General features: G+C 34.5%; 3 protein-coding genes, 1 long non-coding RNA gene and 1 pseudogene across 7 annotated transcripts; all 5 read right to left on the bottom strand.

The window, feature by feature from the left end:
* Positions 1-34,997: 34,997 nt before the first annotated feature.
* Positions 34,998-36,320, bottom strand: LOC139848669 (protein JINGUBANG-like). The gene has a single exon (XM_071838380.1). It carries the CDS (start codon positions 36,318-36,320, stop codon positions 34,998-35,000), a length of 1,323 nt encoding a protein of 440 aa, XP_071694481.1.
* A 516-nt stretch (positions 36,321-36,836) lies between these two features.
* On the bottom strand, positions 36,837-87,048 carry LOC139848670 (probable E3 ubiquitin-protein ligase ARI2; annotated as a pseudogene).
* Positions 87,049-116,882: 29,834 nt separating this feature from the next.
* On the bottom strand, positions 116,883-119,306 carry LOC139848671 (probable E3 ubiquitin-protein ligase ARI2). The gene is made up of 5 exons (XM_071838382.1): positions 119,265-119,306; positions 118,875-119,160; positions 118,073-118,553; positions 117,268-117,813; positions 116,883-116,988 (listed from the first exon to the last, which is right to left on the bottom strand). Exons 2-5 carry the CDS (start codon positions 119,137-119,139, stop codon positions 116,883-116,885), a joined length of 1,398 nt encoding a protein of 465 aa, XP_071694483.1. The 5' UTR covers positions 119,140-119,160; positions 119,265-119,306.
* Positions 119,307-123,575: 4,269 nt separating this feature from the next.
* Positions 123,576-126,961, bottom strand: LOC139848066 (uncharacterized). 4 transcript variants are annotated; one of them, XR_011759825.1, is made up of 6 exons: positions 126,601-126,961; positions 126,236-126,302; positions 125,998-126,071; positions 124,971-125,089; positions 124,596-124,706; positions 123,576-123,845 (listed from the first exon to the last, which is right to left on the bottom strand). It is a non-coding gene; the product is annotated as an uncharacterized lncRNA (long non-coding RNA). The 4 variants fall into 4 exon arrangements; XR_011759824.1 differs by lacking the exon at positions 123,576-123,845 and adding an exon at positions 124,161-124,443; XR_011759822.1 differs by lacking the exon at positions 123,576-123,845 and having other exon boundaries at positions 124,161-124,706.
* Positions 126,962-130,354: 3,393 nt separating this feature from the next.
* On the bottom strand, positions 130,355-132,214 carry LOC139847432 (small ribosomal subunit protein uS9c-like). The gene is made up of 2 exons (XM_071837103.1): positions 131,824-132,214; positions 130,355-130,938 (listed from the first exon to the last, which is right to left on the bottom strand). The coding sequence occupies exons 1-2, from the start codon at positions 132,163-132,165 to the stop codon at positions 130,651-130,653; spliced, it is 630 nt and encodes a 209-aa protein (XP_071693204.1). The 5' UTR covers positions 132,166-132,214; the 3' UTR covers positions 130,355-130,650.
* Between the last annotated feature and the right edge of the window lie 11,965 nt (positions 132,215-144,179).

A 144,179-nucleotide genomic window follows, 5' to 3' on the forward strand; every position in this document is an offset into this window, starting at 1 on the left:
AAAAGTGTATGAATACATATTAAAACACTACATGTATATACATTTTAACTGAGTCGTTAAGTCATCGTTAGTCGTTACATGTAAATGTTGTTTTGAAACCTTTAGGTTAACGATCTTGTTGAATGTTGTTAACCCATTGTTTATTATAACAAATGAGATGTTAAATTGTTATATTATCATGATATTATGATATATAAAATATCTTAGTATGATGTATATACAGTTAAATGTCGTTACAACGATAATCGTTACATATATGTCTCGTTTCGAAATCATTAAGTTAGTAGTCTTATTTTTACATATGTATTTCATTGTTAATACACTTAATAATATATTTACTTATCATTTAACATAATTAACCAAGTGTATCAATATCTTAATATGATTCATATGTACCTAGTAAGACGTTTTTATAACGATAATCGTTATATATATCGTTTTCGAGTTTCTTAAATTAATAGTCTCATTTTTATGTATATAACTCATTGTTAAAATACCTAATGAGATACATACATATAATAAAATCATGCTAACCATATATATAACCATATATATGTCATTGTATAGTTTTTACAAGTTTTAACGTTCGTGAATCACCGGTCTACTTGGGTGGTCAATTGTCTATATGAAACCTATTTCAATTAATCAAGTCTTAACAAGTTTGATTGCTTAACATGTTGGAAACACTTAATCATGTAAATAACAATTTCATTTAATATATATATAAATATGGAAAAGTTCGGGTCACTACATGATCTGCTTCATCAGGGTGTGCGCCATGCGCATAGCTTCCGGGATGTTTGGTGGCTTAGAAGAGGTGACATTTCCCTGAATGGACTTGGGAAGTCCCCACAAGTATCGTTCCATTCTCTTAAACTCCGGGGTAACCATCGAGGGACACATCAGTGCTAATTCCAGATACCTACTATTGTAACCATCAAGATCGTTTCCCATAACCTTCAACTCCCAGAACTCAGCCTCCATTTTCTGTATCTCTGTTCTGGGGCAGTACTCTTCGATCATGGCTCCCTTAAATTCTTTCCAAGGAGTAGCATAAGCCTTGTCAATGCCTTTGGCCTGAGCAAGTGTGTTCCACCAGGTTAGGGCGCTGTCCGACAGCGTACAGGATGCATACTTGGTTTTGTTCGTCTCTGAGCAGTTGCTTACACGAAACACAGCTTCTAGTTTCTCAAACCACCTAGTCAATCCAACTGGCCCCTCAGTACCTCTAAAGTTGTGGGGCTTGCAGCTTTGAAACTCCTTATATGTACACCCGTTACGGATGGGCTGGTCAACTGGTGGAGCTTGTGGGTTGATTTCCGCAATAGCTGCGGCTACTCTCTCCGCAATCATTTCCTCAATTTGTGCTGCTGTGGGCGCTGCTCTTCCATTTGTCATTGCTCTTCTAAACAGAAATTTTGACTTAAGTCAAAATCCAGCATTTAATAAATAGTAATATAGTATATGGCAACCAACATGGAACCAACGCAACACATGTTAACTACGTAATGCAACCAGATACAGATACCACAGAATCACCATACAGTAGCGTAAGTAGAACACCGTGCAGAAAGTAAACAACACTAAGTTCCATTCATTAATAATAAGTTGCATACATCCGCATGGGTTCGCACAATACATGAGTACTACAAACGAGAATACATAACAAATTCTACTACAATGCCCTATGGTGACGGTGGGTAAAGGATGTCCATTACGTGGGACATCTGGTCCTCGAGCTCAGTTACCCGAGCACGGAGGATCTCCACTTCCCTCGTCAGTTCCTCGACGAAGGGAGATGGTGGGGCAGGTGGTTCAGTCGGTACAGGTGGTGCAGGTGGTGCAGATGGTCCAGCGCCAGAAGTAGATGGTGCGCAACGGTAAGCCTTACGCACGAATGGATCAGCAGGATACGGCACAACCTGCTTGCGGGCGGTGACCCTAGTCCTCAGTCCATGTGCACTAACGAATGACCTACCTCCGTTAACCCCTGGAATAACGGTATCATCGAAACGATACCGCTTCTTCGGCGGGGTAGAGGGTGGCTGCACGGGCGCCTCCTCAGGGTCCTCGTCAGAATCCTCATCACTGGAGTCATCAGAGGATGAGTCGTCGGATGATGAGTCGTCGAAAATAGCTGGAGGTGGCTCTGCTCGGCCGGTAGTCATAATCCGATATCTGAAAGGTGGAATCGGCACGACACGTCCATCAGGAAGGCGTCTGCACCAATGGTTATGCTCATTACGGAACGGAACGTCCCCGTATTCCCCTGGAATCACAACACCGCCGGAATGGTGCTGTGGCTTTGAGGGTCCTGGGATGAGTGGAGCTGGAATCTCTGGTGGATCCTCGTGTCCGTCTGAGGTGATCACTGGGTCGGGTGCATGGCCACTGGCTCCAAAGGACGAAGCGCCAGAGTCACTGGAGTGTGTCGACGACGGGATCTGTGAATCGGCAACAATGGCAGGCGAGGTGGAGGGTGAGTCTGAGTCGCTCTCCAAAATGATAACGGGCGGGACATCCAACATCTGAACAGCGAAAAATGACTTTTTCCATGTCAGTAAGTCATAAAGCAAGCACGTATTAGGCAAAATAACTACGACAGTCTAGGTCATCTATAGCAGTAAATAGCATGGCAATAATAGCAAATCGTACAGAAGTATCATGCAATCGAAAGCAGATAATAGCATGCAGTAATGAAAATCAAGTAGCAGTATACGTCATATAGCAGTAAAAGTAAGCAGCAACATGCAGTAAGTTTCGCGGAAACAAGTAAACTAGCAAGTTGTAGATTAGTCATATTAGTGAATCCTACTTGGTCCGGTCTAGACTCACTAATGCAACCTAATTCCCTACAACCAATGCTCTGATACCAAATGTGACGCCCCGTACAAAACCATCGTGTACGATTCGTCAACAACAGTATCTTTACACCGTCAAGTACTACATGCTGTTTGAAAACCAATTTGCATTCATAAAGACATAGCGTTTACAAAAGATAACGTGACACAAAGGTCGTTACAAAGTCATTATTTGAAAATAACATAAACTACGAATGCAAAAGAAAAAGTTCCATGATTGAGACATCTCTAAGATTATGCAGCGGAATTCTAGCACAGCAGGTCCTTAACAGCAAGTCTAAACACCAAGACAGCAAGTCTAAACAGCGGAAGCAACAAACCTCTAAGCACCTGAGAAAACATGCTTAAAAACGTCAACAATAATGTTGATGATCTATAGTTTAAGTTGTAACAATAATGTAAGGTAGGCCACGAGATTTCAATGCTTCAAACAGCGTATCAAAACAGTATGAAAAGTATATGTTTAACAGTGGGCACTTGGTAACTAACTTAACGTTTATAACCCCCTAAAAGTACACTTGGCGAGTGCGTATGTTTACGAAGTATTAAACACCCGTTAAATGCTAGCGTGACTAGCCTGAGTGGGGATGTCAAACCCTATGGATCCATATCTAAGATTCGCGTTCACCAGTTCAAAAACCAATGACTAAACGTTACCGAGCTAAGGGGAAAGTTTATGCCGTTGTATAACCCACACATATATAAAGTTTAAGTACTCGTGCCTAGTATGTAAAACGTAAAAAGCGTATGTATTCTCAGTCCCAAAATAGTTAAAGTAAAAAGGGATGCTATAACTCACAGTGATAAGAGCGGTAAATTCGATAATGAAAGTACGCAAGTAGTAAGTCGGTCCGAAAGGTCGTCAACCTAAGTCAAAGGTTGCTAGGTAAGTATGTTATTCTCATAAGTTCTAATAGTGCATAAAATAAGTTTAAGTATCATCATCATCATCGTTCATCATCAAAAAAGCTAAGTAAGTTTGACAAGAATAGAGATCGAAACAATAGGCTGACTTCGGTCAGCTGCTACGACCTCTACGTAAATCGCAAAGACGCATAATCAGTGGATATGGCTCCGTATATGAGTCCCCTAGTTGCTGACCAATTTCCAGAACCAAACTCGTCTTCGTTTGACCGTGGTGATGGTTTAAGTGCAAGTAGGTCAGAAATTTTAGCACAACGTTAATAAGGTGTAATGACTTTCGGAAGGCCATAAATCCTAAACCGTAACTCGGATTAAGATGAGGTCTAAACGGAAAATCATCTACTCGAACCGAAATAACTGAAAATAAACTTTCCAGTAACCCAGGTGGTCTGATCAGATCCCGAAAATAGTAAGCAAGGTGCTCCGGTGGGGTTTTTAGTGCTTGATGCTCATCACGGTTCTCATCCTTGATGCTTGTAGCTTCAAGTGTACAACTCGTTGATGGGTTAGAATCACCTTGACCAAGATTCTACCATCAACACACAATATGTTAAGACCAAGTAAGAACACAACTCATTTAAGAGTCTTAGATGGATGATGAACCAAGGTTACATCATATTCTTAGTCTTAACACAATTTTTTTTTTTTTTTTTTTGAAAAGTAAGAGAGAATATATTAAAAAGAAACACGAAGGAAACAACAAGGAGATGGCCAAGGCCAAAACAAGCGAAGGCCGAGCCAAAAAACACGAACAAAAATAAAAAAAGGGTGCAAAGATTGCAACCCACACGAGTTTTAGCTATCTAGATACAAAGAAGGATTAGAAAACCAAATATGCCAATCGATACATTTGTCTTTGATCCTACTAGAGACCCATTCGAACGATTTTACTTGGATATCATTAACGAGAACCGGCGCATTCCTCCCTTTGTTTTGAAACACAGTCATATTTCAATTCTTCCACAGATAGTACGCACAAACCCACTCTACTGCTTGCCATAATTTAGATCCAAAAGAAGACATCGTGCGCGATGACTTTCCTTGGAGACTTTCATTGACCGAAGATAAGGAGCAATTTCCAAGGTTCCACCACTTATATACTCGATTCCAAACCTCGAAGAATAATTTGCACTTGATTAACGAATGATCCACCGATTCGAGATCATCATCACAAACGGGGCAACGCACACTATGTAGATCTATTCCTCTTTTGTCAAGCTCAATTCAGACTGGAAGTCTTTTCTTTAAAGACCTCCAAACAAAGATTTCTAGCTTTTTTGGAACTAAATTATTCCTCAAAGTTCCTTGTGTTGATTGGTTTGACACTCCAAGTAACCGATTATCAAGGAGGGACGATAGCTTTTTGACCGTGAATATACCATTATTTGCAAGCAACCAAGTCCACTTTTCTTGTGAATTCGAATCCAAATTAATACCATGAACTAGATTATATAATTCCAAGAGCTCATCCGCTGTTCGACCCGTTGGTGTTCTTGACCATTCCCACAAAATATGTCCCGAACAGATTGTTGTTGAAGAAACCCATTCTGAACCTGCAGCTGTTCGATTAGGACCTGCTGGTACTGACCCGTATGCTGCTAAACCGCCCAACGAATCTGCAATGTCGTTTGCTGCACTTGAATCTGGTACTGCTCGGTTTGAAACTGAGGCACCTACTGATCTAAAACTACTCAAACGATCTGCTGCAACTGGATCAGCAACATGAATAGGAGCTGTCACAAGACGATCACTAACCATGGCTTGTTTATTAGTTTCAAGTCTATATAACCTAGGAAACATATCCTTGAAACTAACTGAGCCACACCATAGATCATCCCAGAAAGATGTAGAACTTCCATCACCAATTGCCTTTCTAAAAGAGTTTCTGAACTGAATTTGTAACTCATCAATTTGGTTTCCTGCAAATATTATGTTATTCCAAACACCCGAGGTCGAACGATGAGCAAGCCCACCATCCGACCGCAAGCCACCGTCAATTCCATATATACTTCGAATAATTTTGTTCCACAGACAATTGGGTTCGGTTTTAAACCTCCACCACCATTTGCCCAAAAGCGCAAGATTTTTGCTTTTTAAAGAACCAATATTTAAACCCCCCTCCCCATATGGTAAGCAAGTCGTGTCCCAATTAACCCAAGTTATTTTTTTACCCGAAAGATCCCCACCCCAAAAAAAGATGCGACTCACACTCTCAAGAAGTTTAAGCACACAAGGCGGGGCCTGATAGAGCGCGAAATAATACAACGGAAGACTACTAAGAACCGATTTTAGAAGGTCCAATCTTCCACCAAAGGACAACGATCTCATTTTCCATTCTGATAACTTTTTCTTGAATATTTCAATCACCGGCGTCCAATCACTTAACTTTTTCATTTTTGCACCTATTGGAAGACCAAGGTATATAAATGGAAGCTTGCCTGCTTGACACCTCATGCGTCTAGCTAAATCTTCAATCTCAAATGAACTAACACCCACTCCATAAAGATAGCTTTTAAGAAAGTTCACTTTCAATCCCGAGGATAATTCAAAGCACTTTAAAATATTGACAAGATTACACACATTTAGACTAGACCACTCACCAAAAAACATAGTGTCATCCGCATATTGCAGGTGAGATATGGAGACCTTGTCGTTCCCAATCTCAACTCCTTTAAAGAGACCTCATTCAACCGCGGCTTTAGTGAGGATATTAAGCCCTTCCGCGGCCAAAATGAATAGAAAGGGGGACAAGGGGTCACCTTGTCGAACACCTCTTCCCATTGTAAGTTCGCGTGTCGGAGATCCATTAATAAGAATCGAAATACTAGCTGAATTTAAACATGTTAGAATCCATTTTCGCCATCTTTCCCCAAATCCCATACTAGTCATTACTTCCATAAGAAAATCCCAATTAAGACTATCAAAGGCCTTTTCGAAATCCACCTTAAAAATGATGCTTTTTTCGATGTGTTTTCATGAATTCAAGGGATTCGTTGGCAATTAGGACACCATCTAGAATGTATCTTTCCTTTAGGAATGCACTTTGTTCCGAACCCACGAGTCTTGGCATAACTTTTCTAAGTCTGTTTGAAAGAATCTTTGCAACAATCTTGTAGAAACTTCCAATAAGACTTATTGGCCGATAATCACTAAGCGAGATAGGGTCACTTTTTTTTGGAATCAAAGTTACAAACGACGCGTTGCAACCTTTTAAAAACTCACCCTTTTCCCAAAACCAAGAAATGGCATTTATAACATCAACCTTAATAATATCCCAAAACTTTTTAAAGAATCGAAGGTTAAAGCCATCCGGGCCAGGTGCTTTAGAACTACCACATTCATTTATTGCGTCAACAATTTCCGCTTCACTTATAGGTATTTCTAAGTTGCACGCCTCATCCGCCGACAAAGAAGGGTAGACCAAGTTGCTAAGACTCGGTCTAGAATATGAACGTTCCTCAAATATATTCTTGTAATGATTAAACGCCGCTTCTTTAATTTCGAGAGGATTTTCACACCAAACCCCATTGATTGATAAACCTCGGATGGAATTCTTGTTATATCCTCTTCTAATTAAGGAATGAAAGTATTTGGTGTTTTCATCTCCTTCAAGAACCCACCGGACTCGAGCTTTTTACTTTAACATGTTTACTTTAATCCTGTCCTTTTGGAACCACTCTTTTCTAGCATCAAGCCATTGTCGTCTTTCCTCATCACTGATTTGCCCCCGATTCAGCCTTAGTCTTAACACAATTACAAGTTACATTTACAACTAAAGCTACAAACTTTACTTCAATCAAGCAAGTATGAACATAATCTAAGTCAAATGAAGTGATGGAACCCTAAGCTAGAGAGCTTGGATCCATTTCACACAAGTTTTAAGGTCACAAAGCTAGAAAGCTTGAACCTTTAGTGTTCTTGAAGATCTTGAAGCATAAAGCTTGGATCTTTAAGTTACATGAAGACCATAAACACAAGTTTTGATCTTTATAACAAAATAATGAGATCATAAGTTAGAAAACTTAGATCCATCAAAAGATATGAAGATCCAAGCTAGAAAGCTTGCATCTTGGTTGTTCTTGAAGATCTTGAAGCATAAAGCTTGGACCTTTAAGTTACATGAAGATTACAAACACAAGTTTGAATCTTTATAATAAAATAACAAGATTTAAAGTTTAAATATATAGATCTACAAAGTAGGTGAAGATTCAAAGCTAGAAAGCTTGAATCTTCCATGTTCTTAAAGGATTCAAATCCATGTTTGAATCTACAAGATGTAATCAAGATCAAAAGCTAAAAAGCTAGACCCATGATGATGATGATGATGAATTCGTGATGATGAAAAGGAGAAGAAGAAGAGAAATTCAAAATACTTACACTTTTAGAGAGAGAAATACTAGAGAGAGGATTAGAGAGTGAGTGTGTGTGAATTACAAATGAAAGCAAGTATAAAATGGATGGAATGAGGCTTGTATTTATAGGTGGATGGGGTGAGGGAGGGGGTATGTGGCCGTGGGTATGGGTGGGGGACAAGGGGGACAAAAGTTTGCTTTTTGGTTAATGGTTGTCTAAAGTTGGTGCTTATGTTAGGATCCCATGCAACATTAAGGATAATACTTAACATAAATGCTAGTATGTTCCCTCTAATAAATGAGCATTTGTCTTACATATTAATGGGTCACTAGCTAATATAATTGGGGTAATTAAATAGTCCACTAACTAGTGTAGGGTGGCCTAAGGCCCAACAAGGTAGAAAGTCCAACAAGACTAACTAGTAAGCATAAGTAAATTACTACGCGTAATTAAGCATCCATAAACCCAAGTAATTATTATTATAAAATAATAATTAAGATTTCGTAGTCATAATATTCCGATTACGACAAAAGTTAAACGTGTACGCAGTACGCAGTTTGTTCGTAACGTCAAGTGACACTAACGGTCATAAAGGTTTCCGGTGATCAAGTTAAGTAACCTACGTACTTAAAGGCACGTTTTAACACATAATTGAAAGTAAGCCATGTGTATAAAGATTCCAGAGTATAAAGTAGCACAGTATGCACAAATACGCAGTTTTGCTAAAATCACAAGGCACAGAAACAAGTCGAAAAAGTCGGGTCATTACATACCCCTTTTGTTAGGAACCCTATTCAAGATATAACAAGCCGTTAACAAGGCTTCTCCCCAAAACCCCTCACTCAAACTAGAGTAGGACATCATGGAATTAACCATTTCTTTGATAGCTCTATTTTTCCTCTCAGCCACACCATTTTGCTGTGGTGTATAAGGAGCCGTAGTTTGATGTATGATCCCCACGGACTGAAAATATACCGGATCATAATACTCACCACCTCTATCAGTACGCAATGTCTTAATTAAACCATTTAGTTGCAATTCTACTTCAGTTTTATAGATCTTAAATTTGTCTAATGCTTCATCTTTAGCATGCAAAAGATAAACATAGCAATACCTAGACGCATCATCTATAAATGTGATCACATACTTCTTATTACCTAATGAAGGTGTAGCATGGAAATCACATAAATCACTATGAATTAGTTCTAAAGGCAAAGAAGTCTTGTTTATTTCTTTAAATGGAGTCTTAGTGATTTTTTTCAACATACAAGTTTTACATTTTTCCAAATTCATATCAAAATTAGGAATCAAATCATCTTTACACATTTCATACATTCTTTTATAATGTACATGTCCTAAACGTGCATGCCATAAACAGGATTCATTTGCATTAAAACTAATCATACAAGCATAATTAACAACATTAGGGATATTCTTAAGATTCAACATAAACATATCATTGTTATAGTAACCAAATCCTACAAACATACCACCGTTTGACAAGATATACTTGTCGGATTCAAACACTTGTTTATAACCACACTTATTTAATATAGGATTGGAAATCAGATTCTTTCTCAACCCGGGTACATACACAACATTACTTAAAGTAATAGTTTTTCCAGAACTAAAATCTAGAACAACATCCCCACGACCAAGAACAGGAGTGACTGATTCGTTGCCCATGACATGTGGCACCAGAATCAATCCACCAAGCAACGTTATCATCCTGCACATAAAATGCCTCAGAAATATGTGATACATAATTCTGAATAGAATTTAGATTATAATCAGAATTCTGACCTTGGTTAGAAACGTGGTCCTTAGACCCATTTCCCAAACCAGACGTGCTTGCTCCACCCGTCTTCATATTAGAATAACATTCTTTCTTGAAATGACTGTATTTTCCACACTTTCAACAAGCCTTTTTATCCTTCTTGTTGGAATCATTGTTCTTTCCATTAAACTTACGTTTCTTTCCATTGGACCGTTTGTTGTTCTTTTTGTTCTCACGGCTACCATCTTCTATCATATTGACAGATGATGATGCCGCTTCTTTACCCTTTCCCTTACCACTTTCTTCAACCCGTATTGCTTCCTCAATACGTAAGTGGCCTCCCAAATCAGTCAAAGACATTTCTTCCTTTTTGTGTATTAAAGTGTTTTTAAAGACTTGCCACGAAGGGGGCAATTTGTCAATAATACATGGCACCGCGATAGATTCATCCATGTTCAAATTATGTTGTGACATCTGTCCCAAAATTCTTTGAATTTCATAGCCTTGAATCTATCATCTTGTAATTATTAAAATTACTGACAAGAAACTTCTTACTAGAAGCATCTTCTGCCATGTATTTAGATTCAAGTGACTCCCATAATCCCTTAGCAGATTCAGCAGTTTGATAAACATCAAAGAGAGCATCGGACATACCATTAAGAATATGATCGCGACATATGTAACGACCCGCACTTTTTCGATCGTTCTATACTTATAAGATTAATATTTACATAAATTAAACCTTACCAACATGATAAGCAATCCAAATTTTCGAGACTTATGTTTTTCGAAAAGAGTTTTACACAACGTTTGACCGTCTAGTTTGACCGATGATATCACGAACTATACAATATATGATAATTATACGTTTGTGTATATATATGTATATATACATATTTAACATGACCTAAGAATGTTTTAATATCTCATTTTGTATTAATAACAATAAGTTATAAGTATATTTTGAAACTACTAACTTAAGTTTTCAAAACGATAACCATACGTAACGTTATTTGACTTAAATACTTATGACCTATAATGTTTATACATATATCGTATAAGTAATGTATTTAATCACTTTTAAAGACTTAAATACATAAAACAATATAAGTATATTTACAAAGATAACTATATTTGAATCCTCGTTCCGTTTTCTCAAAGATTTCTATACGTATACCTAGGGTATATGTACCCGTATCATACGCAGCTTCTAGATGTATTTACTATTGGTATATACCAATAAAAATCTGCTCCTTAGTAGCCTTAAATGATTAAGAAACATGTGGAACCAACCATTTGTCAAGTAGCATGAATTATTTAGCAAGAAAACAAAGTTAGGTATCTTTTTTTTCCTTTATAACCTAAAAACGTTTTTATGCATGCACACCATTTCTTCACCCCATTTTCTCATACTTACACTCCCATTTCTCTCTCAAAATACTCTTAACTTCATACTTGATCATCTCCAAGCATTTTCCCCATCATTTAGCTTCAAAAACAACCCTTAATCATCATAAGAAAAACCATACAAGAACACTTCAAGAATCCTTTCAAGAACACAAGTTTACTTCCAATCTTTCATCCAATTCCATCACTCTTTTGGTTCTAGGTTCTTACTCCTCTTTTACAGCAATCTTGTCCAAGTAACTTGAGGTAGTAACTTTGTTCATAACCTTATTCGATTCATATATATATAGCTATCTTATTTTATGGTATAAAATTTTAACAACAAGAACATAGTTTGAATGTTTTCAAACTTGTTTGCAAACTAAATAGATCCTTCTAACTTAACTTTTAAAATACTTCAAGACCTGTAATATAACTTAAATATATGCTAATTTAACAAGGTATAACTTGGTTTTTCAAAGAACACCTTAAAACTGAATCTACGGTGTCGGAGTGTAACCGGGGGCTGTTTTGGGTTGGATAATTAAAAACTATTTTGAACTTTGAATTGGAGGCTTATTTTCTGGAAAATTGATATTTACTATGAATATGTTAACACATAAAAATTTCATGATTTAACTCAAAGTATAAGTATTTTTAGAAAAATAATCATTTAAGGTTGTTTACATGATGGAAAATGATCAACTCCATAAGTTTCACTAAAGTTTGACCTATGACCTGTGATTTCGAATACAAACTAAGGTATTTACAGTTCATAGTCTTAAAGAGGGACTCGATCCAAGGAAGTGGCAAGTTGAATCAACGAAAACGGAGTTGTAACGAAGAAACTATGACCAAAACGAGATCGGATATCTAAGACTAGTTTAGCTACGAAAATAATTGGAGAAAATTAAATAAATCACATCTTTTTAAAATAACATGATATTTTATATATATGTACTCATAATTTAATTTTATATGGTTCAGGATCACCCGTAAACAATACGAGAAGATTAATCATAAGATCCCATGATTGTACGCAACACGTCATTTGACAACACCGGTACTTTATGTACGCAACACGTCATTTGACAACACCGGTACCGTGGGTCAAGATTAATCTCGACCAATACATATACGATGGGGGTTTTTATTTATTTCATTGGGGGTTTATTAAACACCTAAAAATGAACCATTAAAATTGAATTACTAACATCGGACTGCTAACTACGGACTAAGAAATTATTAAAACTATTAAAAGTATAAAAAGTATATATATGTGACGATTGTTTAAAATAGAAATATATTGATAAACTATATATGGATAGGTTCGTGATATCAACCGGAGACCAAGTCAAATTATATATATATCTTCAAGACGAAAGTGAGTATATAGTCCCACTTTTAAACTCTAAATATTTCGGGATGAGAATACATGTATTTTATGTTTTACGTTATGGACACAAGTAACTGAAAAATATATTCTACGTTGAGTTGTACCACTGGCATACTTCCCTGTAGCTTGGTAACTGTTATTTACAGCGGTATTGTAAACGCGAATCCTGTTGATAGATCTATCGGGCCTGACAACCCCAACCGGACTGGACGACCAGTATTCAACGGTTGCACAGTACTTCGTTTCGTGACTACACTTGGTACGGTGTAGTAAGATTTCATAATAAAGGGAATATGCGACGTGATTAAATGTTAAGTATGGTTACCAAGTGCTCAACCACTTAGAATATTTTTATTAAACTGTTTATATACGAAATCTTGTGGTCTATATATATATATTGCTGTCGGCATTAAACCTATATCTCACCAACTTTATGTTGACCTTTTAAAACATGTCTATTCTCAGGTGATTACTAAAGCTTCCGCTGCATTATGTTGAATTTGAGCAGGATCTTGCGTACGCATATTTGTGTCAAAAATAAAACTGCATACCCAAGGATTTGTGTTGTAAAATATGCTCGAAATCGTGTTGTTATCATTATATGTAAAGTTTGTAAGTCGAAGATTATCGCTAAACGATAATCATCTTTTTATTGTCTAAAGCTTGTAACAAAAATAATGGTTATGGTTTGTAATGTATAATATATGCAGTTTCTCTTTTAAAAATGTCGCATATAGAGGTCAATACCTCGCAATGAAATCATACGTTATCTAACACGTTCTTATGGTTAAGGACGGGTTATGACATGTGGTATCAGAGCGGTGGTCTTAGCGAACCAGGTTTGCATTAGTGTGTCTAACTGATAAGTCGTTAGGATACATTAGTAAGTCTGGACTTTGACCGGGTCTGATTTAAAAACCATTGCTTATCATTGTTGGTTAAAATTTATATGTAAATATTATGTAGTACTAATGGGTTAGTTGTTGTGTGATAGATGTCGGGCTCAAAACTTGTCATCACGTTCAGCGACTCCGAACCAGAATCTTCAGATGGTGTTCCAGTCATTAACCTATCCGATGACGAAAATAATATCTTTGGGGAAGACTCACAAATTCCGGATGAACCGACTATAGAGAACCCGGAAAGTGAACCCGAGGAGGAAAGTGAACCCGAGGAGGAAAGTGAACCCGAGGAGGAAAGTGAACCCGAGGAGGAAAGTGAACCCGAGGAAGAAATACAGGAAATTACAAAAGACGAGTTCGAACAAGGAAAGAAACGAAAGGCTAATGAATTAGAAAATTCAAATCCCGAGTTTAGTAAGGATGATGTGGCACCAACTCCACTAGACACTACCACCCCTATTCCCGCTATTCCTATTCGTTCTATCCCGGCATCCAGTTCTTCAGTCCCACAGCCAAAATATAGGCAGACAGCCAGGATAAGCGTTAAGCGATTCTTTGAACCTAAACGTCCTAGAAAATAGACCAAATGATGCGCTGCCGTATTAAACCATGGGATCATATAATGTTTTGTATAATATTATTAGTGTGGTTTGCTTAATGTTCGATGTAAGATAAGCATATGTAAAATAGTGAAGTGTGAAATGCAATAATTTTCCATGGTTAAGTATTATTTAGATGGTAGTAATTGATTCTGTACTAAGCTATTAAGTATGGACATTAACGGGTAGGTACTACCCTAGATATAATTATAAAACGCTAATAAGAAGAAAAGGCTTTTATAATAATACCTGGTTCATATTATTAACAAGCTATAATGTACTATAAATACACACTACATCTATAATAATCCATGTGAATAATTATTTTCTTTCATTAAGAAATGGCGCGATTGAATCGAATGACGGAACAAGAAATCCAGGAACTAATCAATCAGCGAGTGAACGACAGAATGTTATGGGTCGAGGCTGCAAGAGGTGCTGCAGTTAACCCAAATCCTCGTGTGGGGTGCACTTACAAAACTTTTCAAGCTTGCAAGCCCTCATCATTCAGTGGAACAGAAGGACCAATCGGTTTAACCCGGTGGATAGAAAAGATGGAGACTGTGTTTAAAATCAGTGGTTGTGTTGAAAAGGACATGACCAAGTATGCATCGTGCACTTTACAAGATAGTGCACTCACGTGGTGGAAAAATTATGTGAAGGCTGTAGGAGGAGATGTAGCTTATGATACTCCTTGGGAAGAATTCAAAACAATGTTAATCAACGAGTATTGTCCAAGGAACGAGGTTAGGAAGTTGGAAGATGAATTACGAAGCCTGAAGGTTGTTGGTACTGAAATCACCAACTACAATCAGCGATTCATGGAATTAGTTTTGCTATGTCCTGAATTGGTTCCAACCGAAGAACGGAAGATTGAAATGTACAAAGATGGTTTGCCCAAAAAGGTCAAGGCAAACGTTATAGCATCGAAACCTAAGATAATTCATGAAGCTATAACCATGGCAAACGAGCTAATGGATCAGGTCATCATGGATAAGAAAGCATCCAATACTGATGTGAAGGTATCAGGTAACAAAAGAAAGTGGAATGGAAATTATGATCGAGGTAACCAACAACAATCTTTTAAGAAACAAGAAACCATACAAGGTGCAGGTAGTGGTTCAAGCTTTGGTTACAAAGGACAAAATCCTTTATGCAACCGATGCCACAAACATCACTCTGGCTACTGTAATGTGGTATGCAACAAATGTAATCGAAAGGGTCATCTTGCTGAAGATTGTAGGGCTCTCGTTACAAATACAAATGGTACCAAGACTCCTGCCACCAATGCAAATAGAACTGCTTTGGCTACCATTACTTGTTATGGGTGTGGAAAACAAGGTCACTATAAGAGCCAGTGTCCGAATCCAGAGAAGAATAATGGATCTGCACGTGGAAGAGCATTTGTTATTAATGCTAGAGAGGCGTGTGAAGACCCGGAGCTTGTTACGGGTACGTTTACCATTAATAACTTATCCGCATCTATTATATTTGATACTGGTGCCGATAGAAGTTACGTGAGTAGAGGCTTTTACGCTAAATTGAATTGTTCATCATTACCTCTAGATGCTAAGTACATGATTGAGTTAGCTAATGGTAAACTAATTAAAGCCGATAAAATTTGCCGTGATTGTAAAATAAATTTAGCCGGAGAAACATTTAAAATTGACTTAATACCCGTAGAATTAGGAAGTTTTGATGTAATAGTCGGCATGGACTGGATGTCCAAAGTAGGAGCTGAAGTTGTGTGTGCCAAGAAGGCAATTCGCATTCCTTGTAAGGATAGAATGCCGGTGATGATTTATGGAGAGAAGGGTAACTCAAAGCTAAAACTTATTAGTTATTTGAAAGCTTAAAAGTGCTTGAAGAAAGGGTGCTATGCTATCTTAGCACATGTTAATAAAGTCGAAAAGAAAGAAAAAGAGAAGTGCATCAACGACGTGCCTGTGGCAAGAGATTTTCCTGAAGTTTTTCCGGAAGAGTTGCCGGGATTACCTCCATTTAGATCTGTAGAATTTCAAATAGATTTAGTACCAGGAGCCGCACCAGTGGCTCGTGCTCCATATAGACTTGCACCGTCCAAGTTAAAAGAACTTCAGAGTCAGTTAAAAGAATTACTGGATCATGGATTCATACGACCAAGTACTTCACCGTGGGGAGCTCCGATTCTATTTGTTAAAAAGAAAGATGGATCTTTTAGGATGTGTATAGATTATCGTGAATTAAATAAGTTAACTATCAAAAATTGGTATCCACTACCGAGAATTGACGACTTATTTGATCAACTCCAGGGATCATGTGTTTATTCGAAAATCGACCTAAGATCGGGCTATCATCAACTACGTGTCAAAGAAGAGGACATTCCGAAAACTGCTTTTCGGACACGTTATGGTCATTACGAATTTTTGGTCATGCCGTTTGGATTGACGAATGCGCCAGCTGTATTCATGGACCTCATGAATCGAGTTTGTAGTCCGTATTTAGATAAGTTTGTTATCGTTTTCATTGATGACATTCTTATCTATTCCAAGAGTGAGCAAGAGCATGAGCAGCATTTAAGGTTGATATTAGAGTTGTTGAGAAAAGAACAGCTATACGCTAAATTTTCTAAGTGTGCTTTCTGGTTAAAAGAAGTGCAATTTCTTGGCCACGTTGTTAGTAGCAAAGGAATTCAGGTTGATCCAGCAAAAATTGAAGCCATTGAAAAATGGGAGACTCCTAAAACACCAATGCAGATACGCCAATTTTTGGGTTTAGCCGGTTATTATAGAAGGTTTATTCAAGATTTTTCCCGAATAGCTAAGCCGTTGACAGCATTAACGCAAAAAGGGAAGAAATACGAATGGACCTCGGAGCAGGAGAACGCATTTCAATTACTGAAGAAGAAGTTAACTACGGCGCCTATTTTATCGTTACCTGAAGGGAACGATGATTTTGAAATATATTGTGACGCTTCGCGACAAGGTTTTGGTTGTGTTCTTATGCAACGAAAGAAAGTTATTGCATACGCATCCCGACAATTAAAGATTCACGAGCGGAATTATACGACGCATGATATAGAACTGGGAGCAGTCGTGTTTGCATTGAAGATATGGAGACACTACTTGTATGGGGTTAAATGCACTGTGTTTACTGATCATAAAAGCCTTCAACATATTTTCGATCAAAAACAGCTGAACATGAGGCAACGTAGGTGGGTTGAGTTAATAAATGACTATGATTGTGAAATTCGTTATCATCCCGGGAAAGCAAACGTGGTGGCCGACGCTCTAAGCAGAAAGGAACGAGAACCAATTCGAGTACGAGCAATGAACATAAAAATTCGCATGAATCTCAACTCACAAATCAAAGAAGTTCAACGAGAAGCACTTACTAAAGAAAATATAGGAAATGAAATAATGAAGAAGTATGAGAAGCAACTCGTTATGCGGGAAGATGGAATTCGATATTTTGCAAATCGTATTTGGGTACCGAAGTTGGGTGGATTAAGGAAGTTGATATTGAACGAGGCACATAAGACAAGATATTCGATACATCCTGGAGTTGGAAAGATGTACCAAGATCTTAAGACGCATTATTGGTGGCCTAATTTGAAGACAGACGTTGCAACATATGTTGGCGAATGTTTAACTTGTTCCAAAGTCAAAGCAGAACACCAGAAGCCGTCAGGGTTACTTCAACAACCAGAAATTCCAGAATGGAAATGGGACGGTATTACCATGGATTTCATCACGAAGTTACCAAAGACTGCCTGGGGATACGACACCATTTGGGTGATTGTTGATCGTCTCACCAAGTCTGCACATTTCTTGCCTATGAAGGAAACGGATAGAATGGAGAAACTATTACGATTGTATATAAAGGAAATTGTTTCAAGGCATGGAATACCTATTTCCATTATATCTGATCGTGATAGTAGATTTACCTCAAAGTTCTGGCAATCACTACAGGAGGCCCTAGGAACTCGTTTGGATATGAGCACCGCATATCATCCGCAAACCGACGGGCAGAGTGAAAGAACAATTCAGACTCTTGAAGACATGCTCAGGGCATGTGTGATCGATTTTGGAAACGGATGGGATAAATATTTACCATTAGCAGAATTCTCGTATAATAATAGTTATCATGCGAGCATTAAAGCTGCGCCATTCGAAGCATTGTACGGAAGGAAGTGTAGATCTCCTATCTATTGGAATGAAGTAGGAGATCGACAATTAACTGGTCCCGAGATCATACATGAAACTACTGAAAAGATAGTACAAATCAAGGAGAGATTGAAAACAGCCCGTAGTCGCCAAAAGAGCTACGCCGATGTCCGAAGGAAACCATTAGAGTTTCAGATCGGTGACATGGTTATGCTAAAGGTGTCACCTTGGAAAGGTGTAATACGTTTCGGTAAAAGAGGTAAACTGAACCCAAGATATGTAGGCCCGTTCAAGATCATCGAACGCATTGGACCGGTAGCTTATCGACTCGAGTTACCGCAACAACTCGCCGGAGTACATAATACATTTCACGTCTCGAACCTTAAGAAGTGTCTTGCAAAGGAAGACCTCACCATTCCTCTTGAAGAAATTCAAGTTGACGAGAAACTACAATTCATAGAAAAACCAATCGAGATCATGGATCGTGAAGTTAAACGGCTCAAGCAGAGCAACATACCGATCGTTAAAGTTCGTTGGAATGCTCGAAGAGGTCCCGAGTTTATGTGGGAACGGGAGGATCAGATGAAACAAAAGTATCCACACTTGTTTCTCGATGACGCAAAATAGGTACAATTTTAAAATTTCGGGACGAAATTTATTTAACGGGGAGGTAATGTAACGACCCGCACTTTTTCGATCGTTCTATACTTATAAGATTAATATTTACATAAATTAAACCTTACCAACATGATAAGAAATCCAAATTGTCGAGACTTATGTTTTTCGAAAAGAGTTTTACACAACGTTTGACCGTCTAGTTTGACCGATGATATCACGAACTATACAATATATGATAATTATACGTTTGTGTATATATATGTATATATACATATTTAACATGACCTAAGAATGTTTTAATATCTTATTTTGTATTAATAACAATAAGTTATAAGTATATTTTGAAACTACTAACTTAAGTTTTCAAAATGATAACCATACGTAACGTTATTTGACTTAAATACTTATGACCTATAATGTTTATACATATATCGTATAAGTAATGTATTTAATCACTTTTAAAGACTTAAATACATAAAACAATATAAGTATATTTACAAAAGATAACTATATTTGAATCCTCGTTCCGTTTTCTCAAAGATTTATATACGTATACCTAGGGTATATGTACCCGTATCATACGCAGCTTCTAGATGTATTTACTATTGGTATATACCAATAAAAATCTGCTCCTTAGCAGCCTTAAATGATTAAGAAACATGTGGAACCAACCATTTGTCAAGTAGCATGAATTATTTAGCAAGAAAACAAAGTTAGGTATCTTTTTTTTTCCTTTATAACCTAAAAACGTTTTTATGCATGCACACCATTTCTTCACCCCATTTTCTCATACTTACACTCCCATTTCTCTCTCAAAATACTCTTAACTTCATACTTGATCATCTCCAAGCATTTTCCCCATCATTTAGCTTCAAAAACAACCCTTAATCATCATAAGAAAAACCATACAAGAACACTTCAAGAATCCTTTCAAGAACACAAGTTTACTTCCAATCTTTCATCCAATTCCATCACTCTTTTGGTTCTAGGTTCTTACTCCTCTTTTACAGCAATCTTGTCCAAGTAACTTGAGGTAGTAACTTTGTTCATAACCTTATTCGATTCATATATATATAGCTATCTTATTTTATGGTATAAAATTTTAACAACAAGAACATAGTTTGAATGTTTTCAAACTTGTTTGCAAACTAAATAGATCCTTCTAACTTAACTTTTAAAATACTTCAATACCTGTAATATAACTTAAATATATGCTAATTTAACAAGGTATAACTTGGTTTTTCAAAGAACACCTTAAAACTGAATCTACGGTGTCGGAGTGTAACCGGGGGCTGTTTTGGGTTGGATAATTAAAAACTATTTTGAACTTTGAATTGGAGGCTTATTTTCTGGAAAATTGATATTTACTATGAATATGTTAACACATAAAAATTTCATGATTTAACTCAAAGTATAAGTATTTTTAGAAAAATAATCATTTAAGGTTGTTTACATGATGGAAAATGATCAACTCCATAAGTTTCACTAAAGTTTGACCTATGACCTGTGATTTCGAATACAAACTAAGGTATTTACAGTTCATAGTCTTAAAGAGGGACTCGATCCAAGGAAGTGGCAAGTTGAATCAACGAAAACGGAGTTGTAACGAAGAAACTATGACCAAAACGAGATCGGATATCTAAGACTAGTTTAGCTACGAAAATAATTGGAGAAAATTAAATAAATCACATCTTTTTAAAATAACATGATATTTTATATATATGTACTCATAATTTAATTTTATATGGTTCAGGATCACCCGTAAACAATACGAGAAGATTAACCATAAGATCCCATGATTGTACGCACCACGTCATTTGACAACACCGGTACTTTATGTACGCAACACGTCATTTGACAACACCGGTACCGTGGGTCAAGATTAATCTCGACCAATACGTATACGATGGGGGTTTTTATTTATTTCATTGGGGGTTTATTAAACACCTAAAAATGAACCATTAAAATTGAATTACTAACATCGGACTGCTAACTACGGACTAAGAAATTATTAAAACTATTAAAAGTATAAAAAGTATATATATGTGACGATTGTTTAAAATAGAAATATATTGATAAACTATATATGGATAGGTTCGTGATATCAACCGGAGATCAAGTCAAATTATATATATATCTTCAAGACGAAAGTGAGTATATAGTCCCACTTTTAAACTCTAAATATTTCGGGATGAGAATACATGTATTTTATGTTTTACGTTATGGACACAAGTAACTGAAAAATATATTCTACGTTGAGTTGTACCACTGGCATACTTCCCTGTAGCTTGGTAACTGTTATTTACAGCGGTATTGTAAACGCGAATCCTGTTGATAGATCTATCGGGCCTGACAACCCCAACCGGACTGGACGACCAGTATTCAACGGTTGCACAGTACTTCGTTTCGTGACTACACTTGGTACGGTGTAGTAAGATTTCATAATAAAGGGAATATGCGACGTGATTAAATGTTAATTATGGTTACCAAGTGCTCAACCACTTAGAATATTTTTATTAAACTGTTTATATACGAAATCTTGTGGTCTATATATATATATTGCTGCCGGCATTAAACCTATATCTCACCAACTTTATGTTGACCTTTTAAAACATGTCTATTCTCAGGTGATTACTAAAGCTTCCGCTGCATTATGTTGAATTTGAGCAGGATCTTGCGTACGCATATTTGTATCAAAAATAAAACTGCATACCCAAGGGTTTGTGTTGTAAAATATGCTCGAAATCGTGTTGTTATCATTATATGTAAAGTTTGTAAGTCGAAGATTATCGCTAAACGATAATCATCTTTTTATTGTCTAAAGCTTGTAACAAAAATAATGGTTATGGTTTGTAATGTATAATATATGCAGTTTCTCTTTTAAAAATGTCGCATATAGAGGTCAATACCTCGCAATGAAATCATACGTTATCTAACACGTTCTTATGGTTAAGGACGGGTTATGACAACATATGTAGTCATCGTTTTCCCACTTTGCTCGTTTCCTGTATTGCTCCAAGGTTTCATCTTCAACCGCTTCTGGCATGGGGGTAGACAGAACATAAACAACCTTCAAAGTTGTGAGAAGAAAGTGCATCTTCTTCTGCCAGCGCCTGAAATCAATACCATCAAACTTGTCCAACTTTGCAAACTTTGCAGTCATCTCCTTCACTGATTCTCCACTCATGATTATCAACGAAATTATTCAATTAGTTTGTAGATACAGGGTATGTAAACAGATAATCTGGATATTTCTAGAATCGTGAAACACTTTCCTAATTGAATATTCCGACCCTCCTTGTCTCGGGTTACACGAAATTTGGGGTAAGACTAGAAATGCAAAATCGTTTCCAGACAAGAAGAACACGATTTTTGTGTATAGATTTGTGTGTTCGTTTCTGTGTGAAATTGAATGAGAATAAAAGCAGTTTTTCAAAACTGATTATATGAAACAGTTTAGGCAGTTAGCAAATGAATGGTTATGACGGTTGAAAAAGGAGCGGAAAAAAACGTTTTATTTAAACATTTCATTAAAACGTATCAATCAAAACGTTTTTGTTCCCCAGCCAGGGGCTCTGCCCCTTGGACCCCGCAAGGGGGCGCAGCCCCCTTGACCCCCTCCATTACCTTGCGCCATTGTCTAGTTCACTCTTATAGGCGTGCACTCCGCACTCACCGAACCCATGTTAAGTATCACTAGTCAACTCATGTTTTCTAGTAAATCACAATCAGCTAAAATGATAGTTGGATGACACTAAAATCACCAACATATCTCGGGATCATTTTCAACCCTTTTGGGTTGATTTCTCCGCCAACAAACGATGAGTATTAAGTAGGTCCATGGTAAAAACAATAAGAGCAACTCGCCAAGACGTTTTGAATATATATAAAAAAAACACAATTGTAATGTGCTTTTCATGGCATATTGTACCAAGATTTAACTTTTAAATTGATCAACTCAAAGTTTGCTGTGTGCAAAAAAGAAGTGTCATTCATTCATACTAAACATCTGGATTTCTCACTATATATAACCTGATTGTAAAATTGCAGCACTAACTTTTAAATCATCATCATCATAGTTTCCCTGCCACGTACTCAACATCATCACTATCTGCATTCATCGGGTCAAACCTATTCTGATCTGCCCTTTTTTGCAACACAAACACATTAAAATAGTAACTAACAATTTCTTGATTGGTTCCGGAAGGGAACACATATGCAAGATTTTCCCAGAAATTTTTCCCTAAAGATACGGGATTTGAATACACAACTTGATGAAATGTTTGTTCATCTTCTTCAGTCCATTTGCAGGTAACAAAATCACCCACTTTATCAATACCAAGGGCTAAAAATCGTTCATTTACAACGCTTCTTTTAAGATCCTCGATCTCTTGCTTCTATTATATGGTGTCTAACACATCTCAAAGAGCCCGAATCTTCATAACAACAGTCGGTTCGCCCTTTTACAACAATATCATTTAACGCCTTGATTCGAGTAAAATTTTTTTTTTTTTTTTTTTGAAAAGTTAAGTTACTGGCCGAACAAGGCATTTGCCGCGGCGCGGCCTGCCTTGTCGCGGCGCGACACAACACATAAAATTTTTATCTCCTTAACCCAACTTCTGTTTTGAACCTTAGTTCATTGCCGCGGCGCGGAGCCCTTGGCCGCGGCGCGACATAACACTGGTCCGGGTGCCTGACCTGCAACATTTTACTTAAACCAACTTTTGCACATTTCATCATTCTCAAACACATTTAAAACAGCATAATTCATCCACCAACATAAAGATTCAGTTTCTAATATCTTAGACCATCCATAAACAACATTTAGACTTCAAAACATGTTTTCATACTCCAACCATCATTAGGTCCCAAGTTTGACAACAACAAACATGACTCATACCAAAACACTAGGCGTTGATAAGCGGTAACCATGGAGCGTGTTTACAATAAGGGACTTGCAATACCACTTACTCTAATGCCAATGCTCCTCAAGTGCTTCACACGGGTTCCTTACCTTCACGATGGACTTTAGTACCTAAAACATAAAACATCATGGGGGTAAGTTTTTACACTTAGTGAGTTATAGGAAAGTAATAAAACACAAAACACAAAACATTTGGGCACAAATCATAACACTTATCCTTCAACCCATTGGTTGCTTGCATACATTCGGATCCAATTCATTCATACCATAGACATGACTTACTAGGCCGAACCTAGTAATCATGCCTAAGCTAACCATAGACATACTAAATATGCCTAAGCTATCATCATCTCATACATAGACACTTAATGTGTCTAAGCTAACACAAACCATAGGCAAGATTACTAGCAATGTAATAACCTTGCCTAAGCTAAACATCAACCATAGATACAACTATTAGGTTAACCCAATAGTTCTATCTAAGCTACATAACTAGTGCACTTAGTCGTTTCTCTCTTGCACGGATGCAATCCGAGAACACTAAGCCACTCTTGACCCGCCCATATTACCCCCTATGAACTCACCTTGCTTAATTGAATTTCCTTGATCACTTGAAATCTCTTTTCCTTGATTAGCACCTATACATGAGCTAATCCCATTAATCACATAACTCAATCAAAAACACAACTTTCTTGAATCATTACATCTTTTCATACTTACACACACATTTAACCCCCTAAACACAACAAGCATACAAGTAGCCTTAAAATCTCATTTTTCCTAAGATGACAATGTTACCAATTCAACATCACATTTTAATCATGTACATTACTAACTCATCCCTTTTAGCTCTATCATGCAACTTTTTCTTTAATCCTTTCATTAATCATCAAATGTGCATAGTAATCCAATTTCATTACTAACACCATTAAATTATCAAATTATCAATTTCTATAACTTACAACTATAACAAAAGTTCATACATGAACATCCTTCATCACAATTTCTAGCTAGAACACATAATCATCTCTTTGAGACATTTTAACAAACACTTGGTGTGCATGACTAGAAACTTAACTAGAACATCACCAAATTCACCATATTCATAACAAAAAAATCCATCATGCAAGTCTATACATAATTCCTCTTCCAAAATCAATAACAATTACATTCTAACTCAAACAATTGTGCACAATTCAACAACTAGCAACTATTTAAGCATAAAACTCATCATAAACACACCATATAAGCAATACTTGGACACAAAATCCATACCTTGACTTTTAGAGTTTAAGAACCCTAATTGTGCACAAAGAGAGTGAAATTGGAAGATTAGAGCTTGCTAAAGTGATTAGGGTGTCTTAGATTTCACTAATTCAAGATTGCATGAGTTTAATTTTAACAATTGATGGATCCTCCTCTTCCCTTTGCAAATGTCGACAGTCACAAGAACTCCAGGAAGGTTTTCTGTATTTTGCACTTAATAATTTATTTTTCCAGCATTTTAATCCCTTTTATATAAAATAACTTTGGCTTATTAGCAATTTCTACCCTCCCCACCACAACTATGGTTAGAGAAGTCCTTATTCTTAACTTTTCACCCTTAGTCCTTCCTAACTTAACCAATAAACTTAACTTTTATCCATTTAACATAAAATAACCTTTACCATTTAATTTCTTAGCAATAAAAAATTTACATAAAATAATACCTTAAATATTTGGGATGTTACAACTCTCCCCCTCTTGGATCGTTCGCGTCCTCGCGAACCATTCTTGATGCAACGACGGATAATACTTCAAGAGCCATTCTTCGGGTTCCCATGTACACTCGGAACCTTTTTTAAATTGCCATAATACCTTCAATAATATTACCGACTTATTCCTCAAGTGCTTAACCTTTTGATCCATAATTTTTATCGGCTTTTCCGCATACCTTAACTTATTATCGACCTCAATTTCATTCAAAGGAACATAGGTTGATTCATCCGCCAAACATTTCCTCAATTGTGACACGTGAAACGTGTCATGTATATTACTCAATTCATCGGGTAGAGCCAAACGGTAGGCTACCTTCCCAACTTTCGCCACTATCTCAAATGGTCCCACGAACCTTGGACCCAATTTTCCCCTCTTTCTAAAACGAATGATGCCTTTCCATGGAGAAACTTTTAGCATCACTTTATCACCTACTTGAAATTCTATCGGTTTTCTCCTTTTATCTACATAAGACTTTTGTCGATCTTGTGCCGCCTTTATTCTTTCACGAATTTGGTCAATCATCTCGGTGGTTTGTTGTACTATTTCCGTGCTTCCTAATTCCCGTTGACCTACTTCGCCCCAACAAATCGGGGTTCTACACCTCCTTCCATACAACATCTCATATGGTGCCATTCCAATTGTAGAGTGATAACTATTGTTGTATGAAAATTCAACTAATGGTAAATGAGCATCCCAACTACCACCAAAATCGATAACACATGCTCTTAACATATCCTCGAGAGTTTGTATAGTCCGCTCACTTTGACCATCCGTTTGCGGGTGAAACGCGGTACTTACATGTAACTTAGTACCCATTTCCTCTTGAAACTTTCTCCAATATCGCGATGTAAATCGGGTGTCTCGATCCGAAACAATAGAAACCGGCACTCCATGCCTTGCAACAACTTCTTTCATAAATAACTTTGACATTGCTTCCGACGACGAAGCTTCTCTTATTGCCAAAAATAATGCACTCTTAGTCAATCTATCAACAATAACCCAAATTGCATCGTGTTGTCTAGGGGTCTTAGGCAACTTAGTCACTAAATCCATCGTAATATGCTCCCATTTCCACACCGGTACCTCTAAAGGTTGCATTTTACCGTAGGGCATTTGATGATCGGCTTTCACTTGAAGACAAGTAAGACACTTGTGCACATACTTAACTATATCCCTCTTCATTCCCGGCCACCAATAGTCTTTCCTTAAATCTCTATACATTTTCGTAGCACCGGGGTGAATCGAATACTTAGACTTGTGAGCTAAGTCAAGGAGCTCACTTCTAACATCACTTTGCAAAGGTACCCAAATTCTCCCATATCTAAGCCTTAAACCACGAGAATCTACCACAAAATCGTCAACTTGCCCCTTGATTCTTTCTTTTCTCACGTTTTCGGGCGATAATGCTTCACCTTGTGCAACACGAATATCATCAAATATTTGAGGTGATATTACCATAGCCAAGCTTGTTATCTTAATCGGTTGATGACTTGACTTCCTACTAAGAGCATCCGCTACTACATTCGCTTTTCCGGGGTGATATAAGATCTCACAATCATAATCTTTCACCAAATCGAGACCTCTCCTTTGCCTATCGTTCAAATCCCTTTGATCAAACAAATACTTTAAGTTCTTATGATCGGTATAAATGGAAAACTTAACACCATAAAGATAATGATGCCAAATCTTTAGAGCAAAAACCACGGCCGTCAATTCTAAATCATGCGTAGGATAGCGTTTCTCGTGTTCCTTCAATTGTCGGGAAGCATAAGCTATGACCTTCCCATTTTGCATCAATACACACCCTAAGCCTTTCTTAGAAGCATCACAATAAACCGTCATGTTCTCATTCCCTTCCGGTAAAACCAATATGGGAGCTTGAACGAGCTTCTCCTTAAGGAGTTGAAACGCTTGTTCTTGCTTTTCTTCCCATCTCCATGGCACACTTTTACGAGTCAACTTGGTGAGTGGGGTGGCTATTCTAGAAAAATCTTGTATAAATCGCCGATAATACCCCGCTAAACCTAGAAAACTCCTAACCTCGGTAGGATTCGTAGGTGGTTCCCATCTCATAATTGCCTCTATCTTCACCGGATCAACACAAATACCCTTCTTGTTAATGACATGGCCCAAAAATTGAACTTCACGAAGCCAAAACTCGCACTTAGAGAACTTAGCAAACAATCTTTCTCTTCTTAAAGTCTCTAATACTTGTCTTAAATGTACCGTATGTTCCTCTTCACTCTTAGAATATACCAAAATGTCATCAATGAACACAATTACAAACCTATCAAGCATCGGTCGACAAACTCTATTCATCAAATCCATAAACGCGGCCGGAGCATTTGTTAATCCAAACGGCATAACCACAAACTCATAATGACCATACCTTGTTCGAAAAGCCGTTTTAGGGACATCTTCTTCCCTCACCTTCAATTGATGGTAACCCGACCTTAAATCTATCTTTGAAAAGAAACTAGCACCTTGTAGTTGATCAAACAAATCGTCTATCCTTGGCAACGGGTACTTGTTCTTAATAGTGACTTTATTCAATTCTCGATAATCAATACACATTCTCATAGTTCCATCCTTCTTTTTCACAAATAAAACCGGAGCTCCCCAAGGTGAACTACTAGGACGTATAAAACCTTTATCTATCAAATCTTGTAATTGAGTCATCATTTCTCTCATTTCCGACGGGGCTAATCGATAGGGAGCTTTGGCAATTGGCGTGGCCCCGGGTATCAAATCTATTCTAAACTCTACCTCTCGCTCGGGAGGTACACCGGGCAATTCACTTGGAAACACATCCGGAAACTCGTTAACTATTGGTACATCATCTAATTCAACAACCTTTTTCGAATCATCAACAACATGTGCCAAAAACGCACAACACCCATGAGACAAAAATCTTTTAGCCTTAGCATATGTGCATATAGGAATTGCACGCCTAGCTCGTTCCCCATAAATCCATATAACTTTTCCACTTGGTGATTGAACTAACACTATTTTCTTACGACACAAAATTATCCCCTCATTGTCATCTAGCCAATCCATGCCCACAATTACTTGAAATTCCCCCATTTGCATGGGTATTAAATCAATGACAAACTTTTCATCATCCAAAATAATTTCACACCCCTTAATGATACTATACACCATCACGGTCTTATTATCCGCTATTTCAACCTCTAATGGGTGTTCTAACATACTTGGGGTCATATTAAAATGCTTACAAAAAGAATATGATACAAACGACCGCGTAGCACCGGAATCAAACAAAACATGCGCAGGTAAAGAGTTTACAATAAAGGTACCTGACACCACATTTTGGGACTCCTTCGCTTCGAGTGCGGTAATCTGATGAGCTCGGGCCCTTGGTCGGCTATCACTAGTCTTCGGTTCCGTCTTAACCTCTTTCTTAACACTACCACTAGCTAAATCCTTCTTGTATTCCGGACATTCGGCTTGAAAGTGACCTTTCTCAAAACAATAATAACATTGCTTACCTTTCTTAGGACATTCGGCGGCCCTATGTCCCGGCTTTCCACAAGAGTAACAATCGGAGGTACCCGCTTTACATTCACCCGTATGATTTTTACCACATCTAGTACACAACTTGGCTTCTTTCCCACCGCTCTTACCCGACACAAAACCCCCTTTTGACTTGTGCGGGGATTCGGAACCAAACTTACCCTTCTTCGGACTAACATTATGCATCGCCTTAGAGTCTTGATCTAACTTCCGTTTAAACGCCGCCTTCTTCCTAAGTTCATGCTCTCTAACAAGTGCTCTATTCATCATCTCGGCTAAGGTCTTATAAGTGCTCTTGTCGATAAATTCACTTATCTCGGGATTTAACTTTTCATGATAATGATCCATCATCAACTTGGGACTTGACACGAAGTCCGGACAAAAACGAGACTTGTCATTGAACTCAGCATTAAACTCGGTCACCGACTTACTTCCATGCTCTATATTCATAAACTCGGATTTCAACCTACTAACCTCGGCGGGCGGAGCAAATTGAGTCATAAACATTTCACGGAATTTGTCCCATGAGAAACTTGTAGCCACGTCTCGCCCATGAGACTTAACTATAAAATTCCACCACTCATAACCACTACCCTTCATTTGATGTGCCGCGTAAATTACCTTTAAATGCTCGGGGCATTCACATAACATAAAAGTTTCTTCAATTTCGTCTATCCACCTTTGACTAACGATTGGGTCAACCTTACCATGAAACTCGGGGGGATGGCAATTTGCAAAGTTCTTGTATTCAAAACGATCATCCTTCTTCTTTGGGGCTTCTACCTCTTCTTGTCTTACCCCACTACCGCCTTCACCTCTTAAGGTAGGGTTATTAGCAATAAGAGTCTTTAACTTCTCATCTAATTGATCATTGATCAATGTCTTGATCTTTTCTAACAAGGTTGGGGTATAACGTATCAAGGCTTGCCCTATTTGCCCCGAAATGTCATTTGGCATGTTAACTTCTTCCGATTCGTTTTGAGAGTCTTCTATAGACTCCGTGGATGGGGTGCGGACGTACTCATCATCCTCATCTTGACCTCGGTTTGGTGATACAATAGCCATTCTGAAAATTACATTCAACCCATTAGTTCAAATACCGGTAACACCATTATTCATCAAAACCAAACAATCTGAAAGAATTCCTAACTCGATTCACCATGACCATAGTAGACGTCCATGTGTACTAGAATGAAGTAATAGCAATGGCCTGTTGTTATTACACCATTTCATTACACATCTAGTCTACCACGACATCATGGCTAGCGAGTATCAAACTCCTTACATAAACCAATTCGTAATCTTATTCATTATTCTATGGGTCTTGTCAATGACTCTACCCTATGGAGCATGGCACAACTATACGACTTAAACACTTATGCAAGTCCTAAACCGCTTATCCTTTCACAACAATGGTTTAAGCCTAGATAATCCCTATCGTGGGTTATCCAAGTCCCTTAAACCTCAGCTCTGATACCAACTTTTAACGCCTTGATTCGAGTAAAAATTTTTTTTTTTTTTTTTTTTGAAAAGTTAAGTTACTGGCCGAACAAGGCATTTGCCGCGGCGCGGCCTGCCTTGTCGCGGCGCGACACAACACATAAAATTTTTATCTCCTTAACCCAACTTCTGTTTTGAAACTTAGTTCATTGCCGCGGCGCGGAGCCCTTGGCCGCGGCGCGACATAACACTGGTCCGGGTGCCTGACCTGCAACATTTTACTTAAACCAACTTTTGCACATTTCATCATTCTCAAACACATTTAAAACAGCATAATTCATCCACCAACATAAAGATTCAGTTTCTAATATCTTAGACCATCCATAAACAACATTTAGACTTCAAAACATGTTTTCATACTCCAACCATCATTAGGTCCCAAGTTTGACAACAACAAACATGACTCATACCAAAACACTAGGCGTTGATAAGCGGTAACCATGGAGCGTGTTTACAATAAGGGACTTGCAATACCACTTACTCTAATGCCAATGCTCCTCAAGTGCTTCACACGGGTTCCTTACCTTCACGATGGACTTTAGTACCTAAAACATAAAACATCATGGGGGTAAGTTTTTACACTTAGTGAGTTATAGGAAAGTAATAAAACACAAAACACAAAACATTTGGGCACAAATCATAACACTTATCCTTCAACCCATTGGTTGCTTGCATACATTCGGATCCAATTCATTCATACCATAGACATGACTTACTAGGCCGAACCTAGTAATCATGCCTAAGCTAACCATAGACATACTAAATATGCCTAAGCTATCATCATCTCATACATAGACACTTAATGTGTCTAAGCTAACACAAACCATAGGCAAGATTACTAGCAATGTAATAACCTTGCCTAAGCTAAACATCAACCATAGATACAACTATTAGGTTAACCCAATAGTTCTATCTAAGCTACATAACTAGTGCACTTAGTCGTTTCTCTCTTGCACGGATGCAATCCGAGAACACTAAGCCACTCTTGACCCGCCCATATTACCCCCTATGAACTCACCTTGCTTAATTGAATTTCCTTGATCACTTGAAATCTCTTTTCCTTGATTAGCACCTATACATGAGCTAATCCCATTAATCACATAACTCAATCAAAAACACAACTTTCTTGAATCATTACATCTTTTCATACTTACACACACATTTAACCCCCTAAACACAACAAGCATACAAGTAGCCTTAAAATCTCATTTTTCCTAAGATGACAATGTTACCAATTCAACATCACATTTTAATCATGTACATTACTAACTCATCCCTTTTAGCTCTATCATGCAACTTTTTCTTTAATCCTTTCATTAATCATCAAATGTGCATAGTAATCCAATTTCATTACTAACACCATTAAATTATCAAATTATCAATTTCTATAACTTACAACTATAACAAAAGTTCATACATGAACATCCTTCATCACAATTTCTAGCTAGAACACATAATCATCTCTTTGAGACATTTTAACAAACACTTGGTGTGCATGACTAGAAACTTAACTAGAACATCACCAAATTCACCATATTCATAACAAAAAAATCCATCATGCAAGTCTATACATAATTCCTCTTCCAAAATCAATAACAATTACATTCTAACTCAAACAATTGTGCACAATTCAACAACTAGCAACTATTTAAGCATAAAACTCATCATAAACACACCATATAAGCAATACTTGGACACAAAATCCATACCTTGACTTTTAGAGTTTAAGAACCCTAATTGTGCACAAAGAGAGTGAAATTGAAAGATTAGAGCTTGCTAAAGTGATTAGGGTGTCTTAGATTTCACTAATTCAAGATTGCATGAGTTTAATTTTAACAATTGATGGATCCTCCTCTTCCCTTTGCAAATGTCGACACTCACAAGAACTCCAGGAAGGTTTTCTGTATTTTGCACTTAATAATTTATTTTTCCAGCATTTTAATCCCTTTTATATAAAATAACTTTGGCTTATTAGCAATTTCTACCCTCCCCACCACAACTATGGTTAGAGAAGTCCTTATTCTTAACTTTTCACCCTTAGTCCTTCCTAACTTAACCAATAAACTTAACTTTTATCCATTTAACATAAAATAACCTTTACCATTTAATTTCTTAGCAATAAAAAATTTACATAAAATAATACCTTAAATATTTGGGATGTTACAACATCGTTGCAAACGGGCGGGTCAGACATTGGGATAACAGAAGAACCGATAAACTTATATATATATATATATATATATATATATATATATATATATATATATATATTAATCAAGAGGGAAGCACTTTTTTGGAGAAGTAGGAGAATTTTTTTTTCGTTTTTTTTGGAAATTTTTGTTTTCATACATTAAGATCACATGAAAATATGAACATTTAAATGAGACACTTTGTGATAAATGTTATTATTTTGGCGGAAAAATGCTCGAAGATATATATGATAACATGCATAATGCATAATATGTAATGTTTTAATTAAAGTTTGTTTTTTAAGGGGTTAGAAATTAGGGTTTCGGGTTTAGAAATTAGAGTTTAGATTGAATTTTTAACACAAACGGTTTAGAGTTAAGGGTTTAGGGTTAAGGTTTTAGAGTTTTGGGTTTAGGGACTAAACCCAAAACACTAAACCATAAACTCTAAATCGGGCGAAATTTTGAAAAAAAAAAAGAAAAACTTCACGTAAGATGAAAAAAAACGATGAATAAAAACTCTAATTAAAACATTACATGTTGTTATCATTTATTTCTTCGAGCGTTTTACCTGCCAAAATAATAACATTCATCACAAAGTGTCCTTTTAAATGTTCATATTCTCATGTGATCTTAATGTTTGAAAAAAAAAATTAAAAAAAAACGAAAAAAACTATTTCCCCCCAAAAAGTGTTTCCCTCTTGATGATGACCTTATATATATACATATACACACTGTTGTAAACGACGTCCGTTGCATCCGTTGCGACGCCCGTTGCGGCGTTTTGGTGACTAAACCGTTTCAACCCTGTTCCGTTTTCTTATAAGCCGGTCAACGATCAAAAGTCAGGTCAAATGCAGGAAAAATTAGGTCAACGCCGGTTAAAAGTCAGAAATTCTGTTAAAATCGGTCATAAGTCGGTCTTGACTTAGTTTAGTATTCCATTTTGTATTATATTAACGCTAATAGCAAATATAGGTACAAACTTGTTAACAAAGGTTTTTTTGCTCTAAAATATGTGTAAATATATATTTATATATATAAGAGTCAACATTAGTCAACATCCGTTTCGACCCCGCCTCGGCCCCTTTTTTCCGTTGCGACGTTTTGAGGTCGCTACCGTTTCGGCCCCGTCTCGCGTCTTTTTCAACATTGCATATACATATACATATAGAGGAATATTCAAATGAATCCAACTTTTAAGTTGAGATTTAAGAGATCAATCAGAGTGCGACATGTGGCACGACAATCACATGTGATTGAAAAATAATTTAATATTAATTTTTGTCAAAAAAATTTAATTTTTTTTCGAACTTTTTTTTCAAAAAAAAAAATTTCAAAATTTTTTTTCAAATTTTTTTTCGAATTTTTTTTTTCAATAAATGTGATTGGATTTGACATGCAGTAAATCACATGTGATTCTGCATGCCAATCACACGTGATTATAAAACCCAATCACATGTGATTCAGCATGTCAAATCCAATCACATGTGATTGAAAAAAAAATTATTTTCAAATTTTTCAATCACATGTGATTGGATTTGACATGCAGAATCATATGTGATTAAGTTTTACAATCACATGTGATTGGATTTGAAATGTTATTTTTTTAAAAAATTTCGAAGAAGAAAAAATTAAAAATTTTTTTTTTTGAAAAATAAAAAAAAAATTAATTTTTTTTCCAATCACATGTGATTGTCGCGTCATACGTCGCACTCTGATTGGTCTTTTAAATTTCAAACAAATTATTGAATTCAAGGGATTACAACTCGTGTATATACATATACATATATATGATATATATGATATGATTGTACCTTATTCTTCTTAAATACATGTTGCACTGTTAAAAGTGTCCTGTTGCATTTCTAAAGGAAACATTTTATGACTCTTTATATTAGTCAAAATCAATAGCCCTCAAATCAAATAACATTAAAAATTAAAAACTAGTATTGAATTAGAAAACATAATTTAGAAATAGAGGCAGTATTTGATTTTTTACAAAAATATTCTAGCTTCAAAGCTCCATTAATCCAATCAGTTTACAGTTCATTCAGTCATTGAATTACTGTTAATTAAGCGTAAAATTCTTCTTCAATTCATAACGATTTACAAAATACAACAACGATCAATATTTGGCTGATCGAAATTGATGTCCATTTTGAACGAATGTCTGTTGCACGTCCGGTAATGCTAACTCGGACACACTCCAAACCTTAACTGATTTATCCAAACTCCCACTATAAACCTTCCATCTCCGGGTCACACTTGACTCCGATTCCCTTTCCACTGCCAGACACTTAACGGGCCCAGAATGGCCCGTTAAGACCGACAAACACGTGTGCATAATCCCCTCCCTTTTCCAAACACATATCATTTTATCAGCCGATCCGCTGAACACCAATGTTCCCGCAGCCGAAAGACATAAAACTGCCAACTTGTGCCCGTTAAGTACACCGCCGTGAGCCAACATATTTTCCCGGTCCCAAAAGTTAACGATCCCATCCGACGTCCCACAATACAAAAACGACCCGTTATTCGATACTGTCAACGCAGTAACTGCACATTCTTGATTTAATAACGTCTTAACGTAAATATGTTTTATCGATTTTCGTCCTTTTCCTTCTCGTTTCCATACTTTAACCGACCCGTCAGCTGAACCCGTAAACACAAACCCTTCAACGGTTGAGATAACGCAGTTTACCGCATCATCGTGCGCCTTAACGGATTCTAAACATCTCGAACTCGACGTTTTCCATACTTTAAACGTTCGGTCCCACGAACCCGAATAAAGTAACCCTACTTCTTGATTTATGCTCAGACACGATATCGCGTCACAATGTTTGATCCAAACAGCGGTATGTTTCCGTTTCACCTCGACGTAATTCTTCGGCCTCATCGAACACTTGAGAATCGCAAAAAAGGACGGGAACGTTCCGACACGAGCATAATGTCTCGGGTTTTTCGAGCTCGCTTTCCAGACTCGAACCTTTCCGTCTTGATGACCGGTGAATATTTTTTTGCCTGATATGATAACCGCCTTAACTAATCCGCTATTTGATTTAAAAGCCGAAAACTCGTTCATGTTCTTCCAAACACGAATGTTCTTGCTATCGGAGCCCGTGTAAAGAAGATCACCCGAGGCTGCGAGTGAATAAATATGGCCTTCTTCTCGAACCAAAGACCCAACGAGCCCGTTCATGGGGTAATTTGGGTCATCTAGGTTAGCTATGGTCCATGGTGTAGACTCGTTCCATGGTGACTTCATAATCGGTGAGCCTTCACCGCTCATATGGTGGGCTTCGTAGCCCGAGAAGTCACTACGGCGGCTTGTGAATTCGGAATCGTTGTCTGAAAGTCTGAACGACATGTCGGGATCAGAAAGCGTTCTGCTTTTCGAATGTAAGCCATTTGCATCTCCGGTTCCTTTTTTTCTTCCCTTTTCGAACATTCTTCAAAAATTGTTAGCACGAATAATATCGATAAGGATGAAGAAATGCTAGAAAAGTAAGGAGCTGTTTTTTTGGCTTGTAATGATTTTAGGAGATAAAGATTTGATTAAACGTTTGGTCAATAGATGATTTCGGGTCACCCTAAGTTTGATTTGATCAGATATGTACCAAAATAGAAATCTTTAATACCAACAAATATAAGTATTGTATTAAGGTAAATGAGCAAGATCTTAATACTTCTATATTAAGATATATATACAAATGAATCAATAACTGCATAAATATGATGCTATGATGCAGTAACCATTGAGATTTTATTTGACATTCAGAATAAAATATCCTCAACAAATTTTGCTACCAACGATATATTTCCATTTGTTAAAGTTAATTTAAAATCGGATATAAATTAAAAAACACATAAATGACTACCTGCAGTCATATATTCTATGAAGGCATAAAGTTTTTAATAACTTCAGAAAAAAAGTTATAAACTTTATAATAAATGAGGCAGCAACTCAGTGATTAAGTTGCACAGCCTTTTGTGCACCGTTGGACCGGTAAGGAGCAATGTTAATTGTTCTTCCCAAATTTATCAGTATCTCATTGTCAATACAATCGTACCTGCAGTTTAAAGAACAAACCCAGGTGTTAGCTTTACCCAACAGAACAAGTTTTGATGTATAAATGGGTCAAATTAGGTAGTCTTTCTTGAGTGGGTCGGAAAGTAAAATAGAAACAAATAAAAGACAATTAAATAAAATCCTCCCTAATGTAAACTACATTCATTATAACTACAAACGAAAAAAACATGTTTGCCATTTAGTATATATAGAAATAGATTTGATCAACATGGGATCTAAAAAAAAACAGAACATGTTTTTTTTTTATATATAAATAAACGGGTCAAAGCAGGAACTGTAATATTTTTCTTGAATACAAAAGGATCATTGGTCTGGCGGTATCATAGTGACCCTTTCAACCAAGAGGTTGAGAGTTCAAATCCTGCTATGGACATATTTCATGGATTATTGCATATATTCAGCTGGTTAATATTGAAACAAAATAAAACAGGTCAACAAGCACCTAGTGTATAATTGATAATTCACAAAACCTTGTAAAAAAGTGATATGTTTGGTGGACCTAGTAATTTAGGTGTTGGATATATCATTAGCCTTAATATAACTAGATAGGGAGTAATTATTATTACTATTAAATAAATCAAATACTAGTTTGTCGCGAGTTTGTCGCGGGATCATGTAATGCATATTCGAATATTAATGTAAGGTAATTGCTTGATGATGGAAATTCGGTTGACATTATTTTACAAGATAAAAATAACATGTAATCACTTGTAAAAGTAGATATGGCAATGTATATGTCTGATTTATCGAATATCCATCCGATCTGATCCATTTAAATGAATATCAATGATCAAAATAGATGATAAGCGGATATAGATATGGATGGTATAAAAATTAGTGGATCCGATATGAATGACAATTTATCATCCACAGATATATCCATTTGTCACCCGAAATACATATAAATATATACATATTTACTTAAATATATGATAATACATTTACATATCCTTATACATGTACACTATTAATATCAAGATGTTATCAAAAGTTTATATTGTGAATATGTGAATAGTATTAAATAATATATCTTACATATCTTTGTTAAGAATATTCTGATGATTTCATTTCATAATAGGAATGTCATTAAAAAAATATAACATTCAACGAATATCCATTAACCCGCTTAATTTTATGAACGTGAATATGGATGAATGAGTTTTATTTAAATAGATATGAATTTTAAAAGTTAAATTGATATTGATATAGTTATGAGATCACCTGATTTATATAAGATAAAAAAAAATAAACTAATTGAAACAATGAAACCTACTATCTGAATTTTTGCATAAACCCGCAAATTAGAAAGAAGTGGAACCAATTAAGAAGCTCCTAAAAGAATGATTAGTAAAAAGCCAAAATCAAACTTTTAACGGGACATGCTTCCCGCCATCCCCTATCAAATCCTATTTTCATCCGCACATTTATTTATGTAATTTACAAAACAATGTAAAATGATAGCATGATACATGTTAGATTGATATTCGATATCTGATTCTTGAATATCTGGGAAGGAGCGTGTTTGTTTTTTTTTATGGGAAGTGATAAATCTACTCTCATTTTTTTTTCATCCAACATTATTATAGGTAAACTTCCTAAAATACCCCTTATTATACTCCGTAATTACTTGCTCTTTATGTTATTACTATCTCTCTTCCTACTCTCTTCCTGTAAAAAAAACCACATATACTCTTCTTTTATATATACACATATGTATATATACATCTATATATACAACACATATGTATATATATATATATATATATATATAGATATACATATATATATACGTATATATATACTATACTCTTCTTTCTAGCAGTTTCTTCAAACAACTCTATATAGGTGTCATCTAATTTTTTTTTTTTTTTTTTTTAACAATAGCTCTATATTTATGATTACTAATTTCGAGTTAGACGCCTTTTTAATTTGATCTTTGTCACAGGAGTTGTTAGATTTGTAATTTCTGTGTAACGATTCTTCTTTATCATATATTGATCTCTGTCTCTCAAAGAAAACAAAAGGAGAGTGTCTGAAGGTAGTAATAGAAATTACAAACACAGTCGAAAAGAAGTTTCAACCGGTGCAAAATTTCTCGACGATGTAGGTGTTGTCTATGGCGTCGACAATACAATCGTCTTTAAGTTGTCGGAAAAATACAAAGGGTTGCCGGAAAAATTAATTCCGACAAAAAATTGTGGTTGCACGATGATAGCGCGTCAGAAGTCCGGTGATGGTAAAATCAGGTTTCGTTGATTCAAAAAAAATAATCAAGTTTAACAGTGTTAGTCGTTTGAAGTTGTTCTTCAATAAAAATTGATGATTAAAAAGATGGGAGTGGTTTTGGTCTTTTCGATGTTAGAGGAGATAAGAATAAAGTAATGTTGGAATAGAGAGTAAAAAGATGGGGTGGTTTTAGGGTAGTGTATAGTACTACTCTATTAAGCAAGGTTGCAAAATTCGCTATTCGGAGATTAATCGGTCGGGACTTTAAAATGATTAATCGGTAATTCGGGGATTAATCGGATTGTACTGTATATATTTAAATACTAAATTTTAAAAATTATATGTGTAAATATAGAAAAAAAACCATAAATATAAAAATAAACTCTAACGTAATTGTCTAAAATTATCTATTTTGCTCAAAAACTATAAAGTTCTAGTATAAATTTATGTTAAAATGTTAACCATTTTTAACTTTGACCAAATTTGATTACCAAATTCGATTTTGACCCATCAATTGACGTTGACCGTTTAATTAAACGGATTTTTGGAAATCGAAACGGATTGGTCTTAAAAATGATTAATCGGGGATTAATAGGCGAGTAATCGGGTTTTTTGCAACACTGCTATTAAGCATTAAACAATACAATAAAATTGTAAGGGCATTTTAGGAAGTTAACAATAATTATGGTGGATGTATAAAAATTGAATGTGAAAATATCATTTCCCTTTTTTATTCTCAGTTCAAAGATCAAGGGCATTTATGTCTTTACATGATGATTAGCTAATGTCTTTTATTTGTTAGCTAATACCTCTAATGAATGGCCAAGATTAATTTTTTTTCATCATCCTATGATCATAAATGAGTTTGACTTTTTAATGAGGAGAGATAATACTCCTCTTTTAATTTATATAAAAGAGATTCTAATACTCCAATACCATTCAACATTTAACATGCTAATATTATATAAACTTCAAAAGTATCAATCTATAGATTCTATTATAATACTAAAATGATGATATCATTATTAGACTAATTACTTTGTTAACAAAAAATTAAAAATAAAAAGAAAAAAAATATAGGTTACTTAGATGATGTCATTAATTCTAAGTATTTTATAATTAAAAAAGTTGTGCTTATAGTAACTAATTATTTAATAACTTAAATAAATTATTACTCCGTAATTTTCTATTTCGGATATATAAAAGTCTAAAATGATGGATGTAATAATCCTTTCACTAATTACACTTTAATTTTCATAATGATGATGTTTTTATTTTATATTAATATTAATTATAATTAAAAATGATACAAAATAAAATCAAATAAATGTCAATAATATATGTATGCCTATTTGGAAGACAAAAATAATTAATAAAATATCATTTAATATTTAATACGGTATTATTGTTTTATAAGTATATATCTCGGAGCATCTCCACCATATATTATCACAACTCTTTTTCTCAATATGTACAAACCTTTACAACTATTTTTCTCGATCTTCATCATATTATCCAATAACCTTTTGTTTTAAAAAAACAGGTACAAATCTTCATGTCATTGTTACTAGTTTTTCCAAAGAATTATTATCTTTTATGCGTTGTTTGATGATGAAATTTATCACACTTTGAATGTTTTATTATTGTATGTTTGTTAAACAACACGAATATGAAAATCGATAACATACGTCATATCATATTGTGACTATTTAAAATGAAGGTATATAGTATGATAGAAGAATTCAAAAATAATCATGATTTTTGCGAAGTTGGACCAGGTATTTTCAATCCCTCTTGTGTCTCCGTCATCCCTTCCGATGATAAGGCTGCCTTCTGCTTTATTCAAATGATATGAAATGCCGATTAGAAGCGGTCGCATGGTCTCTTTTGGACAAGTCATCCTATAAAAGAAAAAACTTCACTCCTCTCCCCCCTCAGTCCAGCCAGCTGCAGTCCATTCCTATCGAAGCGAAATTAGAATATACAAAGAAGCAGAGGAAAACCGAAGCGTAGGAAAGGCTTATAATAGTAGTTAATTGATGAATGAGAATCTAATGTCTTATTAGACCTTTAGGAGCGATCATTTCATTCAACTCGTAATTTTGTAAGTAAGAGAAGAAGAAGAATCTGACGCCCAAACTAAAACTCCCATTTCTTTCTTGATCGGACCAAGCCAACTGGCGATTTTCGACAAGTCTTTCCTCATCAATAACTTAAATAAATTATTTAATAACTTAAATAAATTATTACTCCGTAATTTTCTATTTCAGATATATAAAAGTCTAAAATGATGATGTTATCATTTCACTAATTACACTTTAATTTTCATAATGATGATGTTTTTATTTTATATTAATATTAATTATAATTTAAAATGATACAAAATAAAAACAAATAAATGCCGATAATATATGAATGCCGATTTGGAAGGCAAAAATAATTAATAAAATATCATTTAATATTTAATACGGTATTATTGTTTTATAAGTATATATCTCGGAGCATCTCCACTATATATCACAACTCTTTTTCTCAATATGTACAAACCTTTACAACTATTTTTCTCGATCTTCACCATATTATCCAATAACCTTTTGTTTCCATAAAGCAGGTACAAACCTTCATGTCATTGTTAATGGGTTTTTTCAAAGAATTATTCTCTTTTATGCGTTGTTTGATGATGAAATTTATTACACCCTGAATGTTTTATTATTGTATGTTTGTTAAACAACAAGAATCTGAAAATCGATAATGTGACGACCCGAAAATTTCCGACAAAATTAAACTTAATCTTTATATAATTCCGACTTGATATGAAATGTCCCGTTCTTATTGATTAAAAACGTTCCATATTAATTGATTTCGTTGCGAGGTTTTGACCTCTATATGAGACGTTTTTCAAAGACTGCATTCATTTTAAAACAAACCATAACCTTTATTTCATAAATAAAGGTTTAAAAAGCTTTATGTAGATTATCAAATAATGATAATCTAAAATATCCTGTTTACACACGACCATTACATAATAGTTTACAATACAAATATGTTACATCGAAATCAGTTTCTTGAATGCAGTTTTTACACAATATCATACAAACATGAACTCCAAATCTTGTCCTTATTTTAGTATGCAACAGCGGAAGCTCTTAGTATTCACCTGAGAATAAACATGCTTTAAACGTCAACAAAAATGTTGGTGAGTTATAGGTTTAACCTATATATATCAAATCGTAACAATAGACCACAAGATTTCATATTTCAATACACATCCCATACATAGAGATAAAAATCATTCATATGGTGAACACCTGGTAACCGACATTAACAAGATGCATATATAAGAATATCCCCATCATTCCGGGACACCCTTCGGATATGATATAAATTTCGAAGTACTAAAGCATCCGGTACTTTGGATGGGGTTTGTTAAGCCCAATAGATCTATCTTTAGGATTCGCGTCAATTAGGGTGTCTGTTCCCTAATTCTTAGATTACCAGACTTAATAAAAAGGGGCATATTCGATTTCGATAATTCAACCATAGAATGTAGTTTCGCGTACTTGTGTCTATTTTGTAAATCATTTATAAAACCTGCATGTATTCTCATCCCAAAAATATTAGATTTTAAAAGTGGGACTATAACTCACTTTCACAGATTTTTACTTCGTCGGGAAGTAAGACTTGGCCACTGGTTGATTCACGAACCTATAACAATATATACATATATATCAAAGTATGTTCAAAATATATTTACAACACTTTTAATATATTTTGATGTTTTAAGTTTATTAAGTCAGATGTCCTCGTTAGTAACCTACAACTAGTTGTCCACAGTTAGATGTACAGAAATAAATCGATAAATATTATCTTGAATCAATCCACGACCCAGTGTATACGTATCTCAGTATTGATCACAACTCAAACTATATATATTTTGGAATCAACCTCAACCCTGTATAGCTAACTCCAACATTCACATATAGAGTGTCTATGATTGTTCCGAAATATATATAGATGTGTCGACATGATAGGTCGAAACATTATATACGTGTCTATGGTATCTCAAGATTACATAATATACAATACAAGTTGATTAAGTTATGGTTGGAATAGATTTGTTACCAATTTTCACGTAGCTAAAATGAGAAAAATTATCCAATCTTGTTTTACCCATAACTTCTTCATTTTAAATCCGTTTTGAGTGAATCAAATTGCTATGGTTTCATATTGAACTCTATTTTATGAATCTAAACAGAAAAAGTATAGGTTTATAGTCGGAAAAATAAGTTACAAGTCGTTTTTGTAAAGGTAGTCATTTCAGTCGAAAGAACGACGTCTAGATGACCATTTTAGAAAACATACTTCCACTTTGAGTTTAACCATAATTTTTGGATATAGTTTCATGTTCATAATAACAATCATTTTCTCAGAATAACAACTTTTAAATCAAAGTTTTTCATAGTTTTTAATTAACTAACCCAAAACAGCCCGCGGTGTTACTACGACGGAGTAAATCCGGTTTTACGGTGTTTTTCGTGTTTCCAGGTTTTAAATCATTAAGTTAGCATATCATATAGATATAGAACATGTGTTTAGTTGATTTTAAAAGTCAATTTAGAAGGATTAACTTTTGTTTGCGAACAAGTTTAGAATTAACTAAACTATGTTCTAGTGATTACAAGTTTAAACCTTCGAATAAGATAGCTTTATATGTATGAATCGAATGATGTTATGAACATCATTACTACCTTAAGTTCCTTGGATAAACCTACTGGAAAAGAGAAAAATGGATCTAGCTTCAACGGATCCTTGGATGGCTCGAAGTTCTTGAAGCAGAATCATGACACGAAAACAAGTTCAAGTAAGATCATCACTTGAAATAAGATTGTTATAGTTATAGAAATTGAACCAAAGTTTGAATATGATTATTACCTTGTATTAGAATGATAACCTACTGTAAGAAACAAAGATTTCTTGAGGTTAGATGATCACCTTACAAGATTGGAAGTGAGCTAACAAACTTGAAAGTATTCTTGATTTTATGTAACTAGAACTTGTAGAATATATGAAGAACACTTAGAACTTGAAGATAGAACTTGAGAGAGATCAATTAGATGAAGAAAATTGAAGAATGAAAGTGTTTGTAGGTGTTTTTGGTCGTTGGTGTATGGATTAGATATAAAGGATATGTAATTTTGTTTTCATGTAAATAAGTCATGAATGATTACTCATATTTTTGTAATTTTATGAGATATTTCATGCTAGTTGCCAAATGATGGTTCCCACATGTGTTAGGTGACTCACATGGGCTGCTAAGAGCTGATCATTGGAGTGTATATACCAATAGTACATACATCTAAAAGCTGTGTATTGTACGAGTACGAATACGGGTGCATACGAGTAGAATTGTTGATGAAACTGAACGAGGATGTAATTGTAAGCATTTTTGTTAAGTAGAAGTATTTTGATAAGTGTATTGAAGTCTTTCAAAAGTGTATAAATACATATTAAAACACTACATGCATATACATTTTAACTAAGTCGTTAAGTCATCGTTAGTCGTTACATGTAAGTGTTGTTTTGAAACCTTTAGGTTAACGATCTTGTTAAATGTTGTTAACCCAATGTTTATAATATCAAATGAGATTTTAAATTATTATATTATCATGATATTATCATGTATGAATATCTCTTAATATGATATATATATATTAAATGTCTTTACAACGATAATCGTTACATATATGTCTCGTTTAAAAATCATTAAGTTAGTAGTCTTGTTTTTACATATGTAGTTCATTGTTAATATACTTAATGATATGTTTACTTATCATAGTATCATGTTAACTATATATATATCCATATATATGTCATCATATAGTTTTTACAAGTTTTAACGTTCGTGAATCACCGGTCAACTTGGGTGGTAAATTGTCTATATGAAACATATTTCAATTAATCAAGTCTTAACAAGTTTGATTGCTTAACATGTTTGAAACATTTAATCATGTAAATATCAATCTCAATTAATATATATAAACATGGAAAAGTTCGGGTCACTACAGTACCTACCCGTTAAATAAATTACGTCCCGAAATTTTAAGCTGTTGAAGGTGTTGACGAATCTTCTGGAAATAGATGCGGGTATTTCTTCTTCATCTGATCTTCACACTCCCAGGTGAACTCGGGTCCTCTACGAGCATTCCATCGAACCTTAACAATTGGTATCTTGTTTTGCTTAAGTCTTTTAACCTCACGATCCATTATTTCGACGGGTTCTTCGATGAATTGAAGTTTTTCGTTGATTTGAATTTCATCTAACGGAATAGTGAGATCTTCTTTAGCAAAACATTTCTTCAAATTCGAGACGTGGAAAGTGTTATGTACAGCCGCGAGTTGTTGAGGTAACTCAAGTCGGTAAGCTACTGGTCCGACACGATCAATAATCTTGAATGGTCCAATATACCTTGGATTTAATTTCCCTCGTTTACCAAATCGAACAACGCCTTTCCAAGGTGCAACTTTAAGCATGACCATCTCTCTAATTTCAAATTATATATCTTTTCTTTTAATGTCAGCGTAGCTCTTTTGTCAGCTTTGGGTGGTTTTCAACCATTGTTGAATTTGGATGATCTTCTCGGTAGTTTCTTGTATAATCTCCGGACCCGTAATCTGTCTATCCCCCACTTCACTCCAACAAATTGGAGACCTGCACTTTCTACCATAAAGTGCTTCAAACGGTGCCATCTCAATGCTTGAATGGTAGCTGTTGTTGTAGGAAAATTCTGCTAACGGTAGATGTCGATCCCAACTGTTTTCGAAATCAATAACACATGCTCGTAGCATGTCTTCAAGCGTTTGTATCGTCCTTTCGCTCTGCTCATCAGTTTATGGATGATAGGCAGTACTCATGTCTAGACGAGTTCCTAATGCTTGCTGTAATGTCTGCCAGAATCTTGAAATAAATCTGCCATCCCTATCAGAGATAATAGAGATTGGTATTCCATGTCTAGAGACGACTTCCTTCAAATACAGTCGTGCTAACTTCTCCATCTTGTCATCTTCTCTTATTGGCAGGAAATGTGCTGATTTGGTGAGACGATCAACTATTACCCAAATAGTATCAAAACCACTTGCAGTCCTTGGCAATTTATTGATGAAATCCATGGTAATGTTTTCCCATTTCCATTCCGGGATTTTGGGTTGTTGAAGTAGACCTGATGGTTTCTGATGCTCAGCTTTGACCTTAGAACACGTCAAACATTCTCCTACGTATTTAGCAACATCGGCTTTCATACCCGGCCACCAAAAATATTTCTTGAGATCCTTGTACATCTTCCCCGTTCCAGGATGTATTGAGTATCTGGTTTTATGAGCTTCTCTAAGTACCATTTCTCTCATATCTCCAAATTTTGGTACCCAAATCCTTTCAGCCCTATACCGGGTTCCGTCTTCCCGAATATTAAGATGCTTATCCGATCCTTTGGGTATTTCATCCTTTAAATTTCCCTCTTTTAAAACTCCTTGTTGCGCCTCCTTTATTTGAGTAGTAAGGTTATTATGAATCATTATATTCATAGATTTTACTCGAATGGGTTCTCTGTCCTTCCTGCCCAAGGCATCGGCTACCACATTTTCCTTCCCCGGGTGGTAACAAATATCAAAGTCGTAATCATTAAACAATTCAATCCACCTACGCTGCCTCATATTCAGTTGTTTCTGATTAAATATGTGTTGAAGACTTGTGTGGTCGGTATATATAATACTTTTGACCCCATATAAGTAGTGCCTCCAAGTCTTAAATGCAAAAACAACCGCGCCTAATTCCAAATCATGCGTCGTATAATTTTTCTCGTGAATCTTCAATTGTCTAGACGCATAAGCAATCATCTTCGTTCGTTGCATTAATACACAACCGAGACCTTGCTTTGATGCGTCACAATAAATCACAAAATCATCATTCCCTTCAGGAAATGACAATATAGGTGCCGTAGTTAGCTTTTTCTTCAAGGTTTTAATACTTTGTTTAATGAATACACCAGGTTATCGACTGCGTGTAAACCAAGGTTTTACTACTTTGTTAACAATTACACCAATTACCCTTGAATGTAATTTCACCCCTGTTTTAATTATTCTAGTGGCTATTAATCCATTCCCGTGTCCGGTTAAATGAACGATTATTCGTACATATAAATACCCCGCCCATCGTGTCCGATCGAGTGTATATGGTAAATTATAGGGACGCCCAATTGTAAATCTTTATATTAACATTAACAAACTTTCATTTAGTTAAAGAAATATAAAGCCCATTAATAGCCCATAGTCTAATTTCCACAAGTGTCGTTCTTTTATCCAAACCCCAATTATGGTACAAAGCCCAATTACCCAATTTTAGTAATTAGCCCAACATCATGATTACTTCGTTTTAAATAAGCATAATAATAACTTAGCTACGAGACATTAATATAAAAAGGTTGAACATAACTTACAATGATTAAAAATAGCGTAGCGTTACACGGACAGAATTTCGACTTATACCCTTACAACATTCGCTAACATACCCTTATTATTAGAATTAAAATTAAAATTAAAATATAAATTATATATATATATATATATATAAGTTTTACGTATGAATGAGGAAGAAAAGATGATTATTTTTGATCAGAATTCGGTTGGCTTTATAGCCAGAGTTGATTTTTGGGGCTCCGCGACTCGCGGCAAAAGCCTCTCCAAACTCCGCGAGTCGCGGAGATAGAAATTACAGCTCAGTCCTTGGAGTTTTCTCTGCCGACGGTTTTTAATATATATATATAATATATATATAATTAATTATATATTATATTATATTTATATATATAGTTAACTTGTAATTTTTAGTCCGTTGCGTCGAGCGTTAAGAGTTGACTCTGGTCCCGGTTCCGGATTTTCGAACGTCCTCGCGTACAATTTAATATCTTATACTTTACGTTTTGAATCTTGTACTCTTGTGATTTCGAGACGTTTCTTATCAATAATTGGAACCTTTTTGATTGTCTTTTGTACTTTTGAGCTTTTTGGTCGTTTGCGTCTTCAATTCGTCGAATCTGTCTTTTGTCTTCACCTTTTATTATTTAAACGAATATCACTTGTAAATAGAACAATTGCAACTAAAAGCTTGTCTTTCTTGAGGAATAATGCTATGAAATATATGTTCGTTTTTAGCATTATCAAATATTCCCACACTTGAGCGTTGCTTGTCCTCAAGCAATATCGTCTTGAAATACTAGAATCACTTCTTTATTCTTCACACTTTGTACATCAGTGATTTCTATACGGCGGTATAAACAATGGTAGTAACGATATGGTTTACAGTCCCACATGACTATAAAAATTTAGATCCATTAAGGAAATTGGATCTTTATGAAAACATTTCATCTTTTGAAATCTAGTTTTTACCCTAGATAAGTTTTCCGGAATAACCCTTTACCGGTGTTTGCAAAATATTTTTGTGGGTTTGGTGGGTTTTAGATTTGAAAATTTTAGCTCAAAACTTGCTGTTTTGTGTCTCCCACTTGCTAACCTTGTATTTGGAAAGCAACACGTTCAGTTTACTTGTTCCGTATATTACCTTTCGGCAAACTACCGTCCGGTTGTAAAGGAAAGCGTTGAACAAGCAACTGTTAAGGCAATGTCCCGTGACATGCTTTTGATTATGGTCTATAACGTGTCGGACGCAATTACTATCCTTGGTAGGAGCAATAGTAAAGCTCACCCTTATAATTTTTCGGTCTGGCACAAGGTCCTGTCTTTGACCATGCTATGCAACCACCGTTCTTACGGTTGACACCCGATTTAGTTCAGGTGACCTAATGAATTCCAGGTGAATTCCTAGGATTTTACGTTCAATGGTAATGAACGCATTGAAAATAGGGTTTTCAGAAAACAAATTGGTTTGTAATTTTGATCAAAATATTTTCTCGTTTAAGCTCGAGTTTAGATATCATTGAATTCCATGAGTTTGAATTCTCAATCTTTAAGGTCAATCTCTAGGATTGAGTAATATCAGTCTTAAAAGCTGATTTTTAATCTTTAAGGAGATTATCCTTTCTGGGGATCTGATTCATTAGTCTTATCCAGCTAATTTGCATGGTGCCCCCCCATTGTACGAGATAAATCCTTCTCATGGTTAGGATAAATCTGACCACTTGGCGACCCTGTTTAATGCTGAGGTCCGTGGATTTCCTGCTGATTTTAGTGATGACTTTTCTAGATTTTTCGTCAACCTACAGCTGGTCTGGACGACAACTTCATGACCTAAATCAAGAAGCGCGTTTCTTTTTCGGAAGACTTTACTTCCTTTTAATGATGGAATTGATTCATCGTGTAGATCCATCTTTTCTTTTCTTTCATCGGGTAAAACAGTTTAGTTTAGTCCAAAGCAAAAGTATTTTCAGTTATTTGTTACAGATATATGTGACATATGTTTAAAATAACTTGGTAAATTTTCCCACACTTGGCTTTTATTTTCCTTTTTATCGTCCTCTATTCCATTTTAAATGAATTTTAACATTTTAGTTTGTTTCTCAATTTATGTCCTTTCCGAGGTAACAATAATTTCGGTGTTAAAACCTAGTTTTATCGTTCATAAATATGTATAAACATGATTTTGAATTCATTTAATTGAAAATTTTGAAAATTTTTACTAGAATTGGGTAGTCAGTATATAAGACTAGGGCTGTTCTTTTTTATCAGAGAGCACTAGATTCTAATACAACTACTGTTTTACTAGTATTTTTAATGGTAACCAAGTGTTTAATATAAAAAATTTTAAAATCCGAAAGAATTTAACACCTTCCCACACTTAAGATCTTGCAATGCCCTCATTTGCAAGAAATTAGTAACAATTTAAATTATTGAGGGTGATTAGTGTGAAAATGATTAAATTTTTACCAAAGTTTCCAAATATATTGGCGTTTGTTTGCTGAATGATAAATGGTGCACATCATTTGTTCATTCCGTCTTGTTGTTATTTCACATATATTTTGCATCTTGTCGTCAAAATTAGTTGCTTTTGCTGAACTTAATGCCAGTCTTTGAAAATGCGTTGTTTTACCCTGTTGTGTACATAAGATAAACTGCAAACATATATACATATTTTTGAAGTTTGGTATATTACCCCACGTTCAAAAATTATTAAAATCTAAGAATAAAAGTTAGATAATTATAAAAATGATTACAATATTAACAAAAATATTAAATGTATCAATAATTACAAATTACAAAAAAAATAAGTATACTAAGGATGATATTGGTACCAATAGGGGTTCCAGGCATAACTATAAGTGCTATAGAATGCTTCGGCAGGGTCATACGTAGGATATGGTGGCTGCATCTCTATAGACCAAGGAGGGAAGACGGGTTTCGGTGTAGGAATATAGTTTCTACCTATATGTTGGCAATGAGCTATGATCTGGTTCTGATGAACTTGCCAATCTTCAAATGCTCTCTGTCTAGCATTTTCGTATTCCTGAGAAGCTATAAACCTATGCATTTCTTGCATCTCATTCCCCCCTCCTACATTACCTTGCTGCTGGTTTCTCTCCACCTGTGGATGTCTACCATGGTATCGTACTGCGGCGTTATTTCGCCTCTTCAAAACTTTCGCACCATGGTATACATTTAAACCTATAGTATCGCGGGGTTCCGGCTCTTCTAGTAATAATCCCCCCTGACTTATATCCACACCGAGATATTCACCAATCAAAGTAATAAAAATACCACCTCCTATTATGCTATGTGGACGCATCCCCCGAACCATAGCTGATAAATAATAACCCACACAATATGGTATACTTACAGCGCTCTGTGGGTCTCGAATACACATATGGTAAAACAAATCTTGTTCATTTACCTTTTCTTTGTTCTTACCCCTTTGTGTAATCGAATTAGCTAAAAACCTATGTATCACTCTTAATTCGGCTCTATCTATATCCAAATAAGAGTAATTTCCCCCTTTGAAACGGTGATGGCTTGTCATTTGACTCCACACACCGTGTGTATCGAAATTCTCATCTATCTTTCTACCGTTTAGTATCAATCCTCTACAATCGGCAGACGCTAACTCCTCAGGCGTATATATACGTAAAGCCTGAGCCATGTCCAGTAAAGACATGTGGCGCATCGAACCGCCTAACAAAAATCTAATAAAAGAACGATCGGTTAAACTAGCTACCCGATCATTCAACTCTATACTACATAACAACTCTTCACACCATACTTTATATACAGGTCTGCGTATGGTGAATAAACATATCCAGTCATTAAAAGAAGAATTACCATACCTCTGTACAAGTAATTCCCTAATTGGCCCGGCCAATTCTACAGCTTCTAAGGGTCCCCATTCTATGACCCTCGGTACCTCAACAACCTTAGAGTGAAGAGTATGCAAACCCCGTTGATATTTTGGATAATCTATCCAAAGTCTGTCAAATCTCAGGTTCGGGTGCAATTCTTCCAAGTGCATATCCGAAAAGGTCATGACTGGATGAGGTACATCCTGCTTGTAGTAGTTATCTACCTCCTGTTGTTCCAAATTCTCAGCAGGAGCATTGCGGGCTTGGGATGAAGATTCACCCCTTTCATTCTGCAAAACACATCAAACACAAATTTTGTGCATCCAAATATGCATTAGTGTCAGCAAAATCATCAATCAAAATAATTACAATGACATTATCAATTTATATCAAACTTAAGCTCATTTTCACATTTTTATCAAATCTACACTTTTTCAAATAAGCATATACGAAAATTTTCGCCAAGTTCATAAGCATTCAACTCAAATAACATGTCAAAATAATCATTACTAGCAAATAAACAAGTCTCAAATGGCATTATCTTTCAAAAATCAAGTTCATGAATTTTAGACTTGAAAAAGTCCACTTTAATTCTCAAAATCATGTTTAGGCTCAAAGTTTGGATCATTTAATTACCTAGACATGTTACACTACTCAATTTAGCAACAATTCATGACAAAAATCGGCCATAACCTGTTTATATCAAAAAGCCCCAAATTGCTCAAGAACACAAACCCTAGATTACTCAAAATTTGAAGTTTAAGGATTCTAATCATGTTAAACAGCATCAATCTAGGTTATACAAGCATAATACATAAACAATTTAAGTCTAATTACACTAAAAAGCATCAAAATCAAATTGGGGAAAAAATAGTTCAAGAACACCAAATTTCGAATTAAATGGTGTTTAGGTGTAGAAATTTACCGTTTTTCTTGAGTAATTCTTAGATAGCATCCTTCTCAACATGATTTTAGCAAAAAATTTGGTGATTAACGGTTAAAAATTGGGATTTTTGGGGGTGTTTTTCGGGTTTTTTCGCAGCTCTTTTCGCAGTGTTTTTGGGTGTTTTTGTGTGGGGGAAGTGAACTGATCGTGCAGCTCTTTTTATTTTTTTTTTTCTGATTTTTGGTCCCTCCGCGAGTCGCGGAGATTTTGTACTTCAAACTCCGCGAGTCGCGGAGTTTGCTCTTTTTTTTTTTTTTTTTTTTTATATAATCTTTAACTTATAAAACAATTAAGTATTTAATTTTAAAATTTTGTTTCCCTTGTTATTTAGGACGAGGTCGTTTCGGATCGATGTCCTAGTCCGTCCTTCGACAAAATTTTAAAATTTGTCTTTTTGTAGCGATTGTTTTAAAAGCTAAGATTTTTGGGTTTTTTCAATGTTTTTGGCATACTCTAATTCAATAAGATTAAAAATAATGATAATAAAAGTTCTCGTCCCTCCCTCGGGTAAAGCAATTTCGGTTCAAAGACCTAGTCTTCAACTTACGACGAATTTTAAAAATCATATTCTTAACTTAATGAGATAAAGTAAATTTTTGTTTTTAAATTCACACAACTTAAATATAAAATTCAAAATTAAAAATTAAAAATTAAAAATTCACACCAAACTTAAAATTTAAAATGCATAAAATTAAAAATTAATATTTTAAAAATTAAAAATTCACACCCGACTTAATTTAAAAATTCAAAAATTCATATCAAACTTATATTAATTTTTCAAATATTTATAATTTTAAATATATTGTTTTTACAAAATTTACAATATTAATTTAAGATTTAAATATTAAGATTAAAAACATGGTAAAAATAAAATTAAAAATCTTTTTGTCTTTTTATCCCACTTTAATCAATCAAATATTATCAAAAATATGCGCCCCTCTTTTCGGTAAAGTAATTTCGGTTTCAAGACCTAATTTAACTCATGACGAATTTTTGAAATATTTTGGGTTGATTGATTAAAGATATTTATACCTTAAGAATAAACGTTAAATTTCGCAGTGATGTAATAAATTTTTGAATGATATCAATAATTTCGGTCGCCAAACCTAATTTTATTTAATACCAATTTAATACTTTTTAGCGAACAAATTAGCGTTTATTATCAAAAGGTTAAAAATAAAAATAAAAATAAAAACTGTACAGACATACCTGTGAAATAGATTTCTTAGTTATATGATCTATTCCATTCATAAGATAGTCGGTTTAATTGGTTTTCCATTGCTACATAAGCGTAACCTCGAGCATTCAGTGTCTTTTCTTCTAAACATATGAACGGTCCGTCTCTGCATAAAGTAACAAATTCGGTATTTGAATAGGTTTGATTATTTGAACATTTACCTCCATGTGACCATTTTCCGCATTTGTGACATCTTTCTAGGTGTCGTGCTCTTCTTTTTGCTGCGGATTTTGATTTTCCTTTACCAAATTGTAACTTATTATCTTCGCATCTGGATTCTTTTCTAACTCCGTCCATTCTTTCTCTGATTACTGATACTAATTCACTCGGTAGTATGTCATTATTACGTTTAGTGATCAAAGCGTGTAGCATTAGACCATGGTTTAGTTCACAGGCAGTCTTCATTTTGTAAAAACCTAAAAAAAAAAAAAAAAAAAAAAAAAAAATTCAGAATGGGGGGAGAAGACTAGTTCTTTAGGGTCTGCTAGGGAAAGACCATACGTGTTCCATTTTCGAGAACTACACGAAAACAGACAATCTAACTCTAACAGAAATACATATTATCCTTTAAAGACTTGATTCTCCCCACACTTAGTTAGCTGTGGTGTCGAAATTGTGATTAACTTCGTTGTCGACTTCCATCGGACCATGTATGTAATGTTTAACTCTGTGACCATTAACTTTAAATTCAATCCCATTTGAATTTATCAATTCTATCGTTCCGTATGGGAAAACTCTTTTGACTATGAATGGTCCAGACCATCTTGATTTCAATTTTCCAGGAAATAGCTTGAATCGTGAATTGAAAAGAAGAACTCTGTCTCCTTCTTTAAATTCTTTTGAACTTCTGATTCTTTTATCATGCCATTTCTTCGTTCTTTCTTTATAGATTAACGAATTTTCGTATGCTTCATGTCTTAATTCTTCTAATTCGTTTAGTTGACTTAATCGTAGACGTCCGGCTTCATGTAAATCAAGATTACATGTCTTCAAAGCCCAAAATGCTTTGTGTTCAATTTCTACTGGAAGATGACATGCTTTTCCATAAACAAGTCTAAAAGGTGTGGTTCCAATTGGAGTTTTGTAGGCTGTTCTAAAAGCCCAGAGTGCATCCTCCAATTTAATGGACCATTCCTTCGGATTTGATCCTACGGTTTTCTCTAGAATACGTTTTAAAGCTCGGTTGGTATTTTCAACTTGTCCACTTGTTTGTGGATGATATGCGGTGGAGATTTTATGAGTTACTCCATATCTTTTAAGAACTTTCTCAAGTTGATTATTACAGAAATGAGTACCCCGATCACTTATTAAAGCTTTCGGTGTTCCAAACCTTGCAAAAAGACGTTTTAAAAAGTTGACTACAACTCGTGCATCGTTAGTTGGGAGAGCTTGTGCTTCCGCCCATTTAGATACATAATCAATGGCTACGAGTATATATAGATTATTATGAGATTTTGGAAATGGACCCATAAAGTCAATACCCCAAATGTCAAATACTTCACATACTTGGATGACATTTTGTGGCATTTCATCACGTTGACTTATTTTTCTGGCCCTTTGACATGCATCACAGGATTTGCAAAGAAGGTGTGCGTCTTTGTAAATTGTAGGCCAATAGAATCCAGCTTCATAAACTTTTCTTGCTGTTAGTTGAGGCCCATAATGCCCTCCTGTTGGTCCTGTGTGACAATGGTTTAAAATTTTACTAGCTTCATCTCCAAATACACATCGGCGTATTATTCCATCGGGACAACTTTTAAACAAATGTGGATCTTCCCAGAAATAGTGTTTTATATCACTGAAGAATTTCTTTCGTCTTTGGTACGATAATCCTTTTTCAAGGAATCCACAAACTAAGTAGTTTGCATAGTCTGCAAACCATGGGATTTCTTTATAATCTATCTTCAATAGATATTCATCAGGAAAGTTGTCTTGTATGGCCGATTCATTTAGAACTTCTAATTCGGGATTTTCAAGACGAGAAAGATGATCAGCGGCGAGATTTTCTGCTCCTCTTTTATCTCGGATTTCAATATCAAACTCTTGTAAGAGTAAGATCCAACGGATTAATCTTGGTTTAGCATCTTGTTTTGAAAATAGGTATCTAAGAGCAGAATGGTCGGTATAGACCACCGTTTTTGCTAGAACGAGATATGATCGAAATTTGTCAAAAGCAAAGACAATAGCAAGGAGTTCTTTTTCAGTAGTTGTATAGTTCGTTTGTGCTCCTTGTAATGTCTTACTAGCATAATATATAGGTTGAAATCGTTTTTCAATCCTTTGTCCTAAAACGGCTCCCATTGCAAAATCGCTTGCATCGCACATTAGTTCAAATGGTAGATTCCAATTTGGTGTTATCATGATCGGTGCATTAGTGAGTTTTTCTTTAAGAATATTAAAAGATTTGATACACTCATCTGAAAAGATGAATGGCGCATCTTTTTCTAGGAGTTTATTCATAGGAGTGGCAATTTTAGAAAAATCTTTTATAAAACGTCGGTAAAAATCGGCATGCCCTAGAAAACTCCTAACTCCTCTAACATTGGTGGGATGTGGAAGTTTAGCAATTACATCTACTTTAGCTCTATCCACTTCAATTCCTTCTTTTGAAATTTTATGTCCAAGAACGATGCCTTCTTTAACCATGAAATGGCATTTCTCCCAATTAAGTACTAGATTTGATTTTTCGCATCTAATTAGCATTCGTTCCAGATTAACTAGACATGATTTAAATGTATCACCGAAGACTGAAAAGTCATCCATGAATACTTCCATGCATTCTTCTATCATGTCATGAAAAATCGCCATCATACACCTTTGAAAGGTTGCAGGGGCGTTGCAAAGTCCAAATGGCATTCTTTTGTAAGCAAAAGTACCATAAGGGCACGTGAATGTGGTTTTCTCTTGATCTTCGGGTGCTATTGGAATTTGAAAATATCCGGAAAATCCATCTAGAAAACAATAGTAACTATTTCCGGCTAATCTTTCCAACATTTGATCAATGAAAGGTAAGGGAAAGTGATCTTTTCTGGTGGCGTCATTTAATTTTCTATAATCAATACATACACGCCATCCTATTACAGTCCTAGTAGGAATAAGCTCATTTTTCTCATTTGTGATGACAGTCATGCCACCCTTCTTAGGTACGCATTGAACTGGGCTTACCCATGGACTATCAGAGATTGGATATATCAAACCTGCATCTAGCAGTTTAATAATCTCTTTCTTAACTACATCTTGCATATTAGGATTTAGTCTTCGTTGGCGTTGCACATACGTTTTATGACCTTCTTCCATAAGGATTTTATGTGTGCAATACGAAGGACTTATTCCTTTAATATCATGAATCTTCCATGCAATGGCTGGTTTATGAGCTTTCAACACAGAAATGAGTTGTGATTTCTCATTTTCAGTAAGAGAAGACGATATTATTACAGGTAATTCAGATTCACCATGTAAATAAGCGTATTCCAAATGGTTTGGAAGTGGCTTTAACTCTAATTTCGGAGGTTCTTCTATCGATGATTTATATCGATATCTGTCTTCTTCTTTTAGCATTTGAATTTCTTCTGTTGTTGGTTCATATCCATTAGCTATTAGTGTAGCTAACATTTCAGCTTCATCAATTGGTTCATTACCTTCTCCTAAAGAACATTCTCCTGTTCCTTGTAATTCTGGAAATTCTTCTAATAATTCTGCATGTGCATCTATAGTTTGAATATAATAACATGTATCATCTGCAGATTGTGGTTGTTGCATTGCTCTATCAACTGAAAAGGTAACACTCTCATCCTCTATACTTAGGGTCAGTTTCTTACCGAACACGTCTATCATTGCTTTAGCCGTGTTTAAGAATGGTCTTCCTAATATGAGAGGAACTTGAGAATCTTCTTCCATGTCCAAAACAACAAAATCTACTGGAAATACTAAAGTACCAACTTTAACTAGCATGTTCTCCATTATCCCTCTAGGATATTTTATTGATCTATCGGCTAGTTGTATGCTTATTCTTGTTGGTTTCAATTCTCCAAGGTCTAGTTTAGTGTATAGTGAATACGGCATTAGATTTATACTAGCTCCTAAGTCTGCCAATGCTTCTATTGAACTAAGACTACCCAGAAAACATGGAATTGTGAAACTTCCTGGATCAGATAGTTTTTCTGGTATCTTATTCAACAGCACTGCTGAACAATTAGCATTCATAGTGACAGCCGAGAGTTCTTCCATTTTCTTTCTATTTGAGATTAGATCTTTCAAGAATTTAGCATATCTAGGCATTCCTGAAATCACATCAATGAAAGGAAGATTTACATTTATCTGTTTAAACATATCCAAGAATTTGGATTGCTCGGCTTCAAGTTTCTCTTTCTTCATTTTACTCGGATAAGGAAGTGGTGGTTGGTATGGTTTAACATAAGGTTTATCCTTAACTGTGTTATCTTCATTAACCTTTTCAACTACCGGTTCTTTTTCCTTATCTTGATCAGGTTGTGGTTCTTGTGGAGTAGGAATAGTTTCATCAGAAGTTACAGGTATTTCAGGTGGTTTAAGTGTTGTACCACTTCTTGTGGTAATAGCTTTAGCTGTTTCATTCCGGGGGTTAGCATTTGTATCGCTAGGTAGACTTCCCGGTTTTCTTTCACCTATTAACCTTGCTAGGTTACTTACTTCTTGTTCCAGATTTTGAATAGAAGCTTGTTGATTTCTAAATGCTTGAGCATTTTGTTCATTGGTTTGTTTCTGAGATGTGAAAAACTGCGTTTGAGTTTCAACTAGCTTCGTCATCATATCTTCTAAATTCGGTTTTTTATCATCGGTTTATTGTGGTGGTTTGTTTTGAAAATTAGGTCTTTGCTGATTATAAGTATTATTGGATACTTGTTGATTGCTAGGACCTTGTTGGTTGTTGTATGGAATATTTCGGTTATAATTCTGGTTTTGATTGTAAGTCGGTCTTGGCGGTTGATAATTATTCTGATAATTATTTCCAGGCCTTTGGTTTATGTATGAAATATTCTCTCTTTGTTCCATTGTTAATTCAATACTGAGACAATCTTTTGTCAAATGTGGTCCTCCACACTGCTCACAACTAATTCGTATTGAGTGAATATCTTTAGTCATCTTTTCCATTCGTCGTTCCACAGCATCTATCTTTGCGGAAATGGAATCTAAGTCATGGCTAGAATCGGCTCTAGCTGCTTTAGATGATCTAATGATATCTTTTTCTTGGTGCCACTCATGTGAGTGGGAAGCAGTATTATCAATAATTTTGTAAGCATCAGTTTCGGTTTTCTTCATAATAGAACCACCAGCTGCTATATCTATATCTTTCCTTGTAGTGATGTCGCATCCTTGGTAAAATATTTGTACTATTTGACAGGTGTCTAAACCATGTTGCGGACATCCTCTTAATAACTTTCCATATCTTGTCCATGCCTCATATAGAGTTTCATTTGGTTTCTGAGTGAATGTAACAATTTCTGCTTGAAGTCTTACGGCTTTAGATGCAGGAAAGAATTGTTTAAGAAATTTGTCAATTAAAACATCCCATGTATCGATTGCCCCTTCAGGTAACGATTCCAACCAATCTTTGGCTTCTCCCTTTAAAGTCCAGGGAAATAACATGAGATATATCTGTTCATCCTCCACTTCTCGGATTTTAAATAGTGTGCAGATCCTATTAAAGGTACGTAGATGTTCATTTGGATCTTCCTTCGGCGCACCACTAAATTGGCATTGATTAGTCACCATGTGTAGAATTTGTCCTTTGATTTCATAATCTGGCGCATTAATGTCAGGATGAGTAATTGCGTGACCTTGGCCAGTGCGTTTAGCTCTCATTCGGTCTTCCATACTTAAAGGTTCCAGATTCTCCATAATTGAATTTGTTGAATCGGTATCACTAGATGATTCTGATTTAATGGTTCGTTCCTCAACAATCTCTGTTTGAATGATTGGTGGTTCCGGAGGAAAGTTTAGTGGTTCAGGATCTACGAACCGTTCCTGAATATTCTCCGGATTCTCAATTGTGAGGTTGGGTTCAAAAAATGGATTATCGGAAATTTGAACTGAAGTACTTGGTTGACTGGATGATGATTCTAAAGAAAAATCAACGGCGGTTATATTTGTTAAACGATGTCTTGATCGAGTTACAGGTGGTGAACGTACAAAAGGTGGTGAACGTACAAAAGGTGATGAACGTCTTGCTCGGTGCATTCACTGAATATCTTATTAGTTTTAAAAAGGAAAGAAAAATTATAATAAGTTATCCAATCAATAGACTTTTCTGATTTTGCCCACGTTTCGAATAGCCAAAAGATGCAGCAGAGGGGCAGGATTCGTTTGGTCTCAATATAATTGAGGACTGTTTGGCTCCAATAACCCGGTCCACGTACAAATCCAACTATTACTACGAACCAGAAAATTTTGATGTCTATTAATTTAACCACTTAAAATAAATTTTCGTAATTTTAAGAAATTTAGATAAGAAGTAGAAAAAAAAATTCTAAGTCCTAAAAACTAGAATGGCGAGAAATAAGAGAGAAAAAGAGTTCGTCGCAAAAGGTCGAAAAAGAAAAAAAATGGTTGAAAAATAAAAAGTGACGGAAAAATAAAAGAAACTTATAAAAACTTAAAAATACTTGACTAACCTAACCTTATTACTAAAACTAACTAAAAATTATAATCGCAAATTGAAATTACTAATTGGAATGATAATTGATACATAGTAAAAGGTGTCTAAAAATATTAAAGCTTACAGGAAAAAACTAAATCCCAAATGGAAATAACTTAAAAAGAAACTAAAACTTAAAAAGGCGTCGCAAAATTCTAAAGTACCTAAATCTTAGTCTAAAGAAAAAAAGCACTTAAGGAATTCTACGGCAAAGCCTAAAAATATAGGAGTAAAAATGACTATGGCAAAAACTAAGTTTAAAATTAAATATGAGCTAAGAAATACAAATATTACGCTACAACGATTAAAAAGGTACAAAATATAAAAATATACAAAAAGTTGTAAAAAGTACAATTTTTATAAAAATATTATTTTTATATTATTTATTTAATAAAACTACTAATTTTACAAATTAATTAAAACTAATTTAACTAAAAAATATATAAATAAAAAGTAAAAGTAAAAATAAAACTAATAATAATAATAATAATAATTAGGTTTAAATATTAATAATAATTAATTAAAAACCGTAATTAATGCTGAATTAGGGCTTCCTGTGCGCGTGTCAGAAAGGCTCCGCGAGTTGCGGTATCTAGTGCTTCAAACCCCGCGAGTCGCGGGGTTCAGAAATTCAGTTGACAGGTTGTAATTTTTACGCGTTTTTCTAATTTTTTTTTTTTTATTTTCTGTTTTCTGTTTTTATATAAATAAAAGATATTAAAATTAAACTTATATTTTTATAAACTAAAATAAAAATAAAGAAACTTATAAAACTTAAATATTTAACAAAATCTTAAAAATACATATATTTTTGTTTTTCTTTTTATATTTTCGAATAATTAAAACGTATTTTTACAAAAGCGAATTTTAATAAAAGTAAACAAAAAAAATCTTTTTTTTTTATATTAGCGTTGCGCTTCCGGCTTTTAAGATATTCCCCGGCAGCGGCGCCAAAAATGCTTGATGTGCAGCGGGGTAGTATATAAAATAGTTTATATTTTACTAGGAAAAACTATTAAATACGATACAATTTTACACAAGATATTTATTTATTTATAGAATGGATATACTTAAACCTTGCTACAACACTTATAGGCAGTGTACCTAATCGTACAGTAGTATAGTTTTTAGTAAGTCCGGTTCGTTCCACAGGGAAATCTTTAAACAAAGCTCAACGCTATATTAGTTTACTTTTATAAAAATACAAATATATATATAAGTAATATTATTATTATAAAGGGGGGTTTTTACCGTTTAATGAACGGTTTGTCGATTTTAAAACTTTAGTCGCAGTTAAAACCTAATGTAAAATATAAAATAAATACAAGACTTAAATTAAAGCGTAAAGTAAATAACGATAATGAAATTGCGAATAATAAAAGTGCGATAAAATAAACTTGCGATAATTAAAAAGTACGATAATTAAAAGTGCGATAAAATAAAATAAATAAAAGTGCGATAATTAGAAGTGCAATTAAATATAAAATAAAGGAAATTAAATATGAAATAAAAGAATTATGCTTATTTAAACTTCCGTAATCATGATGTTTGACGTGTTGATTTTAGTTTTATGCCCATGGGTTAATTGTCCTTTGTCCTGGATTATTTAATATGTCCGTCTGGTTTTTGTCCATAACAGTCCATCAGTCATAAATATAAAGTGCGAGTGTCCTCATCAAATTATTCTTATACCCGAAGTTAAATATTCCAACTAATTGGGGATTCGAATTGTAACAAGGTTTTAATACTTTGTTTAATGAATACACCAGGTTATCGACTGCGTGTAAACCAAGGTTTTACTACTTTGTTAACAATTACACCAATTACCCTTGAATGTAATTTCACCCCTGTTTTAATTATTCTAGTGGCTATTAATCCATTCCCGTGTCCGGTTAAATGAACGATTATTCGTACATATAAATACCCCGCCCATCGTGTCCGATCGAGTGTATATGGTAAATTATAGGGACGCCCAATTGTAAATCTTTATATTAACATTAACAAACTTTCATTTAGTTAAAGAAATATAAAGCCCAATAATAGCCCATAGTCTAATTTCCACAAGTGTCGTTCTTTTATCCAAACCCCAATTATGGTACAAAGCCCAATTACCCAATTTTAGTAATTAGCCCAACATCATGATTACTTCGTTTTAAATAAGCATAATAATAACTTAGCTACGAGACATTAATATAAAAAGGTTGAACATAACTTACAATGATTAAAAATAGCGTAGCGTTACACGGACAGAATTTCGACTTATACCCTTACAACATTCGCTAACATACCCTTATTATTAGAATTAAAATTAAAATTAAAATATAAATTATATATATATATATAAGTTTTACGTATGAATGAGGAAGAAAAGATGATTATTTTTGATCAGAATTCGGTTGGCTTTATAGCCAGAGTTGATTTTTGGGGCTCCGCGACTCGCGGCAAAAGCCTCTCCAAACTCCGCGAGTCGCGGAGATAGAAATTACAGCTCAGTCCTTGGAGTTTTCTCTGCCGACGGTTTTTAATATATATATATAATATATATATAATTAATATAATTAATTATATATTATATTATATTTATATATATAGTTAACTTGTAATTTTTAGTCCGTTGCGTCGAGCGTTAAGAGTTGACTCTGGTCCCGGTTCCGGATTTTCGAACGTCCTCGCGTACAATTTAATATCTTGTACTTTACGTTTTGAATCTTGTACTCTTGTGATTTCGAGACGTTTCTTATCAATAATTGGAACCTTTTTGATTGTCTTTTGTACTTTTGAGCTTTTTGGTCGTTTGCGTCTTCAATTCGTCGAATCTGTCTTTTGTCTTCACCTTTTATTATTTAAACGAATATCACTTGTAAATAGAACAATTGCAACTAAAAGCTTGTCTTTCTTGAGGAATAATGCTATGAAATATATGTTCGTTTTTAGCATTATCAGCGTTAATGCGGTCAAGGGTTTTGCTATTCTGGAAAAGTCTTGGATGAACCTTCCGTAGTAACCAGCTAGTCCTAAAAACTGGCGTATGTGTTTCGGAGTTTTCGGGGTTTCCCACTTTTCAACAGTTTCTATCTTTGCCGGATCCACCTTAATACATTCTTTGTTCACTATGTGACCGAGGAATTGAACTTCTTCCAACCAAAATGCACACTTTGAAAACTTAGCGTACAATTCTTCCTTCCTCAATACTTCTAACACCTTTCTCAAATGTTCATCGTGTTCTTGGTCATTCGTTGAGTAAATAAGTATATCATCAATGAAAACAATGACAAACTTGTCAAGGTATTGTCCACACACTCGGTTCATAAGGTCCATGAACACAGCTGGTGCATTAGTTAAACCAAACGGCATGACCATAAACTCGTAATGACCGTAACGTGTTCTGAAAGCAGTCTTTGGAATATCATCTTCTTTCACCCGCATTTGATGATACCCGGAACGTAAGTCAATCTTTGAATAAACAGACGAGCTTTGTAGTTGATCAAATAAGTCGTCGATTCTCGGTAGTGGGTAGCGGTTCTTGATGGTAAGTTTGTTCAACTCTCGGTAGTCGATACACAACCTGAATGTACCATCTTTCTTCTTGACAAACAAAACAGGAGCTCTCCACGGTGACGTGCTTGGTCGAATGAAACCACGCTCTAAAAGTTCTTGTAATTGGCTTTGCAGTTCTTTCATCTCGCAAGGTGCGAGTCTGTAAGGAGCACGAGCTATTGGTGCAGCTCCTGGTACAAGATCTATTTGAAATTCAACGGATCGATGTGGGGGTAATCTCGGTAATTCTTTCGGAAATACATCGAGAAATTCTTTTGCGACGGGAACATCATTGATGCTCTTTTCTTCAGTTTGTACTTTCTCGACGTGTGCTAGAACAGCATAGCAACCTTTTCTTATTAGTTTTTGTGCCTTCAAATTACTAATAAGATGTAGCTTCGTGTTGCCCTTTTCTCCGTACACCATTAAGGGTTTTCCTTTTTCTCGTATAATGCAAATTGCATTTTTGTAACAAACGATCTCTGCTTTCACTTCTTTCAACCAGTCCATACCGATTATCACATCAAAACTCCCTAACTCCACTGGTATCAAGTCAATCTTAAATGTTTCGCTAACCAGTTTAATTTCTCGATTCCGACATATATTATCTGCTGAAATTAATTTACCATTTGCTAATTCGAGTAAAAATTTACTATCCAAAGGCGTCAATGGACAACTTAATTTAGCACAAAAATCTCTACTCATATAGCTTCTATCCGCACCCGAATCAAATAAAACGTAAGCAGATTTATTGTCAATAAGAAACGTACCCGTAACAAGCTCCGGGTCTTCCTGTGCCTCTGCCGCATTAATATTGAAAATTATTCCGCGGCCTTGTCCATTCGTGTTCTCCTGGTTCGGGCAATTTCTAATAATGTGGCCCGGTTTTCCACATTTATAACAAACTACATTGGCATAACTTGCTCCGACACTACTTGCTCCGCCATTACTCGTTCCGACACCATTTGTTCCTTTCGTTCTATTAACCCCTGGTCCGTAGACCTCACACTTCGCCGCGCTATGACCATTTCTTTTACACTTGTTGCAAAATTTGGTGCAGAACCCCGAGTGATACTTTTCATACCTTTGGCATAGCTGCTTCTGATTGTTGTTGTTGTTGTTGTTGCGGTTATTAGTGTTGTTGGGATGATTGTTGTAGTTGCTGTTGTTGTTGTTGTTGTTGTTGTTGTTGTTGTTGTTGTTGGGCCGTTTGTTGTAGTTGCGATTGATGTTGCGATTGTTGGGATAATTGTTGCGATTATTGTTGTAATTGCTGTTGTTGTTGTTGTTGTTGTTGTATTGGTGATTCTTATCACCGTTTTCCTCCCACTTTCTTTTGACTTGCTTCACATTGGCCTCTTCAGCAGTCTGTTCTTTAATTCTTTCTTCAATCTGGTTCACTAGTTTGTGAGCCATTCTACATGCCTGTTGTATGGAGGCGGGCTCGTGTGAACTTATATCTTCTTGGATTCTTTTAAGTAATCCTTTCACAAACGCGTCGATCTTCTCTTCCTCATCTTCGAATGCTCCCGGACACAATAGGCACAATTCTGTGAATCGTATTTCGTACGTGGTAATATCAAATCCTTGGGTTCGTAACCCTCTAAGTTCTGTCTTGAGCTTATTGACCTCGGTTCTGGGACGGTACTTCTCGTTCATCAAGTGCTTGAATGCTGACCACGGTAGTGCGTACGCATCGTCTTGTCCCACTTGCTCTAGATAGGTATTCCACCATGTTAACGCAGAACCTGTGAAGGTATGTGTAGCTTACTTCACTTTGTCCTCTTCAGTACACTTACTTATGGCAAACACCGATTCGACCTTCTCGGTCCACCGTTTCAATCCGATCGGTCCTTCGGTTCCATCAAATTCCAAAGATTTGCAGGCAGTGAATTCTTTGTAGGTGCATCCTACACGATTTCCTGTACTGCTAGATCCAAGGTTATTGTTGGTATGTAGCGCAGCCTGTACTGCGGCTATGTTTGAAGCTAGAAAAGTACGGAATTCCTCTTAATTCATATTCACGGTATGTCGAGTAGTCGGTGCCATTTCCTTCAAAATAGTCAAATGGAACAAGTTAATCATACAGAATATTAAGAGTAGTTAATAGTATTTCGTAGCATAATATGAACTCATTTATAAAAGCTTTTTCTTCATATTAGTGTTTTATAAGTTTAAATTCGGGTAGTACCTACCCGTTAAGTTCATACTTAGTAGCTAATATACAATTCAACTACTACAATTCTATATGAAAAACTGATTATAATAATATTTCGCGTTCAAACTTTTATACAATATTTTACAAACTTACAATACTGCTTATTTTACATAAAGCATGAAATATAGCACACAATAACTTTGATACAAGATAGTTGTGAAGATAATTCTAGCTAGTACACAAGTCGTTCAGCAAAGGCAATAAAGACACGTAATTCATACGTCCAGAAACAAGTCATGCATTCTGGTTTTACTAGGACTACTTCCCATCCTTGGTCTTGTGGAACATAACCGTTATGGCCGTTGATAAGACAGCGTGTTGTAACGTCGTCAAAGGGACGAGGGTTACGTAATGTCCAACAGTCCCGTAACAATCTAAAAACCTCATTTCTTACCCCAATTACCGACTCCGTCACTTGTGGGAACGTTTTGTTTAATAGTTGTAGCCCGATGTTCTTGTTCTCACTTTGGTGAGAAGCGAACATTACTAATCCGTAAGCATAACATGCTTCTTTATGTTGCATGTTAGCCACTTTTTCTAAATCACGAAGTCCAATATTCGGATATATTGAGTCAAAATAATTTCTTAACCCATTGCGTAAAATAGCATTTGGGTTCCCCGCAATATATGCGTCAAAGTAAACACATCGTAACTTATGGATTTCCCAATGTGATATCCCCCATCTTTCGAACGAAAGCCTTTTATAAACCAAGGCATTCTTGGAACGTTCTTCGAATGTCTTACAAACTGATCTCGCCTTAAATAGTTGTGCCGAAGAATTCTGACCGACTCTAGACAAGATTTCATCAATCATGTCTCCGGGTAGGTCTCTTAAAATATTGGGTTGTCTATCCATTTTGTGTTTTTATACTGTAAAATAGACAAGAGTTAGATTCATAAAAAAAATACTTATTAATACAAGCAATTTTTACATATATCATAAAGCATAAGCACACTATATTATATATATTACACCACACGAATACAACTATCTTATTCCGACTCGCTTGTTTCTTCTTCTTCGGTTTTGGTTCGTTTTGCCAAGTTTCTAGGGATATATGATGTTCCCCTAATACGAGCCGTCGTTTTCCACATTGGTTTAGAAAAACCTGGTGGTTTAGAGGTTCCCGGGTCATTGTTACAACTTAAGGACTTGGGGGTTGACGATACATATAAAGTTCATCGGGGTTGGAATTAGATTTCTCTATTTTTATACCCTTTCCCTTATTATTTTCTTTTGCCTTTTTAAATTCAGTTGGGGTAATTTCTATAACATCATCGGAATTCTCGTCGGAATCCGATTCATCGGAGATTTGGTAATCCTCCCAATATTTTGCTTCCTTGGCGGAAACACCATTGACCATAATTAACCTTGGCCGGTTGGTTGAGGATTTTCTTTTACTTAACCATTTTATTATTTCCCCCACCGGTTCTATTTCTTCATCCGGTTCCGATTCTTCTTCCGGTTCCGATTCTTCTTCCGGTTCCGACTCTTCTTCCGGTTCCTCTTCGGGAACTTGTGAATCAGTCCACGAATCATTCCAATTTACATTTGACTCTTCATTATTATTAGGTGAGTCAATGGGACTTGTTCTAGAGGTAGACATCTATCACATAATATCAAACGCGTTAAGAGATTAATATATCACATAATATTCACATGTTAAAAATATATAGTTTCCAACAAAATTTGTTAAGCAATCATTTTTCAAGTAAACACGGTCGAAGTCCAGACTCACTAATTCATCCTAACAAACTCGATAAGACACACTAATGCAAAATTCTGGTTCTCTAAGACCAACGCTCGGATACCAACTGAAATGTCCCGTTCTTATTGATTAAAAACGTTCCATATTAATTGATTTCGTTGCGAGGTTTTGACCTCTATATGAGACGTTTTTCAAAGACTGCATTCATTTTAAAACAAACCATAACCTTTTTTTAATAAATAAAGGTTTAAAAAGCTTTATGTAGATTATCAAATAATGATAATCTAAAATATCCTGTTTACACACGACCATTACATAATGGTTTACAATACAAATATGTTACATCGAAATCAGTTTCTTGAATGCAGTTTTTACACAATATCATACAAACATGGACTCCAAATCTTGTCCTTATTTTAGTATGCAACAGCGGAAGCTCTTAGTATTCACCTGAGAATAAACATGCTTTAAACGTCAACAAAAATGTTGGTGAGTTATAGGTTTAACCTATATATATCAAATCGTAACAATAGACCACAAGATTTCATATTTCAATACACATCCCATACATAGAGATAAAAATCATTCATATGGTGAACACCTGGTAACCGACATTAACAAGATGCATATATAAGAATATCCCCATCATTCCGGGACACCCTTCGGATATGATATAAATTTCGAAGTACTAAAGCATCCGGTACTTTGGATGGGGTTTGTTAGGCCCAATAGATCTATCTTTAGGATTCGCGTCAATTAGGGTGTCTGTTCCCTAATTCTTAGATTACCAGACTTAATAAAAAGGGGCATATTCGATTTCGATAATTCAACCATAGAATGTAGTTTCGCGTACTTGTGTCTATTTTGTAAATCATTTATAAAACCTGCATGTATTCTCATCCCAAAAATATTAGATTTTAAAAGTGGGACTATAACTCACTTTTGAAATGTCCCGTTCTTATTGATTAAAAACGTTCCATATTAATTGATTTCGTTGCGAGGTTTTGACCTCTATATGAGACGTTTTTCAAAGACTGCATTCATTTTAAAACAAACCATAACCTTTATTTCATCAATAAAGGTTTAAAAAGCTTTACGTAGATTATCAAATAATGATAATCTAAAATATCCTGTTTACACACAACCATTACATAATGGTTTACAATACAAATATGTTACAACAAAATAAGTTTCTTGAATGCAGTTTTTACACAATATCATACAAGCATGGACTCCAAATCTCATCCTTATTTAAGTATGCGACAGCGGAAGCTCTTAATAATCACCTGAGAATAAACATGCTTAAAACGTCAACAAAAATGTTGGTGAGTTATAGGTTTAACCTATATATATAAAATCATAATAATAGACCACAAGATTTCATATTTCAATACACATCCCATACATAGAGATAAAAATCATTCATATGGTGAACACCTGGTAACCGACATTAACAAGATGCATATATAAGAATATCCCCATCATTCCGGGATACCCTTCGGATATGATATAAATTTCGAAGTACTAAAGCATCCGGTACTTTGGATGGGGTTTGTTAAGCCCAATAGATCTATCTTTAGGATTCGCGTCAATTAGGGTGTCTGTTCCCTAATTCTTAGATTACCAGACTTAATAAAAAGGGGCATATTCGATTTCGATAATTCAACCATAGAATGTAGTTTCACGTACTTGTGTCTATTTTGTAAATCATTTATAAAACCTGCATGTATTCTCATCCCAAAAATATTAGATTTTAAAAGTGGGACTATAACTCACTTTCACAGATTTTTACTTCGTCGGGAAGTAAGACTTGGCCACTGGTTGATTCACGAACCTATAACAATATATACATATATATCAAAGTATGTTCAAAATATATTTACAACACTTTTAATATATTTTGATGTTTTAAGTTTATTAAGTCAACTGTCCTCGTTAGTAACCTACAACTAGTTGTCCACAGTTAGATGTACAGAAATAAATCGATAAATATTATCTTGAATCAATCCACGACCCAGTGTATACGTATCTCAGTATTGATCACAACTCAAACTATATATATTTTGGAATCAACCTCAACCCTGTATAGCTAACTCCAACATTCACATATAGAGTGTCTATGGTTGTTTCGAAATATATATAGATGTGTCGACATGATAGGTCGAAACATTGTATACGTGTCTATGGTATCTCAAGATTACATAATATACAATACAAGTTGATTAAGTTATGGTTATAATAGATTTGTTACCAATTTTCACGTAGCTAAAATGAGAAAAATTATCCAATCTTGTTTTACCCATAACTTCTTCATTTTAAATCCGTTTTGAGTGAATCAAATTGCTATGGTTTCATATTGAACTCTATTTTATGAATCTAAACAGAAAAAGTATAGGTTTATAGTCGGAAAAATAAGTTACAAGTCATTTTTGTAAAGGTAGTCATTTCAGTCGAAAGAACGACGTCTAGATGACCATTTTAGAAAACATACTTTCACTTTGAGTTTAACCATAATTTTTGGATATAGTTTCATGTTCATAATAAAAATCATTTTCTCAGAATAACAACTTTTAAATCAAAGTTTATCATAGTTTTTAATTAACTAACCCAAAACAGCCCGCGGTGTTACTACGACGGCGTAAATCCGGTTTTACGGTATTTTTCGTGTTTTCAGGTTTTAAATCATTAAGTTAGCATATCATATAGATATAGAACATGTTTTTAGTTAATTTTAAAAGTCAAGTTAGAAGGATTAACTTTTGTTTGCGAACAAGTTTAGAATTAACTAAACTTTGTTCTAGTGATTACAAGTTTAAACCTTCGAATAAGATAGCTTTATATGTATGAATCGAATGATGTTATGAACATCATTACTACCTTAAGTTCCTTGGATAAACCTACTGGAAAAGAGAAAAATGGATCTAGCTTCAACGGATCCTTGGATGGCTCGAAGTTCTTGAAGCAGAATCATGACACGAAAACAAGTTCAAGTAAGATCATCACTTGAAATAAGATTGTTATAGTTATAGAAATTGAACCAAAGTTTGAATATGATTATTACCTTTTATTATAATGATAACCTACTGTAAGAAACAAAGATTTCTTGAGGTTGGATGATCACCTTACAAGATTGGAAGTGAGCTAGCAAACTTGAAAGTATTCTTGATTTTATGTAACTAGAACTTGTAGAATATATGAAGAACACTTAGAACTTGAAGATAGAACTTGAGAGAGATCAATTAGATGAAGAAAATTGAAGAATGAAAGTGTTTGTAGGTGTTTTTGGTCGTTGGTGTATGGATTAGATATAAAGGATATGTAATTTTGTTTTCATGTAAATAAGTCATGAATGATTACTCATATTTTTGTAATTTTATGAGATATTTCATGCTAGTTGCCAAATGATGGTTCCCACATGTATTAGGTGACTCACATGGGCTGCTAAGAGCTGATCATTGGAGTGTATATACCAATAGTACATACATCTAAAAGCTGTGTATTGTACGAGTACGAATACGGGTGCATACGAGTAGAATTGTTGATGAAACTGAACGAGGATGTAATTGTAAGCATTTTTGTTAAGTAGAAGTATTTTGATAAGTGTATTGAAGTCTTTCAAAAGTGTATAAATACATATTAAAACACTATATGTATATACATTTTAACTGAGTCGTTAAGTCATCGTTAGTCGTTACATGTAAGTGTTGTTTTGAAACCTTTAGGTTAACGATCTTGTTAAATGTTGTTAACCCAATGTTTATAATATCAAATGAGATTTTAAATTATTATATTATCTTGATATTATCATGTATGAATATCTCTTAATATGATATATATCCATTAAATGTCTTTACAACGATAATCGTTACATATATGTCTCGTTTAAAAAATCATTAAGTTAGTAGTCTTGTTTTTACATATGTAGTTCATTATTAATATACTTAATGATATGTTTACTTATCATAGTATCATGTTAACTATATATATATCCATATATATGTCATCATATAGTTTTTACAAGTTTTAACGTTCGTGAATCACCGGTCAACTTGGGTGGTCAATTGTCTATATGAAACATATTTCAATTAATCAAGTCTTAACAAGTTTGATTGCTTAACATGTTGGAAACATTTAATCATGTAAATATCAATCTCAATTAATATATATAAACATGGAAAAGTTCGGGTCACTACAGTACCTACCCGTTAAATAAATTTCGTCCCGAAATTTTAAGCTGTTGAAGGTGTTGACGAATCTTCTGGAAATAGATGCGGGTATTTCTTCTTCATCTGATCTTCACGCTCCCAGGTGAACTCGGGTCCTCTACGAGCATTCCATCGAACCTTAACAATTGGTATCTTGTTTTGCTTAAGCCTTTTAACCTCACGATCCATTATTTCGACGGGTTCTTCGATGAATTGAAGTTTTTCGTTGATTTGGATTTCATCTAACGGAATAGTGAGATCTTCTTTGGCAAAACATTTCTTTAAATTCGAGACGTGGAAAGTGTTATGTACAGCCGCGAGTTGTTGAGGTAACTCTAGTCGGTAAGCTACTGGTCCGACACGATCAATAATCTTGAATGGTCCAATATACCTTGGATTTAATTTCCCTCGTTTACCAAATCGAACAACGCCTTTCCAAGGTGCAACTTTAAGCATGACCATCTCTCCAATTTCAAATTCTATATCTTTTCTTTTAATGTCAGCGTAGCTCTTTTGTCGACTTTGGGCGGTTTTCAACCGTTGTTGAATTTGGATGATCTTCTCGGTAGTTTCTTGTATAATCTCCGGACCCGTAATCTGTCTATCCCCCACTTCACTCCAACAAATCGAAGACCTGCACTTTCTACCATAAAGTGCTTCAAACGGCGCCATCTCAATGCTTGAATGGTAGCTGTTGTTGTAGGAAAATTCTGCTAACGGTAGATGTCGATCCCAACTGTTTCCGAAATCAATAACACATGCTCGTAGCATGTCTTCAAGCGTTTGTATCGTCCTTTCGCTCTGCCCATCAGTTTGTGGATGATAGGCGGTACTCATGTCTAGACGAGTTCCTAATGCTTGCTGTAATGTCTGCCAGAATCTTGAAATAAATCTGTCATCCCTATCTGAGATAATAGAGATTGGTATTCCATGTCTGGAGACGACTTCCTTCAAATACAGTCGTGCTAACTTCTCCATCTTGTCATCTTCTCTTATTGGCAGGAAGTGTGCTGATTTGGCGAGACGATCAACTATTACCCAAATAGTATCAAAACCACTTGCAGTCCTTGGCAATTTAGTGATGAAATCCATGGTAATATTTTCCCATTTCCATTCCGGGATTTCAGGTTGTTGAAGTAGACCTGATGGTTTCTGATGCTCAGCTTTGACCTTAGAACACGTCAAACATTCTCCTACATATTTAGCAACATCGGCTTTCATACCCGGCCACCAAAAATGTTTCTTGAGATCCTTGTACATCTTCCCCGTTCCAGGATGTATTGAGTATCTGGTTTTATGAGCTTCTCTAAGTACCATTTCTCTCATATCTCCAAATTTTGGTACCCAAATCCTTTCAGCCCTATACCGGGTTCCGTCTTCCCGAATATTAAGATGCTTCTCCGATCCTTTGGGTATTTCATCCTTTAAATTTCCCTCTTTTAAAACTCCTTGTTGCGCCTCCTTTATTTGAGTAGTAAGGTTATTATGAATCATTATATTCATAGATTTTACTCGAATGGGTTCTCTGTCCTTCCTGCTCAAGGAATCGACTACCACATTTGCCTTCCCCGGGTGGTAACGAATCTCAAAGTCATAATCATTCAACAATTCAATCCACCTACGCTGCCTCATATTCAGTTGTTTCTGATTAAATATGTGTCGAAGACTTTTGTGGTCGGTATATATAATACTTTTGACCACATATAAGTAGTGCCTCCAAGTCTTTAATGCAAAAACAACCGCGCCTAATTCCAAATCATGCGTCGTATAATTTTGTTCGTGAATCTTCAATTGTCTAGACGCATAAGCAATCACCTTCGTTCGTTGCATTAATACACAACCGAGACCTTGCTTTGATGCGTCACAATAAATCACAAAATCATCATTCCCTTCAGGCAATGACAATATAGGTGCCGTAGTTAGCTTTTTCTTCAATAACTGAAACGCTTTCTCTTGTTCATCATTACATTCAAATTTCTTCCCTTTATGCGTTAATGCAGTCAAGGGTTTTGCTATTCTGGAAAAGTCTTGGATGAACCTTCTGTAGTAACCGGCTAGTCCTAAAAACTGGCGTATGTGTTTCGGAGTTTTCGGGGTTTCCCACTTTTCAACAGTTTCTATCTTTGCCGGATCCACCTTAATACCTTCTTTGTTCACTATGTGACCGAGGAATTGAACTTCTTCCAACCAAAATGCACACTTTGAAAACTTAGCGTACAATTCTTCCTTCCTCAATACTTCTAACACCTTTCTCAAATGTTCACCGTGTTCTTGGTCATTCTTTGAGTAAATAAGTATGTCATCAATGAAAACAATGACAAACTTGTCAAGGTATGGTCCACACACTCGGTTCATAAGGTCCATGAACACAGCTGGTGCATTAGTTAAACCAAATGGCATGACCATAAACTCGTAATGACCGTAACGTATTCTGAAAGCAGTCTTTGGAATATAATCTTCTTTCACCCGCATTTGATGATACCCGGAACGTAAGTCAATCTTTGAATAAACAGACGAGCCTTGTAGTTGATCAAATAAGTCGTCGATTCTCGGTAGTGGGTAGCGGTCCTTGATGGTAAGTTTGTTCAACTCTCGGTAGTCGATACACAACCTGAATGTACCATCTTTCTTCTTGACAAACAAAACAGGAGCTCCCCACGGTGATGTGCTTGGTCGAATGAAACCACGCTCTAAAAGTTCTTGTAATTGGCTTTGCAGTTCTTTCATCTCACTGGGTGCGAGTCTGTAAGGAGCACGAGCTATTGGTGCAGCTCCTGGTACAAGATCTATTTGAAATTCAACGGATCGATGTGGGGGTAATCCCGGTAATTCTTTCAGAAATACATCGTTAAATTCTTTTGCAATGGGAACATCATTGATGCTCTTTTTTTCAGTTTGTACTTTCTCGACGTGTGCTAGAATAGCATAGCAACCTTTTCTTATTAGTTTTTGTGCCTTCAAATTACTAATAAGATGTAGCTTCGTGTTGCCCTTTTCTCCGTACACCATTAAGGGTTTTCCTTTTTCTCGTATAATGCGAATTGCATTTTTGTAACAAACGATCTCTGCTTTCACTTCTTTCAACCAGTCCATACCGATTATCACATCAAAACTCCCTAACTCTACTGGTATCAAATCAATCTTAAATGTTTCGCTAACCAGTTTAATTTCTCGATTCCGACATATATTATCTGCTGAAATTAATTTACCATTTGCTAATTCGAGTAAAAATTTACTATCCAAAGGCGTCAATGGACAACTTAATTTAGCACAAAAATCTCTACTCATATAGCTTCTATCCGCACCCGAATCAAATAAAACGTAAGCAGGTTTATTGTCAATAAGAAACGTACCCGTAACAAGCTCCGGGTCTTCCTGTGCCTCTGCCGCATTAATATTGAAAACTCTTCCGTGGCCTTGTCCATTCGTGTTCTCCTGGTTCGGGCAATTTCTAATAATGTGGCCCGATTTTCCACATTTATAACAAACTACATTGGCATAACTTGCTCCGACACTACTTGCTCCGCCATTACTCGTTTCGACACCATTTGTTCCTTTCGTTCTATTAACCCCTGGTCCGTAGACCTCACACTTCGCCGCGCTATGACCATTTCTTTTACACTTGTTGCAAAATTTGGTGCAGAACCCCGAGTGATACTTTTCACACCTTTGGCATAGCTGCTTCTGATTGTTGTTGTTGTTGCGGTTATTATTGTTATTGGGATGATTATTGTAGTTGCTGTTGTTGTTGTTGTTGTTGTTGTTGTTGTTGTTGTTGTTGGGCCGTTTGTTGTAGTTGCGATTGATGTTGCGATTGTTGGGATAATTGTTGCGATTATTGTTGTAATTGCTGTTGTTGTTGTATTGGTGATTCTTATCACCGTTTTCCTCCCACTTTCTTTTGACTTGCTTCACATTGGCCTCTTCAGCAGTCTGTTCTTTAATTCTTTCTTCAATCTGGTTCACTAGTTTGTGAGCCATTCTACATGCCTGTTGTATGGAGGCTGGCTCGTGTGAACTTATATCTTCTTGAATTCTTTCCGGTAATCCTTTCACAAACGCGTCGATCTTCTCTTCCTCATCTTCGAATGCTCCCGGACACAATAGGCACAATTCTGTGAATCGTCTTTCGTACGTGGTAATATCAAATCCTTGGGTTCGTAACCCTCTAATATCAAATCCTTGGGTTCACATGTTAAAAATATATAGTTTCCAACAAAATTTGTTAAGCAATCATTTTTCAAGTAAACACGGTCGAAGTCCAGACTCACTAATGCATCCTAACAAACTCGATAAGACACACTAATGCAAAATTCTGGTTCTCTAAGACCAACGCTCTGATACCAACTGAAATGTCCCGTTCTTATTGATTAAAAACGTTCCATATTAATTGATTTCGTTGCGAGGTTTTGACCTCTATATGAGACGTTTTTCAAAGACTGCATTCATTTTAAAACAAACCATAACCTTTATTTCATCAATAAAGGTTTAAAAAGCTTTACGTAGATTATCAAATAATGATAATCTAAAATATCCTGTTTACACACAACCATTACATAATGGTTTACAATACAAATATGTTACAACAAAATAAGTTTCTTGAATGCAGTTTTTACACAATATCATACAAGCATGGACTCCAAATCTCGTCCTTATTTAAGTATGCGACAGCGGAAGCTCTTAATAATCACCTGAGAATAAACATGCTTAAAACGTCAACAAAAATGTTGGTGAGTTATAGGTTTAACCTATATATATCAAATCATTATAATAGACCACAAGATTTCATATTTCAATACACATCCCATACATAGAGATAAAAATCATTCATATGGTAAACACCTGGTAACCGACATTAACAAGATGCATATATAAGAATATCCTCATCATTCCGGGACACCCTTCGGATATGATATAAATTTCGAAGTACTAAAGCATCCGGTACTTTGGATGGGGTTTGTTAAGCCCAATAGATCTATCTTTAGGATTCGCGTCAATTAGGGTGTCTGTTCCCTAATTCTTAGATTACCAGACTTAATAAAAAGGGGCATATTCGATTTCGATAATTCAACCATAGAATGTAGTTTCACGTACTTGTGTCTATTTTGTAAATCATTTATAAAACCTGCACGTATTCTCATCCCAAAAATATTAGATTTTAAAAGTGGGACTATAACTCACTTTCACAGATTTTTACTTCGTCGGGAAGTAAGACTTGGCCACTGGTTGATTCACGAACCTATAACAATATATACATATATATCAAAGTATGTTCAAAATATATTTACAACACTTTTAATATATTTTGATGTTTTAAGTTTATTAAGTCAACTGTCCTCGTTAGTAACCTACAACTAGTTGTCCACAGTTAGATGTACAGAAATAAATCGATAAATATTATCTTGAATCAATCCACGACCCAGTGTATACGTATCTCAGTATTGATCACAACTCAAACTATATATATTTTGGAATCAACCTCAACCCTGTATAGCTAACTCCAACATTCACATATAGAGTGTCTATGGTTGTTCCGAAATATATATAGATGTGTCGACATGATAGGTCGAAACATTATATACGTGTCTATGGTATCTCAAGATTACATAATATACAATACAAGTTGATTAATTTATGGTTAGAATAGATTTGTTACCAATTTTCACGTAGCTAAAATGAGAAAAATTATCCAATCTTGTTTTACCCATAACTTCTTCATTTTAAATCCGTTTTGAGTGAATCAAATTGCTATGGTTTCATATTGAACTATATTTTATGAATCTAAACAGAAAAAGTATAGGTTTATAGTCATAAAAATAAGTTACAAGTCATTTTTGTAAAGGTAGTCATTTCAGTCGAAAGAACGACGTCTAGATGACCATTTTAGAAAACATACTTCCACTTTGAGTTTAACCATAATTTTTGGATATAGTTTCATGTTCATAATAAAAATCATTTTCTCAGAATAACAACTTTTAAATCAAAGTTTATCATAGTTTTTAATTAACTAACCCAAAACAGCCCGCGGTGTTACTACGACGGCGTAAATCCGGTTTTACGGTGTTTTTCGTGTTTTCAGGTTTTAAATCATTAAGTTAGCATATCATATAGATATAGAGCATGTGTTTAGTTGATTTTAAAAGTTAAGTTAGAAGGATTAACTTTTGTTTGCGAACAAGTTTAGAATTAACTAAACTTTGTTCTAGTGATTACAAGTTTAAACCTTCGAATAAGATAGCTTTATATGTATGAATCGAATGATGTTATGAACATCATTACTACCTTAAGTTCCTTGGATAAACCTACTGGAAAAGAGAAAAATGGATCTAGCTTCAACGGATCCTTGGATGGCTCGAAGTTCTTGAAGCAGAATCATGACACGAAAACAAGTTCAAGTAAGATCATCACTTGAAATAAGATTGTTATAGTTATAGAAATTGAACCAAAGTTTGAATATGATTATTACCTTGTATTAGAATGATAACCTACTGTAAGAAACAAAGATTTCTTGAGGTTGGATGATCACCTTACAAGATTGGAAGTGAGCTAGCAAACTTGAAAGTATTCTTGATTTTATGTAACTAGAACTTGTAGAATATATGAAGAACACTTAGAACTTGAAGATAGAACTTGAGAGAGATCAATTAGATGAAGAAAATTGAAGAATGAAAGTGTTTGTAGGTGTTTTTGGTCGTTGGTGTATGGATTAGATATAAAGGATATGTAATTTTGTTTTCATGTAAATAAGTCATGAATGATTACTCATATTTTTGTAATTTTATGAGATATTTCATGCTAGTTGCCAAATGATGGTTACCACATGTGTTAGGTGACTCACATGGGCTGCTAAGAGCTGATCATTGGAGTGTATATACCAATAGTACATACATCTAAAAGCTGTGTATTGTACGAGTACGAATACGGGTGCATACGAGTAGAATTGTTGATGAAACTGAACGAGGATGTAATTGTAAGCATTTTTGTTAAGTAGAAGTATTTTGATAAGTGTATTGAAGTCTTTCAAAAGTGTATAAATACATATTAAAACACTACATGTATATACATTTTAACTGAGTCGTTAAGTCATCGTTAGTCGTTACATGTAAGTGTTGTTTTGAAACCTTTAGGTTAACGATCTTGTTAAATGTTGTTAACCCAATGTTTATAATATCAAATGAGATTTTAAATTATTATATTATCATGATATTATCATGTATGAATATCTCTTAATATGATATATATCCATTAAATGTCTTTACAACGATAATCGTTACATATATGTCTCATTTAAAAAATCATTAAGTTAGTAGTCTTGTTTTTACATATGTAGTTCATTGTTAATATAATTAATGATATGTTTACTTATCATAGTATCATGTTAACTATATATATATCCATATATATGTCATCATATAGTTTGTACAAGTTTTAACGTTCGTGAATCACCGGTCAACTTGGGTGGTCAATTGTCTATATGAAACATATTTCAATTAATCAAGTCTTAACAAGTTTGATTGCTTAACATGTTGGAAACATTTAATCATGTAAATATCAATCTCAATTAATATATATAAACATGGAAAAGTTCGGGTCACTACAACTTTCACAGATTTTTACTTCGTCGGGAAGTAAGACTTGGCCACTGGTTGATTCACGAACCTATAACAATATATACATATATATCAAAGTATGTTCAAAATATATTTACAACACTTTTAATATATTTTGATGTTTTAAGTTTATTAAGTCAGCTGTCCTCGTTAGTAACCTACAACTAGTTGTCCACAGTTAGATGTACAGAAATAAATCGATAAATATTATCTTGAATCAATCCACGACCCAGTGTATACGTATCTCAGTATTGATCACAACTCAAACTATATATATTTTAGAATCAACCTCAACCCTGTATAGCTAACTCCAACATTCACATATAGAGTGTCTATGGTTGTTCCGAAATATATATAGATGTGTCGACATGATAGGTCGAAACATTGTATACGTGTCTATGGTATCTCAAGATTACATAATATACAATACAAGTTGATTAAGTTATGGTTGGAATAGATTTGTTACCAATTTTCACGTAGCTAAAATGAGAAAAATTATCCAATCTTGTTTTACCCATAACTTCTTCATTTTAAATCCGTTTTGAGTGAATCAAATTGCTATGGTTTCATATTGAACTATATTTTATGAATCTAAACAGAAAAAGTATAGGTTTATAGTCGGAAAAATAAGTTACAAGTCGTTTTTGTAAAGTTAGTCATTTCAGTCGAAAGAACGACGTCTAGATGACCATTTTAGAAAACATACTTCCACTTTGAGTTTAACCATAATTTTTGGATATAGTTTCATGTTCATAATAACAATCATTTTCTCAGAATAACAACTTTTAAATCAAAGTTTATCATAGTTTTTAATTAACTAACTCAAAACAGCCCGCGGTGTTACTACGACGGCGTAAATCCGATTTTACGGTGTTTTTCGTGTTTTCAGGTTTTAAATCATTAAGTTAGCATATCATATAGATATATAACATGTGTTTAGTTGATTTTAACAGTCAAGTTAGAAGGATTAACTTTTGTTTGCGAACAAGTTTAGAATTAACTAAACTATGTTCTAGTGATTACAAGTTTAAACCTTCGAATAAGATAGCTTTATATGTATGAATTGAATGATGTTATGAACATCATTACTACCTTAAGTTCCTTGGATAAACCTACTAGAAAATAGAAAAATGGATCTAGCTTCAACGGATCCTTGGATGGCTCGAAGTTCTTGAAGCAGAATCATGACACGAAAACAAGTTCAAGTAAGATCATCACTTGAAATAAGATTGTTATAGTTATAGAAATTGAACCAAAGTTTGAATATGATTATTACCTTGTATTAGAATGATAACCTACTGTAAGAAACAAAGATTTCTTGAGGTTGGATGATCACCTTACAAGATTGGAAGTGAGCTAACAAACTTGAAAGTATTCTTGATTTTATGTAACTAGAACTTGTAGAATATATGAAGAACACTTAGAACTTGAAGATAGAACTTGAGAGAGATCAATTAGATGAATAAAATTGAAGAATGAAAGTGTTTGTAGGTGTTTTTGGTCATTGGTGTATGGATTAGATATAAAGGATATGTAATTTTGTTTTCATGTAAATAAGTCATGAATGATTACTCATATTTTTGTAATTTTATGAGATATTTCATGCTAGTTGCCAAATGATGGTTCCCACATGTGTTAGGTGACTCACATGGGCTGCTAAGAGCTGATCATTGGAGTGTATATACCAATAGTACATACATCTAAAAGCTGTGTATTGTACGAGTACGAATACGGGTGCATACGAGTAGAATTGTTGATGAAACTGAACGAGGATGTAATTGTAAGCATTTTTGTTAAGTAGAAGTATTTTGATAATTGTATTGAAGTCTTTCAAAAGCGTATAAATACATATTAAAACACTACATGTATATACATTTTAACTGAGTCGTTAAGTCATCGTTAGTCGTTACATGTAAGTGTTGTTTTGAAACCTTTAGGTTAACGATCTTGTTAAATGTTGTTAACCCAATGTTTATAATATCAAATGAGATTTTAAATTATTATATTATCATGATATTATCATGTATGAATATCTCTTAATATGATATATATATACATTAAATGTCTTTACAACGATAATCGTTACATATATGTCTCGTTTAAAAATCATTAAGTTAGTAGTCTTGTTTTTACATATGTAGTTCATTGTTAATATACTTAATGATATGTTTACTTATCATAGTATCATGTTAACTATATATATATCCATATATATGTCATCATATAGTTTTTACAAGTTTTAACGTTCGTGAATCACCGGTCAACTTGGGTGGTCAATTGTCTATATGAAACATATTTCAATTAATCAAGTCTTAACAAGTTTGATTGCTTAACATGTTGGAAACATTTAATCATGTAAATATCAATCTCAATTAATATATATAAACATGGAAAAGTTCGGGTCACTGCATGATAAGCAATGAATTTTAATAAATCTTGAACCTCTGAAAAGAGTTGTACACAAGCTTTTGGTCACCCTTTTATTCCGACGATTCACGAACGTCATAACTTGATTTAATTGTTTAATTGTTTAATTATTGTGTATATATATATGGATATATATATATATATATATATATTTAACTTAAAAATATGATAATTAAATATCTCATTAAGTATATTAACAAAGTATTATATATATATATTTTCATACTACTAATTTAAAGAGTTTTCAAACAATATATATATTACCATTTAAACGACGTAATTAACTTATGTTAAAATGTATTTACATATAATGTATTACGAGTGTAAATACATCCTTACAAGTATTGAATACACTTTATAATATACCAATACATATAAAGGATAGCTATACTCGTATTTCCATTCAATTTCCTCAAGAATTCTACTCGCATTCATACGGTATTTTTACCCGTATTATACACAGCTTCTAGAAGTATTTACTATTGGTATATACCAATAGAAATCTGCAATTATTTGTGTAATATGTCATCCATGACCTAATCAATTTAATATGTCATTCATGACTTAATACAATTTAACTTATCTTAGATATTTTCACTAAAAGCCAAAATTATAAGCTTATAAATAAGGACCATTTTAACTCATTTGTACTCCATATTTTCTTAAACTAAAAACACACACTTGAATGCTCTCATATCATACTTTAATCTCAGCAACTTTCCTCTTCATAATCAAGGTTCGTGAATCCAAAGACGACGGTCATATTTTTAATAAGTTGAAAACTTATTATTAATATACTTTTACTACTGTGAGTATATAGTCCCATTTTTAAACTCTACAAATATTTTGGGATGAGAATACATGCATTTTATATTTTACGCCATAGACACAAGTACTTAAAATATATTCTACGTTGAGTTGTACCACTTTGCATATTTTTCCCTAATAGCTTGGTAACTAATATTTATATGTTGTAAGAGCATGTAAGCTCGAATCCTATTGATAGATCTATCGGGTTTGACAACCCCAACCGGGCTAGTCGCTCTAGTATCGTAAACGGTTGCATAGTACTTCGTTTTTACTACACTTGGTACAGTGTAGGGAGATTTCATAATAAAGGGAATATGCCACATTAATGGTTAAGTATGGTTACCGAAGCGCTCAACAACTTATAGAATACTTTTATACACTTGCGAGTGTACATATATTTATAACTATGAAATCTTGTGGTTTATATTTATATCGATGATAACCCTATATATCTCACCAACCTTTGTGTTGACTGTTTACGCATGTTTATTCTCAGGTCCTTAAGAAAGTCTTTCGCTGTTGCATTACCTGAGCAAGCTGTGCATGGAGTCTCATACTTTTATTTAAATAAAGTGTTGCATTCAATAAAACCTTTGTCATGTATTATATTCGACTGTTACGTCACGTGTGTAGTATTTGGAAGCCGATGTATTTTGGGGATTATTTCTTAAATAATCGCCCACTTGTTTAAAACATGCATTATGTATAATAATGATGTGCTTTTTATGAAACGAATGCAATATTTTCTAAAACGTATCATATAGAGGTCAAATACCGCGCTATGAGACTAATGAGAACGTACTGCGTTTATAGTAATATGGACGGGTCGTTTCAGATAACATACGTCATATCATATTGTGACTATTTAAAATGAAGGTATATAGTATGATAGAAGAATTCAAAAATAATCACGATTTTTGCGAGGTTGAACCATGTATTTTCAATCTCTCTTTTAATGTTAAATAACTACCATTTATGACAAGGAAAATAGTAGTTGTAATGAAAATTAGTGGAATGTGGTGGAAGAATGAATGTAGTTCATTTATTCTGATCAAGTTAACGACAAATTTCTTGGTCAAAATCTGTGGCCCCACTGATCATTAAACTAAATGACTTTAGCATTTACAATCACTTAATATCTACAATATATCATTATATTGTTTCGTTTAAACAAACTTGTGATTCTACGGGTCATTTCACTAGTAAAATAATAGTAATAATTATAAAAACTTGGACAGAAAGACTTTTCGGGTCAGCTTGCCCGACCCATATCATAAATACCCTTTTTCTGACCCCACTCATTTTGCCACATCTATGGGCAACTAGGTAAGTTTGAACTTGATCTTAAAATGCCGGTTTTCATGTCAAATTTCAACTGTTACTTCAAATTTAAAGAAGAAAGAAAATAAGAGTTAAAAGAGCAAATGTACTAACAAATTCCTGCAGAGAACATCGGTAAGCTTAGAAAGTGCGATTATCTTCGTTCTAAATTCCTTCACTCTTTCTTCAAAATATAGGTTACCAAGTTTTAGTTCCAGTTCCAATAGAAGAAAAGATAGTTTTTCAATATGCCCCTCGAATTGTTGTTGCTGATCCTCAAACAAGTTTCGTTTAATATTCTTCTCTTCTTCCGTCATTTCATCACCAACAAACATGTCACCAAACACATAATATGCAAACGGGTACGAACATTTAAGAATTCGTCTTGACCTAAGAAGCCTATCAACTCCATCTGTCACCCATGTGTAATCTTTGATATATCCTGTTACTTTCATACGCAATATCTTTTCCTTTAACTTCTCTTTCAGCATAATTTCAGATTCTAAAGAATGTGTATGAGCTTTGTAACGATCATGATAGTGTGTAGTTCTTTTATGTTCTGCGTTCGCTTGTTGCATTTTAGCACCATGGTCTTCTTTGAAACGCCCACATGAACATGAATGTTGGCTAGTTGCACAACCACATAACCAACTATAAAATCACATAAACAATCTAGTTGTTACTAAACTTGAATTATAAAAGAAAATATATAATAATAAAAAGGATTTTGCTAACGACATTCAGTCCTACTGGCTGTCATTAACACACTTTAGAATATTGTAAACTTTTATAACCACGATAATAAAATTGACTATTAACCGCTATGTATGCCATGTATAGAAGCGAAAAAGGTATATACCAAAATTGTTGTTTACATGTACAAGTAACAATGTTGCAACCTCCATTCTTTTCAATTGGTTTGAGACAACAAGGACAATTCTTGGTATGGACTAACATCTCATTAGTGCTCTTTAAGTCATCCTTAAACTTGTGGGTCCAAAGGGACCACATGTGACACGAACAAGGAGAATGTGCTTCAGAAGAGCAACTAAAACAGAACTGAAATCCACAAGCACATTCAACCTCACGTCACTCATCATCGTCAACACGAATAGCGTTACCACAATGTGGAACACTAGGACACCATTTTACCATCTTGTTATCCTCAATATACGATTCTTGAAGAAACCGATCAAATTTCTTTACTAATTCAGGATCCTTTTCGTGGACGTATATTCTGATTTTTTTCCTAGTCACAAACCACATCACATTTGTAAGCCATACAACTGATCCGCCTACTCTGACCCTCATTTATCTTCGCCACAAAGTGCTCGATCCAACCTTAATGAAAAAAACAACCATAAAAGGGTGTTAAGATCCCTGCTAGGAAAAATTAGAAAACTACTCCGTAAAAGGGAAATAATATTACACAAATATCTTTCATAAATACACCAAAACTGTGCATCGTTTATGCATACAGTAAAACCTCTCAGTTCACAATTTTTGGTGTATTTAACTAAAAGATGTTGTAGATACCATACGGCTCCAGTTATTGAGTCAACAATAAGCGTCGATTTATTGGCGACTTGATTGACTCTTAGACCCTAAATTAAATTTCAAGCAGAATTTAAAACCCATGAAATTTGATTTTAGCATTTTCATGGTATCTCAATTTTATTTTTAATTTTTTTTTTTAATTTTCCTACTGATTGGCTGGAAATCCACTCGAAAGTAATCTCTCTATCCGTCGAATAGAAAGAGGGATGACTTTCTCTACTTTTGAGAGTGTTTTCACTCTCGATGGAGAAATGACTTGTCTTTATTCTCAGATAAGGGAAGAATTGTCTACATCTTACCTCCCCTATAAATCACTTATGTGGTATTGGGTTTTGTTGTTGTTGTTGTATGTTGTAGATACCACTGCTTAATAAAAATACTCCCTCGCTGTCCCATATTCATTGCCAAATATTCCTTTTTTGGTCTATTCACAAATCAAATTTCCACTTCAATCATTCGATAAGATTAAGGAGATAAATTTCTATTACACCATGAATGTAAGCATTGAAGGAAATATGTTTGTAAAAGTAAGAGTTAGAACTGTAAAATAAACCATAAGTAAAGAATTGCGTGTTTACAATAAGTAAACAATTTTATGTAAAGTAAACATAAAGTAGAGTGTAATAACGATATTTTTTAAAGTTGCGTGTTTTTTTTTTATTTGGGGACAATTAAATTAGACGGAGGGAGTTGTACTTACAGTTTTCGCAAAAGCAATGGCCGCAATCCATTGTTGTCATCTTGTAAATAGGGACTTCCTCCATGCAAATTTCACAAACAACCATAAAAGAGTGTCGAACTGAAGAAACGTCGCTATTATGTTTGCAAGGCAATTTTTTAAAGACAAGACCCCGAAGTGTAGCTAGTAGAGATTGAACCTGAATGTAGCGAGGTAATCTATTAAATAAAATGTTCCAATGTGTAGCTGGTAGAGATTGAACCCGGGTCTCCTTCGGAGAAACATCGCTATTGTGTTTTCTTATAAGGCTTGCATCTTCATAGAGACGATCCTTTCCCTTGTTCACATACACATCCATTACTTTATCAACATCCCACCTATAATGTATAAGCAGAGTTCGACCATGATGTTCTCTTAAATTTAACAAGTCCATTGCTCTTTGGAGGTCTTGTTTCTGAAAAAGAACAAGCATTAAATCAAAACTTAGAAGTTTATTGCTCATTATAAGAATATATAGTTCACCACCATATATGTAGTTTCCTAATATTTGTCATAGAGAAAACGCCTCACCTGCGCAGCCAAAAGACACTATTTTGTGATAACCTACATGTTGGTCAAAAACAAGATTTCAAGTTAGAATTAGAAATCATATTAAAACACTAGAAAAATTAGATGATACTTAATGGTTTAGTAACTAAAGAGCATATATATGTGAGGGTCCCTAAAATTCAATCATGCAGCAAGTGTATATATCCCATGTCCATATCTAAACAACCCTGCATGCATTTGGTCTTGATCACTGTTGTGCATAATCCGAGTTCTATTATGTAATACGTTCTATTAGTTTTGTATTTCGTATTTCAGTCATGTTTGAACATCGTCATTAATACTTTGTATGTGAATTGCTTAGTATAATGTCGTGAAATGGTTCAGAGCAGTTGGTTGGCTGCTCAGACCATCGACCGATGGTAGGGACCATCGGTCGAGGGATTCTCACCATCGGCCGTAGGTCTCAGACCACCGGCCGATGGTCACTGAAAATATATATATATACGGGTTTTGTGGTTTATTGTAAGGTTAAAAAACCCTTTAGCCGTCGTATAACTCTGTGTCTATCGTCCCAGACCAATCTCCAACCGAATACAAGGCTCTAGGCATCGATTATATCAACTATTTGTTGGTTAGATTGATCCCGATAGTTAATTAAGTATTCGACTCGCCCTAGTTATCGTTTCCGCCGTTAATCTAGGCTAATACGTTTGATCTAAGGTCCCTAGTTCGTCTACAATCACCCATATCGGAAAGCTTGAGTCTTTAAAGTATTACTAGTATTATTGTTCACGAGTTCATCACACAAATGTAACAGAGCAGGCAGCAAAAACCCTAAACCCGGAGTCTTAATTATTTATTTATTCATAAAAAAGAATCTTTGCATAACTTTATTAATTATTACTTATGTAAAACTCACATTAAATATCAATAATTTTATTAACTACGGAGTATTAATTATTACCTTACAAGATGAAGTGGTTTGTAAAGCAATTTCATCAACAGGATGATCAACATCGTCATCATTATCATCATCAAGATTAAGATTAGTCTCATAGTGATCAGAATCATCACAGTAATTGCTACTGTCAGAATCCATTGAATAATACTGTGAAATCTCGAATTGTTAGGAAGAGGGGATCGCCTGGACGTTGGGAGATATAAATTTGAGAGAAAAACAACTCTATTACTCACAAGAATAGATTTACAGAGTATTACAAAACTCTTACAAAAAAACTCTCAAACTCACACACACTCTCTAGGTTGTGATTACACTTCTCTGAATGATTTGGGATGATTTACAATTAAGGTTTGCACCTCTATTTATAGTAAAAATTCTATGGCGGTGGAAGGGTGTGAACGGAGATGGTGGGCGGCCGTCATCGTGTTCATCTTTGCTTCTTCTACATGGTGTTCAAAGAAGGCTACTTTGAACATCTAGAAGGTGAGCTTCTAGATTGTAGGCTGGAAACTTTCAATTCTCCCCCTCCAGCCGAATCCACGAACATTCCAGTTATGTCTCTGCATAACTCCAACTTCTCTCGAGTCACCACCTTTGTTAACATATCCGCAGGATTCTCCTTTGTATGGATCTTCACTAGTCTCAACAGTTGTCGATTAATTACCTCGCGTATCCAATGATAGCGAATATCAATATGTTTTGTACGGGAATGGTACATGGAGTTCTTGCTCAAATCTAGAGCACTCTGACTGTCACAATGTACCTTGTACTCCTTTTGCTTGATTCCAAATTCTTGAAGATAACGCTTTAACCACAACATTTCTTTTCCAGCTTCTGCGGCAGCAATATACTCTGCTTCAGTTGTGGATAATGCAACACACCTCTGTAGTCTTGACTGCCATGAAATAGCTCCCCCTGCAAAAGTGTAAATGAATCCTGAAGTAGATTTCCTACTATCAGGATCTCCGGCCATATCCGCATCTGTATAGTCTTCCAAGATTGGATCAGCTCCCCCGTAACAAAGACATAGATTCTTTGTACCTTTAAGATATCTGAGAATCCATTTTACTGCATCCCAATGCTCTTTCCCGGGGTTCGAGAGAAAACGACTCACCGTTCCCACTGCATGAGCAATATCGGGCCTTGTACACACCATCGCATACATCAAACTTCCAACTGCTGAGGAATATGGTACTGACGACATCTCCCCGATCTCTTCCTTGGATGAGGGACAAGAACTCTTGCTTAACTTGAAATGGTTAGCTAATGGAATGCTAACAGGTTTGGCATTGTTCATATTGAAACGTGAAAGCACTCGTTCAATATACTTCTCCTGAGATAGCCATAACCTTTTATTCTTCCTATCTCGGGTTATCTGCATTCCCAAAATCTGTTGAGCCTGTCCTAAGTCTTTCATGTCAAAAGACTTAGAGAGTTCCTTCTTCAGCTGGTTGATCTTCGTTACGTCTTTCCCTACGATCAAAATATCGTCTACATAAAGTAGAAGAGCAACGAAATCTCCTTCAGAAAACTTCTGAATGTAGACACACTCATCTGCTGCAGTTTTCTTGTACCCGTGACTCACCATGCACGAGTCAAACTTCTTGTACCACTGCCTAGGTGCCTGCTTTAAACCGTACAAACTTTTCTTCAGCTTGCATACGAGATTATCTCCTGAAACCTCAAAACCTTCTGGCTGCTCCATGTAAATTTCTTCATGTAAATCTCCATGAAGAAAAGCTGTCTTTACATCCATCTGTTCAAGCTCCAAGTTCATACTTGCGACCAATCCAAGTATGACTCTAATTGAAGTCATCTTGACTACTGGTGAAAATATCTCGTCAAAATCAATCCCTTTCTTCTGTTGGAATCCTTTGACTACAAGTCGTGCTTTGTATTTCACCACTTTTCCACTACCATCCTTTTTCAGCTTGAACACCCATTTATTTTTCAGTGCCTTCTTCCCGCGTGGAAGTTCTACAATCTCATAAGTTTGATTTTTCTGCATAGAATCCATCTCATCCTGCATTGCGAGCAACCATTTTTCTTTATCCTTATAAGTTACTGCTTCATGAAAACTCTCCGGTTCTCCATCTTCAGTAAGTAGAAGGTACTCGGATTCTGGATATCTACTCGATGGAATCCGACCTCGTTCAGATCTACGAACTTCTGGAACATTATGAGGAGATCCACCATCATCTTGACCTTGTGATGGTGCTGGAACGTCTGGCAGATGGGGTTGTGGCTCCCCCTGCTCAGCACCATCATTTTCCTCATTATCTTCTACTTCTGGCATTTCTTCTTGCACTGAAAATTCATTTCTCATGAATAATTCCGTTGTTGCCTCTGGCACCTGAGCAGCAACATTTGACTTATGAGATATTGTGGGTTTTTCAATATCTTCTATTGTCTGGCTTTCATGGAACACCGCGTCCCTACTTCTGATCACCTTTTTCTCCTTTGGATCCCATAATCTGTATCCAAATTCTTCATCTCCATAGCCTATGAATATGCATGGAGTGGTCCTTGCATCCAGCTTCTGCCTGAGCTCCTTGGATACATGTGCGTACGCCAAACATCTAAATACTCTTAAGTGAGAATATGATGGATCCTTTCCAGACCAAAGTTTCTCCGGAACTTCAAAATTCAGTGGTACTGATGGAGATCGGTTGATCAAATAACAAGCGGCTCTGACTGCTTCTCCCCAGAATGGCTTCGGCAGCTTAGCCATACTGAGCATGCTCCGAACACGTTCCATGATTGTTCGGTTCATTCTTTCTGCTATACCATTATGTTGAGGGGTACGTGGGACCGTCTTCTCATGTCGGATGCCATATGATCTGCAATAGGCATCGAACTTTCTGGAAGAGTATTCACCGCCGTTGTCGGATCGAAGACATTTTAACTTCTTTCCTGTCTCACGTTCTACCATGACATGGAACTGTTTGAAGTAATCGAACACCTGGTCCTTCGTCCGTAAGAAATATACCCACACCTTTCAAGAAGTATCATCGATAAACGTCAGAAAGTATCGATTGCCGCCAATTGATTCAACCTCCAAGGGGCCGCAAACATCAGAGTGTACCAGACTGAGTAACTCTGATTTTTTCGTTGAAGAGGAATTAAACGAGACTCTATGCTGCTTACCAAACAGACAATGATTGCAAGAATCTATTGCATCATCCTTGTCTACATTGATAAGCTCCTTCTTTATTAGGGTAGACAACCCTTTCTCACTCATGTGACCGAGTCTCTGGTGCCATAAATTTTGTGAAGCCTCCTTTTCTGCAACATTAATACTGTCTGTGCAGATCTTCACATGAGTCTTGTACAGTGTGCCACAAATGTGTCCTCGAGCGACTATCATAGCGCCTCTTGACAATTTCCATGTGCCTTTACTGAAATGACTATCATAGCCCTGTTTGTCGAGAGCTATCCCAGAAAGTAAATTCAGCCGAAGATCTGGCACATGGCGGACATCCTTCAGAGTGATTGTGCTCCCAGAACTTGTCTTTATCCTAACATCTCCAATTCCGACAATCTCAGCGGAACTGGAATTTCCCATCTTCACAACTCCAAAGTCACCAGCTTTGTATATTGTGAAGTATTCCTTGTATGGAGTCACGTGGTAGGAAGCTGCAGTATCTACCACCCATTCTGTTTCTTCTCGTGAGACGTGAAGGCATGTCTCATCATGGGTTGAACAATAAGCTACATCACCAGAGATAGTCACTAATGTTTCTCCACCCTTATTCTTCGGCTGTGAACTGCTTTGACCTTGTTCCTCTTTTAATCTATAGCAGTTCTTCTTCATATGTCCCTCTAATCCACAATGATGGCATTTATATGTTGGTTTTCTGCCATCAGCTGACCTGCCCCTGCTCTTGCTTCTGCCTCTCCATTTATTTTTGCTACTCATTCGCTGTCTCCCCCAATTCTCTGTGACAAAGGCATGGGTCTGATCTGTGCCCATGTCCTTTCTCCTTGCCTCTTCACTGAATAGGGCATCCTTGACCATTGACATGGTAAGTTTGCCATTCGGGGCTGAGTTGCTGAGTGTTACTACCAGCGTTTCCCAACTATCGGGAAGGGAACTAAGTAGCAGTAGCGCCTGAACTTCATCGCCAAGCGGCATCTCTACAGACGATAACTGGTTGACCAAGCTCTGGAACTCACTGGTATGCTCGGCAACTGAAGTTCCACTTTTGAGCTTCATGTTGACTAAACGCCTCATCAGCAGGGCTTTATTCCGAGCAGTCTTGGCCTGGTACATGTCCTCCAACTTTTTCCAGAGGACATATGCGTCTGTCTCTTGTGCAACATGGTGGAAGACACTATGATCAATCCATTGACGGATCTGACCAATAGTTTTTCGGTTTGATTTCTTCCACTCTTTCTCTTTGGCAGAATCAGGGTTTATACCCTTCAATTCAATAGGATCGAACAAATCCTTACAGCTGAGGAGATCTTCCATTCGAGGTTTCCACAGCGTGTAGTTTGTGGCTGTGAGCATAATCATAGCTCCAAAAGATGATGTTGACTCTTCTGTGGACATTATCACCTTACAAATAATTTTTCAACACAAACGGGGTTGAATTGCAGAAAACAGAGATCACCGTTACGTCCGGAACGGTTGAAAATGGTGAAATAGACACTTCGCGGCTTAAATTCCACTTACGGGGCAAAATTATAATTTTTATAAACTTCAGGGACCAAGAATGAAATTCTGAAAATTTCAGGGACCAAATTGTAAAATTTCAGAATTGCTACAGTACCGCTACAGTACTGCTACAGTGACTGCTACAGTGCCGACAGCTGCTACAGTGAATTGCTACAGTGATCGTCTTCTCCGGCGAAAATTTCGGCACCGGTCATCCTCTCCGGCGAGATTCCGGCGAGTTGACCAAACTTTGACCGCGTTTTCTGGGCTCGTTATAACTCCGTTTAAGTCGCCGTTTTTTGCGTTGGACTCGGTTCGACGAGACGAATCCAATGGTACACTCAAAATTGAATTTTGAGAAAACTTCAGAAGACCCAAAAACTCAACCAACGTCTCTAACCAAGCTCTTGATACCACTTATTAGGAAGAGGGGATCGCCTGGACGTTGGGAGATATAAATTTGAGAGAAAAACAACTCTATTACTCACAAGAATAGATTTACAGACTATTACAAAACTCTTACAAAAAAACTCTCAAACTCACACACACTCTCTAGGTTGTGATTACACTTCTCTGAATGATTTGGGATGATTTACAATTGAGGTTTGCACCTCTATTTATAGTAAAAATTCTATGGCGGTGGAAGGGTGTGAACGGAGATGGTGGGCGACCGTCATCGTGTTCATCTTTGCTTCTTCTACATGGTGTTCAAAGAAGGCTACTTTGAACATCTAGAAGGTGAGCTTCTAGATTGTAGGCTGGAAACTTTCACGAATGTATGTATGAATGTAGGGATGGAATGGGGACGGAAACTGCAGAGCAAAAGTAGGAAGAATATATAATTACGAGAGGTTTTGAAGTATCCTTAATTTGTTATAATTCAGTAGGCTTGTAACTACCTTTAGTGGTTCTTGACTGTAGAAGGTATATAGAGATAGAGATACTGTAAAACGGAGAAAACAAAGGTTGAACAAAAGGTATGAGTAATTGGTTTTTTATTTATAGAAAAATGTACAATGAGAGTTTGGTGGCATTTGGAATCTAGAGAGAGAGAGTGTTTTTGTTAACCAAAAAATACATACAATAAACTCTAACTCAACACACCTATTTATACTCAAAAAAATATACTATGCAATATCTATAATAATAATAAAATTATCATCCAATTATTACTTTTATAACACTCCCCCTTGGATGATAATTTTATTAGTGAATAACTAGTACTGCCTCGTTAAAAACCTTGCTAAAGAAAACTCTTTGGGATAAAACTTTAGCTAAGGGAAAAAGAGTGCAGCATAGAGTTGACTTCCCCTCAAGTAGGCAACGCCTGAGTTGTTACATCTTCTGAACATGCCTCATGCCAATATTATGAACGTGTGTTCTGAAAATAGCAGTTGGAAGTGCTTTGGTGAAAAGGTCAGCAGAGTTTTTGCTGGACTGAACATATCTCATTTCAATCTGGTTGTCCTTAATGAGATTTTGAGTGTATGAGAAGAATCTAGGGGGTATGTGTTTTGTTCGGTCACTTTTGATATACCCTTCTTTCATCTGTGTTATGCAAGCAACATTATCTTCATAGATAGTTGTTGAACTTTTATTGCGTTCTAGTCCACAAGAATCAGTAATGAGTTGTGTCATTGATCTCAACCAAAAACATTCCCAACTGGCTTCATGTAATGCAATTACTTCGGCATGATTTGATGATGTTGCAACAAGTGTTTGTTTTTGAGAACGCCATGATATTGCGGTACCTCCATTTAGGAATACATATCCATTTTGAGATTTAGCTTTATGTGGATCAGATAAATAACCTGCATCTGCATAACCAACCAAATCTTGTTTTGATTCGTTAGAATAAAATAATCCTAAATCAGTAGTTCCTCGAAGGTATCGAAATATGTGTTTGATCCCATTCCAGTGTCTTTTGGTAGGAGCTGAGCTGAACCTTGCCAACAAATTAACTGCAAAAGAAATGCCAGGTCTTGTACAATTTGTAAGATACATAAGAGCTCCAATTGTACTAAGATATGGTACTTCTGGTCCCAGGATATCTTCATGATCTTCACAGGGACGAAATGGATCAGTGTCAACATTAAGTGATCTAACAACCATAGGAGTACTTAATGGTTTTGCCTTGTCCATATTAAAACGTTTTAAAATCTTTTCAGTATATGTTGTTTGATGTACAAGTAAACCATTAGGCATATGTTCAATTTGTAAACCAAGGCAATACTTGGTTTTTCCGAGATCTTTCATTTCAAATTCTTTCTTTAGAAGTTGAATGGCTTCATGGATCTCTTTATTTGTACCTATGATATTAAGATCATCAACATAAACAGCTATGATCACATATCTGGATGTTGTTTTCTTAATGAAAACACATGGGCAAATAAGATTATTGGTATACCCTTTGCTTATCAAGTAATCACTTAATCGTTTATACCACATGCGACCCGATTGTTTCAACCCATATAAAGACCTTTGTAACTTGATTGAGTACATTTCTTTGGGTTTTGCATTGGTTGCTTCTGATACCTTAAATCCTTCAGGTATCTTCATATATATATCACTATCAAGTGATCCATAAAGATAAGCAGTCACAACATCCATGAGATGCATTTCTAAATTTTCAGAAACTGCCAGGCTGATTAAGTATCTAAAAGTAATTGCATCCATAACAGGAGAATAAGTTTCCTCATAATCAATTCCCGGTCTTTGAGAAAAACCTTGAGCTACAAGTCTAGCTTTATACCTTGTAACTTCATTTTTCTCATTTCTTTTTCGCACAAAAACCCATCTATATCCCACAGGTTTCGCATCTTTAGGTGTGAGAATGATAGATCCGAAAACTTTTCTTTTATTGAGTGATTCAAATTCAGCTCGTATTGCTCCTTTCCAATGATCCCAATCATGTCTATTTTGACATTCCATGACGGATTTTCGTTCTGGATCATCATCATCATTCATGATGTCATATGCAACATTATATGAAAATATCTCATAGAGATTTTAATTTCATTTCGGTTCCATAATATTGCATAATTTATCGCAATTTTAGGATTTACATTTATCAATATCCTCTGCAGAAGGAATATTGATTTGTGGTTCTTCTTGAACACTTTCTTTTACCTCATTATCAGCTGATTTTCTTTTTCGAGGATTTTTATCTTCGGAACCAATTGATCTTCCACGTTTGATGCGTGGCAAAGACTCAACAGTGACATTATTGCCAGCTTTTGGAATTTCAGTTCGAGCTGAAGCATTTATCGCTGGTATATATGATTTAGTCACCTTTTTTTTATATCTGTAAATGCATAAAGTAATTAATTTGCAAGTTCTTGCATATGCATTATTTTTTGAACTTTCGTTTCACATTCTTTTGTGCGAGTTCAATATACCTTAATTGATGTTCACATCATGAAGCATCATTTTATTATTTTTTTTTTACTTCACCCCCCTAATCTAGGGAACAATGTTTTATTAAAATGACAATCAGCAAAACGTGCTGTAAAAACATCACCCATCATAGGTTCAGTATATCTTATGATTGAAGATGTTTTATATCCAAAATATATTACCATCTTTCTTTGAAAAAACATTTTATTGTGTTGTGGTGATACAATTGGAACATACACTGCACAACCAATGTTCTACGGTGGAAAATATTTGGCTCTTGGCCAAAATCAAGTAGTAAGTGAAAATATTTATGACTTCCACATGGTATAATGCGAATTAATGTCGCAGCATGTAAATTTACATGTCCACATATAAATATTGATAGTTTTGTACTCATTATCAATTGTCTAGTTATTAGCTGCAAGCGTTTATCTATTGATTTAGCTAAACCAATTTTGTGTATGCACATGAGCAACTGGATGTTCAACAACAATCCCTGTAGATATATAATGATCATTAAATGCTTGAGATGTTAACTCACCAGCATTATCAAGTCTCATCCTTTTAATGGTGTAATCAGAATAATGTGTTCTCAATTTAATAATTTGTGCAAGAAACTTTGCAAATGCCATATTACGGCTTGATAACATACAAATATGAGACCATCCGCTAGATGCGTCTATTAGAACCATGAAATATCAAAATGGTTCACATGATGGATGAATTGGTTCATATATCTTACCTTGAATTCCTTCAAGAAATATTTGTGATTCTTTTTCACAATATACTTTTCATTAATCACCATATGTGTTTTCCATTAATCACCATATGTGTTTTTTTTATTTTATAAATCACCATATGTGTTTTTTCATCATATATCCTTTTCACCATATACGCTTTTAATCATATGCGCTGTGTTTTTCACCATATGCGCTTTTAATCATATGCGCTGTGTTTTTCACCATATGCGCTTTTAATCATATGCGCTTTTCATCATATGCGATGTGCTTTTCATCATATTCGCTTTTTATCATATGCGCTGCGCTTTTCATCATATGCGCTTTTCATCATATGCGTTTTTCATCATATGCGCTTTTATAATATGCGCTTTTTATGTGAATAGTAAATTAATTAATTTCGTTTTACTATTCATATGAATTAATTTCGATTTACTATTTTGTTAATTGAGTAATATATATACATCATATACTTGTGACTCCGAAGGCTCAAATGAATTTGACCATATAGTTATATGTTGTACCTTGCACATTAATTTTCAGTAGAAGCTTTAGATGCATATTTTTTTTTTCTTGATGAACTATTTGTTTCATATCTAGCTTAGGCAATTATTGTGAACATTTGGTCCCTATAAGAGCATTTATATTTTAGACTTTTAGTTGATTCGTACTTGTCACAATTAGGGATAGCACCCGCGGGTCGTGGATGTGGATCCATTGGATCCATCACCCGTACCCGTGGATTTTTTTTTTTAAATCAAATAACTGGAAATTTGGAATTTTTTTTTAAGAGACATCCAATTGAACCCTTGTTCGTTGAAACAATTTGACTATTTTTTTTTAACTCCCCATTTATTTAACTTCGTCTCTTGACCTTGCCACATCACCAAAAAGTACATCACTTGCCTTTGATGTCATCGTCACGGTTAGAAACAGTCTAATATAATGCTTATGGCTCTTTGTATACACATAAATAATTTATGTCTATTTTCATTTCCTTACTTATTTTTTCTATTTTTGAAAGACAATTACACCGAGCAATCTTTGTCTCATTCTTTGAAACAATCTTCGCCTCATTTCTAAGATTTGAACATTATCTTCAAGGTTAGAAGGTTTGGCTCTGTACCGCCAAATCAGAGTCCCTTTTATTAGACAAGTTAGTGTCCCTTTTATTATTAGACAATTAGGCATTAGAAAATAGTTTTACATTACTATGCTTTGTTTGTGTACCATTTTTATTTGGTTTGTTTATAAGTATATATGCAGTGTTTCTTTTCTTTATACTTCTCTTTCATCTTAATTAACACATATAATCTCTCATCATAAAATAAATAGTGTGAATTCTTTTAAGAAAATGGATTATGTAAATCAAATTTGTTTAGATATTGAACCAAATACCTATTGGAGTATGATACTAATTCAAAGCGAGCGGAAGCATTTTTAAAACTTTATAAAATCATACTCTTCCACGGATCATTGTACAAAACTTTAGTAAACAAAATAAATTAACGAAATCGAACGAGAGAAGATTAGAATACAACCTTTGTAGCCTTTTGAAAATCGAATTTGAAAACTCAAAGAAGAGTTCCTCTAAACGGTAGACACCCAAAGTTCCAACCTTGCTTCGATCTATATACCTTCTACTTAACGGATCTTTTCTTCTTCCTTATTTCCACCAAAACCGAACCCAATTATAGATTTCAAGTATTTTGGTTACTTGAAAATGAGAAAGAAAAATAGCATTTTGTGTATGTGTGTTTTGTATCTCTTTTTTTAACTTTTAAGATTTACTTTTAATAAAAATACAAACTACTTTTTTTATTTTAACTTTTAAGATTTACTTTTAATAAAAATACAAACTATTTTTTTGTATTTTAACCTTTAAGATTTACTTTTAATAAAAGTACAAACTACTTTTTCTTATTTTAACTTTTAAGATTTACTTTTAATAAAAATACAAACTACCTTTTTTTTTTATTTTAACTTTTAAAATTATAAATTTAAGAATAAACATTAGTATGCATGAAATAAATAATGATTAATTGCATAAGTAATCATAAATGTTAGATAACATATAAAGACCCCATCGTATTCGTATTGATCGGAATTAATCTCGACCCATGGTACCGTGTTGTCAAATGACGTGTTGCGTACATAAAGTACCGTGTTGTCAAATGACGTGTTGCGTACAATCATGAGGTCTTATTAACATAAATATAAATGTTAGTGAAGTTAATAAGAGTTAGATTACAGAAAATATAATTCAGGTGGTATAACCGACCATATATAACTTAAATAACATAAATATAAATGTTAGTGAAGTTAATAAGAGTTAGATTACAGAAAATATAATTCAGGTGGTATAACCGACCATATATAACTTAAATAACATAAATATAAATGTTAGTGAACATAACTGTAAATGTTAGTATACATAAATAAATGTTAGATAACATAAATGTAAATGTTAGTATACATAAATAAATGTTAGATAACATAAATGTAAATTAGGCGACAGTGTCGACCATATATCATTTAGGTGGTATAACCGACCATATATTAGTTAGGTGGCAGAGCCAACCATATTTAGTATAAATGTTGAGATAATCGTGCTGATAACGTGTTATAATTCAGTAGGCTTGTAACTACCTTTAGTGGTTCTTGACTGTAGAAGGTATATAGAGATAGAGATACTGTAAAACGGAGAAAACAAAGGTTGAACAAAAGGTATGAGTAATTGGTTTTTTATTTATAGAAAAATGTACAATGAGAGTTTGGTGGCATTTGGAATCTAGAGAGAGAGAGTGTTTTTGTTAACCAAAAAATACATACAATAAACTCTAACTCAACACACCTATTTATACTCAAAAAAATATACTATGCAATATCTATAATAATAATAAAATTATCATCCAATTATTACTTTTATAACATAATTATAGATTTTGATTTGTACGATGATGATTTTGTTTTCTTTTTTAACAGATGTATATGTATATTTTCTATATCTATCTAATCTACCTATAGGGTTTGGTTATGGTACACAGTTTATTAAAATACAAAACTACAAAAGGGTACAAAGTATTTTACACCGTTGGATTCAAGAGATTTGAAGATTTAACAACTAAATTTTAAGATGTAATTCAGATGCTGGCAAGGGCATTATGGTCCATTAAGCATCGTAAACTCCACTCCCTCAAAAAGTGGTGTTTGTTGACCACTTACAAAATTGGACTCTCATCCTCATACATGTAAAAATAGATACACCAATCTAAATCAGAATAGATACGTTTACACATCAAAACTCAAAAGTTGATACACGATTAACGATTGTACTTTGAAAATGTTGTTGATGCACATAGCAAAAAGAATGATACATAGTAGCGATAAAAAATCGGATTACTTATTAATGTGCATCATTATTTATATATATTATTTTTTCGAAAAAATCGAATACGTTATAAAGAGTATTTTCTCCGAAAAAGAAAATAACTAAACAAATTACAAGCAGTATGCGACTAGACTCAATATGACTTAACAATTCTAACTAACCACTAAACGAGCAAAAGAATGGAAAACTTGACCGAGACACTAACAACCACAACTAACCAATATAATGGAAACAAAAACAAAAATTAAAAGAGGCATACTCAATGGGACAATAAAATCAACCCGGCGACCGTAACCACATTACTCGACTACTAATTCCCCCTTACTAGATTTGGAACCCGAAGTAGATCCCAAGCCATCAACCTTATTGACCGCGACCTAGTTAAAGAATTACGTTAAGACATTCGACGACCCGCCACTGACAAGGGTGCCCGAAAATGGAGAAATCAAACCCCGCTTTGCAAGCCCTTCGAAGAAACCAATTTTTCCTTCGCCTTCAATTTGTTCATCTACCGTATTCACCTTCAAATGTGCATCATTATATGTCACTGAGTGAAATGAATCTATTTAAAGATACATATTCACTAATCAATTGATGAAAGGAGATTTTTGATTGATAATCAGTGTGCACCATTTATGTAACTAGTGTGAAACTAATCTATCCATTCAATGATACACAATAACAAATCAATTGACGAACAACAAATTTAATTACTGATTGTTGTGCATCATTTATATCTCCATGAATATAATCCAATTAATGATACATTTAGATCACATAGTCGCTAATTATTTAGATCAGCTGGGTATCCCGATTGTTTTATTTAAAATACAAATATAGATAGAATTAATTAATAATTAATTAATTAATATATGTTGTAAATTTAGTAGTAAAATATGGATGGTAATTAGTCAAATATGGATAGTAAAATTTGTATTATATATATGTGGATAATGAACACACATATACACACCATTTTTCTTACATATAAGAAATATACTATCTCTCTCTTCCATTACTACTCTCTCATATTTAAGGATTGTATAGGCTTAGGTCAAAATTAGTTATAAGCCTACTGAATTATAACACGTTATCAGCACGAAGAGCTTAGTGTAATCAAAGGATATCTCAAACGATCACGAGTCACTAATCAAGGTATGAAATTATTAAGGTTTTTCAGACTCGGACATATCAAATTTTGGACTACTAACATTTTGAACTACTAATTTTTATTAAGTTCTTAGTGCATTTGTATTTTTCTTATTATATGGTTGGCTCTGCCACCTAAATTATATATGGTCGACACTGTCGCCTAACTATCATTTATGTTTACTAACTTTTATTAACTTCACTAACATTTATATTTATGTTATTTAAGTTATATATGGCCGGTTATACCGCCTGAATTATATTTTCTGTAATCTAACTCTTATTAACTTCACTAACATTTATATTTATGTTAATAAGACCTCATGATTGTAAGCAACACGTCATTTGACAACACGGTACTTTATGTACGCAACACGTCATTTGACAACACGGTACCATGGGTCGAGATTAATTCCGATCAATACGAATACGATGGGATCTTTATATGTTATCTAACATTTATGATTACTTATGCAATTAATCATTATTTATTTCATGCATACTAATGTTTATTCTTAAAATTTATTATTTATGTATAATTTCTTATTTTGGTTGATCGTTTATGGTGTCTGCTCCAGAAAGTAAGCTTCAAAGATGAATGGTAGGTAAGGGTTTGTTTGTTTTATGGATCCTGATTATTTTACTCCATATAATTTTTTTTTTACCAGTTAAAAAAATGGGGAAAGCAACACGTAGGCTACTAACCCAACTACCCACTTTCAGTGAAGGAACATGTGGTCTAGTAACTTTAAATATCCACTTTCAAAACGACTAAAATAAGGTGTTTCCATAAATAAAAAAAAGAATTCGTGATTTTGATTTTAGATACCAAGTACATGAAGAAATATTGGTATGTAAGGAAGTGGGTGATTTTAGATACAGAGAATGAATCAATGAAAAAGATAAAGAGTAAACATACAGGTGGGTGTTATGTAAATACGTGTCTCACCAATAACCTCTCACTAATAATCTTGTCAACCTAACACTAAGAAAGTAGTTGAATCTCAAAAGAAAGTTACAAGTTCAGAAAGACAAAAGTACTGTTCACCGAGTCAACAAAAATTAAAAAGGGTAATATAGAAGTAATAGTAGAAAAAGATAATCGAAACATTAGTTACTCCGTAATTTCTATTTTAACATGTATAATTTATTAGTATTATTAAATTATGTGATAATTAAATCTAACTTTGGAACCAAGATAGATGTTTAGTTATATGCGAAAGTGTAGGATATGTTACCTAGCTCTATTCGTGACAACAAAATAATTACTCGTATATTTTGAGACATGCATGAGTAAATCAAGGATTTCGATATGTGCAAAATACTAAATTACTAACATGATGCATTTAACTCAGTAGAAAGTTCTTTTTAAACAAAAAGTTTTTTTTTATAATTTACGGGTAACGTAAAAAAAAAAAGTTTTTTTATGGAACAACAGTCGTTAATTATTACTCGGTTACTTCTCAAATTAAAGTACGGAGTACATTTGTTTATGTTAAAAAAAAAAAAAAAAACTTTTTCCAAACTTGTCAAATGTTTTGTTAAAAACGTGACCGTTGAAAAAAAAAAAAGGAGGTTGAATAATAAAACTTAAAAAAAAAACAAATTATTTTTTTAAGGGTGTGCATCAAAATGGCCCGTTTAATAATGGGGAGTTAAAAATATAGTCAAATTGTTTCAACGAACAAGAGTTCAATTGGATGTCTCTTAAAATATATATATATATATATATATATATATATATATATATATATATATATATATATATATATATATATATATATATAAAGCTTCTACTATGACTCTATTTCCGGAGAGGGAAGGAAATGAGATCTTTTCAATTTTAAAGGAATGATTGAATGAAAAATATCAACGGCTTCCGTTCCTTTGTTTTCTAATACTAATAAATTAAATCTATTTTGATTTCATTTCTCCTCAATAATTTGGTAAGGCATACTAAATCTTTTGAATATAGGGAGATGGATGAGTGGTTGTAGTACTTCACAAAACCCATGATATACAAACAAACAAATAATTAACCAAGATTTATTCGATATGCATAGTTTCGGAAATTACAAACCATTATATGTGAAAATAATATTTTCAGATTAATTACATGAATATTGAATGATATGATATGTTTAAACACATTATACTACTCGTATATCACTGTCAAATATTAGAAATCACATCATCTAAAAATTCAAATGAGTCCTTGAACATGGATGCCAATTAAAACATCAGTGAATGCAATTATGCAAACATAATTGGTGTTTAAAAATGGAAATGCAGCGCATATGATAAAAAGCGAATATGATGAAAAGCGCAGCGTATATGATGAAAAGCGCATATGATTAAAAGCGCATATGATGAAAAACACAGTACATATGATTAAAAGCGTATATGGTGAAAATGATATATGATGAAAAAGCACATATGGTGATTTATGAAAGAAAAAAAAAACACATATGGTGATTAATGGAAAGCACATATGGTGATTAATGAAAAGTATATTGTGAAAAGGAATCACAAATGTTTCTTGAAAGAATTCAAGGTAAGATATATGAACCAATTCATCCATCATGTGAACCATTTTGATATTTCATGGTTCTAATAGACGCATCTAGCGGATGGTCTCATATTTGTATGTTATCAAGCCGTAATATGGCATTTGCAAAGTTTCTTGCACAAATTATTAAATTGAGAACACATTATTCTGATTACACCATTAAAAGGATGAGACTTGATAATGCTGGTGAGTTAACATCTCAAGCATTTAATGATCATTATATATCTACAGGGATTGTTGTTGAACATCCAGTTGCTCATGTGCATACACAAAATTGGTTTAGCTAAATCAATAGATAAACGCTTGCAGCTAATAACTAGACAATGATAATGAGTACAAAACTCTCAATATTTATATGTGGACATGAAAATTTACATGCTGCGACATTAATTCGCATTATACCATGTGGAAGTCATAAATATTTTCACTTACTACTTCATTTTGGCCAAGAGCCAAATATTTTCCACCTTAGAACATTGGTTGTGCAGTGTATGTTCAAATTGTATCACCACAACACAATAAAATGGTTCTTCAAAGAAAGATGGCAATATATTTTGGATATAAAACATCTTCAATCATAAGATATATATTGAACCCATGATGGGTGATATTTTTACAGCACGTTTTTGCTGATTGTCATTTTAATAAAACATTGTTCCCTAGATTAGGGGGAGAAATAAAAAAAAATGATGCTTCATGATGTGAACATCAATTAAGGTATATTGAACTCGCACAAAAGAATGTGAAACGAAAGTTCAAAAATAATGCATATGCAAGAACTTGCAAATTAATTACTTTATGCACTTACAGATATAAAAAAAAAGGTGACTAAATCATATATACCAGCGATAAATGCTCCAGCTCGAATTGAAATTCCAAAAGTTGGCAATAATGTCACTATTGAGTCTTTGCCACGCATCAAACGTGGAAGATCGATTGGTTCCGAAGATAAAAAATCCTCGAAAAAGAAAATCAGCTGATAATGAGGTAAAAGAAAGTGTTCAAGAAGAACCACAAATCAATATTCCTTCTGCAGAGGATATTGATAAATGAAAATACTAAAATTGCGATAAATTATGCAATATTATGGAACCAAAATGAAATTAAAATCTCTATGAGATATTTTCATATAATGTTACAATGACTTCATGAATAAAGATGATGATCTGGAACTAAAATCTATCATTGAATATACAAAATGGACATGATTGAGCTCAATGGAAAGGAGCAATACGAGCTGAATTAGAATCGCTCGATAAAAGAAAAGTTTTCGGATTAATCGTTATCACTTTTAAAGATGTGAAACGTATGGGATACAAATGAATTTTTATCCGAAAAGAAATGTGCAAATGAAGTTACAAGGCAAAACTAGACTTGTAACTCAATATTTCCCACAAAGACCAGAAATGAATTAGGAGGAAAACTTATCCTCCTGTAATGGATACAATTACTTATTAGATACTTAATAAACCTGGTAGTTATTTAAATGCATCTCATGAATGTTGTTACTACTTATCTGTATGGATCACTTAATAGTGATATATATATATATATGAATATACCTAAAGGGTTAAGGTATCATAAGCATCTAATGTAAAACCCAAGGGAATATATTCCATTAAATCACAAAGATTTCTAAATGGGTTTATACAAACGGGACGTATGTGGCATAACCGATTAAATGACTACTTGATAAAAAAAAATGGGTATACTTATAAACTTATTTTGCACGTATGTTTTATAAAAACAATGTTCGGATATCTGATCGTAGTTGTTTATGTCAATGTTCTTAACATCATATGAACAGATAAAGAAATCTATGAAATTATTCAACTTCTAAAGAATTATTTTGAAATAAAAAATCTTGAAAAAACCAAGTATTACCTTGGATTGCAAATTGAGCATATGCCTAATGGTCTACTTGTACATCAAACAACTTATACTGAAAAGATTTTAAAACATTTTTTAAAGATAAAACCAATTGGTTGTTAGATCACTCAATATTGACACTGATCCATTTCATCCCCAAGAAGATCATGAAGATATTAACGGATCAGAAGTTCCATATATTAGTGCAATTGGGACTGTTATGTATCTTACAAATTGTACAAGACCTGACATTTCTTTTGCAGTTAATTTGTTGACAAGGTTCAACTCAGCCCTTACAAAAAAAAAACATTGGAATGGGACAAACACATATTTTGATACCCTTGAGAAACTGCTGATTTAAAATTATTTTATTCTAACGTTTCAAAACAAGATTTGGTTGAGATCAATGACACAAATCATTATTGATTCTTGTGGACTAGAACGCTATAAAAGACTAAAAACTATCTTCACCAACAACTATATATGAAGATAATGCAGCTTGCATAATACAATGAAAGAAGAGTATCAAAAGTGACTGAACAAAATATAAATACTGACGAGGCGCCAAAGCCATAGACGGTCTTAACGGTCATAAGTTTGATGGAAAAGAATGGTATGTTGGTAAGGCTCAGAAAAAGACTGAAAGGGAATAGGAATTGAAACAACAGTTTGAACAAACCATGAAGGAGACTGTAGACAAATCACGTGGACCAAACTTGTACATAAAAGATTTAGATGATACAGTTTCAGATGAAAACCTCAGATTCTTCTCATATACTCAAGATCTCGTAAAAGACAACCAGATTAAAATGAGATACGTTCAATCAACAACTCTGTTGATCTTTATACCAAAGCACTGTCAATCGCTGTTTTTCAAAACATACTTTTACAATATTGGCATGAGGCAAGTTCAAAAGATGTGACGACTCAGCGTTGTCTACTTGAGGGGGAGTCAACTCTATGCTGCACTCTTTTTCCCTTAGCTAAAGTTTTATCCCACTGGGTTTTCTTTAGCAAGGTTTCTAACGAGGCAGTATTAATTGCTCTTTAAAAAAATTACCATCCAAGGGGGAGTGTTGTAAATTTAGTAGTAAAATATGGATGGTAATTAGTCAAATATGGATAGTAAAATTTGTACTATATATATGTGGATAATGAACACACATATACACACCATTTTTCTTACATATAAGAAATATACTATCTCTCTCTTCCATTACTACTCTCTCATATTTAAGGATTGTATAGGCTTAGGTCAAAATTAGTTATAAGCCTACTGAATTATAACAATACATTCATTTTATTACATTTAGTTTTAATTTTACACAAGTACCCTTTGCTTAAATATTTTTCCATTATTTTAGGTGGACACATGGCAACAAATTGTGACATCTTACCTTATGTATTTTAACCTTCCTTGTAGATGAACCAACTCCTCTACCTATAATTTCATTTTATTTAATACTATCTCTCTTCTCTTCTCTATCTTTCTATTGCTAAATTACTTTACACTTTTTTTTGAAACAACGATTGGGATCACCCGAGGGGACTAAACCACCCGTTGCGATCATCTCCGTTTCGACTATTTACCCCCAAATGGTATGGGAAATGTGCCATGAGTGGATACTTCATGGCAGGGATGAAGTTGTGTTTTTAATATGTAGCCAACGGGGGTCGAACTCCTGACCTCCCCTAAAGGAGGGCAGGCCACCAACCGCTGGACCACATCACACTAATTACTATCAAAAGTTTATTTTTATTTATTTTTATTTATTTTTAGAATGAAAGACACGTACACCCTCATTAATTTAATTTAATAAAGTGACGTTACGAGATTTACAAGTTTTTTATGCATCTTAACGACAAATTTAAAGTCGTCCTAAAAAATTCATATCCTTTCAGTTTTAAAATTATTAACAGCCATTGTATCTTTATTTTTCTTATAATTATTAGGTGAACACTATCCCACAAGGCTTGAAAATGGAGTACTAATTTACCCTAAATTACCCTTAATGTTAATGTTATAGAAAATTACACTTTCATTTAAAATTGATAATAATTTAATAATCGCATGCTATTTGATTTGTGAGTCGACTTTGTCTTTGGTTTTTTGTGAATTTGAAATCAAGTTCTTCTATTAAATAAAAGGTAAAACTGCTTTGAAAAAATCTAAAATTTGTTAAGTAATGAGAATTAATCAATTTTCTATTGTGCTTATCTTAATCACCTCAATTACGTACACGATAAAATGTTTAAACGTAGACTAGCGGTATTCGAGGAGCCATTCAACCAAAGAGGTTGGGGTTCAAGCGTCGTCGTGGATATCATGATGAATTAATAAGTATTGAGTGCGTGCCGTTCTAAAAAACGCATTATTTTGGAGATGAAAACTACTTAGTAATTTATTAAATCATGAACCGGCAAAAAAAAATATTGACACTATCACAAGCAATGAATATTATACATCATTTTCCTCAGTTTTTAGTAATGCTTGAACAAAGTGTGTTTGTAGGCTTTCTTCTTTGGAATCAAAACTCTTTATATAGTAGTGCATAGTAGCAACGATTCCCATCATCTTCTACAATACCAATCCAAAAGTTGATCAAGACGAGGGTAGTTGTGGGGATTGGAGAAGAAGAAAAGGAAGAGTAGGATGTGAAAGTTAGCCGAAAAGACAGAACATCTTGATCGTTTATTATTGTTTGTATTTGACTATTTCGGTTATGTCTTGCATGTTTATTGTATGTTAGAATATTTAACGCTTAATGTAGTATATTTGAATGTTAAATTGAATGTCAGATGTATTCAAGATATAAGATGTTATATCGTTTTGGTATTGTGCCATTTTTGACTAGAAATGAGTATATTTGAAACCTGCAGTCAAACATGTGCAGGTGGTTTTTGTATTAAATAATAGGTATATACGAAACTGAGAACATATAAATGCACTGTAATACAATTGTAAACATAACAATAAGGCGAAACGTAAAAACGATCAAACCGAATTGAAGGGATGAACCGGGCTTGTGTTTCACACAATTCCCTTAAACAGATTCGTCGTCTGTTCCCAGGGTACACCGGTTCGAAGCAGCGTACTGCCGGACTTATAACACTTGCCTGAAAAGGAGTCGGATGCGTGAAACTGAGATGAAACGGATTGTGTACTGTGTATTTGCAGGTTCTTGTTGTGTGTTTTGTTTCTGCAGCTTGAGCCACTATTTATATACAGAAAAGTTGCAAGTGAGTGGGTAATCATTCCAGCTCAATGATACATTCCACTCAATCATTTCAACAACTCCAACAAGTGAGTGAGTCACTAAACTCCAACAAGTGACAAAAAAAAAACGTAATGCAAAAACCGGCCTCGCACGGGCCCTGATTTTCGGAGCTGCATTCGTGTCCGCAGGTCGTACGGGCACGCCCATTGGATCACAGGAAATCCCAAGTTTTTGCACCCCCCCACCCCCTGCGCGAGAGTAGGTGCTAGAGTAAAATATGGCATAAGGTCTTGACATAGGTTTGGAGATAAGAACTTATATACATCTCATAAGTCTATCTCCACTCCTATGTGGGACAAGATGCATTCCTACTAGATTTCCATATTATTGCATCAAACACACAACATTGAGACTCGATATCTCATTCACATTTTATCCGTTTTGGACACACTATAGCTCGTTTTAAAGTCCTCGTCAAGGACTACAAAAACCCACTAAATAGCTACTAATATATATTACGTTATCATATATTAATATGTGTCCATAGTTTGGTAAAACTCATTTGTTTTATCCAAAATTTCCAACAATCCCCCACATGAATGGAGATCGATCTCAGAAATAACAATCTTCCGATTAAATTTCAGCAGTTGAATCTTGCATACGATAGGTAGGTGTTACCCTTTGAACCTTCGCTTATGAAACGCACTTAGTCTACTGGCTCTGAGTAGACGGCGATGTCTTTGAACTCATCTGCCGTTTGTGTAGGCGACAATACGTTTCACACAAGATTCTCCCTGACAAAGTCAAGTCCTCACAGTTATGTTCGTTATGGTCATGAACATTCGCCTGGTTCTGCGAGAGCTTATCAAATATTGTGCCCCAACAATACCCTTTGAAGCGACCCCACTTCTCTCTCACATAGGTGATTCACCACAGCGTGGCTACTGATTAACCACGCATGGTTATTTCAGTTGAATCATTAAAAGCCATAGGCTTATCCTCTTACTTGTCACTTTTAGGAATGGACTAGGAAGTCTACTCTTAATTAGTAAACTCCCAAAAAAAAATGTAGGGGTTGCTAGTTTAGTAATTAACTCCCCCACAGAGACTTCGCCAGTTCATACAAGTAGGTTGTCCTATTGAACTCAGATCTTGGAATCTCCAATCAACTGAGTTAGGTTTTCCTTCATATAAACTTAGCCTTTCATGGGCTTTAGTCCCATTCCCACGCACAACTTATACACTAACTCTCTGCTTAAGCCTTTTGTCAGCGGATCCGCAATATTATCCTTTGACTTCACATAGTCAATAGTGATAATTCCTGTAGAGATTAGTTGTCGTACTGTATTATGTCTACGTCGTATATGTCTATTCTTACCATTATACATTGTGCTATGAGCTCTACCAATCGCCGATTGGCTATCACAATGTATACTTATGGCCGACACCGGCTTAGGCCATCTTGGTATATCTTCAACGAATTGACGTAGCCATTCTGCCTCTTCACCAGCTTTGTCTAAAGCGATGAATTCTGATTCCATCGTGGATCTAGTAATAACCGTTTGTTTAGACGATTTCCACGATATAGCAGCACCTCCAAGTGTGAATACATATCCACTTGTCGCTCTGGAATCATTTGTATCAGATATCCAGTTTGCATCACAATGACCTTCGATCACTGCAGGATATCTGTTATAATGCAGCCCGTAATCCCTAGTGTATCTTAAGTACCGAAGTAACCTTGTCATACACCTCCAGTGAGACGTACTTGGATTACTCGTGTATCTACTTAGCTTGCTTACAGCATATGCTAAGTCGGGTCGAGTACAACTCATTAGATACATTAAGCTGCCAACAATTCTTGAGTACTCTAATTGGTTAACAGGTTCTCCTCTGTTCTTAGCTAGATGTTGACTCGTGTCAATGGGAGTTCTAGCTACATTAGAGTCATTTGCATTGAACTTCTCAAGAATTTTATCCACATAATGGGTTTGACTTAGAACAAGTCCACTTTGGGTTCGTGTGATTTTTATTCCTAATATCACATCTGCCAAACCCATGTCTTTCATGTCAAACTTCGATTTTAACATGTCTTTTGTAGATTTAATCATCATCTTATTACTACCAGCAATGAACACATCATCTACATATAGACAAAGGATAACATATCCATCTGGTGTGTCTTTCACATAAACACACTTGTCACATTCATTGATCTTAAATCCTAAATCAAGCATGACATGATCAAACTTCTGGTGCCATTGTTTGGGAGCTTGTTTTAGTCCATACAAGGACTTAACGAGTTTACAAACTTTCCTTTCTTGTCCAGGCGCTTTAAACCCCGCGGGTTGTTCCATGTAAATCTCTTCTTCGAGATTTCCATTTAGGAAAGCGGTTTTCACATCCATTTGATGTACTTCCAAGTTTCTAATGGCGGCAATGGCAAGTACCAACCTGATTGAGGTTATTCGCGTTACCGGCGAATATGTATCAAAGTAATCTAGACCTTCTCGTTGTCTGTAACCTTTGATCACCAACCTTGCCTTATACTTATCAATGGTACCATCTGGCTTCAACTTCTTCTTGAAGATCCATCGATAACCTAGTGGCTTGCATCCCGGAGGAAGATCCACTAACTCCCAAGTATGGTTTTGTAAAATAGAATCTATTTCACTTTTAATGGCCTCCTTCCATTGAGGTCCTTCAGAGGAAGACACCGCTTCACGGTAAGTTGTAGGTTCATTTTCAACCATGTAAGTGTGAAAATCAGGACCGAATGATTTTTCTGTCCTTGCTCTTTTGCTTCGTCTCAGCTCAAGCTCTTCTTCCTCAGATTCTACTAGTTCCTCATGAACTTTTCCATGAGGTGTCTCAACTTCAACATGTTCATTTGCAATGCAAGAAAATACATTTTCAAAGAACGAAGCATTTCTCGATTCCATGATCGAACCTTTATGTATATCCGAAATCTTGGATTCATGCACAAGGAACCGATAAGTCATACTGTGTTCAGCATATCCAATAAATATGCAGTCAACAGTCTTTGAGCCTATCCTTTGTGCCTTAGGTAGTGGAACAGCTACCTTTGCTAGGCACCCCCACACTTTGAGGTACTCATATGATGGTTTTCTTTTTCACCATAACTCGTATGGAGTTTCATTCCTTTTCTTTTGGGGTATCTTATTTAAAAGATAGTTTGCCGATAGGATGGCATCCCCCCACATTGACTGGCTTACACCTGAACTCACCAACATGGCATTCACCATTTCTTTCAAGGTTCTATTCTTTCTTTCAGCAGTGCCATTTGATTGGGGTGAGTAAGGTGCAGTGAATTCATGTCTAATGCCATTTTGCGCACAAAATTCAGCAAAAGGTGCAACATATTCGCCACCTCTATCACTGCAGACAACCTTGATTTTCCGTTCAAGTTGATTCTCAACTTCATTTTTATAAGCAATAAATTTCTCAATTGCTTCATCTTTACTTTTCAATAAGTAAACATAACAATACTTCGTGCTATCATCGATAAATGTAATGAAGTACTTGTTACCATTCCTCGTTGGAATGGATTTTAAATCACACACATCAGTGTGAATCATATCAAGGGGTTCGGTTATTCGTTCAACCGATTTGAAGGATGATCTTGTTAATTTGGCTTCAACACATGTTTTACATTTATAGTTTGAGTCAATGTGTAACGTTGGTATGCAATTCAATTTAATTAAGCGACGAATGGAATTAAAATTAACATGACCTAGTCTACCATGCCACACATTAGAAGACTCAAGCAAATAAACAGAAGTAGTACTTGTTTTATTAGCTTCAGTGTTAATAACCATTGCATTTAGCTTAAACATGCCATTAAGGGCATAACCCTTACCAACATAAACACCACTTTTGGTCAACACGACTTTATCAGACTCAAACACTAGTCTAAAGCCAAACTTATTCAATAACCACCCAGACACAAGATTCTTACGAATCTCAGGAACATACAACACATTAGTCAAAGTAAGTTCCTTTCCAGAGGTCATTTTTAGGATCACATTTCCTTCACCCTTGATATCAGCTGTAGCCGAGTTTCCCATAAACAGCTTATCTCCACTAGTAACCTCTTTGAAAGTGTTAAAGAGGCTCTTATCAGCACACACATGATGGGTAGCCCCAGTATCAACCCACCACTCTCTGGTATTAGAACCAACCAGATTAACCTCGAAAATCACGATACTAAGGTCAGAAATCATAGCAACCAGGTTGTCAGCATCATCAACCATGTTAGCTTGTTTAGAAGTATATTTCTTTGGCTTAGTGCACTGATCAGCACGATGACCTGGCTGGTCACAATTAAAGCATTTTCCAGAGAACTTTTTCTTCTTGGCAACACCTCCTTTAGGTCCAAACTTGAACCCTTTTCCCTTGTTACTCTTCTCAGTCTTCCATTTGCGGTTGCTACCTTTTGAGGATTGACCGTGTTCAACAATATTAACCTTTGCTAAAACAGGGGTAATGCTCCTTTTAAGAGCAACTTTGTTGTATTCCTCAATACGAAGACGGACCACAAGGTCTTCAACGGTCATTTCCTTTCGCTTATGTTTCAAATAATTTTTGAAATCAACCCAGCTTGGTGGCAGTTTCTCAATCATAGCTGCAACTTGGAAACTTTCACTGATTATCATTTTTTCCGCATATATGTCATGAATAATGACTTGTAATTCTTGGATTTGACTCATAACAGTCTTTGAGTCAACCATCTTAAAGTCCAAGAATTTAGCTACTACCCATTTCTTGGTACCAGTATCTTCAGTCTTGTACTTTCGCTCTAAAGACTCCCATAATTCTTTGGCAGGCTTTATTGTGCAGTACACGTTATAGAGAGAATTCTCCAAACTATTCAAGACATAGTTCCGGTACAGGTAATCCAAATGTTTCCATGCCTCAACCGCGCTCAACGTTTGAACATCCCCAGCAACAAGTTGGGGAGCGGTTTCAGTTAAGACCCTCGCAAGGTTCAACATTGTCAGATAAAAGAGCATCTTTTGCTGCCAACGTTTAAAGTCCACACCAGTGAACTTTTCAGGTTTCTCAGCATGAGAAACTACCGCATTCGGTAGTGGTGCAACTGTCACAACAGTAGCATTAACAGTGGAGGAGCTTGGGATCGATACTGTCTCACCAGTATTTGTAGCAGCAACGGTAGTGGAATCCGGGCTCGACTGGGTATTCATTCTGAAAAGGATTCAAAATTCGTAAGTAATCTTTTGTACAAACAAAGATTATATACTAGAAAATCACAGAATGTTTTATATTCGTAAACTTAACTCTCATAAAAAATGAGAAATAGCAACATCATGTTAATTAAATAATAATTAGAAAGCAAATGAACCAAGATACAAAAACAACAATTAAATATGTTTAATCAACTGTCACATACAGAAAGTTATACAATTGTCTTCATATTGACAAAGTACTCCAACATGTTAGGCCATTACACATGCAAATATTAATATATTTAAGAGCACTAGATACCACATATACGAACAAGTTTATGTGCATTTAATCTCAACATAATAAATCTTAACCATTAGGAATTAGAGCCACATGCAATACATGTCACAACATACAACAATACTTTAATAAAGATCATGCTGTCGCATTCATATGACCCGATTATAAACGTCTTTTGAAGAAACAGTAGAAAATATGTGCATATATAATTTGCAAGTTTATAATTCCAGTTTACGATAACAGCATATAAAACCCAACAGTTATATATGAATTATCGATGTGGCAAAACATAGATTATAAAGTGATCTAGAGCCGCATGAAGAAATCTAATTCATTCAGAACATGTTTTTATCCGTATGAAACAGTAGCACGACCAGATGTTAATCGAATTAAACTTATATACATACACAAATCAGGTTCAGTTTCGTACGGACCATATAGTTTTCATGAACCGAGTCTGTTTAAGATTGTATTAAATAATAGGTATATACGAAACTGAGAACATATAAATGCACTGTAATATAATTGTAAACATAACAATAAGGCGAAACGTAAAAACGATCAAACAGAATTGAAGGGATGAACCGGGCTTGTGTTTCACACAATTCCCTTAAACAGATTCGTCGTCTGTTCCCAGGGTAATCATTCCAGCTCAATGATACATTCCACTCAATCATTTCAACAACTCCAACAAGTGAGTGAGTCACTAACAACTCATCACCAACCTGTACAATCATGATCCAACAACTCCAACAAGTGACAAAAAAAAACGTAATGCAAAAACCGGCCTCGCACGGGCCCGAATTTTCGGAGCTGCATTCGTGCGAGCATGCCCATTGGATCACAGGAAATCCCAAGTTTTTGCTCCCCACCCCCCCCTGCGCGAGAGTAGGTGCTAGAGTAAAATATGGCATAAGGTCTTGACATAGGTTTGGAGATAAGAACTTATATGCATCTCATAAGTCTATCTCCACTCCTATGTGGGACAAGATGCATTCCTACTAGATTTTCATATTCTTGCATCAAACACACAACATTGAGACTCGATATCTCATTCACATTTTATCCGTTTTGGACACACTATAGCTCGTTTTAAAGTCCTCGTCAAGGACTACAAAAACCCACTAAATAGCTACTAATATATATTACGTTATCATATATTAATATGTGTCCATAATTTGGTAAAACTCATTTGTTTTATCCAAAATTTCCAACAGTTTTTTGGATGACACATCGTCCAGAAAAACTTATGACAAAATCATCATGTGACGTTAATTTGAAATTTTATTTCGGGGAAAATAAATTAATAACGTTCTATATATTAATTATTTCTCCCGACATGCCGTCCGAATAAAATCGTCAGTCCTTAACTAGAAAGTCAATATGGGACTCAAACGTCATCTGAGAAACCATTCACTAGTCGTCCCAAGAAACTTTCAAGGACGAGCCTCTCCAAACGACATTACCCGAACAATATCCGGATTTACATTTGTTGCCGACATGTCGTCCGTACTCGTTGTCCGGAAACTTGGTTTTCTTGTAATGTTACACTTTTAGAGTTTTAGGGTGACATGATACATAAGAGGTAAAGGAAGTCACTAAAAGTGGAACTGATACCAACAGGCAAGTAGACTGGTAGTACTCGTTACCTTAAAAGCTGGGCTCCGTCATGTCTAATCATTTGTCAAAATGGGCGCATGTTCGAGTCCCAATCTTGGTAAAGATTTACAACCCTTGACAAAGTGAAATCATACTCGTTCCCACCACATTGGAGTATTTGGTGTAGGTATTTTACAAGCATTCAACTCTTCCGTGGTGGGTTTGATGGGTTCCAAAAGAAACACAAATTCGAGTGTTTTTGTCGATCTACACCTTTTACCAAAAGTGGAATTGCTGCAAAACATTAGATGCAATAACCTCTAATTCTCTAAAGATATATTGTCTAAACCGTTGGAGCATCTTTAATCTACAATTTCAGGTTTATGCCTTTTTTATTCCGTACATCTCTCATTTTCTCAAATTTAATTTTTCCTAATTATCTTAATAAAATTACCCAAGTTTGAGTTAATCAGATATGTACCAAAATATAAATCGTTGATGCCAACTAATATAGAGTATAAGCTTTGTATTCAGGTAAATGAGCAAGATCATAATACTGCTATATGTTAAGATATATATACACTTGCATCAATAACTGCAAAAATATGATGCCTTGATACAGTCATCAATTAGATTTTATTTGGCCTTCAAGAATAAAATGTCCTCAACAAATTTCACTACCAAGGATATATTTCCAGTTGTTGTTTCAAATCAGATTAAAGAAAAAAAAAAAAAAAAAAAACTACCTGCAGTCATATTCTATGAAACAATAAAGAATTTAAAAACTTCAGAAAGAAAAGTTATAAACTTTATCAAGGAGGCAGAAACTCAATGATGAAGCTCCACAGCCTTGTCTGCACCGTTGGACCGATAAGGCGCAATGTTAATTGTTCTTCCCAAATCTATCAGTATCTCATTGTCTATGCAATCGTACCTGCAGTTAAAAACCAAACACAGATGTTAGCTTTCCCAAACTAGTTCAACATGTGTTTCATTTAAAAAATAAAAACAGAACATGTTTTCATATATAATAAGGTCAAACCAAATGGCCATTAGCATGACAATATCAAGGTGCCCTTTTGACCTTAAGGTGTGGACATTATGTATATATTTGTGAAAAAATAGTGTTGTGTGTGCATTTGCTTTAAGAAAAAAAAATTATAAACAAGGTCAAATTAGATAACATGAAAGTTAAAAGAGCAAATGTACTCACAAATTCTTGCAGAGAACGTCAATAAGCTTAGAAAGTTCGAGTATCTTCATTCTAAATTCCATTAATCCTTCTTCATTATTTCTCTCAAATGGTTCAGCTAGAACGAAAGATAGTTTTTCAACATACCCCTCAAATTGCAGTTGCTGGTCCTCAAACAAGTTCTGTTTCACATTTTTATCTTCTTTCGTCATTTCGTCACCAAGAAACGTGTCACCAAACATACAATATGCAAACGGGTACGTACATCTAAGAATTTGTCTTGACCTAACAAGCCTATCAGCTCCATCTATCACCCATGTGTAATCTTTGATATATGCTGTTACTTTCATACCTGATATCTTTTCCTTTAACTTCTTTTTCAAAGCAATTTCAGCTTTTAAAGAATTTGTATGAGCTTCATAAAATTTAAGATAGTGAGCATATCTTATAAGTTCTGATTTCGCTCGCTCCATTTTAACAACATACTCTTCTTTGTAACGCCCACAAGTGTGATTTTTTATTCTATCCCAATTGTGTTCAAAGCCAGTTGCACCACCACATAACCAACTACAAAATCACATGAACAAGCGACTAGTTAATTACTAAACGTGAAAATAAATAAATAAAAAAATGTATAATATTAAAAAAGGATTTTGTTAACAACAACCCTAAGGGCCATCGTTAAGATACATAAAACACTTGTACAATCGAATAACTGACACCTTAAAGTTATCAACCAATTAACTACTTTGTACAATTGTTTTAAGCATGTTAACTAGTTAGCAAAATTCTAGTAAAAAAAATAAAAGGGAAAAAAGATATATACCAAAATGCTTTACCACATGCACAAACAACATGGTTGCAACCTCCATTCTTTTCAACTGGTTTGAGACATGTGGGACAATTCTTGGTATTGGCAATCATCCAATTAATGGTCTCCGAGTCATCCTCGAACTTTTTGACCCAAAGGGCCCACATGTGACACGAACAAGGAGAATGTGCTTCCGAAGAGCAGCTAAAACAGAACTGAAATCCACATGCACATTCGACCTCACAACAACCATCATCGTCAACACGAATGGCGTTTCCACAATGTGGAACACTAGGACACCATTTTACCATCTTGTTATCCTCAATATATGATTCTAAAAGAAACTGATCAAATTTCTTTCCTAGTTCAGGATCCTTTTCATTCACGTATATTCTGATTTTATCCTCGTCACAAACTACATTACATTTGTAAGCCATGCAACTGATTCGCCTACTCTGACCCTCGTTTATCTTCACCACAAAGTGCTCGGTCCAACCTAAATGAGAACCAAAACAACCATAGAAGGGTGTTAAGATTCCTGCTAGGAAAATTAGAAAATTAAAAGGGCTATAATATTACACCAAAAGTAGGCTTTATGTTAAGAAAGTAGGCTTGTTTTACAACCATATATACATTTTAATTGATATTACAACAAGAAGTGGGCTTGCGTTATTAGTGTTACATTTAACCAAAAGATTATTACACCAACATAGTGGTGGCAACATATTTGACATATAGTATATACACCAAAACCTTTGCATCAGTTTTGGGTGTATTTAACCAAAAGATGGTGTATATATCACTAACTAATACTTACAATTGTTACAAAAGGAATGACCACAATCCATTGTTGTCATCTTGTAAATAGGGACTTCCTCCATGCAAATTTCACAAAGAGCTACAGATGATCGTTGAATTCGAACCGAAGAAACATCGCTATTATGATTTACCATAACGCATGCCTCTTCATAAAGCCGATCCTTTCCCTTGTTAACATACACATCAATTACTTTATCAACATCCCACCTATAATGTATAAGCAGAGTTCGTGCCTGATGTTCTTTTATATTTAACAATTCCATTGCTCTTTTTAGGTCTTCTTTCTGAAAAAAAACAAGCAACAAATTGAAATTTAGATATTAAATAATTGCAGATTATTAGAAATCGAAAATACTATTCAACACCATATGTATAGCTCATGCCTCACCTGTGCAGCCAATAGACACTCTTTTGTGATAACCTACAAGTTCGCCAAAACAAGATTGAGGTTAGAAATCATATTAAATACTCAGAAATAGATTAACAATTGCACTTACATATTTAACATGATACTCAATAATGCTTTGCTATAGTCACCTAATTGGCACGTTAGCTGCATGTGCAGGTTTTCGAAGTCGTTACAAGCTCAAGCAAGAATTGGCGGGGAATTAGTTAACAAGTGTTCAAGTAAAATAGTTAGTTGTAGTATAAATGAGTTGTATCTGTAATAAAGTAGTTATGTTTTCAAGTTGCAATTCTCTTCCTTTGTGTCTGTATACTCTCAATTGATTCCCTAATTGTGGCAATTATCCGAATCTGTTTCTTAATTACGATTCCCATATTGTTACAAATTACTTCTTCGATTAGATTAGTGCAGGAAGAGTATATAACATGCTTTAGTATGTATTACCCTAAAAAATATTGGGTAAGGAAGGCTCCCCATAGAGGGTAAAACCTCGGGTAATCAAGTCCCCCGAGCGCGAGACCTAGTACCGGATGAATGCACACCCTATCTTTATGAACAATTTGACATAGTCAGAAATTGAACCCGGGTGGTGTGCTTCATTAGGCAACTCGGTGGCAAGTCTGCGTGGTTAATTACCCTTTCATTCTAAACAACCATGCATACATTTGGTCTTGATCACCCATATTAAAAAACTTGAGTCACTGAAGTATTATTATCGTTCATCATACACATGTAAACAGAGCAGGCAACAGATCGAAACCCTAAATCCAGAGTCTTAAAGAATTACAAACATTCTTTTCCATTACTATATCATCTATTTATTCGTAATAAATTAAAAAATATTTACATAATAAGAATTACGTAAAATTTACCCACATTAAATATCAATAATTTTATTACTTATTAATTATTACCTTACAAGATGAAGGGGTTTGTAAAATAATTTCATCAATAGAAAGATCGACATCGTCATCATCATCTGCATCATCATAATCACCATGACTGTCGTCATAGTAATCAGAATCATCGTAATAATCGCAATGAGAATCCATTGAATAATTAATACTTAATTCGTATGTATAATATGTATGATATAATAATGTTAGATATTCGTGAATGTATTGATCATGTACGTATGGGGATGAAAACTGCGGATCAGCAAAAGTAGGAAAAATATATATGAGAGGTTTTGACAGTTCCTTATATATAGGTAAATTAGGTTTAGATTTAGAAGATGATAGTTTTTGGAGTTAAGGTGATATCAAACTTGAGTACCAAGTTAGTACGTACCCGAATACTAATATTGTATACATAAATTAATTAATGAATAATATAATAGTCCAGTGGTTTGTATCCTATCTTCAATGTCTAAGGCCCCATGTTCGATTCTATGTTGACATTTTTTCTCTCCCATTGTTGTACAACACACTTTGACAACAATATCTTATTTATCTAACCGTTTTACAATATTTGATAATAAATAATATTTATGATAGTAATTTAACTACAATGCACTTAGACCAATTCCAACAATGACGCCGTCATCAATACTTTCTCAGCGTCACACAGCTTTCTCTCTCTCCCTTTCTCACAACTTCCTTCCATAACACTCTCATAGCACACCATTACCAACCATGACATACTTCATCCCCATTACATATTCCACAATTAATTAAGTTATTTATGGTAATGTACAAATAAATAATGTTGGGAAATAAGCGAGAGGGATGAGGGCTTGGTGAGGGCTTGTGAGGGCACACCAATGCCAATGGAGCCCTTCAGGAAGAATGGTGAGGAAGGGGTTGAGGGCGGGCCATTGAAATTGGTTTGTACTATACTAATCCATTATTTATATCTTTTTTAGATTTTAGATAAGGATACACTATACTACTATAGTTAGATATACCTTAATTTATACTACTTCGTTCCATATTAGTAGTTATGATTGATTTTGAAAATATTTTCTTTTCAACTTAAACCTTAGATATATTAATTTGTATTAAATATTATTCGATAAAATTTATATCAATCGATTGGTTTTGAATATATTTTTACTGATATAACGTTAATCAAATATCATATAACACACAAAAAATAATTTAAAGCCGAAGTTGAGAAGTAAAAACTTCTAAAGTCAAATCAGAACTATTAATATGGGATGTATGGAGTATATCTATTAACCGCTATACAAGTGAAACATTACAATAAATGATCAAATTTCTTGGTAAATACATGATCATAAATCTTGTTAAAATAATGTACTATATGTTGATTGCGAACATCATTGGATAATCAAACAACATAAAACTACATTTCACGCAATATATAATTAGCCTCTCCTTGGGTTCAAGATTCGCCACTGATTACGGAGTAATATATACAGTAATACTTATAATTTTATTTTAATTTTTTGTTATCACTTGGGTCTTCCAATAAATATTTAGTTTTAAGTGTTAATAATAATTAATTAATAATCATTTGTAGAATCAAATTAAAAAGATAGATGATTTTAATATTTATTATTGATGATTTTATTATATTTGATTTTGAAACTAAATGATCTAAATTCGCATATAAATTATTTATTTATTTTTTATTATTTATATAGAAAACTAGATTGCACGGCAGCTCTAAAAATAGTATTTAAATGCGTTATTATTGGTACCGAAGACCTGTATTAGACAATGATGAAAGAACGAATAAATGAAAGAAACTGCATAAAAGTTGCACGGGTCAAAGTTTATAAGCCGATCAAAGTGTCAAAATGATGAGACAAAATCATAGTCATTTGGCTACATGTTTAACTTCAACAAACAAATTTAGAAAGGGTGCCACTGTGTAAATTTTAAACCACATAAGTTTAGTAGAGGTACACCACAAGTTAAGCATTCATTACCTCATAATGCATTTCGACCTGCAAAGAAAGAAAAAGAGTAAGTTAAGTTTCATTGAGTAATTTTACCTGTGTGTTAATCTCATAGGCTTGTTATAGCATTTGTCAGTTAGTATTGGGAGTGATTACTTGTATGAGACCTTGACAATGACGCAACCCTTATAATTGATATTATCTATGAAACCAAATTTATTGTAAATTTAAGTATTACTTAAACGTTATGAATGAATACACTTTCAATGCAACAATCAATTGTTTGTAGTTGTTGTTACCAAGCTTCCATTCTCGAATACGACATTCCCCAACTTTTGCTTGAGTTTTCGTTTAGCGTGAATTCCAACCCTGAAAAAAACATTTAAGTGTGTCAAGTCACACTTGCAATAAAACGACGAATTTATAACAAAGATGCAAATCATTAAGTGCAAGTCACATATATAAGTAACTTACAGATGAGATAAAAACTGAACTTAAAGTATACCAAGTCGATAAAAATGTACTCCGATATGATCAACTCCGAAACAATGAAACACCTCCTATATCTTCATCACTCATAGCATGCATAATTAGAGAAACATGCATATAACTTAAAATAATAACCGAGTAGTATAAAAAAATCAAAAAGAACTTCAACTGATGCCATATTTAATAAGAAACTATATATAGCTATGATACAGTCTAGGGATGGCAATGGTCACCCGATCCATTGGATATCCATCCGATCCACCCGCTTCTTGATGGATATGGATGAACCTAAATGGATATGGATACGGATATGGATGAACCTAAATGGATATGGATATGAATGAAAAATTTCATCCACGGATATATCCATTAACACCCGAAATACATATATAAATACATAAATATAGATATATGCTTATATAATTACTATAACAAATGCATTCAGCGCTAAATTTACATTTTACTTTCAACCTTATAATGAAATAACTGTGATATATTACAATAAAACACATATATCTAACTAAATAAACTTACAAAATTTCATATCGAATTTTTCATATTCTATGTTTAATACAGTAGTAAATAAAACAAAATGTGTGCTATATTTGGCAAAGATTACACATTCTTGTGGATAGAATTTAATTATTTCATGTTATATTTATTATTGCTATACCACGTTTTCGTTTTCATCGCATATTAGAAAAATATTATTACATTTTTTTTAATATCCAATGGATATCCATTAACCCGCTTAATCTAGCGGATATGGATATGGATGAATTGAAATTAAACGGATATGGATACAAAAACTAAATGGATATGGATATGGATACGGCATCACCCGATCCATATCCGATCCATTGTCATCCCTAGATACAACCCACGAGGCCGTATTACCTATTCAACTAATTAAATTGTAAATAAGATAAGTAAATTGGTACACAATCGATCAATAACCCGTGATTTACTTTCGAGAGGTCAACCAACTCTGTAATGATGGCAAGATGACTGATCCTTAATAATCCGTTTATAAAAAAACTACTTGAAATTTCACAGAATAATTATATGAAGTGTTGAACCCATATGAACTTTAGTAACAATACAATATGACTAAATTTGGTAATATACATAGATAGACCTAACCCATATGTTTTAACGTGAAAACCCAATATGAACTTGCTTTTGCCTCGTTAACAACCTGCCACTTTCTTCAAATGCAAGCATGTTTAAAGATAATAGTATGCAAATGAATCTATAGTTTAAACATCGGTTATACTTTATTCTAACAGAAGTATATAGTGTTCGTTTATGTTAGAAGGTACAATTGCAAATGTGCGACAAAAATAAACGTAATATTGAAAAAGCAGGTTTTTAATTACGGAGTATAATTTATAATTTATAATGAACATAATATTGAAAGTACAATTTCTAATGTGCTGCAAAAAAAAAAAAAAAAAAAAAAAAAAAAAATTATATAATATTATAAATTTATACCCTTCATTTTCTTATAATGAAAGGTTTGAACATCACCCGGTTCAAATCCGTGAATTCACGAGTTTGAAGAAGATTTCTACACTATAATAAAGCCATTATAGTGATTATATATCTTAAAAATAATATCTCTATATAGATATAGAAAAGAGAAAATAAAGCATTAGTGTGTTTAGAACTAATTATGATCATTATACAAAACTAATTGTATAGTACATTGTAACATATATGCAAGCAACATATTTTGACCGTCTTCAAATGAGGTGTGCAGGGTCAATATTTTGACTGCCAGAAGCAACTACACATTTTGACTGTCTGCACAAGAGATGTTCAGGGTCAACCAAAAACCTACCCATTTCGATACGTACCAAAGAAACTACACATTTTGACTCGCAACCCACATGCCCGACCCGCCCATTTTGCCACAACTAAAAAGTGTGTCGCAAAATATCATGAGTGTAGAGTACCTTTTATTTTGAACCAATAACCTCAGGCGCTAACAGCTTCGCACGTTCATCAGATGCACTAAATTCTAACTGGGCATTCCCATACCCGGTCCTCATAGCCTCAAGTTCCACCTAGTCACATAAAAAATGTACTAACCGATTAACAAAATATATTCTGTAAATGCATTTATCCAACAACAATCGTACAAAAAAACCATGAATTGATAGGTATATTAAAACCTTCACAACAAACATCAAAATACCAAATTACCATAAGAAATAAATGAATTATTAGTAATATATACCAACCATTCAAACCCAGATTTAAAAATCGGCATTATATCAAATTAAGGTTATCAGAGTAGAGGCTCAAATGATTATAATTTTAAATCATACCTTGAAAACACTAATATTGTCATGTCATTGCACTTGGGACAGTACAACATACCATCTTTCATCTACAGATGTCTTCACGTTGTCATCAAGATCAACCAAAGAGACTTCTTCACAACCTTCTATCCTCCAAATACACAATATTTAAGATGAAAGAGTCAATTCAGCCATACAATATATGTTTTTAAGAAAAGGCAATTCAAAATAGGTAACATATACATACACAAACTTAAAAAATACAATTATTCATCAACATCCAATTACTACTATGACTAAAAAAAGTCAACACACAGTATTATACGTTAATTAATCAACAGACACCCTTTTCCAACCTATTACATTCACATATTTGATTAAGAAATCTTAATTATAAAATTATACACTAATGTTACAATGTAATAATAAACATAACAAAGCATTGAAACATAATAACCCTAAGAACCATATATAACAACAAACACCACATAGATAGATAATAATAAATTAAACATATCAAATCGAACAAAGTACTCAAACTAATAAATCATTTCTTAAAAACTACTCAGTAATACATTAAAGGCGATTCGTGAAGAAACATACAAAATCAAAAACCTTAAAGCGATATAACCGCCAAACACTACTATTACATGCCGCCATGGCCTAACAATAGATAGAGTGGCTTGTAGTCAATGAAACCCTGAAACTTGATGTATGCGCAATATATATCTGCTCATGTCAACCTATTAACAATCTGTTGCACAACCATTCGTGTTATTAACTCATTATCTGTTGTACAAACATCTTATATCTGGTGTTATCAACACTAATTAGTGCACAACCATATGTTGACATATATTTATATCTATATGTAATGGCGGTAACAGCTTCAAATGGTCTACACAAAATAGAAACAAGATAGCTTTCTAGCAAACACAACTAATATACAATATTTTCTTCAATTAACAACCATTCCCCAACAATATTATAAAACATAGGAGTGTTTATTTACATCATAAGAACACATCAGTTAGTAAAGATCTTTACATGTTACCTGCATTCCATTCATAACCCCGTGAATGATAGACCCAATTTATAGCTGAAACGCCATTGCTGCATCACCAGAGCCTAACACATACACACACACACAAAAAAGAAAAGAAAAAAAAAATCAGCATATGACTTGTGGAAATACTCTGGTAGCTTAAGTTTGGAGTAAAAAAAGGTGACAATCTAAAGACAAAAAGGTTAAATCGTGCACATAAATGACAATTATAATAATCAAGTATAACCTTCAACATCTAGTGCAAGTATCTCCAAGAATCATTATGGGTGCAGCAGCAGTACCAATTTCACCACCTGAATAAAACTCCCATAAATTAGGGCATATAGCTTATTCAAAAATCATATATAATTAATAACGATTGTAAGTATATACTTATACCTCAAAAACAGTATCATCATCATCATCAAGTTATATAATACAGACTAAAACGTGATTAAATCGATTTGGATAAAAAAGTTTACAACTGCTATAAACGATTAAAAAGAACAAAGAAGAACTCAAACAATCAACTAATAACCTGATTGATGACTAATTAAATTACATAATAACGAATAAACTTCGATTGGTTTTAACCTATCAAAAAGTCGCAACCTTTTTGAAAAAATTGAATTGCAGACCAGCAAGTTCTTTAATCGGTGGTTTCTGGCGTATTGGATTTTAATTTGCAGCCAATTCGATCGTTTCGGATGAAAACTTTGTATGAATATGATCGATTGTTACAGACGAATAAATATTTGATTGCGCTGCCGTGGAACCCCAGTGGATCTGGATATCCAGACCCCCAATTTTTTGATTTAGTCTCCTCTTCTCCTAATTGTTGAACCCTAATTCAGAGTAAACAGAAGAACGTATGAATGAAATAAACGACCGGGGAAGAAGAGAGGAATCGGATTTCTAGAGCTCTATGTGTGTATAGCGATTAGAGATGCCAACGTGTATATTAGATAGGGTAATTAATATTAACGAGCAAAAGTGACCAGCTGCCTTTAGTATTGCATATTATAGGTGATGTAGGGTTATGTATCTACATAATTAAAAACGTTTTACTACGGGTTTGAATACACGTGTTTAGTATCTAGTATACCTAATGGCCTGTGCATTTTTAACGCCGAGAAGATTGCGTAAAAAAGGGGAAACGGAATCATCAATATGATGTAGTTAGTTTGAGTTGTTTATTAGGAAAATAGACCGGAGTATTTACCGTTTTTTGAAAAACGTCCGTTTCGCGTATAGTTAGTTGCGTTGTGTTCTTAAGATTATTTCGAGTTGAACGGTGGCGTCGGAAAAATTTAACGCCTAGCGAGCGAGAAGATATGCGTCTTTGAAAATTTGGGTGGAGTTTATTAATTAAAATAAGGGTTTGACATTTTGTACCCCTATTTTGCGGGGTGAATTTTCATATTGTTCAAAGTTGGGGGGTGAAGATGTTTTTTTGCCTTTGTTTTTTCCCTTTGTCGTTTGATTTGGTTTTTTTGAAAAACGTCCGTTTCGCGTATAGTTAGTTGCGTTGTGTTCTTAAGATTATTTATATGTGTCTTTGAAAATTTGGGTGGAGTTGAATAATTAAAATAAGGGTTTAACATTTTGTATCCCTATTTTGGGAGGTGAATTTTCATATTGTTCAAAGTTGGGGGGTGAAGATTTTTTTTTACCTTTGTTTTTTCCCTTTGTCGTTTGATTTGGTTTGTTTGAGCAAAACGACCAAAAGGTCATGTCGTTTAGTATGTATGGTAATGGTAATGATAATATTAATATTAATATTAATATTAATAATATTAACATTAATTAATATTAATACTACACTTACTAACACCCGTGCCCTCCTTGGTCATTTTATGAATGCAAAAAAAAAAAAAAATAAAAATAAAATAAAATAAAATTTAAAGGCCTTCTCACACTAGCTTTTTTTACTAATCAACCCCCACCCCCCACCTGTACTCAACTTACAAATATCGTGCCCTCCTTGGTCGTTTTATGAATGCAAAAAAAAAAAAAAAAAAAAAAAAAAAAAAAACAAAACAGTTTAAAGGCCTTCTCACAGTAGCTTTTACTAATCACCCCCTCACCTGTACTCAACTTACAAATATTACACTAAACTGGGTTAATACGTAAACTCTCTCAACTAAAATAACAACTCCACCCAAACACTTTGACAGCCCGTATCTTCCTCCTCGGTCCGAGTTAAATTTCACCAACCACACCGTTAAACCCGAAATATTTTTATGGACAAAACGAAACTAGCTACGTTCGAAACGGACACTTTTTAAAAAACGCTAAACACAACGACAGCCCGTATCTTTCCGCTTGCCGCGAGCTAAAGTTTCTCGACAACAACGTCATACTCGAAATATTTTTACGAACAAAACGAAACTAACTACGTTCGAAATGGACACTTTTTAAAAAACGCTAAAAACAACGACAACCCGTATCTTCCCGCTCGCCGCGAGTTAAATTTTTCCGACAGCACCGTCAGACTCGAAATAATTTTATGAACAAAACGATACTAACTACGTTCGAAACGGACACTTTTTAAAAAACACTAAACACAACGACGGCCCGTATCTTCCTGCTCGCCGCGAGTTACATTATTTCTCCAACACCGTCAGGCTCGAAATAATTTTATCAACAAAACGAAACTAACTACGTTCGAACCGGACAAATTTTAAAAAACACTAAAACCGACAACACTAACAACGACGCATAACACATGAGCCGTTTTCCCTTCTTTAAATAAAACTGCGTTAAATATGAATACGCCGGCCGAAAGCCCCCGCCGCATCGCGCGGGCCGGACCGGACTAGTTAGTGTTATTTGGGATTAATCTTGCGATTACCACATCAACAAAAAAGATTAAAGAGTGATTAAGAGTTGACACGTCAGATATATGTTCACGATTTATAAGATGTAATAGAATAGATAGATAGATAGATTATAAGATTAAATCAATTTAAACTTGTATCTGATTTTATTTGTTGTGTACAATCGTTCAAAAACTATAAATACGTACATTGGTGTCACTTATGGTTTAAACCAAACCAACATATACTTTTTTTTAACAGCGATACGGGATCACTCAGGGGACTTAATCACTCACGCGTCCATCTTCCTGCAGTTGCATAACTCGCCCCCAACTGCTTCACAGGAGGAAACCCGGCCCAACATATGTCAAGTCCTTTATAGACCAATATTTTCAACTCGCGATTTCGATACATGTTTTCGACGCGCGGTTCCGACATGCGCTTTCGACGCACATTTTTTGACGTGCGTTTTCGATGCGCGTTTTCAAGCCGCGTTTTTTAGACTTTTTGACCAGCGTTCTGGAGGCGCGTTTTCAACTCATGATTTTGAGGCGCGTTTTCGAGACACGTTTTTTGGCACGTGTTTTGAGGTCGTTTTTGAAAACGTGCGTCGAAAAACACGCTTTGAAAATGCGCCTTGTAAACGCGCCTCGAAAACACGCCTCGAAATCGCGAGTTGAAAACACGCCTCCAAAACGTTGGTCGAAAACTATTGTAATAAACGTGCCTCGATAATGCGCATCGAAAACGCGTCTCAAAAAAGCGTCTCGAAAACGCATGTCGGAACCGCGCTTCGAAAACGTGCGTCGAAATCACGAGTTGAAAATGTTGGCCGATAAAGGACGTGACATGTTATGCGAAGTTGACACTTAACTTCGAAAGTTAACAAAAGTTAACGACACCCTCCTTTTTGATTAACTTTTATAAAAAGACTCATTTTTTTATATCCAAATGAAATAGATAACCTAGAATAGAAAAACAGGGAAAAAAATATGTTACCTTTTTATGTAATTTGTCCTTTTAATAATCACATTTTCTTTTAAAATATATTGACAATATTTATCCATGGTAAGTTTAAAATGAGAATTAATTTAAATTAGAAAGACTTAAATATATATCATTAGCATTTTTCTATATATTAATGGGCAAATTTTTTTAATGGGCATTTTCTTATATACCAACAATATTTATTTATTTTTTTTTTTTTTATTTTTTTTTTTTTTTTGGTAAAGGATTACCCCATTGAATATTATTAAAAATAATAAAAGAATTATATACCAATATTTGAACTTGTGAATCAACTTCGGAGTTTAGATGAAGTAGATATGACGAAAATGATAAATGCTCGCACAATTTACATGTATCATCAATTTACTTATATTTTCCTTATTTCTTGTTAATATTTCATATAAATTAACTGTAAAAACTAATAAGTATTGTAGGTTGAAGAAATTAACTTTAATGATAATGATCCACAATTAGGATCGATATTGTCATCGAAAATATATACATAATGTGTTAATGTGTATATAATAAAACAGTCAACATCACTATTAAAAGTTTAGCCCCCGTCAAATTCCAGAATAATATCAAACTAAAATTCAGCCACACAAAATTCAGCATAAAACCTAATCATGGCCACACAAAATTACAGATATAATGCTCAAAGATTCTGCAGCAGTCGAAATGAAAACATGATCAAATTAGGGCTAACCATTCGTCTAATTCACTACGCTATAAATTCGTATTTGACATGAAACAAACGGTCGAATTGCAACAGAAGACAATACATATCAAACAATGAAATTTCCACATTGCAAAGGCTAAAATCGCATTCTGTACCTCAACGTTTGGAAAATTGTGGGGCTTTTCGGGCTTTTTTGAGACCAGGTTTCTTCCTCTCAACTATTCTTGCGTCTCTAGTAAGAAGACCTTCTTTCCTAAGCGGCTTTCTGTGATCTTCGCTCACTTTTAGCAATGCACGCGCAATCCCAAGAGATATCGCTTGTGCCTGCCCCGAAAGACCACCTCCATGTGCCTTCACAAAGACATCATAGCTAGTCTCGTATCCCAAAGTCGCCAAAGGGACTTTAATATATTGAAGCCATAACGGGTTTCCTTGAAGATATTCCTGTAAAACCGTTCAACGTTTTGATTATGGCGAAACATTCAAAAGCATATATCCAAACAAATGGGAATCAGGTAGGATGTTCTCATAGTGGGCGATCTAATGTTTTATGTGATGAGGTTTTTCTTGTTTGGTACGAGTATTTATACTCTGATGTACGCGGCCTAACCAAATTAGGCGATCTATTGTTGTGTATTGTAAAGAATATTTTACAAGATTGATTGAGTTTATGACAGATATAAATGGAATAACTACCCAACAGTAACAGATAAGAACTTGTAAAATCTTAAAATCAATGGCAAAGTTCAACCCTTTAAGCAACATTTTAGAAGCCTTAAAATTTCATTCCCCAATTACTAATCTTTCAAAATCATTAACAACTTACTAGTATGTTTTAAGCAGTCAAGTGGTTAAAGCAGAACGCCATAAGCCCATAAACCAAGATTCAAATATTAAATCTTCAGTTTTTGCTTACAGACTTCGTAACAACAAAACGCGTAACGTATTCGAAGTTATGCTAATTCTGACACATAACATATGTATTGTTAAACCACATACGTTACGCGCAACACACGGTAAAAAAAAGTTCACATTTTTGGCCTTCTAATTTATTGGATAAGCACATTATCACAAAACTATTGCTCTTGATGCAGCTATGATATTTGTGGGCAGTTTGCAGCAGGCATGATCTTCCCTTATTTTTGTATACTCAAAGTAAGCATTTTTATACATCAATTTAACATTTTAAAAAACAGAATTATCATGTAACAAAATGGCTCAAACGATACACACACACAGTCATATATTTATATTAATATTATATTAATATTTATATTGACCTAAAAGAATAACTGCAAAATTAAGTCAATTTTTACTGAAATTAACTACCTTTGCGTCACGGTAATTAATAATAAACTTTCCAGTTCCTTCTTGAATAACAACCCTAGCAATAGCACATTTCCGGCGACCGGTGCCGATGAGCGTTTGTGCAGCGAACCCGCCGGGGAGTCTAGACTTGACGTATTTCTCGATGTTTACAGCTTCCAAATCTCCGGCGAGTGGCTCGGCAACCACCGTGGCAAGAACAGTCAGTGAAGGGGTTTTGGGTTTGGTGAAATGAATTGATTTTGGGGATTGAGTGAGTGAAATTGAGTTAGGTTTTTGGGAAATTTGTGAAGAGAATGAGAGAGATGAGAAGGAAGATGTGAGGGTGGAAATGGATGTTGCCATTTTTTGAGTTGTGGATTTTGGGAAAGGAGATTTGGTTGAAGAAGGTGATATGATGAAGGGAAGGAGAAAATAATAGGATAGGATAATGTGATGATATTGATTTGTCTAAAATGCCCTTTTGTTAGAATTTGAGATTATTCTTAATAATTACTATTTTTTTTTATCAGCGAGGAATCCCTATGAACAGGTACATTGACTCCTCCATAGATGGTAAACATCAGTTAATCAAGCCATCTCTGAGCGCGAGAGCTGATACCAGGTGAATTGCGCACAAGACGCACCCTCTGGCCACACTTTCTTTTTGAACGAAATGGCTTTGCCAAGATTCGAACACGAGTGATGTGCTTCATCCGAAAACTCAATGGCTGCTCAGGCAAGCCTGTGTGGTTCTTAATACTAAATGTTGTTGCTCTATATTCATTTGGCGAGTAACTTTTTTGATATTATGGTCCTGGTTCTTGGTGGTGACAAGTTGCAGTGTTTTAATGAGGATTTTTGGATCTTCGTGGCAACCATCACTAGATAACCCTGTGATTGGGCCTGAGTTCTGAAATGTCCCATTCTTATTGATTAAAAACGTTCCATATTAATTGATTTCGTTGCGAGGTTTTGACCTCTATATGAGACGTTTTTCAAAGACTGCATTCATTTTTAAAACAAACCATAACCTTTATTTCATAAATAAAGGTTTAAAAAGCTTTACGTAGATTATCAAATAATGATAATCTAAAATATCCTGTTTACACACGACCATTACATAATGGTTTACAATACAAATATGTTACATCGAAATCAGTTTCTTGAATGCAGTTTTTACACAATATCATACAAACATGGACTCCAAATCTTGTCCTTATTTTAGTATGCAACAGCGAAAGCTCTTAGTATTCACCTGAGAATAAACATGCTTTAAACGTCAACAAAAATGTTGGTGAGTTATAGGTTTAACCTATATATATCAAATCGTAACAATAGACCACAAGATTTCATATTTCAATACACATCCCATACATAGAGATAAAAATCATTCATATGGTAAACACCTGGTAACCGACATTAACAAGATGCATATATAAGAATATCCCCATCATTCCGGGACACCCTTCGGATATGATATAAATTTCGAAGTACTAAAGCATCCGGTACTTTGGATGGGGTTTGTTAGGCCCAATAGATCTATCTTTAGGATTCGCGTCAATTAGGGTGTCTGTTCCCTAATTCTTAGATTACCAGACTTAATAAAAAGGGGCATATTCGATTTCGATAATTCAACCATAGAATGTAGTTTCACGTACTTATGTCTATTTTGTAAATCATTTATAAAACCTGCATGTATTCTCATCCCAAAAATATTAGATTTTAAAAGTGGGACTATAACTCACTTTCACAGATTTTTACTTCGTCGGGAAGTAAGACTTGGCCACTGGTTGATTCACGAACCTATAACAATATATACATATATATCAAAGTATGTTCAAAATATATTTACAACACTTTTAATATATTTTGATGTTTTAAGTTTATTAAGTCAGCTGTCCTCGTTAGTAACCTACAACTAGTTGTCCACAGTTAGATGTACAGAAATAAATCGATAAATATTATCTTGAATCAATCCACGACCCAGTGTATACGTATCTCAGTATTGATCACAACTCAAACTATATATATTTTGGAATCAACCTCAACCCTGTATAGCTAACTCCAACATTCACATATAGAGTGTCTATGGTTGTTCCGAAATATATATAGATGTGTCGACATGATAGGTCGAAACATTGTATACGTGTCTATGGTATCTCAAGATTACATAATATACAATACAAGTTGATTAAGTTATGGTTGGAATAGATTTGTTACCAATTTTCACGTAGCTAAAATGAGAAAAATTATCCAATCTTGTTTTACCCATAAGATCTTCATTTTAAACCCGTTTTGAGTGAATCAAATTGCTATGGTTTCATATTGAACTCTATTTTATGAATCTAAACAGAAAAAGTATAGGTTTATAGTCAGAAAAATAAGTTACAAGTTGTTTTTGTAAAGGTAGTCATTTCAGTCGAAAGAACGACGTCTAGATGACCATTTTAGAAAATATACTTTCACTTTGAGTTTAACCATAATTTTTGGATATAGTTTCATGTTCATAATAAAAATCATTTTCCCAGAATAACAACTTTTAAATCAAAGTTTATCATAGTTTTTAATTAACTAACCCAAAACAGCCCGCGGTGTTACTACGACAGCGTAAATCCGATTTTACGGTGTTTTTCGTGTTTCCCGGTTTTAAATCATTAAGTTAGCATATCATATAGATATAGAACATGTGTTTAGTTGATTTTAAAAGTCAAGTTAGAAGGATTAACTTTTATTTGCGAACAAGTTTAGAATTAACTAAACTATGTTCTAGTGATTACAAGTTTAAACCTCCGAATAAGATAGCTTTATATATATGAATCGAATGATGTTATGAACATAATTACTACCTCAAGTTCCTTGGATAAACCTACTGGAAATGAGAAAAATAGATCTAGCTTCAAAGGATCCTTGGATGGCTTGAAAGTTCTTGAAGCAGAATCATGACACGAAAACAATTTCAAGTAAGATTTCCACTCGAAATAAGATTGTTATAGTTATAGAAATTGAATTAAAGTTTGAATATGATTATTACCTTGTATTAGAAATATAACCTACTGTAAGTAACAAAGGTTTCTTGATCTTGGATGATTACTTGGAATGGATTTAGAAAACTTGGAAGTAAACTTACAATCTTGGAAGTATTCTTGATTTTATGAAACTAGAACTTTTGGAATTTATGAAGAACACTTAGAACTTGAAGATAGAACTTGAGAGAGATCAATTAGATGAAGAAAATTGAAGAATGAAAGTGTTTGTAGGTGTTTTTGGTCGTTGGTGTATGGATTAGATATAAAGGATATGTAATTTTGTTTTCATGTAAATAAGTCATGAATGATTACTCATATTTTTGTAATTTTATGAGATATTTCATGCTAGTTGCCAAATGATGGTTCCCACATATGTTAGGTGACTCACATGGGCTGCTAAGAGCTGATAATTGGAGTGTATATACCAATAGTACATACATCTAAAAGCTGTGTATTGTACGAGTACGAATACGGGTGCATACGAGTAGAATTGTTGATGAAACTGAACGAGGATGTAATTGTAAGCATTTTTGTTAAGTAGAAGTATTTTGATAAGTGTATTGAAGCCTTTCAAAAGTGTATGAATACATATTAAAACACTACATGTATATACATTTTAACTGAGTCGTTAAGTCATCGTTAGTCGTTACATGTAAATGTTGTTTTGAAACCTTTAGGTTAACGATCTTGTTGAATGTTGTTAACCCATTGTTTATTATAACAAATGAGATGTTAAATTGTTATATTATCATGATATTATGATATATAATATATCTTAGTATGATATATATACAGTTAAATGTCGTTACAACGATAATCGTTACATATATGTCTCGTTTCGAAATCATTAAGTTAGTAGTCTTATTTTTACATATGTATTTCATTGTTAATACACTTAATAATATATTTACTTATCATTTAACATAATTAACCAAGTGTATCAATATCTTAATATGATTCATATGTACCTAGTAAGACGTTGTTATAACGATAATCGTTATATATATCGTTTTCGAGTTTCTTAAATTAATAGTCTCATTTTTATGTATATAACTCATTGTTAAAATACCTAATGAGATACAAAATTATAATAAAATCATGTTAACTATATATATAACCATATATATGTCATCGTATAGTTTTTACAAGTTTTAACGTTCATGAATCACCGGTCAGCTTGGGTGGTCAATTGTCTATATGAAACCTATTTCAATTAATCAAGTCTTAACAAGTTTGATTGCTTAACATGTTGGAAACACTTAATCATGTAAATAAAAATTTCATTTAATATATATATATATATATATATATATATATATATATATATATATATATATATATATATATATATATATATATATATATATATATATATATATATATATATATATATATATATAAACATGAAAAAGTTCGGGTCACTACATCATATTCAGTTGTTTCTGATTAAATATGTGTTGAAGACTTTTGTGGTCGGTATATATAATACTTTTGACCCCATATAAGTAGTGCCTCCAAGTCTTTAATGCAAAAACAACCGCGCCTAATTCCAAATCATGCGTCGTATAATTTTGCTCGTGAATCTTCAATTGTCTAGACGCATAAGCAATCACCTTCGTCCGTTGCATTAATACACAACCGAGACCTTGCTTTGATGCGTCACAATAAATCACAAAATCATCATTCCCTTCAGGCAATGACAATATAGGTGCCGTAGTTAGCTTTTTCTTCAATAATTGAAACGCCTTCTCTTGTTCATCATTTCATTCAAATTTCTTCCCTTTATGCGTTAATGCAGTCAAGGGTTTTGCTATTTTGGAGAAATCTTGGATGAATCTTCTGTAGTAACCAGCCAATCCTAAAAATTGACGTATATGCTTCGGAGTTTTTGGGGTTTCCCACTTTTCAACGGTTTCGATCTTTGCCGGGTCCACCTGGATACCTTCTTTGTTCACTATGTGACCGAGGAATTGAACTTCTTCCAACCAAAATGCACACTTTGAAAACTTAGCGTACAGTTTTTCTTTCCTCAATACTTCTAGCACTTTTCTCAAATGTTCTTCGTGCTCTTGATCATTCTTTGAGTAAATAAGCATGTCATCGATGAAAACAATGACAAACTTGTCAAGATATGGCCCACACACTCGGTTCATAAGGTCCATGAACACAGCTGGTGTAGTGACCCGAACTTTTCCATGTTTATATATATTAATTGAGATTGATATTTACATGATTAAATGTTTCCAACATGTTAAGCAATCAAACTTTTTAAGACTTGATTAATTGAAATATGTTTCATATAGACAATTGACCACCCAAGTTGATCGGTGATTCACGAACGTTAAAACTCGTAAAAACTATATGATGACATATATATGGATATATATATATATATAGTTAACATGATACTATGATAAGAAAACATATCATAAAGTATATTAACAATGAACTACATATGTAAAAACAAGACTACTAACTTAATGATTTTTAAACGAGACATATATGTAACGATTATCGTTGTAAAGACATTTAATGTATATATATCATATTAAGAGATATTCATACATGATAATATCATGATAATATAATAATTTAAAATCTCATTTGATATTATAAACATTGGGTTAACAACATTTAACAAGATCGTTAACCTAAAGGTTTCAAAACAACACTTACATGTAACGACTAACGATGACTTAACGACTCAGTTAAAATGTATATACATGTAGTGTTTTAATATGTATTTATACACTTTTGAAAGACTTCAATACACTTATCAAAATACTTCTACTTAACAAAAATGCTTACAATTACATCCTCGTTCAGTTTCATCAACAATTCTACTCGTATGCACCCGTATTCGTACTCGTACAATACACAGCTTTTAGATGTATGTACTATTGGTATATACACTCCAATGATCAGCTCTTAGCAGCCCATGTGAGTCACCTAACACATGTGGGAACCATCATTTGGCAACTAGCATGAAATATCTCATAAAATTACAAAAATATGAGTAATCATTCATGACTTATTTACATGAAAAGAAAATTACATATCCTTTATATCTAATCCATACACCAACGACCAAAAACACCTACAAACACTTTCATTCTTCAATTTTCTTCATCTAATTGATCTCTCTCAAGTTCTATCTTCAAGTTCTAAGTGTTCTTCATATATTCTACAAGTTCTAGTTACATAAAATCAAGAATACTTTCAAGTTTGCTAGCTCACTTCCAATCTTGTAAGGTGATCATCCAACCTCAAGAAATCTTTGTTTCTTACAGTAGGTTATCATTCTAATACAAGGTAATAATCATATTCAAACTTTGGTTCAATTTCTATAACTATAACAATCTTATTTCAAGTGATGATCGTACTTGAACTTGTTTTCGTGTCATGATTCTGCTTCAAGAACTTCGAGCCATCCAAGGATCCATTGAAGCTAGATCCATTTTTCTCTTTTTCAGTAGGTTTATCCAAGGAAATTAAGGTAGTAATGATGTTCATAAAATCATTCGATTCATACATATAAAGCTATCTTATTCGAAGGTTTAAACTTGTAATCACTAGAACATAGTTTAGTTAATTCTAAACTTGTTCGCAAACAAAAGTTAATCCTTCTAACTTGACTTTTAAAATCAACTAAACACATGTTCTATATCTATATGATATGCTAACTTAATGATTTAAAACCTGGAAACACGAAAAACACCGTAAAACCGGATTTACGCCGTCGTAGTAACACCGCGGGCTGTTTTGGGTTAGTTAATTAAAAACTATGATAAACTTTGATTTAAAAGTTGTTATTCTGAGAAAATGATTTTTATTATGAACATGAAACTATATCCAAAAATTATGGTTAAACTCAAAGTGAAAGTATGTTTTCTAAAATGGTCATCTAGACGTCGTTCTTTCGACTGAAATGACTACCTTTACAAAAACGACTTGTAACTTATTTTTCCGACTATAAACCTATACTTTTTCTGTTTATATTCATAAAATAGAGTTCAATATGAAACCATAGCAATTTGATTCACTCAAAACGGATTTAAAATGAAGAAGTTATGGGTAAAACAAGATTGGATAATTTTTCTCATTTTAGCTACGTGAAAATTGGTAACAAATCTATTCCAACCATAACTTAATCAACTTGTATTGTATATTATGTAATCTTGAGATACCATAGACACGTATACAATGTTTCGACCTATCATGTCGACACATCTATATATATTTCGGAACAACCATAGACACTCTATATGTGAATGTTGGAGTTAGCTATACAGGGTTGAGGTTGATTCCAAAATATATATAGTTTGAGTTGTGATCAATACTGAGATACGTATACACTGGGTCGTGGATTGATTCAAGATAATATTTATCGATTTATTTCTGTACATCTAACTGTGGACAACTAGTTATAGGTTACTAACGAGGACAGCTGACTTAATAAACTTAAATCATCAAAATATATTAAAAGTGTCGTAAATATATTTTGAACATACTTTAATATATATGTATATATTGTTATAGGTTCGTGAATCAACAGTGGCCAAGTCTTACTTCCCGACGAAGTAAAAATCTGTGAAAGTGAGTTATAGTCCCACTTTTAAAATCTAATATTTTTGGGATGAGAATACATGCAGGTTTTATAAATGATTTACAAAATAGACACAAGTACGTGAAACTACATTCTATGGTTGAATTATCGAAATCGAATATGCCCTTTTTATTAAGTCTGGTAATCTAAGAATTAGGGAACAGACACCCTAATTGACGCGAATCCTAAAGATAGATCTATTGGGCCTAACAAACCCCATCCAAAGTACCAGATGCTTTAGTACTTCGAAATTTATATCATATCCGAAGGGTGTCCCGGAATGATGGGGATATTCTTATATATGCATCTTGTTATTGTCGGTTACCAGGTGTTCACCATATGAATGATTTTTATCTCTATGTATGAGATGTGTATTGAAATATGAAATCTTGTGGTCTATTGTTACGATTTGATATATATAGGTTAAACCTATAACTCACCAACATTTTTGTTGACGTTTAAAGCATGTTTATTCTCAGGTGAATATTAAGAGCTTCCGCTGTTGCATACTAAAATAAGGACAAGATTTGGAGTCCATGTTTGTATGATATTGTGTAAAAACTGCATTCAAGAAACTGATTTCGATGTAACATATTTGTATTGTAAACCATTATGTAATGGTCGTGTGTAAACAGGATATTTTAGATTATCATTATTTGATAATCTACGTAAAGCTTTTTAAACCTTTATTTATAAAGGTTATGGTTTGTTTTAAAAATGAATGCAGTCTTTGAAAAACGTCTCATATAGAGGTCAAAACCTCGCAACGAAATCAATTAATATGGAACGTTTTTAATCAATAAGAACGGGACATTTCAGTTGGTATCAGAGCGTTGGTCTTAGAGAACCAGAAAATTTGCATTAGTGTGTCTTATCGAGTTTGTTAGGATGCATTAGTGAGTCTGGACTTCGACCGTGTTTTCTTTAAAAATGATTGCTTAACATTTTTGTTGGAAACTATATATTTTTAACATATGAATATTATGTGATATATTAATCTCTTAACGTGTTTGATATTATGTGATAGATGTCTACCTCTAGAACAAGTCCCATTGACTCACCTAATAATAATGAAGAGTCAAATGTAAATTGGAATGATTTGTGGACTGATTCACAAGTTCCCGAAGAGGAACCGGAAGAAGAGTCGGAACCGGAAGAAGAATCGGAACCGGAAGAAGAATCGGAACCGGATGAAGAAATAGAACCGGTGGGGGAAATAATAAAACGGTTAAGTAAAAGAAAATCCTCAACCAACCGACCAAAGTTAATTATGGTCAATGGTGTTTCCGCCAAGGAAGCAAAATATTGGGAGGATTACCAATTCTCCGATGAATCGGATTCCGACGAGAATTCCGATGATGTTATAGAAATTACCCCAACTGAATTTAAAAAGGCAAAAGAAAATAATAAGGGAAAGGGCATAAAAATAGAGAAATCTAATTCCAACCCCGATGAACTTTATATGTATCGTCAACCCCCGAAGTCCTTAAGTTGTAACAATGACCCGGGAACCTCTAAACCACCAGGTTTTTCTAAACCAATGTGGACAACGACGGCTCGTATTAGGGGAACATCATATATCCCTAGAAACTTGGCAAAACGAACCAAAACCGAAGAAGAAGAAACGAGCGAGTCGGAATAAGATAGTTGTATTCGTGTGGTGTAATATATGTAATATAGTGTTATTATGCTTTATGATATATGTAAAAATTGCTTGTATTAATAAGTATTTTTTTATGAATCTAACTCTTGTCTATTTTACAGTTTAAAAACACAAAATGGATAGACAACCCAATATTTTAAGAGACCTACCCGGAGACATGATTGATGAAATCTTGTCTAGAGTCGGCCAGAATTCTTCGGCACAACTATTTAAGGCGAGATCAGTTTGTAAGACATTCGAAGAACGTTCCAAGAATGTCTTGATTTATAAGAGACTTTCGTTTGAAAGATGGGGGATATCACATTGGGAAACCCATAAGTTACGATGTGTTTACTTTGACGCATATATTGCGGGGAACCCAAATGCTATTTTACGCAACGGGTTAAGAAATTATTTTGACTCAATATATCCGAATATTGGACTTCGTGATTTAGAAAAAGCGGCTAACATGCAACATAAAGAAGCATGTTATGCTTACGGATTAGTAATGTTCGCTTCTCACCAAAGTGAGAACAAGAACATCGGGCTACAACTATTAAACAAAACGTTTCCACAAGTGACGGAGTCGGTAATTGGGGTAAGAAATGAGGTTTTTAGATTATTACGGGACTGTTGGACATTACGTAACCCTCGTCCCTTTGATGACGTTACAACACGCTGTCTTATCAACGGCCATAACGGTTATGTTGCACAAGACCAAGGATGGGAAGTAGTCCTAGTAAAACCAGAATGCATGACTTGTTTCTGGACGTATAAATTACGTGTCTTTATTGCCTTTGCTGAACGACTTGTGTACTAGCTAGAATTGTCTTCACAACTATCTTGTATCAAAGTTATTGTGTGCTATATTTCATGCTTTATGTAAAATAAGCGGTATTGTAAGTTTGTAAAATATTGTATAAAAGTTTGAACGCGAAATATTATTATAATCAGTTTTTCATATAGAATTGTAGTAGTTGAATTGTATATTAGCTACTAAGTATGAACTTAACGGGTAGGTACTACCCGAATTTAAACTTATAAAACGCTAATATGAAGAAAAAGCTTTTATAAATGAGTTCATATTATGCGACGAAATACTATTAACTACTCTTAATATTCTGTATGATTAACTTGTTCCATTTAACTATTTTGAAGGAAATGGCACCGACTACTCGACACACCGTGAATATGAATGAAGAGGAATTCCGTACTTTTCTAGCTTCAAACATAGCCGCAGTACAGGCTGCGCTACATACCAACAATAACCTTGGATCTAGCAGTACAGGAAATCGTGTAGGATGCACCTACAAAGAATTCACTGCCTGCAAACCTTTGGAATTTGATGGAACCGAAGGACCGATCGGATTGAAACGGTGGACCGAGAAGGTTGAATCGGTGTTTGCCATAAGTAAGTGTACTGAAGAGGACAAAGTGAAGTACGCTACGCATACCTTCACAGGTTCTGCGTTAACATGGTGGAATACCTATCTAGAGCAAGTGGGACAAGATGATGCGTACGCACTACCGTGGTCAGCATTCAAGTACTTGATGAACGAGAAGTACCGTCCCAGAACCGAGGTCAATAAGCTCAAGACAGAACTTAGAGGGTTACGAACCCAAGGATTTGATATTACCACGTACGAAAGACGATTCACAGAATTGTGCCTATTGTGTCCGGGAGCATTCGAAGATGAGGAAGAGAAGATCGACGCGTTTGTGAAAGGATTACCGGAAAGAATCCAAGAAGATATAAGTTCACACGAGCCCGCCTCCATACAACAGGCATGTAGAATGGCTCACAAACTAGTGAACCAGATTGAAGAAAGAATTAAAGAACAGACTGCTGAAGAGGCCAATGTGAAGCAAGTCAAAAGAAAGTGGGAGGAAAACGGTGATAAGAATCACCAATACAACAACAACAGCAATTACAACAATAATCGCAACAATTATCCCAACAATCGCAACATCAATCGCAACTACAACAAACGGCCCAACAACAACAACAACAACAACAACAACAACAGCAACTACAACAATCATCCCAACAACAATAATAACCGCAACAACAACAACAATCAGAAGCAGCTATGCCAAAGGTGTGAAAAGAATCACTCGGGGTTCTGCACCAAATTTTGCAACAAGTGTAAAAGAAATGGTCATAGTGCGGCGAAGTGTGAGGTCTACGGACCAGGGGTTAATAGAACGAAAGGAACAAATGGTGTCGGAATGAGTAATGGCGGAGCAAGTAGTGTCGGAGCAAGTTATGCCAATGTAGTTTGTTATAAATGTGGAAAACCAGGCCACATTATTAGAAATTGCCCGAACCAGGAGAACACGAATGGACAAGGCCGTGGAAGAGTTTTCAATATTAATGCAGTAGAGGCACAGGAAGACCCGGAGCTTGTTACGGGTACGTTTCTTATTGACAATAAATCTGCTTACGTTTTATTTGATTCGGGTGCGGATAGAAGCTATATGAGTAGAGATTTTTGTGCTAAATTAAGTTGTCCATTGACGCCTTTGGATAGTAAATTTTTACTCGAATTAGCAAATGGTAAATTAATTTCAGCAGATAATATATGTCGGAATCGAGAAATTAAACTGGTTAGCGAAACATTTAAGATTGATTTGATACCAGTAGAGTTAGGGAGTTTTGATGTGATAATCGGTATGGACTGGTTGAAAGAAGTGAAAGCGGAGATCGTTTGTTACAAAAATGCAATTCGCATTATACGAGAAAAAGGAAAACCCTTAATGGTGTACGGAGAAAAGGGCAACACGAAGCTACATCTTATTAGTAATTTGAAGGCACAAAAACTAATAAGAAAAGGTTGCTATGCTGTTCTAGCACACGTCGAGAAAGTACAAACTGAAGAAAAGAGCATCAATGATGTTCCCATTGCAAAAGAATTTCCCGATGTATTTCCGAAAGAATTACCGGGATTACCCCCACATCGATCCGTTGAATTTCAAATAGATCTTGTACCAGGAGCTGCACCAATAGCTCGTGCTCCTTACAGACTCGCACCCAGCGAGATGAAAGAACTGCAAAGCAAATTACAAGAACTTTTAGAGCGTGGTTTCATTCGACCAAGCACAT

The sequence above is a fragment of the Rutidosis leptorrhynchoides genome, chromosome 5, assembly GCF_046630445.1.
Source record: "Rutidosis leptorrhynchoides isolate AG116_Rl617_1_P2 chromosome 5, CSIRO_AGI_Rlap_v1, whole genome shotgun sequence".
Taxonomy (NCBI): domain Eukaryota; kingdom Viridiplantae; phylum Streptophyta; class Magnoliopsida; order Asterales; family Asteraceae; genus Rutidosis; species Rutidosis leptorrhynchoides.

Coding starts and splice junctions, on each gene's coding strand:
- LOC139848669 (XM_071838380.1), bottom strand. CDS start 36,320: ATGTTCGAAAAGGGAAGAAAAAAAGGAACCGGAGATGCAAATGGCTTA.
- LOC139848671 (XM_071838382.1), bottom strand. CDS start 119,139: ATGGAATTGTTAAATATAAAAGAACATCAGGCACGAACTCTGCTTATA. Junction 118,554..118,874: donor TCATTCCTTTTGTAACAATT/GTAAGTATTAGT, acceptor GTTCTCATTTAG/GTTGGACCGAGCACTTTGTG. Junction 117,814..118,072: donor GCATGTGGTAAAGCATTTTG/GTATATATCTTT, acceptor GTGATTTTGTAG/TTGGTTATGTGGTGGTGCAA.
- LOC139847432 (XM_071837103.1), bottom strand. CDS start 132,165: ATGGCAACATCCATTTCCACCCTCACATCTTCCTTCTCATCTCTCTCA. Junction 130,939..131,823: donor TTAATTACCGTGACGCAAAG/GTAGTTAATTTC, acceptor ACGGTTTTACAG/GAATATCTTCAAGGAAACCC.